The sequence below is a fragment of the Drosophila subobscura genome, chromosome O (genome assembly GCF_008121235.1).
Source record: "Drosophila subobscura isolate 14011-0131.10 chromosome O, UCBerk_Dsub_1.0, whole genome shotgun sequence".
In the NCBI taxonomy this organism is placed as follows: domain Eukaryota; kingdom Metazoa; phylum Arthropoda; class Insecta; order Diptera; family Drosophilidae; genus Drosophila; species Drosophila subobscura.
The window spans coordinates 7119331-7238111 of record NC_048533.1 but is presented as its reverse complement, the minus strand read 5'-3'; the positions used below and the strand labels follow the sequence as shown (position 1 = coordinate 7238111).

Sequence of the window (118781 nt, the reverse complement as noted above, 5' to 3'; positions counted from 1 at the left end):
CTTGTTTGTGGGAACGGGGGAACGGAGTAGTCAATGTCTACGGCTTTTATTATCATAAATTCTTTCGCTAAAACCCCATCCGTGGCACCGTGCGAGGGTATATGGCTGGGAAAGAGCTCCTTTGTTTGACATATTAACAATTTGTCATGCGAAATTAAGCAGAAGCATAAAAATCAATGCATAGTAACTAATTAGTTGGTGGCTAAGGCAACTGCTCCTCGCTCCATATGCAGAAGAGTAATCAGCAGAAGCAGCTGCAGCAGTTCTCCGGGCTCGTGCTCCTTTGTTTGCCCGCATTAACTGAGTGGACAGGACATCCCAGCGAAGAGAGCAGATGTGTGCTCTGGGAGCTGCTAAATATTGCAAGTAGCAACTGATGATGTCCCCTGTTGGCACACACACAAACACACAGGAAAGGAGGCGGGAGACAGGAGCAGCTGCTGTTGCAGCACACTCTTTTTATTCTCTTCCCTTTTTTTTGCGTTGTTCCTGGTCTTTTGAGCCAAACACTCACTTTGATCATTTTTCATTTTGTCCGGACGACACATGGGCTCTCCCCTCAAGGCCCCTCCCACAGAGCCAGCAGCAGAATTGTCTGCAGCTGCTGAGGATTCCTTCCTGGGAGTGTGTAGTGCATGTGTCTCCGTGACATTGTTGGACTTGCGTGATATTTTTATTAAGAAATATATCAAATGCACATAATGCACACACATTCCATTCTGCCTGCCATATATAACCCTGGGGCTCAGACAGACAACGGGAGCTGAGCTGTTCGCTCTGCCGTTGGCCAAATGACACTTTATTATTTTCATTGTTAAGCGCGGGGGTTATATTAAATTAAAGCTTAAACACACGATGATTGAGCAGGACACCATCTATCGTTCACGCAGTTCGCTCTCTCTCGCTCTCTAACAACTCTTCTTTACTGTGAAATTCGAATTTCAAATTGCAAATTTATTCATACGCGTCGCACGGTTCACGTCAACCGTCAACGTTAAGTGACCTTTCGAATGCCTGCTAACCAGGAGGTGGTTAGGAGAGAACCTAACCTGGCCACAGAACTGCCTGTGTTTTCAGTCAGCCGAATCCTGGGAACACACAGAAATTTGCATAATCGCGTGAAGCTTATTTGTAAAATAAAGAAAGCGAAGCGGCACCAGAGAATGCCAGAAATTACATGTAACATTGAGGGGGCGCTGTGGCACTCCGTGGAAGCGTCCTGGGTCAACGCGCACAGGATGTGTGCGCTAAGCCACCGTCTGAGCCAGGTTAAAAGCATTTCTGAATAATTTGCATTTAACATGCGCGACATGAAAGCCAAATAAACAATTGCCCAGGCCCTCCAGAGCCCCTCAACCACACTGACTCTTTCGGTTGAGTGGCAATTTGTCAAGCTGCTAACTGGCCTCTGCAAAATTTTGGCCCATTTCCTTTTTGGTTTATGCTGATTTGTTGCACTCGTTTTTCATGTGACTAAATGCTGCAAATGATGCGATTTGATATCGGGAAATGTGAGTGGGAAAGAGCTGACTTTACAGGCAAGCAGTGGCAGTGGCAGTGGTCAGTGCTCTGACCAGTGTCCAGCAGCCATCTCTATCGAGGGCGTATACTCAATCTGACTGCTATCGTCCAATAGCTTTCACTGGGCTGTTAGCGATGAGTTATATACGCTACGAAATTAACATAATTTAGTTATGAACAGGACACTGTCGCATCTCTTTCCTTTCCGTTTGGCTATCTATCCCCCATGCATCACAAATAAATTGTAAAACTTTTGCCCAAACTAAAAGTATGGAAGAAAATGTATTGTTCGGCCACAGCTGAAAGTCAATAAGCCAAGAGGGGAAAACTTTTGATCATCAATTTCTATATATACAAACCTAACATACATCGCTTCGTTTTTATTTTTGTGCAGAGGAGAATAGAGCATCAATTTGATTAATATTAATGCCGCTTGCTGGCTGTACAAGGACATGCAATATCAATAAACCCAATGGCAGACTCCTTTTTATGATTTATTGTGTTTTGGTCAGCGGACGTGGCCGTGGACCATGGACCACGGACCATGGACCGTGTCGCAATTTCACCTTGGCTGCCATCATTCTCGTGCTCCATTAAATCTTTGGCGACACATCCAATGAGCCCCATAACGTGTGCTCTAATACCTTTTACTTTATATCTTTTTACCCCTACTCCTGTCTCCCACTCACACTCCCTGCTCTGTGTAATATCCTTTGTTTATAAATGTTCTAATGGAGGGCAAATTATTATTTTTTCCTTTTTTCCTCGTTTGCTGTTTGTGCATGTCGACGCTGCTTCCTTGACGTTGTTCGAGTGATAAATTGATTGGACTACATAAGGGATACAGGATACTCTCCCACATACACATATTCAAGAAGGACGGACATTCATATCGGCGGTCAGGCGTAGCACACTCCGCTGTCAACCCCGACTGTGTGTGTGCCTGTGCCTGTGCCTTTGCCTGGCTCTTTGGCCAATTTATGGTTAAGGTTAGTGGTCAAAGGATAATAGTCGCACACTGTTCACAGCTCTACAGCTCTCCGCTAAATAGGTGGCAGGTCACCCCACTCTCTGCTGCTGCTCAGCCCCTGTTGACCCGTCGGAATTGTTTGCTTAAGATCAAATGGCCTGGGCATCGCCAACACACCCTTACCACTCCCAAGAGCAGCAAGAAATACTCAACAGTATTATCTGAAAGGAAGAGAACAACTTGGAGGCGACAAAATACATTCAAATATATTATGAATATATTCTATTCCAGCTATCCTTTCAGGCATGGAGGTACTTCAAGATGGTGGGGTAAGCAGTCAGAGTATTCCATGCTTCGTTGGAGGACTGTGTTTTGTATACGAGTTCTCTGTCCTTGTTTTTGTGCAGGTTCCCCGGGTAAATTATAATAAATGTCATTGTACTTACCCAACGCCACATTGAGATTTAATTTATGGTGTGAAACTTTGCCGGCTGAGAATATACATATTTTTTTTTTGGTACACTAAGGTAGATATAGATATAGCCAGGACATTTGTCCTACATAAATTACTAGGACCCATTCCCCCGCCTGCGCTGGGAGATCTCTCGAAACAAAGGGATATTTTGTGCTCTGCAATTTCATTTCAGTTTCTTTATAAATATTTTAATGGCTCTTGTCAGTGTTTTTAATTTCGCTGTCAAAATCAGCGTTTTCTGTGGTTGTGTTTTGAAATATATGAGTGGCGGAGCCTGGTGGCATGTTGATTATAATATGCCTCATTAAAAATAATAAACTGTCAGCCAAATGAAGGCGAATGCCAAATACGAGAACTTGCAACAGTTACTCACTCCCAATGCCGAAACCTCTCGCTCTCTCTCTCTCTCTCAGGATCTTCTTCTGTTTCAGCCGCTTTTGGCTACATTTTCAAATTTCAACAATAATTGTACAATGAGGATGAGCAACTGCAAAAGTTTTTCAGCTCCTGTCAGTGCTTTGCTGTGCTGTGGGGTGCCCATGGTGGTGGCTTTGCTTTTGTAAATGTATCCTTGAAATGCATATCTGATATTTTCACACACAAAAAGCTTAGAGCCATCCTGCCACAGTCACAGTCACAGTCAGTCCCCGCCTCGCTTTTCGCTTTCCCTATTTTATAAATATTATATGCAAACACATCTCTAAACATTAGAGGTTCTCTGTGGTGTGTGTGTGTGGGGAAACCGAATGCGGTTTTCAGATGTCTCCTCTCTTTTTTGCACTTTACCAAGCCCGGGCATGCCCATAATGGTGGCAGGAGGAGGGTGACTTGGGGAAAGCGGTGCGAAGCATACCCATAATGGCCGGTGGTATGACGAGGTGTTGGTGTTTATGGCACCAGAAAAGGCCATAAAATGAACAAAAAACATATTCCCTCGAAGTGGGTGTGGCAGGCAGTGTGCTCGTGTGAGTGAGTGAGTGGGTCCAGAGGCATGCAACATAAACGGCATTTTGAGACTGCAGCGAAAATGTACAAAAGCCTCAGATTTCATACAGTGCACAAGGACCCAAAGTTCGAACAGAGATGGTAACGTGACACGTGACTGGCATTGGATTATTGGAATCAATTGGAGATTTAATGAGGGAAGCTTAGCGCTCCCTAAAGTATTTCCTAGAAAAGTGAGCGGAACAGAAGAAGTATCTCTGATTTACCTTAACGATTTCTAGATTTAATAATTTCATTTCATTTCCAAATATTTAAATTGGGATTCTTTTTTTTTTTTTTATTTAATTGCTACAGCGAAATTGGTTGGTCGCAGACTATGAGTCCGCATTGACCAGGTACAAATGTTACTACAAATTTTGAACTCAAAACAGAGTTGTTTGCAGAACGAACACTAGAAATAGAATGATTTAGGATTCTTCTGAAACAACACACTTATCACATCTCTGGGTCCAAAAGCAGGCCTTTCTAGACACCTCGTTTCCTTTTGGCTTCACTGGATTTTTACATTGAAATTGAAGCTGCAAATTCACTATCGCATTGTGGAAGCCCACTAGCACTTGTCTTGGCCCTGTCCCAAACAGAGAGAGAGAGAGAGAGGGAGGGAGCAGGAGTGGAGGACGTGGAGACAAAGGCATTTCGACCGTGGTCCACATGTTGGCTTGCAGCTGGGATAGAGGGCTGCCCCGTGCCCGTGCACCCTGCCACGTACCGCATGGCTGTGTGCAAGGTGACGTTTGCTTTGGTCCTGGCAGCTGCGGTTCTTTTGGTGCTACGGCTTCTGGTCCTATGGCGCATTTGTTAGCAGCAGAAATTAAAATGTTTACACAACCGAATGCCAACGACGTTTCTGCATTCATTCTGTTGTGCCGTGTCCTTCAACAGCAAACATTTCTAACGCCAGAGCCCCCAGTCCCTGCTTTTGACAGGGGCAACAGCTGAAGGTGGCGCTGCGCTGTCGTCAGAATGGTCCCATATCTTGGTCCATACAGAGACCGATGAGGATGTTCGTTAGGCATTTGCATTCCGTGAATGGGAATGTCACATGTTAAGGGCTTTCATTTAAATACTTGCTGCAGTATTTTTAGCGCAATTAGTGCCAGGCGGGTAAGTGGCAAATGCCAGGGACATAACTCAAGTCTGACAGATCTGGAGCCCTGTATGCCCTGGAGAGTCCAGGAGTAGGACTAGGCCCCACTACCAGACAGTCGCTGATCCCCTGCGGGCACCGCTTATTTATTCGCTTTGCGTAATCTTAAGCACCTGACTGCCAGAGCCGCTCGCGCCGCAAGTAAAATCTCCGCCAACCGCAACTTAACACCGTTTTAATCTGCCATTTGGCACCACTTGCTTGAATAACACACCCACTCCCCAGCAGCCAGCAGAGTAAAACATCCCAATCCACAGCAGAAGAAGAAGCAGAAGCACTGCCACAACTTCCGCCAGGATACTCCACTCCGGACTCCACTCGAGTGGAGGTGCGGCTGGGAAAATAACATTATTGCAGGCAACTTCTTAGCGGCAGTTTGTTGGCTAAAGTGCAGCTGAATATTTTATGAACTTGGCAAAGTACTTCGTCTTTACTTCAACTGCCTCGCGGCCACGAATGGACCACCTCCACCACTGCCCAGCCTGCTCAAAAAACCTGGCCTACAGTATGCAGCACACCAAAAGGAGCCACAGATTTTGCTTGAAAGGGAGAGAGTTGTCGCAGGGCCACAAAATAAATAACAGATAACTATGATAGATATTAAAGCAAACATCAATTTGGAAATAATCTTTGGCCAATCTCCACAGCGAATCAATCCTACTATTCATTCAACTGCAATAAATACTCCAAAAAGATTTTTTCCACTTAAATTGAAATAATGTGTAACCAAAAGGAGGACAGGACTGAAAACTTACATGGAAAATCCCAAGGAAAAGCAGTCTGAGCCCAGGCTTTGACATTCAAATTGAATGCAGCAAATGCAGCAACAATTCAGAGATTTAGTTGCATGCAAAAAAGGATCCAAAAGGACTCTCGACTCCGCACTCGATTGTGTCTTTCCCTCGTTCACTGTTTTGCATTTAAATAAGTTGCAGCAACAATCGAAATGGGGGAAAAAGGAAAAAAGCTTATGCCAGCTACTTACCTCAGGTTTTCCCTGTTGCAAATAAAATTTGAGAGGAATATTTTACAGAAATGTATTTATTCAAATGAAAAATTGAAGTACTTAAAGGGAAAGGAAAAATCATTTCTATTTAGAAATAAATATGAGTATTTTGTAGGTACATACATAGATGCAATTTCATTGGACTTTTCATCCCATTTACAAACATTTCTATAAATAATTCTGAAAGTTTTTCAAAATCTGGAAACTTTATTGAATCAACCGACACTTTTTTACACATTTCTGAACAATTTCTTGATGCCTTAAATTATTCTTGTTGTTGTGCTGATTTCCCACTTGTAATTTCAATTCTTTTTTGGGGAAGACAATTCAATAAATGATTTCGTTGGCATTCGCGCCAGGTCAAAGTCACTAAACCAGAAAATACACAAAGTGAAATGTACAAGAGCCGAAACAAATGGCCAAACAAGCGAAGAGAAAGCCCTAGCTCCTGGCCAACTTATTCTTGGTCTTCCTCTTCGTGGAGCTCTCATTTTGGGTGATTTATTTGGAATTCACTTTTGGGACGCCGCCATTCGCTTATTTGTCTTTGTTTGCTTCTTGCTGCGATTCCCACCTCTTGGGTTTTGCCTTCTTTGGAGGCACCAGTGTCCTGGCCCTCCTTCCTGGACTTCGACGGCCCAACGACTTCGCTGGCCACCTCAGTCAGGAACCACCTCTGTCTTTGCCATCTTTTCACCCACTTTGTCTTCGTTGCTTTCTGGTTCTGGCCGCCAATTGAATTTGGTTTTATTGCATTTATTGTGGTGGCCCTCTGCTTCTGCTCTTGGCTCCTGGCTGTTTGGTTGCTGGTTACTGGTTATTGTTAGCCGCTCCACTGACCTCAGTACATTATCTCTAAATAATTTATGTTTGTATACATTTTAATTTAATTTATTTGTTCATTTCACTTCTTGCTGTGTTGCTGCGTTGCCGAGCCTGATATTTGACCAGCAAACAGAAGGCATATAATACATAGAGAGCGATGCGACTGTATGCCAAATGTGTATGCCATGCCTGTCTGGGCAGGGAGGAAAAGCCAATATTGATTGAGTAGCCTCAACGTTGACCCGCTTCAGCAAATAACCAAGATATCGTAAAAAGGTCTCTCTCCTCTCCCCTTCTTTGCCTCTGTAATTGCTGATGTAATGTGTTTTTATACTATGTATGTGTATATGGATACTCGAATCCAGAGATACATTTGTATGTACATACATACATACATATGTACATATATCGAAATAGTTTCTTTTTTTTTGCTCCATTCACATAATGGAAATTGCACATTGGAGATTTTCACATTCATTCAATTGGTATACAAAAAGAAATTCGGATAAATAAATTACCCCACGGTGCAATACATTTTCGTGTCTTCTGGTTGTGTTGCTCTTAAAGCTCAACTCTCTTCAAAATCAAGTCAAGAATTAGTTGACAAAACTAAAAGAAAACTGTGCGTTTGCATGTCAAAAAAAAAGTAAAAGAAAACAGAAAAAAACGACTTTCAAAAAAGCTTTGTCAGTGGCCATGTACATTTGGATGTATGAGGATTGGAAGCAGACGCAAATTGAAGAACAACTTCAGCATGTGCACATGCAGAGCTTAATGAGATGAGTTCTGCCAAGTGGCGTGTGTAATGCGGCAGGGGCATGATGGGATGGCAATGGCATCCAGTCAAGTCAACGAGGAGGGATAATGGGATGGGCGACGACGTCGGCGGCTGCTTGACTGGCGTCTGGCCTGAACGGGAGGAACAATAAAGCCCGGGGCCATTATCAACGAGGGCCCAGCAAATGTGACAATGCGAATGACACAAAAGCGCAACTGGATTAGCATCTGCCAGTCGTCGGTGTCTCGATTCCAGTTCCCGCTTAGCCTTCTATTCCTCTTTTCTTTCTTTCTGTATCTTTTTTGTTCTCCTCCGTCTGAACGAGTAAGTGTGGGAGTAGCAGTCACATTGTCATGTGTCGTCGTCGTCCTTGCACGGTGGATGGGCTAATTGGAAAATGGATATATCATTGATGTGGAGGAACTATCGAGAGCCAGTACGCTGGGGAAATACTCCTACACGTATATTTTATATTCATCAACTTAGAAATAAGAAAGCTTTGGTAAACTCTACAAGTGGTTTGGATTAATTGGTTATTAAATTATAACAATTTATATAGAAACTAAGTACCATGCATTTTTATATCATGGTATGTGTGCTTCTGGCCCACTGTGCCTACGATTGGACTGTGGACTGTGCCTCATTTTGCGCTTTACATTGCAAATTTTACAACACTGGCGCGCGCAATTGTCAAATGCAAATGTAGTCCGGGCTTAAAGAAATAAAAAGGAAACTGGAAGAAAATACTCGTACTCGTGCTCGAGTGTAGAGTGTAGTGAAAGAGGGGGAGGAAGAACAAAACATGCATCGAGAACTTCATCTTCATCTCCTTCGTGTCGCACTGGTAATGACAAACTTGTTTTTCGAGCACTCACACTCCACCAGGAAGAGGGATCAAAGGGCGAGGCGGGAGATCCTTGGCATGCACCCGGGATTATGTATATTTTCGTCTGTTACTCACTTTGCATGTCGCAACTTGCCTGGCAAATGGAATTCTGATGTATTGCTGCCTTTGTTTTATTACCCAGCTCAACTATTTATTTGATATGGAATTACTTGGGTAGTGCTTCTCTTATAGTCAACATTTTAAAGTTTATGCGTTGACTGTATGGCCATGTGGCTGTGGGTGGCGTGGGCTGGTGGGGGGATCATATTTTGCACTCTCCGGAAGACATGGTAATTTACATAAACATAAAGTCTGTCGTTAGCCACAGCCACATCCTCATCGTCCTGGACCAGCTGGTAGTTACCGTATGTTTGTTTGCTCTATAGAGCCGCAGCTCCACCCGACTGCAGGCGGATGGGCCCCGAGGCCCATCATCCATGGACTGACCTATCCCAGTGAATCTCATCCTGCTGTGAGCCCTGGTGTGTGGTGTGGTTTGCTCTAGCCCAAGTTTATGACTTTGCAAATTGTCGTAAACTTGGCAGCGAAGTTTGTGTTACATTCGGATTACGGCAGAGCCAGTGACGGAACGGTATGGTTCGGAACGGAACGGAGGTTGCTGCAATGCCACTGCAGATCCTAACCTTAAGTCAGTTTCCATGTCAACAAGCCACAGTGTTAAGTGTTCAGTTTTGGCCGGTGCTTCGAATGCCAAATGGTCGATGTATCCAATGGTCTGTAAACAAGTTGTCTCCTCTGCACTCCTGCTGCTTCCACTGCCATCTCATTGGCAATTAGCAATGACTGGCACTGGCTCCAGTATCTTGCAAGCAAGACCAATTCTCACCCAATTCTGAAAACACAAATCCCCCATTCAGTGGGAACCGTAATTTATATCGTTGCCCGTTTGCTTTACGGTTGCCAATGGTTTTACGCTTGGAAAGTGCACAACATTTCTGGCATTCCAGAATCTTGGCATTTGAAAGTGGCTCCAATCATTTCCATATATGTGTGTATGTATCGGTGCTCTCCACATGGTTAATTCTTCAACGGTTTAGTCGTAGTTCCTTTGGCACTCTGTCAAATGCTAAGCTTGTTTGACAGTTTTGTAAGTTTCATTCAGTCAATTTCACGGCCTTGACAGGGATTGCAATATTGAGACGTCGTAGGTACGCCTGTAGCATCGCTCTGTGTGTTCCCCCACCCATGCACCCATCGGTGCGGCGCGGTGCGGTTCGGCTCGGTTCGGTTCACTCAAACGGAAACTCTTGTGTAGCCGGAAAAAGATGTTGGCTGCCGCTCGCGGAGTCGGCTGCTTGTTAGCGCTGATTTTATGCAGATTTCCACGGTAAATTTATGTAGAGCTCCGCGCTGATACATTGTTGCCAGGACGGGCCGATCCGTGGATAGCCATCCCCATTCCCATGCCACTCCATTTCTAGCTGCAGGAGGTGACGAAGGCGGAGGCGGTTACAAGTAGCGACAAAGTACACGGAGTGTACGTTTCATTTCAAATTGATTTATGCACGACTTTTCCTTCTCTTTTCCATCTTTTTTCCTTTCCTATTTCCCACTTGTAAAGAGCGGAGTTTGGGTGCTTGCTGTATGCTTGATTACTTTCGCAATTGGTTGAGTCCCAGCAGCTGACGGTGACGGCAATCAAGGTTATCGACAGACAGGCACCAGGAAAGGGGGGTTCTGCTCCAAAATGTAGAGCGGAAGAGAGGGATTCACAGTGATACTATTAGTAATAGTAGGATTAAGTTAAGATGTAAAATAATCAATAATATTGCACAGAGAAACTAAATATATTAAATAATATGAGTAGCTATCGATAAGACACTGTTTTATTTACTTGAAAAGCAATTATGTTGATCGATAGTTAGCTAGCTGCGTCTGCTCTGCGGTCTCTAGTTGCCGACCATTCGTAAAAAGTTTTGTTTTGAAAAGTTCAGACGATGGAACAGTATCTTGAGGCGATGTTTTATGCCAAGACATTAAGGGACCAGAATGGACAAGACGAGGCTGAATCCCACGAGTCGGTGGAAACTGCCATACCACCGCAAGCCGCTGGACCAGAGCATAGAGCCAACAAACGCAACCCCAGTACATTCTCTTTGTCGGCTTTGGAAGACCCTGAACTGAAAACTCCGCTTGAGTTGGGTTTGTTTTATGAGGGAGACTACACATTCTGTTTGGTTTTGCCACCCAGAATGCTGGAGACTCATTCACTAACTGTCGAGGAGTGCTACTACTTCGATCCCGTCGAACTGGCACGTATCCTTCTGACCAGAGCCCGCTCTCGGCTGGTGCCGAAAAAGCGAGTCCGCAGGCGAGAGATTGACAGCGTTGCCCTCCAACTGTGCATGGTGATGAAACTAAAATCGTGTGAACCGCAACTGGTTCGTCGTCCGATACACGGCCACCTGTTGGTTGCTTGCGCTACGGATCGGGATACCGGAAAGTTCATCGGATGTTTTGTTGGGCATATGGAGCCCAACATAAAGCTCGAAACATCGGAGTTGGAGTTCCGCCCAAAGGCGTGCGGCATTTGCACCAGCCCCAAGCACTACTACATCGCCTTCAAAACCACTTTACACTTTGTGCGCTTGGTCAACCATATTATCGTAGAATAGTTATTATGAGAGGTGAAACAATCAAAAAAACCAAGGAAGAGCGTAATGCTTCAACAATATAAATTGATTTATTTTTACATTTTTTTTTGTGTATCCAAATAAAAAATATTTTTGAGTGAAATAAATCTGTATAATATAAATACAAATTATTTAAATCTCTATTCTTGAATTAGACATTTTTGTAAGCCCATGTGGAGACCATCGATGGTATTAGTTAGATATTTATTCTCTAATTGTTTAACAAGTATACATTTGATAGAATCATTTATCTTTAAAGCGGCTTTCAAACTGACTGACAGCTCCTGGAAAAATCCTGTTGAAATTTCAATATTTTGAATATAAAACTCAGCATTGTTTGCAACGTGGAGCTTACTAAAGAAGAATATTTTTGAAGAAGATGTTTTGAGGGACAACAAATCCGATTATTTCCTAGATTTTAATTATTGAAAGGCGTGGGTCGTTCTCCTAGGATTTGTCTCTTATTCTTTTAGAAAGACTTTGAGCGTTCAACAGGACAGCTTACGTTTGCTTCTTTCTTAACTATGCTTTAATATACGCAACTCATCTCCGTCCACCGCCTCCAGTTGAGAATTGCACACTGCGTTCGTAGTCATATAAAAATGGAACATTTCTTTCATAAAAACGAGCGGAATTTATTTTTGATTTGGATTTGCCTTTGTTTACGTTCTTCTTCTTCTGCGTGCTCTTGTCGATATATCAGCTATCGATATAATCCAAAAGCTAGTTGGGAACGAGCTTAATGCCTCGTACTTTTTACACGATCCATTTCTCAAAATCCGATCCATGAATTCTTGCATCAAAAGGCTGATCAATGCGATCACCAGGACGATCACAAGAAGTGGATAATGGATCATTGATCCATAAAATAAAAATATACCAATATACTTAAACGATATTTTTTCATATTAAAATTCATGAAATCATATTAAAGCAGTGTAAATTAGTTTCGTTTCAATAAATTTGGAAAATAAAATCGCTAGAGAATGACTTGGGAATATTTTTTTTTGCATATTCATATCATATGAAGATATATGTATGCTCGCCGAGTTATAGAGTTAACCCAACTATCGATGGGTAACGCATGTCACTGTGAATAGGTTATAAGCTCTTATTCTGCGCTCGGCAATATAAAAATTTAATTATATTGCAGCTGTTTAAATTAATAAATAAAACTAATCATCTTCCAGCCAATTTGAATTTTTTTGAGTTTCTCAACACTAGCGTTTCACTTGAAGTTAATTAATTCTTATCGATATACATACACATGTAGTTCGAGTACTAGCTACGCTGCGCTTGTTCCATCTCAAAGAGTATTTGCAACATTCCCGCGATCACCAAATAAGAAAAGTTTCGTTGAGCACCCAAACTTAGCTGGCTTCATTATGGGAAGCTATATTCGCAACACTTGGGATCCATTAGTGTTATCAGATGAAGAGGAACCATCTGATGAGGAATTCATGGCCGGACCTGAAGGGCGGCACGAACCAGATAATAATCTAGGAAATGTGCCGGCAGGGGACACTGATCTGCAATTTGGGCGTGCATATTCCTGCGTGGAAATGATGAATGCGCTGATAGAAGAGGGAGTTTCGTTGGATGTACCCGTTCTCCGGGCAGCCTACCTTAATCAGACATGCATTGGCACGTTTGAAATACCACCGCTATTCAGAACGGAGCTTTACCTATTCGATGGTATTAAAATAGCCCGAAAATTCCTGAAGAGACTTGGAGCCGTAGAAAGTGACACAGTGGTTTGCGAAATGGCGCAAGGCCTGGCCTGTGCCCTTAATGTAAGATCAAGCCTGTCGATGATCTCGATTCACGGCCCCCTGGTGATTGGCTGCGTTGCTGATGGTGCTGCCGGCGTTATTATTGGCTATGGTGTTGGCCAATATCATCCCCATCCCAACGTCGATGAGAATGGTGACTACGTAGGCCAGTCCTGGCACATGGAGGTACGTGGCTTTGCGCTTGACGACGACGAGGATCGCCGCCGTCTCGTCACAGAATATATCAGAGGCGTAATGACTGACCCGGAGATAAATCTTAATTATAATATGTAATCAAATTTTGCCGTCAATGCCCAGTGAGACTAATTGAAAGAAATAAAGGCGATGTTCATTGTAAGATTTTTTAACAACGATGGAAGGCAGAATAAAGTATATGCTCGCGGTTCATCACCATTTTGAGTAATTTGTCGACCCTTTCTTGCATACCCCTTGCAGATAATTAGTTCCCATTTTTGGGATCGATAGTTCCATCCTTAGCTTGTTAGGACATGTTAATTCTCTGTTTTAATAAATAGAGAAGCAAATGCGTCAATGCCCAGCGAAACTACTTACTAATAAGCGAAAGAAATAGAGGCGATGTTCATTGTACGATTTTTTAATAACGATGGAAGGCAGAATAAAGTAAGTATATGCTCACGGTTCAGTGCCATTTTGAGTAATTTGTCAACCCTTTCTGCCATACACCTTGGAGTTGAGTAGTTCCCATTTTTGGGATCGATAGTTCCATTCTTAGCTTGTTAGGACATGTTACATCTCTATTTTAATAATATTTTACATTCACCGTTTTTTTTGTTGTGGCTCCTCAAAAAAAGTTTCCTTGTCGCAATGGGATATTATTTGAGGAACCAATGGACTCCACAAGGACTATCAGATCCAGAGGATGTGACCGAGCCTGTAGTAGAATTGATGATCGGATCTGAGGGTGAAATGGATCCCGAGAATGAAGAGCAACACGGTCTGGAGGTGGCTGGCGAAGGGTCTGTGGAAGAAATTATTTATGAATTCAATTACGAGACAAATTGGAACGAAGTTACTCTGGAAGATATGATAGAGCGGGGGTATTCCATAAATGTACCACTTCTCTGGCCAAACAATCCGGCTGGGTCAAGCGATATCGTTGGCGCCGGTTGTGTGCCCCTTAGACTGACTATAGATCGGTCGCCCGAGGGACGACTCGAAGAGGAGTGCTATGTATTCCATTTCCCGGCAACAGCCCGTCATTTGCTGACTGAAGTCGGAGTCGAGCCAACTGAGGAATCGGTACTCGACGTGTCATACGGCCTTTCCCGTGCCGTCAATGTACGATCACCGACGTCGCTGACCGAATGCCCGAGCCGCGGCCCCCTGGTGGTTGGCGTTGTTGGAGATCGGACTGCTGGGGCCTTAATCGGCTTTGGTGTTGGCCAATTGCATCCCAATCCCATCATCGATGAGAATGGCGACTACACAGGCTTGGAGTGGCACCCAGAGGTGCGCGGCTTCTCCCTTGAGGATGACGATGAAAGCCGCCGCATCGTCACGGAATTCATCGCGGACGCTGTGATTAGGCTCGACGAGCAAAACATTCAATGAAAATGACTAGAAAAGCTGTGTATTTACCAAAAGAATGCAATCGCATAGCGAGAACTTAATGTATTTAATTAAATGTATCAATTAAAATTAAGGAAAGGATGTTTCTCGTGCAAGAGCTATCTGTCCGTGCGAGAATTGTAATCTGAATGCTACCGATTCTGTTTAAGATGTATTAATTGCTAAAAACAATTGAAAGTCTTCGCAATGAGTGAAAAATAAGTGAACTCACACAAGCTTCCCCTTCACCAGCAGCAATATAACATAATGCGCGAGTGGAGCTGTGGCAGCTCAATCAGTTCGTTCCTTTTCAAGTATTAAATTTATTGCTAATTAGCGCCAAAGTTCTCCACACACCCACGTACACCTCCACATGGCAACCTCACACTTGCACCCTGCAAATTTGATACCGAACTCGCAAATTAATTACGGGTTCGTTTCGGGTAGCGTTGTGCCCCCGAAAAGCGACTTTTGCCCGTTGAAGCGATTAGCATATTGGGCGGCTGGGATGCCTGATATATGTACATACATATGTACATGTATGGATGTACAATGTACATATGTACATATATATATGTGTGTATAATGCGCTGATGCCAGCATTCTGAGTGGGTCTGAGTAGGTGTGGGTGGGGTTAAGCATATGGGTTCTGTATCCACCTACTACTCCACTCTCTCTATTAGGCGCCATAATTAATAGCAGCTTAACTTATAATTACGGTCGCCGAGACCACAAACAACCAACCGTTTAAGCCTAATAGTTGAGGTAGCCTTCGCCTAATATGTAAATAACTGGGGGAGAGAGAGCTCTTCTTTGATTTGGGTCTCTGACAAATGGCTAAGCAATATGTGAAGGACGGCCAAGAGAACGTCCTTCCCAAGAGGCATATTCTTTAAGCCAAATGCAAGTAACGTAATTGAATACTTGAGGCAAATTAGTAATTCCAGCTGGAATAAAGCACATACAGCTTAGGCTGTCAAACGTAGGAGAGTGGAGGCAGTATCACTCGTATGAATATTATGACTACAATTATCCCCACTGACAAGACAGTCAAATGGATTTACAGTTATTTTCTTTTTATCCACCAAATAAAAGCTCTCTGTTATCAGGGGAATTTCTCCCCTTCGTATGTACAGTCTGTCATTTTGACAAACAATCGCCCGCCTGACCCACATACTCGTATGTGAGTACATACATATATCGCACAAATCCTCCGACCACAAGTCAACCTACAACGACCACACCAGCTATAACCCAAAGAAATGAACGAAAGAAGGAGAAACAGATGTGGGTAAAGTTTATTATACCCAGTACTGTTTGGGTATATGGTGTATGTGAAAAGAATGAAGCGTTTCTCACTCTGATTTTGTAAATATCGGTAAAGTTGCCCTAGTACAGGGTAGTATGGCAAAAGGCATTCGTATTTGTTGGTCAAAATGCACGCGAGGTTTTTTTCCGGTTGACTTTGACTTGTCATTCCATCCATTTTAGAGTCAAACGCAATGTCGAATGCAATTTACTCAGCTCCAGCTTCCCTTTCAACTCCGAATTCACATCTTTGCAGAATTGTTGTTTCATTGACACGAACTTGTTCGCACAGCATTTGGCTTTTAACATGATTAAGCGGAGAATGTGGATGAGCAATGTGGGGTTTGTGGTGAGCGGGAAGAGCAACGAGGAACGAACAGCGAGCAACTCTCACTCTGATAAATAAAACTTAAATGTTTATTTGTTTTGTGTTAAATGCTTTGCCAATCGAGGAGTTTTATGCTGGCGAATTTATAGTTTTGTTTGTTTTCATTAGGTTTTTGTGCGACTTTTATTGCTCAATGTTTTCCTACTGCCAAATGCTATTATATACATACATAGTTTTTATTGCTTCGTCCTCCTCCTCGTCCTCTACCCGCAAACATTAAACATGTCAATTCGGCATGTACATTAGACAGGAAACTTTTTATGGACCTCCAAAAGCCTTTACAACCATGTTAAACTGCAAATTATTTTTTCTTATTTTATTACATTGAATTTTATTGTATTTATAAAAAACTAAACATTTTTGTAGAATATTTTCGCTGCTGCAATTGAAGTGGATCGACCCTCAAAAAAACACTCGCAAAAATAACAATTCCAAGTGAATGAATTTAAATTAGTTGGCAGTGTGTATGCCAAATATGAAAAAATAAAGAATTGTCAGAACATTTTAGATACAATTATCAATTAGTTTGTAGCCCGAAGTTCTTCATATGAACTGCATATTGAATCCATCTCAAGTTGCGTATGCAATCACCAATCTATTATCCATCAATATATTATCAATTATAATACGAGTATCCAAACCAATAGCAATTGATTCATGCTTTTTTCTCCCTAACTAGACAATGGAAGTTTATCTATGGAATTTGCATATCCATACGTAAACACTCATGCGAATATGTTTGTATATTTATTTTTTTCCAGGTGTCGGGTTTTTGGCTCTACCTTAACTTTGGACATATTTACATACACCCTACTCCATATGGATGTATAGCAATCCGATTTCATCTACGCCGAGGCCTAAGCCAGGGCCTGGCCCATCGTTTAGCTTAAATTGCAAGTCTGCCAATATTTGCCAGCGAATGAGGCACACCAGGAGCAAGAGCAATTTTCGTTGAAAAATAGCCTAACAAATTGAAATTAATTGAAAGCGATTAAAATATTGACACTAATTGAAAATACGGCAAACAGAACTGGTGTTTGTTTGCATCGAATTGAACCCGATAAGGAAATGAATTACGGTGCAAGCAACTTGTGACTTTAAGGACCAGCCCTGCGCAAATTTAAGTTGGACTCGTGTGGATGGATCGATGGGTGGGCAACTGGGGGACAGCTAGTGAGATTTATAAGAAGTGAAATTAATGTGGCAGCGCGTCGCGAAACGCAAAACGGGCAAAAAAAAACAAGACACAGAAAAGTTGGGGCAGGGCCCGGCGAGCGGCAACCCAAAAAAATCTGCAATGCGATGATTGTCAAGGGCGAGAGTCGCGGCACGAGGAGTAGGAAGAGGCCCGTTGGCGGCTTTTCCGCCATCTTCAGCCAAATGCGAATCGAATTTATTTTATTTAGAGCTCCAACATCGTCGTCCTCGTTGGCGTTGTCGTTCTCGTTGTCCGTGCCATATATACATACATATATAAAGTGTGGGAGAAAGGGAACTTTTCGCGCTTAGTTGCCTTCCAAAAGCACAAAAAACACTTTGCCCACTTTCTTAGATTTCTTTATATCGTACGCTTTCCCATGGCTGAAGTTATTTTCAAAGTTTTTCCCTCTCCACGCGTCTTTTGGTTCTTCCTGGTGCTGGTCCTGCCAACTTATCGCATTGTGAGGGCCAAAAATTCCGGAAATTGAAATGAAGCAGCAGCCGCCAAAGGAGCTGTCTCCAGCCGGGCAGGCTAGTGACTCATTGTTGGAGTTCCAGAACAGATTACAATGGCATACCCAATACCAATACCCATATCACACAAATATATCTAATTACATTTGAAACGGTTCCGAGTAGCAGATCTAATAATGTTACAAATAGAAGCTCAGTATATGCTGAAACGAAGCATCATGAGGTCGATCCTATTCGTATTGTTGGCTCTTGTTCTGGTTGTGCTTTCCCAAAAACCTTCGGAGGAGGAAGGTATAATTCCTGAATTTAATTTGTTGTGTTGATTATGTTTTTTTTTTCTGCCAGCTTGCGCCATCAGGTTTCAGAAATTTTGGAATGGTAACTATTAATAAAGGATATACATACATACATACATATATACAAGTGTAAATCGACTCTACAATGACAGTATTTCTTGTTTTTTAGAATGCAAAACGGGCAAGTGCAAGTCAGATGTCATCAAGGAGTTTAAAAGCAAGTAAAACAATTATTCAGAAATATTATTATTACATTTAACGCATTTCAGAATGTGATCCGAACGGAGAGCTAAAGTTTTCTTCTACCAACTATGACTAATACCCAACTAATAACATAACTCTAATCACATGTCTAATGGTTATTAAATATGATTCGAGTATAAGATCAAAGAGTGTTAAATATTAGTATGTATTGAAATGTATCATCATGAGGTTGACTATCATATTCGAGCTGTTGGCTAATGCTCATGCTACAACTACTACTATTACTAATATAACTCAGAAGACTTTCAATAGAAGTATAGTGAACAATTTTTTTGATTAAATAACCCATTTATTTATTTGTTCTCCATTCCCCAAGATTGCCAAACTTACTAAGCGTTTTTTCGCTTAGTAAATATAATTACAAAATTCTGCTTTGACATTGAACATTTTTTATTTTGCTTTTTTAGAATGCAGGACTGCAGAGTGCGGAGAGGTTCCTGTTCGCATTTCAGATTGTAAGCCGGAATGACTTTGCTGGCGACACCTCGTGGACTTAGAATCACTTGTGGAGTCTTGGGCAGTTGAATTAGATACCCTTTAATAACATTTGAAAGGGCTATTACAAATGATCCATGAATGTTACATGGATGATGAGTTGAATCCTTAGTATATATTGAAACATAACGTAATGAGGTTTATCGTATTCCTACTGCTGGCTCTACCTTTGGCGACTTGTATGCAAATTGGAAGAAGTATTAAATCTGAAATTTAATTAAAGTGGTTGTTCTCACATGTTTTGTTTTTCTACCCGGTACTCGAAGAGTAAATAGGGTACATTGTATTTGTGCACAAAGTGAATGTATGTAACGCACAGAAGGAAACGTTTCCGAACCCATAAAGTATATATATTCTTGATCAGCATCAATAGCCGAGTCGATTGAGCCATGTCTGTCTGTCCGTCCGTCCGTCTGTCCGTCTGTCCGTCTTGTTTGTCGGCTAGTTCTCAGAGACTATAAGAGCTAGAGCCACCAAATTTTGGCTCCAGACTGCTGTATGCTCACACTGAAACCAGTGTATTTCAAAAATGAGCCACGCCCCCTTCCGCCTCCGCAAAAGGGCGGAAACCTCCCAAATCGACAATTTTGAAGATAGCAGAAAACCAAAAACGCCATATCTATCAGATCACCAATTGGGATCCGATTGGACCATTATTATAGCCAGAATGATTAATTTGCAGTAGCTAAACCCAGCAGCGCATCTTCTTCATCACCCCCTTTTTACTGACAATTCCAGAGACCGATAATCAAAGTGCTAGACACAATAAATGTACATCCGATTTGCAAGTAGGAGAGCGAGTCATAATCCACCAACACCAAGAATCCAATTGTCTTTCCCATTCACTCATACTTACAAGGAAAGAAGAACGAGAGACCTCAGTCTTGTGTTGTTTTTACAGTTACTTTGCTATCTCACTCTCACACGAAAACCAGAGAAAACCAAAAAGAAGAAACGGCGCATTATGATGGTTTCTGTATAACAAATCTTAAATGTAACTCCCTTTACAATTTCCGAGTCAAAAGTAGGAGAGCGAGCCAACAGCCACCAACACCAAGAATCCAATTGTCTTTCCTATTCACTCATACAAGGCAAGAAGAACGCCAGAGTTCAGTCTCGCATTGTTTCGCCGTTACTATGCTCTCTCGCTCTCACACGAAAACCAGAAACAACCAAAAAGAAGAAACGGCGCATTATGATGGCTTCTGTATAACAAATCTTAAATGTAAATCTATTCAAAATTTCCACATTTTTCTACGCATTTTCCGAACGAGATCACGTGAAAGAAATCTTTTCCGGGACGATTTATTTCATTTTGATTCAAGCCTGCACTCCAGCAACGCATCTTCTTCTTCTCTCCCCTTTTTACTGACAATTAGTCAAAAGCAAAAAAAAGTTTCGGCTTGCACCAAATTCCAGAAACGGAAGGTCAAACTGCTCTATACAATAAATGTGCATTCGATTTGCAAGTAGGAGAGCGAGTCAAAAGCCACCAACAACAAGAATCCAATTGTCTTTCCTATTCACTCACACAAAAAAAGAAGAACGAGAGAGCCCAGTCTTGTGTTGTTTTTACAGTTACTTTGCTATCTCACTCTCACACGAAAACCAGAGAAAACCAAAAAGAAGAAACGGCGCATTATGATGGTTTCTGTATAACAAATCTTAAATGTAACTCTATTCAAAATTTCCACATTTTTCTAAGCATTTTCCGATCGAGATCACGTGAAAGAAATCTTTTCCGGGACGATTTATTTCATTTTGATTCAAGCCTGCACTCCAGCAGCGCATCTTCTTCTTCTCTCCCCTTTTTACTGACAATTAGTCAAAAGCAAAGAGAGTTTCGGGGTGCACCAAATTCCAGAGACGGAAGGTCAAACTGCTCTATATAGTAAATATGCATTCGATTTGCAAAAAGAAGAAACGGCGCATTATGATGGTTTCTGTATAACAAATCTTAAATGTAACTCCCTTTACAATTTCCGAGTCAAAAGTAGGAGAGCGACTCATAATCCACCAACACCAAGAATCCAAGTGTATCTCCTATTCACTCATACAAGGCAAAAAGAACGACAGCTCAGTCTCGCAATCTTTCGCCGTTACTTTGCTCTCTCGCTCTCAATGTTTTCTTATTCTTTCTCCTCTTCACTTCCTCATTAGCTAAATGTAAAGAGAGCGCGTAGATTCACCCTACACTGATCTGGTCTGGTCGGCTAGCTCAAAAACCCAGAGAGCAGTAGGCCCAAGTGCACGTCACAATGTATGTGCATTAGATTTGAGAGTAGGGGAGCGCGGCCCAAGCCACCAACACCTACGCAGTTTACTTTTTTTGCAGCTTCCTCATCCTCACTCAGTACTACTGAGTCAGTAGTTAAAAATTTGTCAGCGCGTTCGGTCCGGTACGGATTCGGTCCGCGAAAAATCGAAAAAATCGGGTAAAATCGGGAAAATAAGGGAAAATTCGGGAAACTAAACGGGAAAAAGTATCGTGCAGTATGTGCAGTGTACAACACAAGTGTGTGTTAGTGAAATCAATAAAAAATCAAGATCATTTGCGGAGGAGCACAGCAGCGAGGCTAGAAGCAGATCGTCGATGGAAATATGCGGCAATATGTGAAAGTGAAGTGTGTGTTAGTGAAGTGAAATAAAATGTGGTGCAATGGTTGAACATTTTGTGGACAAAAAATGCGAGATCATATGCGAAATATACGACAATATGTGAAAGTGAAGTGTGTGTTAGTGAAGTGCAGTGAAATATGGTGAAATGGTTGAACATTTTGTGGACAAAAAATGCGAGATCAATTGTGAAATATATGAAAGTGAAGTGGGTGTTAGTGAAATATGGTGAAATGGTTGAGCATTTAATGGGCAAAAAATGCGAGATCAATTGCGGAGGAGCACAACAAAGCTAAAAGCAGATCGGCGTTGGAAATTCGCGGCAATATGTGAAAGTGCAGTGTTAAATGTGTTTTTTTTTTCGTACAAATGTATGTACATACGTATGTATATAGAGCTAAAATGTTCTAAATTTGCACCAAGGGCTTGCAATGTGTGTGTGTAAAAATGTGCCAAAAAAGGCGCGATGTTGTCCCCTCCCTTTACCGTGCAGTCATATAAAAGCGCAAGAAAAAAGAAGAGGCGCAAAAAGAAAGAGCGAGTGTCAGCGCTCTCATTTCAAGTGTCCCCTAATAGGGTGAGGCAACGCAATTCGTGCCAGTCTGACTCTCTCTCGTTTAGTGTGTGCGTACGAACTTCCGTCCCAATGCCTCACCTTAAATTAATGTGCCCAATATCTGTGCTCTTATTAGAATCTCTCGCTCGATCCCGTTTCATTTATTTCGTTTCGTTCGTTTCGTCGTATCGTCGCGCGGGTTACGTATGCATGTGTGTAAAGAGGACAATAAGTGCTTCACGGCACATGCGAAAAGAAGAAGCGCAATGAGGAAAAGAAGAATGTAAAAGGCAAGTGAAAATTGATGTTTTATGTTTGCTTTACAGTTTATACTTTGTTTTCGCAAATGCTCGTATATTTTTCTCAGTGACGATCATTTTTTTCCTTTACTTATTTTTGTTTTGTTTATTGCCGTACCCTATGGCTTTACGCTCTCGAAATTAACCAAAAACAATTCTCCTTACACTTGCACCTCTCGATAAGTGAGTGTGGGTGCACGCAAAGGCAGTTTTTCTCTCCTTGCATAATTTTTATACCCGGTACTCGAAGAGTGAATAGGGTATTTTGTATTTGTGCACAAAGTGGATATACATACATATGTAACGAAGTACACGTTTTCGATCCCATAAAGTATATATATTCTTGATCAGCATCAATAGCCGCGTCGATTGAACCATGTCTGTCTGTCCGTCCGTCCGTATTGTTGAGCGCCTTGATCTCAGAGACCATAAAAGCTAGAGCATCCAGCCTTCTGTATGCTCACACTGTTATAAGTGTATTTCAAAAATGAGCCCCGCCTCCTTAACAAAAAACGCCATTCCGTAGGGAATGACCATATCTATCAGATCACCAAAATGGGATCCGATTGGATCATTATTATAGCCACAATGGAGAAATTAATTTTCAGTAGCCAAACCCACCCCGTCCCGCAGCATTCACACTCTGCTTCGCGCTGTTTATGGCCTCTGCCCCTGACACATCTCTGCCGCTGCCTCTGCCTCTGCCGCTGCCTCTGCCGCTGCCTCTGCCGCTGCCTCTGCCGCTGCCTCTGCCGCAACTCTGCAGTGTGTGTCTATAGGGGAGGGTGGCGAGCTAAAGGAGCGTGTTGGCGTGAGTAGTGTTGTTGATGTAGATGACAGATGAAGAAAAAATGTAAAATTTGACAAATAACCGCTAAAGTGCAGATGTAGTACTGAGTGCCGGGTATAAAAGTTGTGACGCGTAAGAAGCGTCTCACACGTCCCTTCTCGTTTCATTTGCAAAGACTGCGCTACTTTTTTTGCGACTCGCTGGACAAGTAATTATAATAAACGAGACAAAGTTTCGATTCTGTACTATTTGATTTTCAGAATGCAGCACGGCTGAATGCCAAGAAGAAGCCGTCGATGCCTATAGAAGCGAGTAGTCAAAATAACATGATTTGTTCATAATTATATTTATTTTCCGCTTTTCAGCATGTAATCCAAACGGAGTGTGTTGGCGATTATTAGTACACGATAATGTAGAAATATTAACTTAGATTTAAATATAAAACGGATTATAAATGGAAGTACAACTTAGACAGTGAAAATGATTATAGATTAATTGTCAATTTTAAATATATGGCAGCTTAAACAGAAACATATCGTATCTCTTTCGCATATCGTTGTTTGCTTGCTTCTGCCCTGCGCGCTCGTCACGTCTATCGCCCCTGTTTCACGTTCGTCATTTGGTGGAAGGGAGTTTGAGGAAAGCTTGTCTTTGTCGCATTTCTGTTAATTCTCGCCTTAACTCACCCCATTGGCCCGCACGGTACATAAAAACAGACATGAACACACAAAAACTTGTGTTATTATTTACAGCCATTACGCGATCTAAATCTACGCCATTAAAGCAGGTCAATAGCTCACATAGAGCTAGACTCCAGTTATGTCATATGTATAGCGAATCCCATTTGAAAGAGTTATACAAAATGCTTGGCATGGCAGATCCACAAATCTCACAGATGAAAGTTCAGTTCCTCCTGAAATTTATCATCATGTGGTGCCTTCATATTTTATTCGTATTTTTCGTATTTTTAGTTGTCTTAGTTTCGGAAGCATTCCCTCTGAAATGCGACGTTAAATATGTGGAGTATTGGAAAAGTAAGCATACGAAATAGTCTTAAATGGTCGCCAGATTTTAAATGTAATATACAAAATGATCTATGTACTTTTCAGATTGCCAAACGGCTTCATGCAAAGCGCATGCCGTCAAGAATTTGCAAGGCAAGTGATAAACAGTCATTCAATACATTTTCCATAATTATCCCCACTTTTACAGAATGTACATAATTAATAAGAATTTCCATTTCTTCCGATGCCAGAAAGTTGACAATTAAAACACACCAATTTAATGTAATTTAATGTAAATACTTATTTATACCTTTGTGTCAGCATCTGATTGTTTTCCTGCTCTGTCAGCTACTATACATTTCTCAACATTGCCATAGAGACCTGCCAAGGCTGGTATTAAGAATTATATAATCTATGCATAATTATGATTATTTACGGCATTTAAGCGTGTAATCCAAACACGATAAATTTAAAATTTTAGATTATATTTAAATATAAAACAGAAAATAATACTTGACAACGAATAAGCAACACTAAAAATGATTATAGATTTATTGTAAAAGACTTTTAATAGTCTTTGGCTCCACTTATGCTATTTGTACATATGTATGTATGTATGCACACACATATATATGTATGTATGTTTGTACATATACAATGTATGTATATATTATCTTTCTTTTAAATAGTCTTTAGTTTCTCAATGAAACTTAGTGAAATAAACTAAATTGTCTACTTTTCAGATTGCAGAATGGCTCTATGCAAATCGCAGTACATCAAGAAATTAAAAGGCAAGTGATAATTAGTTATTCAGTAAATTTTCCTTAATTCTAATCATATCTACAGAATGTACATAATTAATAAGGAACAGTACATTTTCTCCGATGCATAAAAGGAACCCATTAAGTCACACAAATTAAATATAAATACTGTTATTTTGCCAACGAATTAAAACATGCATACCTTCGTGTAAGCTTCTGATTGTTTTCCTGCTCAGTAAACTAATGTATGTATGAGTATCTATCAAATTGTTACGTATGAAAATAAGTGTTGTTTGAGATGATAGTCTTGGCGAGCAATGCGAATTTCCCAAATTGGATTCCAGGTGGCAACACCTGGGAGTCAGAGCCAAAGCCAGAGAAGGAGCCATGGCGAAAACTAAACGAATATTTAAACGCAATTTTCATGCATCGAAATGTGGAGAATTTTGGAAGTTTAACATGCAGACGACAGACGGCTCTGGTTCCCCACACTCACATTTTCTACAATATCTCTTATCCTGTCGTTCCTGATTTTGGCCTTTTGTTTGTTTTGTTACCAATGCCATTGGCTTTTGGCAGTAGCCGTAGCCGGGAATGTGTGTGCGACTCTCTGCGTAGTATTTATCCATCACTGACAATGTCAAATATATTACCCATGATGAATGACTCTGCGGATTTGATGAATGTGTTTTGTGGCTGCCGGAGCACGGTCCTGGGTTCCGGGTTTCCCGGTCTGCACTGGGGTCCCCACTCCCCTCACCCTCCCCTGCCAGTGGCAGGCAAAAAAGCCATTGAGACTGGCAATGATTTATAAAAATTCGAACCAAATGGCATTCAATGCAGACACGTCACTTTTGATGTAGGCGTTCAATTGAGGCATTCGCTTTTCCTTTTTGCCAAATCAAACAATGAGGGAAAAATGTTTGTTTCCCATGTGGAAAATATTTGCAGAATTGTAAGTAGTCGTCGCGTTGGCAATGAATCTGTCAAATGTTTTACGATCAAAGCCCATAAATAATCTCCCCAGATTAGAAGTAGTCGCTTGGGTCCTTCGAGAGGCTTCCCACTATAATTGCCTACAATTATGAGACAAGTACGAGTACAATAGTTGTACAACACAATTACCATTTTCATTATCAACTGACAGCAGTTTTCATTTAGCCAGTATAAATATTTTTGTGGCCAAAAGAAAACGGAAACCAGCAACAGAGAATACAAAATGAGGCAATGGGGGCAAAATTAAATGAAATTATTAAGAGCTGGCAAGGAAATGCGATTGCAGTTCATGAAATGGTTAAAATGCTAAATAAATAAAGCTCGGCCAACAACAAAGAGTCACCATTAAAGGAGGTCCATGTCCTCTGGCACACAGCAGCTGGGGATCAAAAGGAGTTGGTTGGCCGTATAAATTATATACCCCGAGCCGCGCTTGGCCGAGGCATCCAGGCACGTTCCTGTAATAATGGTTGCTCAATTTTAATGAGAAATACGTAAGAATGGGAGGGGAGGACTGACTGACATGTGGGGTCGGAACGGGGTGCTGGTGCTGGTGCTGGTCCTGGTGCTTGATAAGTCCATCTTGGCAATTGAACGAGTCCGAGAGTCGTTCACGGAGTGTCTGTCAGTAACGGCTTCGTGTCCTCCTATTCATTTTTGGGCAAGAAGGAGTGTATTCCCACCCCGATATTCAGTGTGTGTGTGTGTGTGTGTGTGAGAGTGGGTAAGAAAAATGTTGCGGTAATTACATTAACTGCACAACACACACGAACACGCAGAACGCAAACGCAGACACCAGGAACTCTCGGAAATGTTGTTTATTGGACACCCGGCCAAAGTGAAACAATTTTCATTAAGATTGAAATATGTTTATTACGCCTAAGGCCATCCCTTCATCTCTCCCTTCCCTGTGAGAAATTACCAACTACGGGAAGTTTTTGCTTAAAATGAAGAAAAAACAATGCAAAGATGAGGAAAGTTATGCCAGAGATCAATGAATCTCCTGTGGAAACTATAAAAATACATCTTTTTACTCATCTTGAAAACCATTAGCCCATCCCTGGCCTGGTCGGACGACCACTTGCCACCAAATGTGGCTAGAATCCCACGTTCCCCCCTATCCTATATTGTACGGATGGTTGCCACAAGTGCGTTTAATGATTCAAAGCTAGTCCAGCTAGGAAGGACCCACCCGATAGGCCATTAACTACAGGCCCCGGCAATGTTTTATGGCCACGGGAACACGTTCAAATTGAATGCTGTCCTGCCCGGCTGTTAGATCTGAAAGTTTTTTCTTGTTGTTTTTTTATATAATTTAAAGGAGCCTAAGGGCGTGATGGGATGATAGTCAAATGAATTTCGTGAAAGTTTGCATGATTTTTGACAGTTAAATCCCATTTTGTTGATGACTGGTCTGCGTTTTCCACTGCACAATTTTAATTCGTATTTTTTTGTTAGAAATTTTATGGCACACCAATTGCTGTGCGTGCTGTGGAGTTCTTGGTGTGTCCTGTTCTGTTCTGTTTTGTCCTTTCATTGGGCAGGGTCCCATCCTTGGCTGGTTTCCAGAAACGGAAGGAAGGAGCTGACGGAAAATGTGATCAGAAAAACATTAATGCGACAATTACGACATTTTTAATTGTTTTCGAGTCGTACTCCTCTATTGCTTCTGCTGAGTGGGGCTGTCATGCCATCGCCAGGACCTTCATTTCCTGCCATTGTCCTTGCCCCGAGAATGGGTAATTAAAAACGTGTTATGAAGCAGCAGAAAGAAGTTGGAAAAAAATTGTATAAGTGCTATGGTTTATATTGCAACGAGAAAATACCCTGGAGGTGCAGAGCTACGGACAATCTAATAATTCGCATTGTGAAATCCACGGTACAGTCCAAAGATTTCTTTTAGAGTTATAAGACATACCTAAAGAACTGTAATTCTAGCTTTAACAAAGCCCAAATCCATTAGCCTTCCTCTCGTTTCCCCAAATACAATACACCCTTGAAATGAACATTTTACTGGATATAAAAAGTTGGTCAGGATGGGTAAACAGAGGAAGCGTTAATTGCCAACTGTTGGCAGAAATTAATGTTCATTTTGGTGGAATTTACTGCATAAGCCGAATGACTGATGAGGTTATAAATTATTACCGGAGGCCTGTAAACACCCAAAATTGAACTATAAACCAAGAAGACCTTTGCAGGCCAGGGCCCCCAGGCACGATTGTCAATAGCACAGGGGCAAATGGCTAATCGATATCCTGGGAAAAACCACGCTTTGTTTGGAAAAACCGTATGCAAAATTCCTGAATTTTTTTTCCGTTAAAGTTGTTGGAAATTGCATTAAATTTTAATTTCTAATTTTCCAAATGGATTAGCGCTAAAAGATGTAGAAATCTTTCATCATAATTAGCACGCGGCGCCTGGACCCCAGTCGAGGAGCACCACAGGAATCGGGGAGGGAGAAGTGGCCTGTGGCATGCCACGTCCAGTGCATAGTTGTCCACTGTATATATGTATATACATACATATCCATTCAAATATACATACATTTATATGTAAGTATGTATGTACATTTGTATATGTATAGCAGCGTGTCCTCTTTTCGCCTCATTTTCATTTTGGTTTTTTCTCTCGATTTTTCTTTCGTTTTCGACCATTTTTTTTTCTGCTTACGCTTTCATTTCTACATGTTCTTTGTGCTCATTCTCCCTGGCCTTGGGCCTGTTTGACTAACTCATTTTCAACAATTTGCGACGCTATCCCATCTCTGTCCAGCCGTCGTGCCTCCTCCCCTTTTGGTCGTTGCCTTTAATTAAGCGCAAAGATAGAAATACTCTTAAATATGCCGGGGAGTCTGTTAAATGGAAAACATAATGAAATCATGCTGGAGAAATGAGGCAATTTTGTCTTTGAAATATTTATTGGTTGAACATCAATTGATTTACAGTTGAATATAGATCAATTCGAGGTTGTGCTTGAGTTTCTTTTTCTTGAAGAAATTGTTTTCAGAAATGTTAATGAAATACTCGTACCGTACATTTCTGGTCTTTCTGCTGAATTTAATATGCGTTTAGTCCTAATCCCCAACTATCCACAGCTAATCTTGTATTCAATTTATTTGAGCACAACATTGAAACAGAGTCTGACCCACACTGCATTCTCTAGTATCAAACAAAACATAAACTGCAGCAGATCTCTGTTCTCCTCGAAGGAAACTCATTTGAGTTTCTAGCAAAATTACAAAATACTGTCACGTATGTTTGGCTTTTTAGAATATTACGCAAAAAGCCAAAGCCAAAGTCGAACCCAAAGTCGAAGCCAGAGTCAGAGGCAGAGCCATAGCCCGGGGCAATGGTAAGGACAAGAAAGTGCATATCAACTTCAAACATAAATTTGGGTCAAAAAGTTTAATTTAAACAAGTGTCGCCGTCGTCTTTGGGTTTCTGCTTCTGTTGCTGCTGTTGATATTTTTCGTCTTTGTTGTTGAGGAAACGAAAGAACACGATGAGAGAGGAGAGCGGTGGTGGAGCATCACGTATACGCAGTGTAACACAAAGTACAAATAAATTAGTTGCACTCAAGCCGGATGGGATTGGGATTGGGGGCGCAAGGAGATTGCTTGGGTGGGCTTTAGGTTTCGGGGTTCGGGTTTGGGTGGCTAAACTTGGCAAACGCATGCCAGAAATGTTGGGGAAAGGAAATTTACTAATTTCAAACTTTTGCACGCATTAACCTCGAAAATCTGTGCACAACTTGAAGTAGAGACAGTTGCAATTGGAAGCGCGACAGACACCCATGCGAGATCTCACTGCACGGGTACGATTTCGAGTGTACTGTGCGTTGTGTTTGTGCAAATAATTTGGGTCACGAGCTGAGCAAGCAACAGGGATAAGGATTAGAACGAATGGAGGAGGGGCCACGGCACGGCACTGCACGGCCAGCAGCTGACAAGTTAACGCTGCGTATACGTAACCCCTGAACAGGGCCAGGACCAGGCCGAGCCCGGTCTAAAAACGGGCTGTCTAAGGACAGCAGAGACGACATGGGTGAGAGGATCTGAGCCGAGTAGAGTTGAACTATTGTCAAGTTGTAACCTCGATATGCAGCGATGTAAGATTAGGCGACGCCTAAACCAGGTCCCTCCCATGGGGCAGCCGCAGCAGCAGTAGCGGCAGCAGCGGTATGTGCAGAGACATGCAGCGCCTTGGGGGCAGAAACAAAAATAAGTAGCAAAATGCCAAGCAGCATCAGCAGCAGCCCGCTGTCATGCCAACGCACGGGAGTCGAGAGCATGGTCATGTGTTCCAGTACCAGTGGCAGAGCCACTGCCAGGATGGGGTCTAATGGGGAGCAGGGACTTTCCTCTTGGACGGGTGCGAGCGGCTCGTGTAATCATGCAACGTCGACGTCGACAACGACCCTTGAGTGCATTACAACAATTGAAATTGCTGGGGCTGCCACTGAGACTGGGCGGGCGGCTGCTAATGTGGGTTTATGTGGGATCAAAATGCTAAAAATATGACACAAAAATGTCGTAGAAATAAAAGCAACTGTGGAGAAATTCGAAGAAAAATCTAAGACCTGGAAAATGCCCTGAAATAGTGCTTTAAGGAAGCGAACTATTCTCAGAGTACTGAACATGAAAACAAATCATAATTACACGTGTGAGAAATGTTTAGAGAGTTTTGGGAGATGGGTTTATAAAGGATATACAATTCATGGATAGATTCCTTGGCAGGTCATAATTTCTGCTTTCAGTTATTTGCCCAATTGCGTCCATTGTGCAGAGGGCAGCAAAACAGGTTGGGGCTGCTACTGCTCTTGCTGCCTCCTGGGGCCATCCTCGACCTGCCCCACTCGCTCGTAAGCCTTTTGTGAGGCATTCAGCATTATTGTGGGCCCGTGCGTGAGTGCAGCCACCGCCCAGGCCACATTCGAGATCCCAGCGCCCGCCCTCGAGATGTGTGTCAGGTCCAAATGGCAGTCGGCGGTTGTCGTTCGTCACACAAGTTCAAAATCAACTCCTCTTGGGTGATTTTTCAGGCCAGGGCAGGCCAGGACCTTGTTTTCCCTGCCAGCCAGGCCATTGCGTAAGTGCACAAGTACTTTCCTCATTTTTCCAGGCAAAAGCTAACTTTAATCAAACTAAATTCGAAAACAAATTTCAGTTAATTTCAGCACAAAGTTTCCCCAGTGAATGCAACAAATAGCATTAAATAAACTAAACCCGTGACCCCATTAAAAAAATCAAAGCAGAACTCGAGTAAATAAACCCAAAACAACTTTGGCTGACCATAGGCAAAGAAGAGGGAAAGAGGAAAAGTTCTGAATAAACTACGAGCGAACAACACTCAACTTGTAATGAAGTTTCAATATAGAAATCAATAAGGACCAAAAGCAGGCTGCAGCCTGCAATGGGCCTGATATGTAAGCAGCAGCAGCAACAACAGCAACAACAGCAACAGCTACAGCAACTGTAGGAGGAGCAAAGCAACAATTTGTGAGAGGCGAGGAACAAGCGGCCGCTGGTGCGGCATGCAACAATCTTTCAGATGCATGAAGGAGGCCTCTGCGCCTGCTGCCCGATGTTTGGTCCAGGACGAAACTTTTTCAGACATTTTATTTTCACACAGGCACGGGAGAGCAAAGCAAATCGAAGGCAAAGGCTCAGGCACAGGCACAGACTCGTGTCCAAGGTTTTACGGTCTATTGCAGCAGGGAAAAAGTTAATGATGTCACTTCCACTTGGCCGTCAGACCGAAGACATCGACCTAACCACTTTCGATTTTAGTTGAGTTGAGGCCAACCAGTGAAGAACGTGTGAAAAATACGAAACTATTAAACTTGGCCGAGAGCCAGGGATGGGCCAGAATCGGACTACAGATGAAACCTTAATTGGATTGATGGCACTGCCTCAGCGTGTTGCTTCTTCATATTTCTATCAATTGTGTCCGAAGACCCTGCCTGATGGGATTACAATCACCATAACAGCTGGAGCTCCCACTCGAAGTTGTTGGCTAATTGTAAGCGGTTCTAATCCAAAAACAATTACATTACTCAAACTCAACTGGGAGCTGCTCCACGCTCAGACCCATAGAAAAAGGATGCGATGGTCAGGGGTGGGGTCTGCGAAAGAAACGGCAATAATCGCACAACGCACTTAACCAAATTTCCAGCAATTAAATCTTTAAATCGCGTTTAAAAGCTGTTTTACCCCAGATCCACTTTCCGACCTCCCAGTTTTTTTTTTTTTTTTTTTTGCCCCATCGCCCTTTCTCTCTCTTACTGTATTTTTCCTTTTTTGCGGGGCAGCGAACTAATTATAAAACGGATGCGCCGCATCCTCTGTGCTATTCCCCCAGTCCCGCTCTTCACTTTGGGGTCGCTTTGTTTGAGGCACCGAGCCCCTCACCAATCCCCCCAACCCTAACCAAAAAAGGGACAGATAAATGCGACGGTCTGCTCCTAAAATAACAGTATTTTGCATAATTGTTGACCCAGAAAGTCTCCGAAAGAAGGCAGCAACAAAACAAGAAAAGATACACATAGTTTATTTACAGAACGAAGATAGACAGGTCGATCGTTTATATGGTGGGAATTAAACTACAAATTATACCAATTTCATGGAATATCTCTGAAAAAAACACTATTTTTATTAGAAAATCCTTCATGGAATCCCCACGTTGCAGATAAATTATAGTACCCTCCCTAAAGATAAAGGGTATACAAATCTGGAATACTGGGGCATAGACGACAGGGAGTATGGGTGGGTGATGCCCTGGTGCAAGGAATGTAATTTCTGTGCAGGGATATTTCTTTTACTTGTTTTCTCCGGCTGCGCACTCTCCCTTTGGTTTCCATGGGAACCGCCAGTGATTTGTAATTAGGAAACGGCCGCCAACTGTCGCCTTGGTTTTGGCCTGGCCCCGGACGATGCCACGCCCCATTTACACCGCAGCGAGGCAGCGGCGGCTGGAGGCATTAGCGAAACGTTAAATACCCAAGTGCCAGATGGGCAGTGCGCTGGGAGGGGGAAATGCAGGATGGGGGGAGCGAAAAGGTGACCGGGTAAAATTAAATGAATGAAAAGTGCTAGAAGAAAAGTGTAAAGCAATGACGGCGACGCCTCGTCCAGCTTCTGGCCCTCCCCAGGCGCCATTTTCGCAGTTTGTGGCTTTGCGGAAAATGGCTTGGAGAGAGAGACAGAGGGGAAAAATTGAACACAGCAGGGGCGTGCCGTGGGGGAAAACTTCCGCGTAGTTGGTTGAAAGTTTATTAAACATTTAAATTCGCTCATTTCTTTTCCGTGGGTGGTTTCTTCGCCCGTTTTTCTGCGTCTTGCTCCAATCTGTGGGGAAATGGCCAAAAATTGGAATTATTTCCTGTCCGGTGTCACCATTTTCGGGGCTTCCGGTTGGGGACTCCTGCTGCGGCACCCTTTTGCGCCCAAAAAGATAAGTCCCTTGTGGCCACTGATGCAGAACTTTTGGAACTTCATTCCAAACGGAAATTTATAATTTTTGGGCCAGCGACCTTGGGTCCTTGTTTACTGATGTCCTGCCTGCTTCCGCTTTAATTTTGGCTCTGTCTTTTCATACAAAAATGAGACAGTTTCCTTTTGCATAATTTTGGAAAATATGTTGCAGCCGCTGGAAAATATTTGAGTGAAAGTTTTCCACAATGATTTATGGTCGGATGGCCCTCATCAAAGCGGTGGCATGCCATTTGAATATTCATATAAATATTCTTTAAATGTTTTCCCATCATCCTTGTGGGATATCTAATTGAATTGAATGCCACCTTGGACCTTAGTCAACATCCTTCACGGGCCAACAAAGAGCCTGCAAAATTAACAGAGAGCCCGAACAAATGGTTGGCCAAATGACCAGCAGAGCTGCTCCCTGAATAGATATCCTTGTCGGTAATAAAATCGCTTTTCAGCATAATCCTTTGCCAGCGCAAATCTCATTCAGACCGCTTGGCTTGGCTTTGATTCCGAAAGCCCCAAAAACTTTTGCACCCACAAATTGAAAGGAGTTTTTGTTGCAGCGGCAGCAGCAGCAGCAGGAGCCACGAGTGTGGCATGAACGGGCTTTGGCATTAGCCCAAGCCCAAGCCCAAGCCCAGGCCCGGGCCCAAGCCACGTCCTCCTCCGGCTCCTTGAGGCACCTTTCAATGGCTTACCTTGTGATAAGAGGACACCCAGAAGCGGCGTCATAGAAGGGCATACACACACAGAGAGAGGCATGCCATTCAGACACACACACACACTGGCTCTTATTAGGGGAAAAGGATCCTTGAGGCGATGACGTTGCACTCGGAAGTGAGGCAGGAATGGTGCGCACTGAAAATTGCAATAATGAAATCAAAATGTGAATGCACTTTGCATTTCCTACTCCGAGTCTGACCCTGTTATGAGTTGACCCTGTTATGACCAATTGCAGTTGGTCATCCTCCCAGGGCACTTCCTTTGCCAGCTTTCCATCTCCCCTCATTAGTTCTCTCTCATTTTGGAAAATTATGCGTCTCTGCTGCTACTTCTCCTGTTGCATAAAATTTGCATTCGAAGGCCCAGCCAGATCTGGAGGCTACTCAGTGCGGGGATTATTGTTGGGCCGGCAGGTCAGTAAGTCAAATTGCATTCCCGTTTCTGATTCCGACCACCTGAAACTGCTCTCAAGAAACAATTAATTTTCCCAAAAGAGAAAAAGAATGAGATTCTCCTAGTTCATACTCTACCTCCATCATAGTTGGCGTCGCAATTTCCATTTAATTAAAGAAGAATTCCCCATTTTTTCCTCTCGATTTCGACGCGTTGACTGTCGCTTGCCTCGCACTTTGATTAAGCGCCAGACACGATGAGTGGGTCAGGAGGGGATGTGGTTGGGTAACAATTGATAGACATCGCTGGTCCTAATGGATATTCGGTAAATTCAATCCCTCAATCCTTTTAGTCACGTTTTAGCCTTGGGATGCGAATAAAAACTTGCCCTTGACCTGATGGTAAATTGTTTTTTTTTTGGGATTTTGTTACTTTGGCTATGCCCTCTATAGGGATCACCATTTCAGCTGTTTGAGGTATCGAGAAGGGATATATTTTCAATATGGATTCAATTGCAGCAGCTTCCATCAAATGCAGCCGCCCGGACTGGTAGCTCGTACCAGCCAATGTCCGATGCCCTGAAACTGGCAGTCAATCACATCCCATCGAAATCGAAGCTGATCCCATGCCCGGTAAAAGGTCAACTGGTGGTTGGCTAGTTGGGGTTGGGTCCCTAATAGATCGGGTTAACGGGGTCTTGGTCGGTTGTGGTGTTGGCCAAAAGCAGCCCGAGCCCTGTTGCCTTCAACAGCACATTAAAAGAGACGTTCGTCTAGAAACTTCTATTAGCTGATGACCCATGGAGAGACCAAGATATTATTTAATTTAATTATTTTATTGTATGTAATGCAATAAATTTGTCAGTTAAAGTTTCACATATTTTTTGGTTTTTTTTAGTTTTGTTTACAATATTTTTAAGTATTTGGTTTTCGCATTAGTTGGTACTTAATGACTAAATCTCTGCTATATCATGAGTACTCCCACCGCGTCTGAGTCGGTCTTTAAAATGTATAACCAGCCCACAATCTTCCCCTTTTTCGGAGGTCGAGTGCAAATGCCAAATGCACATGCAGGAGTATTCATTAATTTATTTACAAATAGATTGGGGATCTGCTGATAATTACATGTATGTATGCTTTGCTTTTTCCATTTATACGTTAATCGAGCTTATGAAAAACACTTGGAGAGCTTAGAAATGTATTTTGATTTCGTTTTTTAAGTACTCGCTATGGTCTCTATACGGTTATAGGCTTACAGCTAGCAAAATGTCATGGCCCTTACTCCTGTGGGGCTGGGGCTCGCTGTTCGTTCGGTTCAGGGGAGGGTAAGGGTGGAAATAAAAGTCTGAGGGATAAGTGTTGGGCGGTTAACCGCAGTGTGGCTGTCGAACCGCAGCCGGTATTTGATGGATACACGGGAAACGTGTTAATTGTCTCGACACCCGTTAAGTGCGACCGCAGATATTTATTTCGATATGGGCATTTTTTTGTTCGCACTTGCTGCACCAGCTGCTTGCGGTTCGGCTTGGATTGCGGGTTCAATTGGGGTTTGGGCTTCAATTGGGCTTCGATTGGGGTTTGATTTCCTAGCTGCCATCATCAGAATGGGGTGACAGTGACAGCCTTGAAGCCACAATTAATTTCACATTGATTGCATTGTGTGAGGGTGAGTAGCAACTAATTGCAATTAAAAGCACCCAAAGACAACATTATTTAATTTCCGAGAATTTTTAAAGGATTTGCTGCCATGGTTGATAGTGCTGTGTGTGTCTCCTCTTGTGTGTGTAGGTATGTATGTAATTAAAAAGGACGTTAAGTGGATAAATAAACACGAGTGAGGCATACTACAGTTTTTCCTGCGGGCACACGATGTTTGCATTTTGTTCGTTTATTTGTTTGATTTTATTTTATTTATTTCTTTGACTACCGTGTGTTTGCCTTTCATGTTTCTCATTTTATTTATTTATCTTTATATTTATATGTATATATGTATATAGTATATGTACGATATACGATATATGTATGTATGTGGTTTAATTTTTTTCGTTTTTCTGTATCGTTTAAATGCAATTCATTAGTATTTGGAATACGTCTCTGGTTTGGTTTGTGTATTCAATTAATTTACATTTCTGTCGAACAATTTTCGCAATAGAGTTATATACAGTGTGAGCGAGTCAGTTCGTTCTCCTCCGTCTCCCCTTCAATCCAACAAATTTACTTTCATTTCGCTATCAATTAAATTGTGTGTTTTATTCCGCTTTATGTCGATTTGGCTGTTCTTTCCTTTCTGTTCTGTTCGATCAATGAATGTATTTGCTATAATTTTATTATACCCGGTACTCGAAGAGTAAATAGTTTTTTGTTTGGTTTTCTGTTTTCTGTCCTTATACAATTTATTTTGATATTTTATGAATGGTTTTGTTTTTTTTTCGCGCATGTTTCGAGCATGTTCGTGAGATAAGAGCACATAAAATAGAGCTTCATAAATTTTCGGCATGTAAATTGTTGCATTTGTCACTAAAATATCAAACGGAATATTTTCTATCTTCTTTTAAGTATACAAATTAAATGAATATTGAAATTTGATCAACACTGGGACGGGGCGACCTGTTCAGGGGCTTAGTTTCCATCTACACATCGAGTTGAGAATTTGTATGAATTTATTGGCAAAGGATGTTGTATTCGATGCCTGAAACGAGGTCAAGTGTCGGAGAAATATTTGCTAGAAAATAATAAATATTCCAAAAAAACTATCAGTATCTAGACAGAAAGAGCAGTATGGGAGCGGGCTATGGCTATGTGAATTTGGATAATTGAAAGGTGCAGCATGTTGCCACATTGCAACTGCAAACTGCAATTCGAGCTGGAATTTTTGCCCCAAAAATAATGACCGAAATTCCTGCACACCGAATGGATTCAGGATGTCGATGCAATTGCACATCGAAATGCATAAATATTTACGGTTATACATTTATGTATATATGCAAAAACCAAACAAAAGTAAACCCAAACCGACAAAACCCCCCAAAAAAGAGGAATAAAATCATACATGAGAGAAATCAGGCCTAAGACTAGTGGGCGATAAAGGGAAGGGAATTGAAGGGCAGGGGCTTACGTACTAGTTGTCGCTTAGAGCTGGTAGAACTTACAATTAGCTGCAATGTCTGGGATGGTAGAGAGATAGATAGGGAGGGACAGAAAGACAGAGAGAAACGGTTTCTGTTCAGGGATTTACGGATTTATCCTTCATTTAGTTACGTTTCTTGAGTTACTAGTTAGCAGATAAAATCAACTAGCTTACAACATGCACTCGATTATTATGTGTATTTATCTGATTTCATTTTATTTCATTTCATGCTGCTTTTAATGCTTATCAAATTGGGGTTGGTTGGTTTTTCCGTTGGCAGAGTTCTGGATTCACTCCTTAGTTTGGTGACCTCTGGCCGGTGACATGTCATGTCCGATGGCCCACTCCGATGAGGATGACACTTAGCAGCAGGGCGAGAATGCTCAGGGCATAGGCCCGTGTGGTGGCTGCCGAGGAGGTGACCGCCGAGGCAGATGATTCACCTGGGAAATATACATCGACAAAAAAGGAATGCACACGCTCCTTTAGGGACTTCTTCAGACACTCAGACACTGCGACTCGACTCACCATTTATTATGTTCAGCGTTACGGTCGCACTGGGGCTATTCGACGGGCTACATGTGTAATTGCCAGTGTCGCGCTTCTTGGCCGACTCGATGATTAATGAGCCAATCTGCAGAGCGTCCAAAAGAAAGTACAAGCAAAAAAACGTTAAAGAAACTACAAACAAAAAGAAGATAAACAGTTTGGGGCACAGGGACGCACGTACTCCAAATATTTGGCAGTCCACAGAGCCGAACAAAGTTTTGGCTGGGGGTCAGAAAGTTATGGGCCAGGCAATTAGAGGGAAATGCGACAAAACAGAAACTTTTATCAAACAATATTAAAATTTTTTGCGCTCTGCTGTGCTGCAGACACAGACTCAATTCGACTCGAATGCGGACGCAGACACGTGGCAGAGGCAGCATCATCAGCAGCCAAGAAGCCATTTGAAATTGAGTGTAATTAAATTAAAATCAACAAGGGAGTCATTCTGCGAGGGAGGACTGACTACTCACCGTGCTCTGTCCCTCGCCTGTGGCCTCCGGCAGATTGGGATCCAATTGCGTGCGATGGCGACGCGAGTCCGCTGCCAGCTGCTCGGCCCCATGGTACCACATGATGAAGGTGGGCGGCTCCAAGGCGCCACGGACAATGCAGCGAAGGACGACGTTGCTGCCAGCCTTCACATAGCGATCTGGCTCGCCCAATATCTCCGTGCGTGGCACTACAAAGAGAGATGAAGTGGGAGAGAGAGATGAAAATGATGATGAGCATAAGCATAACTGTGTGTGGGGAGGAAGTGACAGTGGCAGTGGCACTGTTAGTGGCATAAACTGCTTGCTGCCCCCAACCGCACCCATCCTAAAATTGTGTCATTCGCGCTAATCTATTGAATTAACAGCTGGGGAGTCACGTAGCACACGTAAATCTGGCACCCAAAGAAAATCCACTTTTCAATTTTTCACTTACTGATTCTTGGTCTCTCTCTCGCTCTTTCTATTTTCTCTGCATGTCCCTTGGAGACTCCTCATCCCTGGACGGACTTTTTTTGGCCAACAGACACGCACATGCATAACAAACTAAGAGTTGTGTCAAACAAAATGTAGGAAAAGAGAGTAGCAGAGTAGGAGAGTAGGACTGGGGCAGGCACTGGCTCTGGTTGTGGGTCTGGGTCTGGTTCTGGGTTTGGTTCTGGGTCTGGGGAGCATAAAAAAGCGCACAGAAACGAACTGAAACAACTTGGAAATGCTGGCGCATATATTTTCACACGACCTGAACGCCTCCGAGCGAGGCTGCCGCTCTCGTGGCCTGGGCGGGCGGGAGTGCGGCTCCGTCATTTGCTTGGGCAGCGCGCGGATGGTGAGACGTGAGCTTTGAAATTTGACAAAATCACGTATACGCCGAGTTTTCACTGCTGTTACACAAAAATGTGTGCGAAATGAGTGCGCCGAGAATTTACACAAAATGCCTGACTATGCTCTGGAGTGTACGAGTAGTACGAGTATATGTATATGCTGCCGTAAGTGAGTCTACGAGTGTTTCTATGTATGTATGTGTGTTGATTTCCCTGGTCGTGCGTCTGTGTGCGAGAAGCGTGCTGCAGAAACACGCGCCATGCTCTGGTTTGACACCAAAGTGTGTCAGCTTGTCAAAATCGTCATGTTGTTGCATGTTAGTTTTCCAGCTGCTTGACTGGAGAAGCGCGACACGGGGGAAAAAAGTGATGGCATATTAAGTGCGGGCTCGATAGTCGATTAAAGGATACCCTCGAGTAGGAAAAAGCCATCTGCGGAATGCCATACAATTACCAAGAAAATGTGGTGAAAATATCAAAGATTTCTGCACTCCGATTGTTAGCTTGGTTGTTAAAATATATATTTTAACGAGCGAAAATGCTTCTAACACACATATCCCCTTTGCGCCACGAGCACGTTTACAGAATACTAAAACTAGAAGCGGCAGCAAGTGCAATGTTATTAGCAAACGCTCTACTTTATCACCCACGCAACACCCCAGCCCCAGACCTAGTCCCAGCCACAGCCACAGCCCCAGGGAGGAGCTACCCTGCTGTGAAAAAAACTATAGAAAATTGTGGCGTGCAATGGGAGATAATTATACAGAAGCTGTTGGGAAATTCACTTAATTAACTACACACATCGATGATAGTGTAGGAATTGTCCCCACAACTTTAGATATCATTCAGCCAGAACCGGAGCCCAGAACTTAGAACTCAGAAGCGCCGAGCAAGTGAAAAGAAAAGCAGAGCAGACCGAAGAAAACCTCAAACTTTTGACCACACTTTTAGCTAATTTCCCAAGTACAAAGGGGACACGACACTGAAGTGGAGTGGAAACGGAAGTGGGAATGGCAATGGCTTGGGTTAAGAGTGCCAGGCGAATTGCAGCAACTTAAATTAATTGAGTTTATGGCGAAATGCTTTTAGGGAAATTAGTTGGAGTCCCAGTCAGAGGTCCCACCCAGTCTGTCCTTTCGTCTTTAGGTGCATAAACATCACAGGGAATATTGTCACTTTTGATGGTGAGATAAATTTGCCACCAAAAGAAGCAGAAAAAAAGAGAAGAGCAAGAGAAAGTAAACCCAAAATTGGCTTTGGCTGCTACAAGATTAGCAGCAAATTAAATAAGCAGACCAGAGACCCAGAGGCCAAAAGGGAAAACGAGAGACGGGAGACGAAAACGAGATGAGATGAGCTGAACAGAAAACGAATCTCATAAAACCAAATCTAGTTTGTCGTTCAATGATGCAGAAAAAAGTATATTCATTCGTTCATTCGGGACAGCAGAATGTGGCGGGGGTTACTATGGGTGTGAATTGTACTTTATATTTTGTTGGGGTGTAAAATACAGAAAAAGAAAGGATTTATGTTTCGTTTGCTAAAGTTTAAAAGATAATTCCATAAACTTTTCAGCAAACTAAACTTTGTTTGGTTCTGTTCTTCTTTTTTGGACTATTAACAAGGATTTTGTGCCATTGTCCTGCTGACCCACAAAGACTTAAGTAAATGAACCAAAACCTAAGAAAGTGACATTTTAACCAACAACAAAGCAAACAAGGCGGCACTCTCAATCTCTCTCTCTCTTTTGCACTATGAATATCTGTCTCCTTCTGGCATACAGACACACACACACATACGCATTGGCATAACAAATTGACCGAAAACTACGAGGCTATTACCCCAACTGTTGGCCATGGCTCAGAAATCAAGCAGCAGGCGGTAGAAAGGCCAAAGCCTCAACATAAAAGCCATTGCCAAAGTCTTGGCATCAAAATCATTCAGAAAAAAGGGGGTAACGGGAAAGAGCAGGGAAATGGTGAATGAGGTTGGGGGTTGGGGATTGGGATGGTTTTTGGGTGGCCGAAACGAGGCGAGAATCGAGAACATGCAAAGGGAGTTTTAGCCGTTTGCACAGACAAAACGATGCAATAAATACAAATTACATGGCAAAGGCACAAAATCAGCCAAGCAGCGCGACAAAAAAAATATAGAGAAAGAGTGAGAGGGAGAGTGGGAGAATAGATCCAGGAAAAACTGCACGGAGCGAGGGTAAGTGAGCTGAGAGAGAGAGGGAGGGGTGAATGAGAGGTGCTGGCGATAATGGTTATGGCCAAAAGAATGGAAAGCCGGCAAGGGGCAGGGAAAGAGGCAAACGCATGGGCAAAATTCAACTTCAAACAAACAAAAGGAAAGATTGGAGCAGGACATGGAAATGGTTGAAGGCCAAATGACTGCAAATAATGGCAGAACAGTGAGGCCACAGAGAGGGGGAAAATCTGTGAAAGAAAATCCCAGGGAGACAGCGCGACAGCGAGGTAGATTGAGTGAATAGGAAGTGCGCTAAAACCATTGTGGAAAATCCATGTCAGCGCATGAATAGAAATCCTTTCTGCTTAAATTTGTCGTTAGATTAACGCAAATGTGGTCGCGCATACGAAAATTTCCACAGCAAAAAGAATACTCGTACGAGTATATGTATATGTAGATATTAACCCGGGATACCTGTTGGGTGCCATATACTAATGTATGTATGTACATATGTATGTACATACATACATATGTATGTATGTATGTGTATCCTGCCAAAGATAGTCCTGATTCCTTTGGCATGCGAGTGTTTAGCATACAAATTAGCTCAGCCGGAAATACGAAAATCACTTTTTGGCAACACCATTATCCAGTCTATTGCCCTTGCCCCCTAAAATCCTGGCCACCAAAATCTCATCACGTATTACTTTTTGCTCTTTCAGCCTCGTCTCAGCATGTGGTTGGGTTTCCTTTTACTTTTTCTCTTTTTTGTTGTGCCTTGCCTTGGCTTGTCCACATAAAACCAAAGTGTTAGTTGGATAAAAGAAAATTCAATTTGTCAGCTCCAAATGTAAATTGACTTTCCACACTTTTTCCTTTCTGTTCTGTCAAGGCTGAGGCCTAAATTGGGCCTAAATTGTCGTTGAATTTGAAATAATGGGGTAATTTTCGAGTCAAGGAATATTTGAAAGTAGGAAAGTACGAAAAGTCTTTGCTGTAAAACAAACATAAGCCACAAAGACCCTACATATGGAGATATTAGGCATAGTTAGCTTCAAATGAATGCTGGAAACTCCCAAAAAATATCCACTGATTTTCCATGCGATGAGCATGTCGTAATAGCCTCGAGTCGACTGCGGTTGTTTCCCTTTCCCTATCTGTGTGCTGCAACTTGCAGCATATCGATGCACGCTTCCATATCAATTACAGAATCCATTCGGTGCAAGCAGCGTATGGTCTGGTGCCTCGACACTGACATTTACATTGTTCATTTGGCTTTAGCTACTGTGTGTGTGTGTGTGTGTGCTTCTTCCGGTATGCAAACATGAAATTTAATTAACTTTTTACCCAACACCACCCACAAAAAAATTGAGACGGGTGAGTGTGTGTGTGAGCCTTAACAGAAAACCCAAACCCAAACCCAAGCCCAATGGAAAACCAAACCAAACCAGGGAGCAGACGAAACCCGTAGAAACGCACGTAAAAGTTTTCTCGTTAAAAAACTTGACCAAGCAAAGAAATTTGTTCGTTTTTTCTTTATTTCTGTGTGTGGTTTTTTTTTTGGTGTAGCATTTCAATGGCCAATGGGCAGTGGACAGGCAGCAGGCGCAGGCGGGCAGCAGGCAGCCACAATTTGAATGCAATTTAGTGAGTAATTTGAAATGCAGCAACCGCATGAAACATGCAAAGATCTCCGACCCCCATGTGTGACCTCCTCTATGGATGTCTGTGGCTGCCATAAAGGCTAAAAAGTTTTTGCATTTGCTGGTGCTGCGGCGGCTGCTGCTGCTGCCGCTTGACCTTTGCCACACTGACACCCAAAAAATTACACACTCCAACTCGGTCGGAGTACTTATTCTCACTCATATTCATGTACATATTTCATGCTCATGCACATGTTCATGTTCATGGTCTTGGCCGTGACTTTACTTACCCACTTGCAGCTGGACACGCGCACTGACTTTGGGCTCTGTGGAGACCTGGCACTCGTAGGACCCTGCATCACGGGCCTGCACATATTTTATCTGCAGCGTCCAGTACTTGTCCGGCTGTTTGATGGCCAGAAAACGCTGATCGGCTATAAAGACCGCCCTGGAAAAAAAACAAAAAGGTGATTGAGATGTTAGATTGTTGGGTGTCTGTTTTGAAATGATTACAATTTGTTAATTTGATGCTTAAGTTGATGTGGTTCCTTTTGGAAATCTGTTCACGAATCGCTTATCTCAAATAGAACTCGCTTAAAGGGAGCATTCAACAGAAATGGAATGCAAAAGAACAATGGATCACCAAGAGCAGACCCACTTAGTCCCTTCGCTAAGTCCGCTACTAATGGCCACTCAAAAGACACTCCAAGTTATTTAGTTGCCGCATTTAAACAGCAATAGGAAAGGCAACAAAAAACAACAACAACTGCAGCAGCCTGCAAACAACAGGCAACAAGCAACAGGGAGAAGAGTTGACAACAAAGTTGCGTGTTTTGGTGTTGCTGGGGCAACATGCAAATGCTGAAGGGGTTGTGCAGACTTGGGGGAGACTTGGAAGCAGTACTAAAATAAGTTGCGTTTAATGTCATTGTTGCAATATTTTTGTTCCTGCTTGGGGCCTCTCTCTCTCTCTCTATCTCTCTCTCTGTCTCTCTTTGGGACAATTGCCCTCTGCACTTTGCCTAAAGTGCAAAAATGTTTCCGTCATTTGGCTAAAATGCAATGAGAGTTTACCCCCACGAAAGCCCTGCCCCTGCCACACACACACATGCGTTGACATTGCTTATTATGTGCCCCTAAAACCCACTCTACACAATCTTTTTGGCCAGCACTGCCACTGCCATTGCCCAATGCCCTGCCCCATGCACTAACAAGTTTTGATGCTAAACCCCAGATTAGACCCTTGCGTTTTGCACTCGTAAAACTCGACATTTTATGACTTTTGCCATTTCCTTTGCGCCCCCTAAACTGTGTACATCCTACCCATAGCAACCACCAAAGTGCCCACTCCCCCACACACCCATTCCCTCTGTCACTGTTTATTTCTTATCAAGATTTTGTAGTTACTTTATAATTTTCATTTCATTTTAAAGTTTTCCCACTGGCGCTTGACTTTCTTTGCAGCAAAGACTCCTTCCAACTCCGTTCTCCTTCTTCTCCCATTATTTGCCATATTTTTTGTGCAATTCCTTTTTGGTCGGTCCTTATTCTCCGGCATTGTGTGGTCTTCTCGTCCTCTCTGCTCGTGGCTCAAGTGCTGGAACCCTAGTGACCCCCGGATGCCGCATAAGTTTTCATCTGCAATTTATTGTTGCTGAAAAAGAATACTCTGTGTGTGTGTTGGGTTTTAGAACCCCGATACAAGCCACTTGGATACATGGGCTGCATGCAACCAATACACTGCTTAATAGCTCCTAATCAAAAGATTGGATTCAGGGGAATTGTGGAAGATTTTGTGAAGCGGATATGCATGCATTTATATTTTGGTTTCATTACAGATTTCTTACCAAAGAAAATGGGGAAAACACATTAGGAATTGTTCTCAGACTTTTTCTCCTTACTCTAAGAGCTCCGAGGCACTTAAGAATTGTATTTAAAATATGTTTCCCCTACTTTAATAAGTATCTGGAGCTTTACAGATCTCTAAACTAAACCGTATAAGAGATGCTCTTAAGGGATTTGTGCCCCAAAGCACCACCTCGGTCTTGAGAGCAAACCAAAACCTCATTTCATTTCCTTTGCCTCAGAGTTGTCCCTTCCAACTGCTGTTCCTACTGCTGCTGCCACTCTCCCCGGGAATCCCATTAAAAGGAAGCTCATCTCAACGCATCTCCTGCACACATGCAACAGGGAGAGAGAGAGCTCTGCGTGTGTGTGTGGTGTGGTGTGTGTCTGTGGCACGCATACCCAGAGATAAGAGATAACAAAGTAGTCAAGCAACACCTGGCTGCAAGGTAATTACCTGAACCGCCCGCCATCCACCCAACCCGCAAGGACTCCGCACCGAGGCACTTCTGGCCCGGCCAAGAGCCAAGGCATTCATTGTGTGAGTGGATGGGGCTATAAATTGAGGAAAGCACATGTCCAGCGGGCAAACAAAAGGCGCCATTGCACGTGACATTTATATGATAGTGTAAACACATCATTTGCGCTATTATACAACACATTCGGTCTCTGGGCCACCCACTGTCCCCTCCTCTCTATCTCTCTGGCTAAAAGTTTTTGAAATCTATTCCCATTATGTTTGATATGCCGGGACTGATGCTGCTGCTGTGGCTGCTGCAGAGCCGAAGGACAAACAGTTGGGGGTTTCTTTGAGCGTAGAAAAAGAAAACTTTCTAGATAAATGTGACAGAAGACATTGGAGCAGGAAAGAACCAACACACAGAGACACAGAGACCGGCAGCGGAAGCAGCAAATGCATGAAGATGGACTCTTAGCCTCGTATCGGTGAGGGAAGGGGTGAGAAGAGGAGAGAAGGGGCAGTGGATTGGAGGAGACACTGCCATGACACTGCACCCTGGACCTGGACCTGAACTGGTGTAGTGTGTGTGAACTGGTGCTGGGCCGCGCTGCAGGAAGCAATCAGTAAGGACACTATCTCGGCTAAATTTCAATGCTCCAGTGCCTGTTGGCTGCCCTCTCAGCCAATGTTTGCTTCCTTCAGCCAGTCATTCATTCAAGCCCCAGCTATTCATCCTTACACACACAGAGATACTCAGACACACTTACTCACTGGGGGGACAAACATAGACTCGCACTGCCACACTGCCACTGCCACAGCCACAGCCACTGCCCCGTCTTATCTAATGTGAAAGGTTCATTGGTTTTACGTTTCTATCAAAGTAATAAGCTGGAAATGTTTGCCTTGCCCACCTTATCCAATACGCTCCCAAAAGGCAAACGTGGCTAAAACAGAAGGGAGAAAGCAGTGGGAAAAGCCAGCTCCAGCTCCAGAGTCGGAGACAGCTTGAAGTAAAGTTTTTACTGGATTTCGAGAGGAGCAAAAAAAAGTGCAATGAAATTGCACACTTGCGTTTCCGCTTGGCATGTCATACCAGGAGCACGGCAAAGGACACATCCACATCCACATCCACACATCCAAAGCCAGGAGGCATCATTGATGTGCAGAGCTACTCTGCTCCGTATCCTCCTCTTCCTTATCCTTATCCTTCTCCTCCTGAGCACAGGGCGTATCCTGTGCTGGACACACAGATTGGAATTGAAAGGACGGCGAAGTCTGCTAGGATGTTGCTGCCTGCAGGAGCGAGCACAAAGTTTGTGCTCTTAATTCATTTTGTTGTAAATTGTTTTCGTCTCAATTGAATCTACACAAATAATGCAGGGAACGAAATGCGCACATCCCTGTGTAGGTTGCAAGTATTAAAGGGGTCTACGGATCTAGTTGTTAGTTTTATCTTGCGAATAAATACACAAACAGGTTTTGCTATGAGCTCTATTTAAATTCGATATAATCTGAAGTTTTATTATTGCCAGCCCTGCTAAAATTTTCGGTTCTATCGATATTTGGTTGATTTGGCAGCCCTGCAGTAACACAAATGTCCATCTCTAGGACATGGCGATGACACAACCATAAAAAAAAACCGCACAAAAACAATTATATTGTTCCAATTGTTTCCGATAATAAAAGTACTAATTTCCTTTTGCTTTGTGTTAAATTTAACGCGCTTTTCCGCTTTACTATTTCCTGTCCTTGAGGCCAATTTGCCCTGAAAAATGGAGTGTTCCAGTAACAATGGTAACTTGAATTAGACGTACATAAATGTAATTAATTGACAAGTGCTAATATTTATACTCTTTTCCCAAGCGGAATCTGGTGAAGTTGCCATTGTTAATGCCAATGACATCGACGATCACGTGATCATCGATGATTACAAGATTTGGAAGAAAAATATACCACTTCTGTACGATGAGATTGTGACACACGTGCTAGAGTGGCCATCCTTTACGGTCCAGTGGCTGCCCGGTGCAACCCGGCAGGACGGCGACGAATACTCGATGCATCGCCTCATTTTGGGCACAGACACGGCGAACAAAGTGCCGAATCACTTGATGATTGCCAGCCTGCCGATACCCAGCGAGGACGCGCAGACTGCTAGGTCGCACTACGACAACGAGAAGAGCGAGTTCGGTGGCTTTGGTTCGGCGATCGGCAAATTCGAGGTAGAGGTCATCATCAACCACGAAGGTGAGGTGAACCGTGCACGCTACATGCCACAAAACTCTTGCATTATAGCCACCAAATCGCCAAAGAGCGATGTCCTGGTGTTCGACTACACCAAGCACCCGAGCAAGCCGGACAGCTCCGGCCAATGCGTTCCAGATCTACGCCTTCGCGGCCACACAAAGCAGGGCTTTGGCCTCGCCTGGAATCCCAAAGGGACGGGTAAGCCAACGCAGTTGGGAAACCCCAGTTGGACTGTTAAAATCTCTCAAGCGTTTATCCATTTTTTAGGCAGCTTGTTGTCGGCCTCTGATGATAAAACAATCTGCCTGTGGGACATCAATGCCACGCCCAAGGCACATCGCGTGATCGATGCCAAGAACATTTTCAAGGGACACAGCGCTCCAGTTCAGGATGTCGCCTGGCACTGTCAGCATGACTCGGTCTTCGGTTCCGTGGCCGATGATCGCAAGCTTATGATCTGGGACATACGCAACGGCGAGACCACAGAACCATTGTCTATAGTCGATGCTCACGCGGCCGAAGTCAATTGTCTGTGCTTCAATCCCATGTCACAGTTCACATTGATCACGGGGTCCGCCGACAAGACTATTGCCTTGTGGGATATGCGCAATCTGGGCAAGAAATTGCACTCCTTTGTCGGGCACAGCGGTGAAATCACTCAGATCCAATGGTCGCCCGTAAATGAAACCATCATCGCTTCCGCCTGCAGCGCTCGCCGCTTGAACGTATGGGATTTGTCGAAAATTGCCGACGAACCAAGCCCAGAAGATGACGAAGATGGGCCACCAGAGCTGCTCTTCATCCATGGTGGACACATGTCCAAAATCAACGACTTCTCATGGAGCCCCAGTCTCATTTGCCCCTGGATCATGTGCTCCGTGTCCGACGACAATGTTTTGCAAGTGTGGCAAATGGCCGAAAGTGCGCTCCTGGACGAGGAGGATGCCTTAAATGCATTCTAGCTGCAGAGGTTCTTAGAATATAATTGTCTCTATATACATATACCATACATATTCAAACACATGTAGATTATCTCATTTGCTTGTCATTAAGTTTGGATTTTCGGGGCAAGAGAATATGCTAATCGTTAGATTGCATTCCAGGTTGACGTTTATTTATCACAATTATCCCAAACAGAGGCTGGCAATCATGAGAGCTCTTAAACATTATGCAATATTTGGCATTTGAATAATAATTGCGCAAATATTTGCATTTGTCTTTATAACACTTGCGCCGTCTGTCCATCAGTGCACAACAATAGTACTCTGAGAGTGAGTGCCCCAGGGGCAACCAGGTATTGTGATATCCTATCCCCGTCTGCATGCGACAGATGCAAATTGATTTATAATTTCAAATGGACGGAAATGAATTTTGTTAATTACCTGTCAACGGTCAAGATGTGTCCATCGCGCAGTCGAATCCAGGAAACAGATTTGTTGCCCAGTTGTTTGACCTGTTGAAACGAGACACCGAGAGGACGGGAGAAAAGAAGAGAGTAGGTTAATGGCATGAAAATAGAGGAAATCAAATTTAAATATAAATTGGAATAGGAATTAACAGAGCGAACTAAAACGAGAGAAAATCTATCTATAACTGGAAATAAAGAAAATGGCATTCAATGCATAACGCAAACTTCTGGGTGTTTTCCACTGAAATCTAAATTAACCCAACAAAGTAGTTATAAGAAATTAAATCTTACATCTGAATCTTCATTAAGATTTCACGGAAATACGCCAAAAGTTCAAGTAATCATTTACTCTTGATAACATTTCACACAAATCCAAACTCGAGAAAACTGAACATCCCGCTGCATATGCTTTAGAACTTCTGAAGTAGTTAGTGAATAACTTTACATCTTCAACTAGTTCAATGGATCCGCTGGCAATACATGCTCGCATCTGCATTGAAATGAAGTCAACCCTTTTGGCAAACCATCATCTAATCCCCCACAAAATCAATGGAGTTTCCATACCATATTCGTACTCCGACTCTACGCTCAATTAACAACATTGACAACCCTCAAGTGATTAGCAGGGGAGGCATGGGGTACGGGGCGGTGGTTTGTTGCTCAACAAGTGGAAGAGAAATGTCAAAGTACAGCACTCTGTACAGCAGACGGTCGGAGGGAGGAGGAGCGGTGGCAGCGGCGGTGGCAAGAGAGTAAATTAGTGCAACCAAAATGTAGGCAGAATCCGGGCGGTATACTTAGCTATAGCTGCCTCCCCAATGGCCACAGAAACTACATTGAAATGTAATTAAATACCGAAATGAACATGAGACTTTTGGGCGGGCAGGCAGTCGGGCAGATAGACCGAGAGGCAGACAGACAAACCCTGGAGAGGCCTGAGAGGCCAGGCATCCGCATGTTTCAGATATTATCGAAATGTGTCGTAGTTAGTAAATCTAAAATGCATTTATAGAACACCCCCACACGCAGATGCACAGTTAGTGGAGAGAGGGCTTCTTCTATTTACATTGAAACGATTTTGTCCATTCAACACTTTGCATCAATGTACCATGGGCCTAGTCTATACACGAAGTACGTATGTATATGTAGGGATCCATTAAATGTTTTAGTTGTTGTCGCCGGCCTGTAATTTTGTTGTAATGGTCTCATTAGGCGCCCAATGCATGTGTCGCATTTAATTTGGCATGAGACAGGTCGTGGGGGGGCCGGTGACCGGGCGCATCTGCCAATGCCAGACTACTAATTTAGTTTTGTGGAAAATTCCATTTCATAGATTACTTTTGATTGCATTCGGCAGATGGAAATGGAGACACATATCAATGGGCCCCGATAGGAAGCCTCCTTAGCCATAGATTGTTCTACCTTCGAGTTTGAAATTAAGGCAATTTAGGAAGGAAACAGCCCCCAGCCTCCAGCTCCCAGCTCCAGCTAGACAACCAGCCCAAGCCACATTTCACATTCCATTCTCTGACTGTTTCCTGACTGGAACAAAAGTTCAGCTTCGACAATTACAAATAAGCTGCTGCTTGGAATATTTCAAATAAGCCATTTGCTGCCTGCTGCCCAAAAAGGATGTGCTTCACCTGATGTCATCGAATGCCCAGGACAAGTGCCAGGCCAATTTGAAAAGAAGCGAACCATAGACCAATCTTTGCTCAACTTGTGCGCTGTTCATGTCCCTGTCCATGTCCACGTCCACGTCCACGTCCTGGGCTAAGAGGAGTCACTCAACTGTGCCACTTAATGCAGCATTTGAACAGAGAATGGAATGAAAGGCGAATGGAGAATGGAGAAAGGAAAATGGACAGTACCAGCAGAGAAAGAGAGAGAGAGAGAGCAAACTGGGCGTGTCATCCCGAACGGGGGCATAAAGTGTAAAGCCAACGATGGGTAATTGACGAAAATTGAGATGCGAGCCTTATACTTTTCATTCCTCCAACGGACTGGGTGGGAAGTCCTATACTTTTCATTCCCCTTCCGCACTGTAGCTGTAGAGCGATGGCACGATGGCGTACGGAGAGACAGAGACCATCTGTCTAGCCTGTCGTTTGTTAAATTCTGTGGCAAGCACTTAATTGACCATGACAACAAGAAATTAACATTGCTCGGCTGGAAAATTACAGCCACGGGAAAGCATGCCCCCATTATCGTGCATTAAATATTTCAGGAATCTCGCTTCTTTTTTGTTCTTTGCCTACAGGAATTTCTATTTCATTTCATTGTGCCACGTTTGGGTACTGGAATTGATGTTTTATGCTAAGGAATTTCCGTCGCTTGGGGCGTAATTATTAGCTACACAAAGAGAATGCAGATATACATACAGTCAAATATCTATTGAATGAAAACTCAAAAGTGTGTTTTTGGGTAGCGAACTTAAATTTAAATAGCCATCTCTCTGGGTTACTTACGGAAATTTCCCTGCATTTAAAGATCTTCTGGACTCTGTAGATGTTCCCTTTGAAGAGCCTTCACTGTTCTTTTCCGAAGGGTTTAGTCAACACTTTAATCCTTAGTTCAAAGCTTAAAGCCACTAAATAATTAGTCAAACATTTGCCATTGGCAAAAGAGTCACGTAAAGCCGGATGACCCCGATACCTGACACCCACCCACACGGACACTTCTGTCGGGCCGAGAGGCAGAGCCCTGCAGAGCCGTGCCGAGCCGATGCCATAAAACTAATTTGTTGAAATTTAATTTTCAGTTTTCGTTTATGCTAAATAAAATATTTACAACTTGTAAGCAAACAATTTGCTGGCTGCGTGCCTGGGGTCACCTCTGACCTGAACCTGCTGCCCCCTGCTCCGCCGGCTACAGGTATTGCTGTGGGTCTTTAAACACCTGGCCAAACAATGCGGCGGGGGCGGGTGAGAAATCACCCGAGAGTCTTGGCCACGTTTGTGTTTGGCATTTGTTTTTCAGCCTTGCGTTAAATACACACGCTGCGGTCACACCTCGTCCGGCTGCTGGTCGTGGCTGTGGTCCTGGTCCTCCTTCTGGTCCCGGGGCGCCCACCAACAAATATTTGCGCAATAAAATTTAATGTGTTTTCTATTAGGAAAGAGTCCTGGTCTCCACGCTCTCTAAGCGTTGATGGGGCCGCCCACCATAATAATAATTACAAATAAAAACACGCACGCACACACTCGTACCATATCGAAACCTCAAACCCAAGCCTAAACACAAACCCAAACCGAATCCGAAACACGCAACGCAATATATTCGTAATAAAAGGAAAAATAAAACACAAATTATGAAATTTATTTTTCTGCTAGTTGGATCTAAGCCAAATAGATGTATGTGTGCATAGAGGGTATAGAGGGGACACTCACCCGACAAGGGAGATACGCGTGTGTACCGATCTGAGTGGTCACATTGGAGGTGGCATAGCCGTCCAGATATGGTTCCACCAGCGTGGCTGTCGCCGACAGGGCGGCAGCCTCCGGCAGCAGCGAGGACACTTGAGCAAGGCTGGAGAATGCGGTCGCCGAGTATGAGGATGAGGCTGATGCTGATGATGGGTCGCTGCTTCCATCGAAACTGATGGCGGTAGCTGCTGATGCTGCTCCTGTCTCCTGCGCTCCTGTGGCCTCTGCGGACGTCTGTGTGTTCGAGGCTGAAATTGATTTGGCAAGAGAGAGTGAGAGTGAGATTGAGTTTGAGAGTGAGAGTGGCTATGGTGGAAACGAGTGAGAGAAAAGTGGTTTTCTTGTTAATCGAAATGACAATTTTGGGCTTCGATTTCGCCCGAGCCCATGTCACGTACACATGGATGCTATTGATGCGGGTGCTTAGGTGGGGTTGGCTGTTAGCTGGGCGGTTCGTTGTGACAGTTGATTCTGCATTAAAGTAGCAGAAAACATTTAACTGCAAATTTACATGGCTTAGGGTACGAAAAACCTTTACTTTAATGCTTTTTTATACCCGGTACTCGAAGAGTAAATAGGGTATATTGTATTTGTGCACATAACGGTTGTATGTAACGCACAGAAGGAAACGTCTCCGACCCCATAAAGTATATATATTCTTGATCAGCATCAATAGCCGAGTCGATTGAGCCATGTCTGTCTGTCCGTCTGTCCGTCTGTCCGTCCGTCTTGTTGAGCGCCTGGATCTCAGAGACCATAAAAGCTAGAGCCACCAAATTTTGCATCCAGACTTCTGTATGCTCACACTGTTACAAGTGTATTTCAAAAATGAGCCACGCCCTCTTCCGCCCCCGCAAAAGGGCGAAAACCTCCCAAATCTACAATTTTAAAGATAAAAGAAAACTAAAAACGCCATTCCGTAGGGAATGACCATATCTATTTGATCACCAAATTGGGATCCGATTGGATCATTATTATGGCCACAATGAAGAAATTAAGTTGCAGTGGCTAAACCCACCCTGTCCAGCAGCTTTTGTTGCTTTTACACATTATCTCATTCACACTCTGCTTCGCGCAGTGGCAGAGGCCTCTTCCCCTGACACGTCTCTGACTCATCCTCTGCCACGACTCTGCCGCTGCCTCTGCCCTGACTCTGCAGTGTGTGTCTCTAGGGGAGGGTGGCGAGCTAAAGGAGCGTGTTGGCGTGAGTAGTGTTGTTGATGTAGATGACAGATGAAGAGAAAATGTAAAATTTGACAAATAACCGCTAAGTTGCAGATGTAGTACTGAGTACCGGGTATAAGAGTTGTGACGCGGCTTAAGACGCGTCTCACAACGTTCCTCCTCGTTTTAATTTATTATTTGAATTCTCCTACAAAATGTATTTTGTATTTTACATAACTCTCTCTCTACCTCAGAGACAGTTATAAAGTGCTGATATCTTCAACAAGTGCAAGCAGAAGATTGAAGAGATAGAGCACAAAGCAAATACACAGTCATAGGAGTCGAAGCTAATGTGTGAGTGGGATGCACAGAGACGAGCTGCATTGTGGCTAAGCGCAATTAAAATCGCACTTGTGGGAGAGATCAACAGTTGGAAGCTCTCTTTCCACAAGCTTGGACTTTAAGCAGAGTACAACACTACAATGGTGAGAGAGATTTGCCGTTGGTGGCGATAAGTGGAGTTTTTTGTGCTCTCTGAGAGCATTTCTCTGAGAAAAGCTCCGTTATGCTACTTTTGTAATTGCCTTGCGCTCTCTCTGCTCGATTCAAGCAAGCGTGATTTTCAGCTCAAGTATTTTTTTTTTTTTTTTTTTTCTCTCTGTAACAAATTGTACAGTGGCCTTGAGAAGTCTGTACGCCTTGGATAAATAGTATCAATATAAATTTTCCTTTAAACATCAGTAAGTAAATTGTTCGCTCGCTTCACTTATCGTACTTCGAGTCCTCCTCAAATGCACCCAGCTGAAGCAGTAGCAGCGGGAACACCAACAACAAGTTAACGACATTAAATGACAATGTGGCAAATGAGTGTATAACGTTTCTCGCCGAGCAGAGAGGAAACCCCAGAGCACACAAAACCACCAAGTCAGGCGCAGATGAAGAAGCAGGAGGACAACCACATCGAGTGGGTGACCTCCATGGGTGCTCTACTCGTGCAACTGATGGGCCATCCTGCGGCTTCCTTTTAAACACACACACCAACCACCCACAGACACAGTGCCACTCATAAACACACACACACACACACTCGCCCTCTCACTCCACATACACACACACATTTGTCTGTTTGGCAAATGTCAGTTTTTCGGTTTCAAATTAATCAATGACGTTTAAGTGGCTGCCGAGCGAGACGTTGTCGTCGCCATCATGATTTTCGCACTGCTGCAAAGTTTTTTAATGAATGCCGTTCATTAAAATTGATTGTTGTTTGCGGGGGGTGCCACCACTTCAACACCACCGACCCAAAACCCACCGCGCCGCACCGCGTCGCACCACGCCACACCACACCCTTCGAGGCGACAGAAGCAGATTCGATGATTTGGCAATACGCGGAAGGTCCAGGTCCGCTAAAACGCGTGCTATTTGCTGAATTGCCAATTAACTGGCAATTTCGGCTAAAGCCAACCAAGGCAGACCCCAAGCGCAGGGTCTCCATCCCCTTTCCAGTCATACACCGACAGAAATTCCTGCTTTAGTTTACGACGTACTTTCCGTGTGTCTCTAAAATGTAATTTTTCGTTTCCAATTCGGGCTACAATTTTTGCCGCAGTGTATCCAACCATATCCATTGAAACCAATTGAGTTTTTTCCGTCTGCCTCTCGGTCTGGAGCCTTTATTTCTGCCCGATGACTGCACAACATTTTCGGTATAAAATTAATTTCAGGGGGCAAGAGGAAGACGGGGAAAATGGTTTCAGAAATTTTGACTTTGACATAATTGTGCCTGTCGCTGACAGTTTGATATTCCTCCTCCCTGCCGATTTGGCGTTCTCTGGATTCAGGCCCCCGAAATTTGATGGATAGATATGATAGATGGGTGCAATGCGATTTGCTGCTGCTGCTGCTGCTACTGGTTCTGATGACCCCGAAACGCATTGAATTGGAAATGCAATTTAAATTGAAGAAAAAACCATTCTATGAGCTTGAAAAAAACTGCGAGAAAAAGGGAGCTCTAGTTTTGCAAATGAAGGCCTGGAAAAATGTGAGTTTAAACCGGATACTCCACTCAGGTGAGAGTTGGGAATTTTGTTCGGAAAAATTCGCTGAACACAAAAGCTGGCTAAACTTGGGCCCATGCACAATTGAATGAAGGCCAATACGGCTGCGATACAACATGAATGAGAATAAATGAATGAATGAACGACACAACGACAGGATACAGGATAGACAAAATCCTATCAAAGGTACGACAGCATATCCCCGCCAAAGCCATTGGGGCATGGGCGCATGGACAATCGTTTCGGGGCCGAATTTGTGCTCCAATTAAAACGGCGAATGTAGCGTAAAATGATTTCGAGTTTGACAACTTGTACGTCAATTTAATTGGTGCGAGAGCGAGCTCCCGATGGCTGCCACAGGAACATTCCCCGAGCGGAACGATAGGGAGCGGCGCGGAGTGGCAGGCAGCGGCAGAAAGGTGGCAGTTTCAGGCTTCCGAGTACGCGTATGCATAGCTGAAATCAGCAATCATTTCATGTGTGCCTATTTTTTGCCTTTCAGCCTCGATTCGTTGCTGTCCTCTCTATCGAATCGTCGTCGCTCTGCCGCTGACAAGGCCAGCAGCAAAGGCATGGCAATGTCGACGCCGAAAAAAAAATGGAAAAGCAAGCCGGAAAAGGGGAAATAGAAGCGAGGCGACGGCAGCGTAATTGACAAAAGGTTTCACTGGCATTCAATGCCAGTGCCAGGCTCGTTGTCGTCCTCTGACAAATACGGCACGCTCTCCCTACTGTCTGTGCCACACCCTTCAGCTATGCTTGGGGGCACCGCCCAAAGCCCACCCGCCAATAGCGAGCGGGACACACGCAGCACACACACAAACACACACAATCAACGCAATCGACACGCAAAAATTGTAGAGGAGCGCTGAAAAGATCAAAGCCGTTCAATTGTCAGTGACGACAGCTAGAGAGGACTCCCGGAAGGATGGAGGATGGAGGAGAAAGAGAGAGAGAGGTCCGGAAGAGCGAGGCTCCACCGCCAGTTCGTGATTTGTCAAAGCAGCGATGATGCCCTGAAGGATGCCGCATGCCATTCCTCCTCCACCTCCTCCTCCTCCTTCTCCCACTCCACCACTTGTCAGCCAAATGTTAAGCTCCAACTGTCAACCAAAAATAAAGCAGATGTCGAAAAGTTGCTTAGTTGGCATTTCCACACGAAACTGTTGATTAACATCGAACCAAATCAAATAGAAAAAAAACTCAAGCAAAGAAAAAAAGAAAATCGTAAAACGATTGAAACCGAAGCAACCTTTTTGACAAAGGAGGTTTCTCCTTGAAACTCACAACATGACATAAGCTAGTTCACTGTCAAACATTAACACAAAAACACCTTCCAAATTCAAAGTCTGGAATTAATTTCTCTAACGGGTCAAAGGTGAGTGCTTTAAAATGCATAATCGATGGCAATAATTTCTCCATTATAGACTAACGAATCGAAGATGTGTAGCCCCTGTTGTGGACCTTGCTGTGGACCCTGTTGCAGTCCTTGCTGTGGCCCCTGCGGTCCCTGTGGTCCCTGCGGCCCCTGTGGACCCTGTTGTAATGACTGCTGTGGACCGTGCTGTGGTCCGTCGTGCTGTGGACCCTGTTGTGGACCGTGTTGCAGCCCCTGCTGTGGACCATGTTGTGGACCCTGCTCTAGCCCATGCTGTGGACCCTGCTGCAGCCCTTGTTGCAGCCCCTGCTGTGGTCCATCTTGTGGACCATCTTGTGGTCCATCTTGTGGTCCCTCTTGTGGTCCTTGCTGTGGTCCATGCTGTGGGCCCTGTTGTGGTCCTTGCTGTGGACCCTGCTGTGGACCTAGCTGTGGGCCCTGTGGCAGCTCATGCTATGGCCCCTGCTGCAGCCCATGCTGTGGTCCTTGTTGTGGCCCCTGCTGCGGCCCCAGCTGCGGCCCCTGCTGTGCACCTTGCTGTGGACCCTGCTGTGGTCCATGCGGTTCCTGTCCGCCAAAGTGCAAGTGAGGATCGCCAGCGAACAGGTGGCAAAGACACAAATGACACCATAAGTTCGCCAAAGTCCGTTAGAGAATCATCCTCCAAATTAACTCTCCAGCATAGTCAATGAAAATACATAAAAAGTCAACCAAAAACTTTCAGTTGTTGTCTTAGTGGAACCAGAGCGCCTTCTGGGGGATGCTCTGATCTCCCTGGAGGCCATGTTAATAAAGACACAGATTAGACGACACGAAACAAAAAGAGAGGCCCAGGTAAAAGTTGGTCATTTCAAAGTTATGCGAATTACGGGACAGGGGAAAACTTTTGCTGCGTATACGAAAAATTAATTAAAATATCAATTTCATGCGACATGACAGGCACAGGGACACGCACAGAGAGACAGAGAGCAATACACAAGACAAACATACGAAGAACTTATCTAACAAGATGGCAACGAAAACTCCTTTGCAGATGATTCTTTTTGGGGTCCAAGTCCAACCCGAAAGGCCGAAGGCAACCAACGATCCGGAAGTTATTTACAGACGGCGGCAGCTGACACAACTTTGCATACTTTAATTAAACATTTTACATTTTACGAGTACGAATAAGAGTACGAGGACGAGTCACAAAGTAAATGTGTGTTAAATGTCGCAAACTGTTGCCTGCAACTTTCCACACATGTGGCGGCAGTTTTCCGGCTGCTCCAGTTTTGCCAACAGTTTCCCAGTGGCTTAATCATTTCACTCGAAATATTTAAAGAGCCTGCGGCCATTAGTCGTTCTCTTGTTTCTCTCTTGAACTTTTGCTGGGCAATGTGAACTTAATTAGGGTTAATTAATGCTAGAAAAAACATGCAAACGCCACACATAGACATATTGACTAAGGGCAAATTGGCATACTTCTAGCTCTAGTTCTGTAAGTGGGAGGAAGGCAAACGCACACTGAGAGAAAATCAGTTCATAATGGTAGCATTTACTCCACGATTCTGGGGGAGAAGTCAGAACAGGCGACGATGAAACATTCTACAGATTTTCTAGATCTATTTTACGTTTGCTTAAAATTTCATTAATTAAAAAGGTATTTCAAATAATTTCAGTCATCTCTTTGGCACTTTTGCGCAGTGTATCATCGGCTCAAGCCAAAGTCCTTGCCGTGGATGAGGCTAACAGGAAATGAGTTTTCAAAGGCCGGAAGGCAGCAATTATGCGAGTCGCTTTGTGTGCCATTCTATCTCCCAACTCCCCGACTCACTGACTCTCTGACTCGTGTGTGTGTGATTGTTAATTGGGCTAGGAATCGGCAAGGACAACGAACCAATATCAGCATCAGTAATGGAAGATGATTTTATGATATTTCATGGATTGGAACTTGACGCAATTTAAGGCTCAACCTTGAAAATGAAAGTATCCTAAAGCAGCGCCAGTAGAGGCACGACAAAAAGAAATTTGCATATCTCTCCCTGTCCTGTGCGCCCTGTGACCCTTACCCTTTTTTTTGTTGGCGAGAAGTGGGAAGCTCTCCCCCGATTTTGTGTACATTGTGAATGTTGACGTCATGTAACGTGGCAAATCCAATTTGGCCACGCCCCAGAGCCAAAGGAAGAGCAGCAGCAGCAGCAGGAGGGAGGTGGAGGTGGAGGAGTGGCTGGCCTGTCGCCTGGTCTGTTCACTCAATCTCAATAAGTCAAGGGAAAATTTTATTTCAGTACCGAGAGGCCGGTGAGGATAGGGGGGATGCAGGAGCAAAATGACTTTTGGCAAATTCGTTTTCGTTTTCGGCCAAGTGCAGTGCAGAAAGCTGCATGCAGCACACTTTGAGGCGAAGCCAAAGAAAATTCAATGAAGAATCAAGGAATGGGAAAGGCAAAGGGAAAGGTGTGCGTCATGGTGGGGGCTGTGCAGGAGGGAGATTCATCTCATATGCATGTAAATATTTGCCTATAGATGACTTTGGCAAAGGCACCTTTTGGGTCAACTCCTCTTGTTGTTTGCCTTCAGCTTACTGGTTTTTGAATTTAATACGGCTTAGAACACCCTCAACCGTATGGGATCCAACCCAAAGACTTAATTAAATTCTCTTTATGGGCAACGCAACAAAAATCATGCATCAGTGCCAGTGCGAGTGCCAGTGAATAATTTCTAAACAATTTCTGAATTATAACTCGTTTATTTCGGGGTTTTGGGCTTCCAGCCAGGTTTTTCCACAGTTGTCAGTAAATATTTGATATGAGAGCTTTTCCGCAGCTTGTGCAGCATTTAATTATGCCTCAAATAAACATGGCGACCGATATTTGGTTTCACTATTGCAATAATATTTTGCCCATCGGTCTGGTCTGATGGCTCTGGTCTGATTTTGAATCTCTCTCTCTCGTTCTATCTCTCGTTTTAAATGCATAAATAAATATTTGCCATCAAATGGAAAAAACCGCACAACCAACACACATATTTGTTCATGTGGAAATGAAAGAGAAAAAAAAATCATCGGCTGTGACAGGCATTAGATGTCGCTTAATAAACCCTAATAGTCTGTGGTCGCCTGTCAGCGTGTCTATCAGGAGCAGGACCCACCCACCCGTACCTATCAATTATGGCAGGAATTATGCTTTTATATTAGATATATATTTTCGGCGGAAAACCTAAACTAATACTGTCAGAGATGACCGCAACCGTAAGCGTCGGTGCTAGCCGTTGGCAAATGCTTTTTGTGGTCGTTTCAGTTGCATTTATCGTTTTGACATTTACAGCCCAGCCCTGTGCACCCATCAAAACAGAGGGAACGAATGTTGAACAGAATTGGATAAAAAATGCTTTTGTTTGTTGGACCAATTGAAATTTACAATTATTTCATAGCTAATGTTTCCTCTTGGCAGCTCCAATTTGATTTGTTACGGAAAATTATTCTGACTAATTGATTCGGTTAACGCGTTGTGTAATTACTTTTCACAGAAAGCTTTGACACGGTTATTGATTTTTACAAACCATTTTGAGGTCTAAGAACAAAATCTGGACAGCAGTACAACCAGAAAAAAAAAACTGAAGCTTTGCCTATGACGAACATGTACCTACAGTTTTGCTCGATATATTTTGTGGCATTGATTGTAGGCCTTATCGTAGGCCCAATAGCGATGAGAAAGGGTTCTTCTAATAATTAGAATTAAATACCAAGACTTTAACCTACATAGAACTGAAATCTTGACAGATCTCGGCATGGTGTGTTATTTTTGTGACCGGCAAAGCTTACCTAATTGATTGAAAATTTCTGCAAAAATACCTTTGGCTACACTCAATCTGTTTCTTAATATGTAAGTAGACACAAAAACACTGAAGCATTTTAATTTTTAACACAGTCGTCAACAGATTATCAAAGCTAGTAACATCTGGTGTTCAGAACATGGATCTAAGCTGGATTTATCTTGTGGCATTGATGTTGATAAGCCCCTATATGTCACAGTCCGTATGGAGAGATCAATTGCAAACTTAGTATCTCTAGGCTATATTACTAATGGGTATTTTTAATAAATACAGTGCCAGCTAATCGTTTATGCGTTCATTCCCCCAAAAGAAGCGATTATTAAATATTTTGTAGAAAAGTGCATTAGATGATAAGCCATAATAGCAGAGCCACCAATTCCGTAATTTACAGTATGAATTTCCACTGAATTTCTATCTGAAAGTATCTTTATAAAATTTATGATTATGATTAACACAAATCACAAATGAATTATGAAAAAATGCCAACTAATTTCATAATACAATAATTTCACGAGCTGCATTGCAATTAGTAAAATTAAAAACATGCACTGCGGATATGCATAATACGAATGGAGATTGCCAGTTCGCGCGGAAAGAGAATTTTCACAATTTGTTTAACTCCAAATTCCGCATAAAATATGTGCTAATGTGTGTTTGGCTGTGTGGAAATACCATTGCCGGCTTAGCAACTGTGTGGTGTGTAATTAATGTAATCTGCTCCAACCCGCACCCACCCAATAGAGACATTCATGGAAGATATATGTATTTACATATTCCCCATGTGGAGTTGGGGTTATGTGGTTATGGTAGAGGAAACAGCTTGATATCTTTACGGGCACTTTCCACTACCTGTGGAAGCAACCTACGGTTCATCCATCATTAGTTGGACACAAAAAAGAAAGGATTTTATGATGTGGTAATGGCAAAATACTCGTAAAAAATTCCATGCATCTCTCTGTCCATGAAGTGCGAGGGAAAATGTAAGTGCTGTGAGTGTGTGCTGTGCGTGAGATGTATATGTCTGTGTGGGTGTGTGTTGTGTATTTTTTATGTTTTATGCTTTTTGAGCAAACAAGTTGGCGTATTTTTGAGCTAAGCTCGCAGACATAAACTGTCGGCCACCCATACAAAACTAAGCCACAACTTCCGCAACGTGTCATTCAAGCCACCCACATCATTACGACCTCTCTCCACACACACACACACACACACACACACACACACACACACGCACACAGATAGCCTTACACGTCCACGTACGTGCTAAGTTGTTATGGGCTCCACAGCAATGTACTACGTACGTACGTAACTCTCTGCTCTGTCGCATAACTTAGTTTTTTTTATCCCCCTCCTCTTTCGCTTAATACAGTTTTACGGACACTGAACATAGGAACGGGAACGGATCTGCACTCCGCTGGCAAATACTTTAAAACGCATAAAAATTCCAACACGTCGTAACCTCAGTGCTTTTAACAGCTTCTCTTTGGCTCTAGTCCGTGGGCTTAACTTATCCTCCAACCAGAGAACACGACCTCCTGCCCCACCAGGAGTCGGCAATCAACTGCACTTCCCATGCCACACCACAGAGTGAGAAAGAGAGAGAGGCGACTCCTCTCGCTTTGTTGCAAGTCATGCACATCAAGTGGAGTTGCAACAACAACAACAACTTGCTTCAGTTGGTGGTGCTGCTGCTGCTGCGGGTGCTGTCTGACGTTGGCGGTTCGCCCCACGTCTGTTCCGCTGCAGTTAACCTGCAAAGTAGCGCAATTTGTTGATAGCAGGTAAAATTTCATTTGCGCCCTCACTTCTTATTTTTCTATTCGAGTATATGTGAGTGCGGTGTGTACTGGCTTTACCCATCTGTACTGCCTTTTTTTCTTCTATAATGCCATCTAATGATGTTGCCACCGACGATGGCGGATGAGGTGGCATAAGGTGCATGTGCAAAATGTGGCGCATCCTAAACACGTTTTGCATGAATAATAAACGTAATTGTGTCGCCGTTGCGAAATGAAGTTGAATTAAATTTTAAATTGAATTGCTCCAAGGGGAGGCATGAATTTCCAATGACAAACCTTGAATATAAATTTCATTATAGTTATTGTATCTTTTCGGGGATAAATACCACTTTGTCGCAATCTGTGCAATTTACCAATAAAAACCTCTTGGATCTCGGCCTGGTTCAAAGTGCTTTAAGCTGTAGGTAAAAGCGTCAACGCCTCTTCCTTCGTCCTGGCAGTACATATCTCTGTGTTTGTTTGTGTGGCTGCTGCTGCTGGCTGGTGCCTTTTAACTTTTGCATAAAAACAACGCTGCCAGCAGCCAGAAGCAGCAGTTAGTGCCAGAGAATGGATGCAGAACCAGGACGAAGCCATGAACAGGACCAGAACCCGCGCCAACATCTCCTCTGTAGAGTCTGACCGAGTAAAGGATGCAACTTTCAGCTGCTAAACGAAAATATAAAACACTTAACTCGAAGGCAGGCGGCGGCGACACTCGCTCCCTATACGAAACGAGCCAGATCCTGCTGCACCTTGCTGTGTGCCAGTGTGGCACTGGCAACAATTTGATGGCACTCTCTCTCTCCCCTCTCTGCCTGGAGCCGTGGGCAAACAAACAAGTGTAACCGGCAGAGAGCCAACGGCAGAGCCAGAGCCAGAGCCCGAGCCCGAGCCCCCTGCAGAATTGGGTCACTTTTGGCAGCCAAAAACAGTGAAACAGGAAGTGCGGAAAATTTGCCCTAAAAATAACATTTATGTGCGACTTCCTCACTTGATTACGATTATGGGTATTACGATATGAAAGAAGGTTGGGGTAAATATTTGATTATGTGCTAAAGAGAGAAAAAAAGAGCACACTGTGCCCCACTGTGCCGCACTTACTAGAATTTCGCCATTGAAAACGTGGCTTACAATGACCATGGAGGCAGGAGACTGGCTGACTGGCAGGCAGGACTTTAATAAATAACAGCTGAAGTTTAAATTGCCGTTAGCATAAATTATGAGCAGTTAGAGATGTTGCAGGCAACGCGCCGCCATTTTGGCTGCACAGCTTCTTCTTTTGCCTTTGCCATTCATTTCCCTTTCCTTTTACTTTGCTTTTTTTTGGCAAGCATCTTTTTGAATAGCCTAAAGAACTAGTTCCACCGCATAGCATAAACATACACATATACAAATATACGTATGATTTTTAGTTTATTTTTTTCTGTTGGCCAGCCACAACAGAAATGTGAAGAACTTTCGGAGCGCGCGAGGCAAAGTGAGATTTCAATTTGGCCTGGCGTTCGCCCGCTTTTTATGGCCGACGGAGGAAACATTGCCCCAAACTCATAAAGCATTTCCGGCACTCATGAATCGGTTTCGGTGCGGCTCTTGGGGCTTTTAAACCCCCAACAGCCCTAACCAAAAATATTGTGATGTTTGGAGCTAAAGTTGTTTGCTTTTCTTCTCGCTCCTTCCACCCCACACCCGAGAAAGAGTCGAAAGAAAAGCCTTAGAAAATGGAACGCCGTCTGGCGGCTTCCGGCTTCCTGCATCTTCACGGCTTGCCATTATGGAGCCACCTTCATTCCCTCGTTCTCGCGGCTAGAAGAGAGCTAGCTCTATGCTCCCATGCTCCCCTACTTACTAGCGTTTTTGTCTCACTTTTCTCCACAGCACAGCCGCAAGTACATATTTCCCCCAGCAATTGTTTGCCACGAATAAAAGAAAAGCCTCGGCTCTACTATACTTTACCCTTAACCAGACATAAAGCGGGTTTCAGAATGCGGAAAGGGAGCTCCAGTGGTGGAGTGGGGTTCCAGTAGCATTGCCAGTGCCAGTGCCAGTGCCATGCCAGAGATTCCATGGAATGCACCGGCCATGACAGGCCACAGGGCGCACATTCTAGTCAAGGGGATTTTTGGCATATTTCTGTTGGTGTGCGGGTCTGTGTGTGAGTGTGTGCCTGCTCGAAAAAAAGAAAACATTTGAATGCCAAGTATTCATAGCAGCGACAGTGAAAGGATATGAATATCAACGCTGGTTAGCGTGGGCCTTCCTTCGGCCATCCATCATTCAACGTTTTAAGCCCAGGCACAATTGAATCAATGGCAAACACTTAATTTAATGAATATTGAAACCAGTTATACTCTCAACGAGATTTACTTGAATGACAAATGCAGGCAACTGCAAAACCCGTCCTATACAGCAGATAGGTGGAGGCCAGGCACTCGTTCACAATGTCAAATGGTTGACAGGACACAAAATGAAACCAAAACAGGAAGATAAGATTAGCATTGATTGAGGATTGGATACTCTTTCTGTAAAAAGTGGAGGGATGCATAGATTAGGGGTTATTAGGGGATAAACATTTTTTTAAAAAAAAAAAAAGAACTGCCAAAGCATCAGCCTTGCCCATCCGATCTTATTGGTATTATATTCTTAATCTCCAATCAGTATTCCAAAATATTGTAATACCTCTTTTTTCGTATAGAGTATTCAAAGTGAAAAAAATGCAAATCTGTGGATGGTATTCGTTTTTGTTTTCGATTGCAATCATCGACAGCGAACAGTGGCACAATAAATATAACAATTGAAATGGCAAATACTTCGAATAGGAATGGAATTCTCGCCCATACATACTCGTGGTATACATATGTACGTGGTATATGCACCAAATGAAAATCTCTAATAAAAAAAGACATTTCCATTACTGCGATTAAATCGTCAGGACAAAGGCCACCACACAAACACACAGAATGACAGAGAAAGATATGAAGAGAGAGGGAGAGAGATAGAGATTCACAGATAGAAAAAGAGACTGAAGCAATTCCGGGACTGTGGTCTTGCGCTGTCTAGTGGCAAAGGATGAGAGTCGTTGTCCTGTGATAGGATTCCGAGCTGCCTGCCATTATTTCAATTGTTGTTGTATATATTCAATGGATGCCACTCCCTCTTTCTCCCTTCCCTCCATTCGATATTATGAACGTTTTATGTACATTGCCGAGAGGAGAGGAAACTGTGGGGCTGGACCATAAAATATTTTCCCGCCGCCGCATTTCATATCAATTTTTACGGCTGACAATATTAGCCCGACATAATTATCAATCTTTATGGCCCCAAGAACCGAAATGGTCAACAATAAAATGCCAACGTAGATCTGCGATAACGAATGCGCCCTAGCCAAGGGGTTGGATAGGATAGAATGGATATCCTATAGAAGGATGCACCCACAAAAAAGAATGTCCTGGAACACATGCGTGTGTGTGTCGGTGCACACAGGCTGATAAAATTAGCAATTCGAAACCATTTGGCTACAGCAGAGCGCTGATAGAGAGAGAGAGTGAGCGAAAGTGGGAGAGAGGAAGGAAGGAAACCTGATATTAGCAGCAGATATATTCATGTGGCCTGCTGTCAGGCGGAAAGTCAGTGGCGGCAACATGGCAACGTGGCGTATTTGTGCTGCCCCAGCTCTTTTGTGGTCTGTATGCCAGCGCTTGGTTTTTGGGGGCGAAGCGTGTCGAAGCATCTCAGTTGGAAAATGGGTGACAATTCATGACAGAGCATGAGCATTTGCGCGTAATTTGCATATACCCAACCGACCCAACCGTACGAGTATTCCTACGTTTCGATGGTCCAATGGTTGCATGGTTACTGGTGCCCCGTGTCCCGTGCCCCGTGTCCCCCGCTTCCTGCATAATGCCACAAAATTCTCTGGCGAATTTTGGCCGCCAGTTTTCGGCTTTGACTTGACTGCACTTAGCCCTCATGGTACACACTCATTCTCTTGCCTGGCACAATGTGCTTAAAATTCCGTTTTCTATGCATTTTCCACACAGCAAACGACAACAACAGCAGCAAAAATAAGCAGGAAAACTGGGTGAAAAATATAACACCAACAACTGGAAAGGCAACTTCTCTCGCTCACACACATTTTAAATGCAAATGACACCCAATGGAGAGATAGGAACAGAACAGACCACGATAGGAGCGGGAAATGGAAGTGGCTTTGGAGTCTGCAGATTAAAAGTGAAATTAGTTTTTTCCCTCTAATAAGCCAATCCCTAGGAGCCCGGGCCCGCGCCGGCTGCCCCGAAATCAGTTAGTGGCTGAATGAATTTCAATTAGGGCAAAATGGAAGCCAAAACTATTCCATTTCCAAAGTGTTTCAGATAATGTGCCTGGAGGGTTGCCAAATGAAAAATAATTAAATTTTAGCAATCCCAAAAATTGACAGCAATTATTTCAAGGATTGCCAAATATGTATGTCCTGTACTTCAGTTCTTAACTTTTCCAAATTTTAAATTACAAATTATTATTTACAACTTCAGAAACGAATAATTTTGCGACCTATTTTTTCTTGGCATGCTTGAGGCGTTTTTCCTTCTTCTGCTGGGCCTTCTTCCACTTCTTCCAGTAGACTTGTATCTTAGAGGCTGCCCGATTCATCGTAAAGTTCAAGATACGGTTCTGTCGAGCACGTCGCTCCTGATCCTCGTGCTTCACCACCACTTCCTTGTAGACGCGCTCGATCTGCCGGTGCCCGACCATGAAGGCATCCAGCTCCTTTTTGGCTTTGGTGTATTGATCGGTGAGTTCCAAGTTCTCAACCATTTTGTCGCGTATACTGTGATCGTACTTCTTGATGAGGCCTTGCAGCTGCAGGAGAAGTTTGTTTCTGGCCGAGGGGGATTATTTTGTTATTGGTAGCAGGATCTATGCGTGCGACACTCACTTTTCCTCGCGTTCCTCCATCTCCTCATGGAGATTCTGTTTTGTTGTCTGCTCATAGATGTGGCGATCCTTCTCCAGCTCTGCCTCGAGCACCGCCTGCTTTTCCAGACTTTCCTTTTGATTCTTCTTCACGATCCGAGTGCACTTGTCACTGAGGTGTTGAGAAATCTGTGAGTAAGTTATTGATCTCATGTTAGGAGTTGCCCTTACATCTCATTCTGTATCCGTTCATTTTTCTCGCGCTTTTTCTTGGCCAACATATCCTCATACTTCTTGAGATACGCCTCCTTGGCGGCCATCTTCCACTTGAGAGTCATCTTCTGCGAGTGGATTTTCTTCTTCAGGAGATCAACATTCGCCTTAATGCCCTCGTTCTCCAGGTACATGGCATGCAGCTTCCGCTCCTGGGCAATGACATCCGCCGAAGTGCGATACAAACGCTCTTTGGCCAGATCGAAGAGCATCTCGAAGGCCACCAGCAGCTTCTTCTCTTCCTCCCGCATATTGTTGTAGTACGTGGGGAACATCTTGTACATCTGATTGTTCCGCTGGAAGTAGTCGATGATCTTGATTATACCATGATCCATGAGGGGAGGACGCTTCTCCTTCAGTATGAATTCGCGACGCCGCACAAAGGACTCCACGAGATCGACGGCCTTCTCGTATTGGGTGCCCCTCAGGACCTTGGCCATAAAAGTGGGATTATCCAAGAGTTTCGGCAATATCATTGAGATCTTAACGCGTTCTATCGACTCGGCCACCACATCTATTACACATCCAATTTGTATGAGCCGCACACTAGAGAAATCTGTGGATATTCATGGATATCCTGTCTGTCTGTAGAGGATTCTGGTGTTCTGTTTACCCACCATGAAGTGCCATCTTTATGGCATTCACCTTCTCCTCCGGCTTCTTCTTGCCACGCAACATCTCCGTCATACTCATCTTGGCCTCTGATGTTTTTTGTTTTTGTTGCTTGTATTATTTTTTGCTCATCTAAAATATGTATTCAGATTCCCAAAAGTGTGTGTGCTGCTCCCCTGGCAGTGTGATTCAATTCTGAATTGAAATGCACAGAGACTCTGTGCCGTTTGACTCTGATCTCCCTGAACGATGATGCCAATTTATGGACATGAGTTCTCGTATTTACACAGAAAACAAAAAAGGGACAGACAGAACCTTCTTTACCCACATCCATCTCTGGCCAAAGTTCGTTTGTTGAGCTCAAAACTTAGTCAAGTGGCAGAGCTCCACGGATGACATTGCATCGCGGGACGGGTCTGATGCTGCTGCTGCTGGGGGCAAAGTTTCTAAACAAATGCTTGGGAATTTGTGACTGCAAATGCACCGCTTTCCGCTTGAGTTCTCTCTTTGCACTTCCCGGTCCAGCTTCAGGTTTTGTTTTTTTTTCTTCGTCACTTTTGTGTTGTGTTTCATGTTGCCAGAAAAATTTATGGCCACCAATATTTTTGGCCATGCAAAAGACGCGCAGAGCAGTGCCGTATAGCAAATGGCAAACAACTTGCACCAGACCGTCACAGACGATGCACCTAAATAAACAAATGCACGAGGGTGGGGAGGGGATGGTGCTGCAGTTGTGTCGTGGTGGTGTTTGTGGTGCATTTTTGAGGAACAATAGTGTAGCTGTGCCGTAATTTGTATGCACAACGCGGAAAGCCTCAGTCGACTCCGCCTCCGCCTGCAGATTCACATCCTCACTCCCAACCAACTGCTGGATCCGAATTGAGCAACATGCGCCAGTGAACTCTTTCGGATTTATCTTTATTCGCCATGTTCTTTGTGTTTTAATACTCTAACTGATGGGGAGGGTATGACAGAATGGGTAAGGAGTTGAAGGAAATCTAATGATTGGAGTTCTAAGTAGATTTTTCTGTTAATAGAATATGTTTGGATTTGATATTTAAGACCCAGGTTAGCTCCTAGAAAGGTTGGAGAAGGTATAGTCATCCCAGTTGCAGGATTTCCATAATTTTCTAAACAATGATTGCTGTTGTTTTTTGCACTCTCTTCTAAAGAGTACAACACAATTCGTTACGTTGTTGTACTGTTCCAATCCATTTTTCTGTCACATTCTGCTCTTCTTGTTGCTGTTGCTCTGCGCTTATTGCATTTGGCTCGATTCGTTTGGTTCGCACAAAAACAAATTGCCGGAAGTATGCAAATGTATGATGCAGCTTATCAGATATTGTTTGAGAGCCTCTGCTCTGCACTGCTCTGTTCTCTCTCGCTCTATCTTTATCCTGTGTGGCCATCTGAATGGGTGGGCGGGGTGTCTGTGTTTCAGATACTGCCATACTGGGCGTGGCACTTGGCACGACTCTCATTTGCCTTGCAAAAAGACGCGCTAGAGACACTCGCCCCAAAAAAAAAGTCGGCGTGGGGGAAAATTGGAATTGAACTGTCAGCTGCAGTCTGGGCCGCAGGAATGGAAATTGATATTGAATTATACGTTCACGTTATGCTAAAGATCCATCAGATGACACCAGCAGTGAGACACCAAGAGACGAAATTTAATTAAAATATTTATTTGGCCAAACAAGAGATCAGAGAGAAGTTCTGGAGGAGAGATTCCCGGAATTTCTTGAGTGCCATAGATGGGAGCAAAAGTCTTTGCTTTTAATGTAATTGCTATATTCTAATAAAAGATCACTGAAGTGCCCTGGAACCCCACCCCTTATATTCTATTTATAGATTTTCTTTTGATTGATTTTTGGCTTCTATTCATTCTCATCGCTTTGTTCTCTCTTCCTTCGGATAGTCTACGGTTCCCATCGACTCTTATTTCATGAGCGAATTAATCCATTGGCGACTGCCGTTTGATGTCATTTATCATCTCTCTAACTTTTTGACATTTATGCACTGTGACAAGCAGCAGGTCCCAGCAGTGACACACTCGCCAGGACTCGACTCTCTCTCTCTCTCTCTCTCTTGGCTTCGTCTAGGACCTGTGTCCGAGTTGCTGCTGCTGCTGTCGCTGCTGTTGATGGTGTTTATGGGCCCTCACAAAAGTTTCCTTTTCGGACAGATGACATATTTTCTTTTAACTCTGCTACATGACTATTTGATATTTCCATATTTCTTTAGACTCACTTTCCGCACATCGAAAAAACTGAGAAGAGAGCAACGCCCACAATACCTTCCCCCCTATTGATAAATGATTGTGATGGATTTTTATTGCTCAGGGCTGCCGTTCCTTTTCTTTGGCGTGTGCTGTCCTGCACGACCTGGTCCATGGCTCTGCCTGGGGCGGGGTTTGGGTCTGGGCCACATGTATGACACGCTGTTGGCCGCCTGCTTATCAACAGTTTAGCGGCTTGTGTGCCTGACAGGTGAATAAAAGCAGCTGTCAACACTTTTTTATCCCTGTCTGTGTAGGTAGTCCCGTAGCTGCAGCCCTCTCTCTGTGTGTGGGCAACTGTAAGTCCATTAATATTGATATAGAATATATTGATTTTACTTTTTTTTTTCCCTTCTTTTTTTTGCAGGCAACAGCAACAAGAGCAGCAGCCGCAGCTGCTGAGTAGGGAAATGATTGAGGTAGGACATCATGGCTCATGTGTGTGTGGATGTCTGTCTGTGGATTAGAAGATTAATGTTTCTGCTTGTCTGTTCTGCGGGCAGGGTGGTTGATTTCCATCCCAATTCCTAAATAAGTTGTCTGAAAATCTCTCTTGAATCGAGTCGTCGTACCACAAATGCTGACAATTAGCTTCTGGCAATTGTCTGGCTAGAGAGAGGAAAAGCACTTGGGTATTGATTTGCCTTTTTGGTAAGCTTATTAAAAACAAATTGCTCGGCCATCCATCAAATGTACAGTGACACAGAGGGAAAGACAGAAAGAGAGAGAGAAAACCTGAAAGAAGTGAATGGAAAGACAAACACAGACACAGAGTGGAGAAATTGGCTAAATCCGAATGCATTTTACGGTCACAAAATCAATTCAATGGCTCCATTTAAGTCATTTGGGGCGTGGCAACTGCACTTTACAGTGCCTCCCACCCGTGACTCCTGCTTGGCCATGCTTTACAAAATTTTATGTATAATTTATTGATACACTCAGCTGGCAATAAAAATTGATGGCGGAAACACATTTACACACGCAACGACAGAAGGCAAAGACCAGAGGGCAGAGGCAGGGCTTGGCCATAATTTTTCATTTCATTGTTTTGTGGGGAGTCGTGGGAAAATACGCGGCGTCGGATAAACAAAAACACAAACAGCAGCCCAAAAGTGGCAAAAGGCAACAACCAGCCAGAAATAAAGAAGAAAAGCGAAGAAAAATTCCGGAAAATCCCCGACGGAAAGGGAAGCGAATTTTTGTGATATTTATTTGCAGAGAGGAATTCAAAAGGAAGAGCACTACGAACGGTGGAGCGCAAAAAGAAGAGCAGCTTGGTGTGGAGAAAAAAGAAGAGCAGTTCAGGGGAAAAAAACCCAAAAAAAAACGAGAAGGGACGTGTGAGACGCTTCTTACGCGTCACAACTTTTATACCCGGCACTCAGTACTACATCTGCAACTTAGCGGTTATTTGTCAAATTTTACATTTTTTCTTCATCTGTCATCTACATCAACAACACTACTCACGCCAACACGCTCCTTTAGCTCGCCACCCTCCCCTATAGACACACACTGCAGAGTCGCGGCAGAGTCAGCGGCAGAGTCAGCGGCAGAGGCAGCGGCAGAGGCAGCGGCAGAGGCAGCGGCAGAGGCAGCGGCAGAGGCAGTGACGTGTCAGGGGCCAGGCCATAAACAGCGCGAAGCAGAGTGTGAATGCTGCGGGACGGGGTGGGTTTGGCTACTGCAAATTAATTTCTTCATTGTGGCTATAATAATGATCCAATCGTATCCCAATTTGGTGATCTGATAGATATGGTCATTCCCTACGGAATGGCGTTTTTAGTTTTCTGCTATCTTCAAAATTGTAGATTTGGGAGGTTTTCGCCCTTTTGCGGAGGCGGAAGGGGGCGTGGCTCATTTTTGAAATACACTTGTAACAGTGTGAGCATACAGAAGTCTGGATGCAAAATTTGGTGGCTCTAGCTCTTATAGTCTCTGAGTACTAGGCGCTCATCAGGACGGACAGACGGACAGACGGACAGACAGACAGACAGACAGAGACTCGGCTATTGATGCTGATCAAGAATATATATACTTTATGGGGTCGGAAACGTTTCCTTCTGTGCGTTACATACAACCGTTATGTGCACAAATACAATATACCCTATTTACTCTTCGAGTACCGGGTATAAAGACGGGACAGAATCACTTCGGAGGAGCAGAAAAAAGAAGAAAGTGGCACAACTGAGAAGCGAACTGCAATAAAATCAAGCAGACAAAACAGACGGAAATGAAAGCACAAAAATAATGTCCCCGGCAGGAAAATGGGCGAAAAAAATAGAAAGTGAAAAGTTTTCGCCCGAAGGGAAACTAAATCCAGAAACCAAAGGCACAGCGCAACGCTGTTGATTTTATTTTTATTGCCATAATTTATATATATGCACAGATCCGTTCTGTTAAGAAGAGCAGAGCGTGGAAAATGGAAAAAGTGGGGCATATACACATGAAAATGTATACATATGAATGTACATTTGGATGTATGTATGTATGTATGTACGTAGGGCAGTGCACATTAAACCACAAGCTAGGGATAGTACTGAAGTGCCGGGGCAATGGATTTATACCGCACTTTAAGGCAAATGAACAGCAGATTTCTATTCTTTTTCCTTCACTCTTTTTTTTTGTACAGCTGCAAATCATTTTTAAATGCTAACAAATTTCCAGCAAAAGTTATGAAAAGTGTGGAGAAAAGCAAAGAAAATGAGAAATAAATCAATCTTACACTCAGAAGTCGGTCGCAGAGAGGAAGACCGAAGAGTGAAGCGACGGGAAGAAGGGAAATTCAATAAAGTTTAAGAATGTTGAAAATATTATAGCATACCTATGGGCGCCAACTGCAGCTGCAGCTGCGGCTTTGTGTGTGTGTGTGGCAAAGTTTTTCTATACCATACAAATAGCCAAGTTGTACTGCGAATTTTACAGAATTTTTAATGGCTTCCCCTAGCATACTTTACACCCTTCCCTGCCCGCCCCATCCCTTCAGCCTTCTCTATTTCCTCCCTAAAGATTTCGCTGTTCTTACTAGAGTTTTGCAATGCCCTTGCCTTGGCTTCCACTCGCACTGTGCCGTGCCGTGTCGTGGCTGTGGCATTGCCTGATCATTTACAATTCCACATTTTGCAGCACTCTGTGAATTATGCTTTTCATGTTTGGCTTTTTCCCAGTTTCTGCTTCGTTTTCTTCTTTTTTTTCTTGCTGGTTTCTACTTGGGTTTCCGCTCTGCTAGCTCGGCGGTGCCCCATTTGTGTGTCTGCGGCCTTTGGGGCGACAGCCGTAAGTACGCTAATAGCTTCTTATGACAGCAATGAGGGAAAATCATGCGAAAATTCAATTTTATGTCTTACTTCCAACGAAATGAATGAGCAGATGAATGTGCACATCCGACAAGAAATGTCATCGGCTAAAAGGATGGCCTAAGACAAAATCTATGGGCTTTAATTAATTGATTCTGCATCGAGAAGGAGCTTCTGCATTTAATTAAATCCCAATAATGGATGAAATTCTGCCTTAAGTTCTGACTCTATGTGCCAGAGCATGCCTGCCCGACACAAAGGATTCAATTTGTATGAAAATACCAGCATAAATCGTATATATTTTTTGCCCTCGATTGTTTCTTCACTTCAGTGTGTGCGAGAATGTCAGTCAGAGATACATATGTGGATGTCAGACACACGAGTGTGTGCTTGCCGATCGACGTCACCCACAGGGCCACAGACACAGACACAGACATGGACAGGGACAGGGACAGAGGCTGCAAAAAATTTGAATTTCAGGCTTTTGGGGTGAGGCAGACCAATGTCCATGCATTTAATAAGAGTCTTTCAGGTGGGCACCATCCATCCACTCCCAACGGCTAAGTGAGTGGAATTGTTTTGACATCAAGTGCCGCAGAATTCCCAACAATTGAAACAAATTAAGGCAGAGGGGAAATGGAATCCGAACCGTTATACCGCTGTCCGCGCGTGTTAACAAAACCACTTTATGCAGTTCATTGAAATCATTTTCCTCACCCTTTATTTGCACAGTTTTTTCGGAATATTTTTCTGCTGCTGCTGCTCCTTCAGAGCAATTACCAGAACGTGGACACATGCAGAGACACACAGATCATAATTGTTGTCGTTGGCAGTTGTAAATTTGTAAATGGCTTCACAGGAGATGGAGGAGGAGGAGGTTGCCTCTGAGGTAGGTATATCCTGGGGCATGGGGCAACATCTGTTCCAGCCAGGCAGTCATTCATTTTTAATGTATGCAACTGCAATGGAGCCACCCCCTCCCTCTCCAGCCCTCAGCTGAAGAGCAAATGTCGTGCAACTTTTCCATGCCTCAGAGCATGCCACCACCCATCGCCCATCACCCACTTATCGTGGCGGCATTGGCGGCTGCTGCTGTTCAGCCTTTGACATTGCTTGCACAAGCGGATATTGAGATATTGAGCCATTGAGTCGCTAATTGGCGATAGCTTCCCTGGGGCATGAGTGTGCTGCATACATATTTGGTTCTTGTATTTTTGGTCTTAAATTTAAAGGAAAAACTCACCAATTGTCATGCAGAGAATGCCGCCAAGGAGCAGCTGCGTCAGCTGTGGCCCATGGACGGACCAGGGGCCCGTTTCGAGGGTATGCATTTTGCTGCGACTTCGATTCCTCCACAGGCGCATGCCGTTCAGCGGCAGAGTCAACACACTCGGATCGGATGGGGAGCTCGAGCTCTCTTACTCTCGGGCCAAAAATGTTCACTTACGCGGAAATAATGCACAGCTCGGCACTTTCACTGGCGGATGATGGCGGATGTGGTTGTTGCCAGCAATGATGGAGGGCAGAAGGCGGCCCGAGCCGCACCACAGATATGTGAAAGCATTTAACACCACCGCCTGCGAGTTGCGGACTGCTGTATACTGCTGAAACTGCGGAACACGCAACGCGGCGTATACGCAACGGGCATAAACAGCACAGCCGAGCAGAGCGGAGATTTCACTCGAGAATATCGCAAACGTTCACAAATTTCACCTTCGACAGAGCTCCACGCCGACTGACAGTGTGTCAAATAATAGTTTTCGCTCTCGTTCACTTTTTGTTTCGCTTTATTCTTTATTTATTTTTTGCGATATTTGCGGACGGTTTGTTTCGGATTCTCCCTTTTGTTTTATGGGCAATTTTATGTCGAGTGGTTCATAAATTGTTTTTATTTAATATTTATTTTTGGTGTTCAATGCTTCATTCATTTCGACAGGCAGTTTGCATCTAATGTGATTTCTCCTCTTTGGGCCATAAATAAACGCTGGCTCTCGGCCATGTTTTTGGGCTGCCCCGCCGCGAGAAGCAACATCTGTCCCTTCTTTCGAATCAAATCGAATGAAATCCAGAGAGCGTTGGAGGTTTATCTGGAATGAAACAAAAGGCAATCGAGGGTTTTTAATGTGTCTGTTAATAGAGAATCGATTTATTTTCGTCGATTGCTTAATGCCAAGTGATTTACTATGCCCCTAGCTATCTCTCCACTCTCCACTCTCGCCTTTCCCTTTGTCCGGGTGTGTGTGTGAGTGTGGAGAGTGCCCTCTAGCACACATGTGTGTTGCTATTGTAGATAATTGCTTTTGGCCGGGTTCGAAATTCGTGTTTAGTTTTGCGCTTAATTAATTATCTCAAGTTTCGCCATTTGTCGGCTTAGTTGGCCGGCCCGGGAATCGGCATTGGCCCCCGGGCTGAATGTTCCTGCAATTTGTATTCAATGCGGCAAATTACTCCTTCCACCAACCCCTTGAAACATCTCCAATACTTGTCAATTAATTAGGAACACCAGCCCCACCGCCAACACTCCCACCTACCCCAGTGTCACGACACAGATTTCAATGGGTTATCTCTTGAGTCTCACAACAAGCACTCAAAAGGGGTCGGTCTCCTCCTGAAGTTTCTGTGAAATGTCTCTTTAGCATTCGAAGCCATTTCAATATCAGACTTAATTTTAAATTGTTGGCAATCTTTTCCTGAAGAACTTTCACCCCTCGATGCATATTTCACTTCTGATTTACTTGGGTAATTTTTCATACAATTTTTGCCCGTGTCGGCAGCAGCTGGCGGCGCCGTCAAAGTGGCACACGACTGACGCTCTCTCTCTCTCTCTTTTTTTCTTACGCCAAAACGAGGTAGCACAAAAAAGACAAACACAAATTTATCTTCATAATTTTCCACACGTTACTGGCAACTCATCTGCATAAGCACGCACATGTGTGTGTGTGTGTGTGTGTGTGTTTGGATGTGTGTGAGGGACCATGCAACGCTGCAAAACTGTCACCGAAAGTGAAAGGCGGAGGCAGTAATGCTGAAAGCACACTCCGGGCCCCCTACCGAATGTAGGCCACTGGCAGCACAGAATGTTGACTTTAACGTGGCCCTCGCTTTTTGAAATTTATGCAGCTGACGGGCTACTCACGAAGAGAAAGGGAGAGGGAGATAGAGAGAGAGAAAGAGAAAGAGAGAGCGAGAGGCAGCATCAAAACTGGCAGCCGTTTTAAAGGCTTAGAGCAGCAGCAGCCTGCATCCTGAAGAAGAGTCCGTCCGACTGGTGTGCTTTCATAATATTTTTTTGGTTTGCTGTAAGCCTCGGGAGTTGAAAGATTTATGCGGGTGGAACCTAGCCCGAAAATATAGAGAGGGAACTCAGAAGAGTGGAGGAGTGGGGCCTTCGGGGCCTTGTAATTAAAAAGTTTGTCTAAACAATTCTCTAATTAAATATTATTCGTCTGGAATTGCTGTTGCGAACAAACAGCTTTCGGTTCGGTTTGGTTTGGTTCTGCCTTCATGTGAATATTAATGACTTGACATTTTAGAGGAGGTGAAACTTTCACTAGGGGTGGGCAGTCACTTGCCCACAAATGTTGCTCAATTTTCGGTTGGAGCTGCCATTAAAACAGGAAACAGCAGCAGCAGCGGCAACGGCAGCATCTCTCGTCAACCCTTTAATGGCTTAATGACGAAACCACCAAGTACATAGTTGAGCGACCAAATTGAGCAGCACTCACTTATTCCAGGCGACTGGAGCTGGAGTCGAACACTTCACAATGAAAGAGTGAGAGTGATGGTGAGAGAGGGACACAGGGGACACAGTGGAGAGGTGTTGTAGCATCCCTTAGTAATGTAAATTAAATGGCATTTGAAAGTTTATTTGGCACCAGTCGCCAGCAGTTTATTTGTCATCTCATTACCCATTGATCTGCTGCATAGATGAGGGAGTGTGGGGGGCGCTTCACAGCATTCAATTATTGTAATTGCCCAGAGGGTGATTTCATTTAATTTGTAAAAGCAAAAGCCCTGTTCTATGCGCCTCAATTCAATTTCGAGACTAGACTGATACTTATTCAAAGTAGTTTACACCATTTACTAGGGGACTAACTATGTATGAAAACTAAATTTGCTACAGCTTGTGGCACTACATCATTCTTTCCGCTATTCCCATCCAGTCAGCCAGCCGTAGCCAGCCATGGCCAGCCAAAGCCATCCATCCATCTGTCCTGGGGGTCTGCGGGACTGCGGGTCTCGGGGGAAATTTATCTAAATGTTGTTTCAAAACTTCAACTTATGCGCCTCCTTGCATGGCTCTGGCTCTCCACTGTTACTGCTACAGCTACAGCTACGGCTCATGGCTCTGTTTCTCTCTGGCTTTGGATTTTTTTTTTTCGCACTCTCTCTGAATCAGTTTTTGGTCCGGAGTGCTGGGATTGGCCTCTCCTCGAAGTTGACACAACTAAAGACATTACACAACAGATTACGTATACGCCATACGAGAGGGGGGTCGGCTCAAGGCAGAGGCAGCGTCAGCGTCAGGGCGGAGAATTTTCACATTAAAGTGTGCTGCTGCTGTTGCTGATGCTGTACAACAAATTTTTATGGCATTGCCTAGCGCCTGTGTGTGAGTGTGCGTGTGGGTGTGGGGCGTTCCCCTTCCCCACCATTCTCGAGCTACTCTTTTCGAGCTCTGAATTAATGTCTGTTGCCCCCAGCAGGCGGCGGCAGGCCCCTTTCATTTGCTGTAGTCCTGGCCCCCGAGATGTTTATCTTAACATCTATAAAAACATCTACTACATCTGGATGTTAGTGTGTGTGTGTGTGTGGAGCATGTTCATGCGATGTCCATGCCCCTGGCACGTGCAGCTCTCATCATGATGTAGTCTAGTCAAAATAGTTTTCTCTGCCTCCGTCCCTGCGTCACTCCGCCACTGCGCCACTCCGATTTCTGGCAGTTTCTCAGTCTGTCAGCGGCTCCGTGTGGAGTGGCGTTGAGTGGAGGCTTCACTGTTGCTTTTAAAAGCTTAAGCTGGAGCACACAAAAACACTTTCCCCACATTCCTAATGAATGCTTCTGCCGCTGCTGCTGCTTCTTATTTTCCACAACACACACAAACATGGCGCTGGGGGCCCCAATATAAACTCTACAGTTTGTGTTTAAGCTGTGGAAATGTATTTCTATAGTTGGGAAATTGATTACCGGGCATAACTATTGCTCAACTAAGTTATATATTTGCTATTGCAAAGATATAAGCAAGCTTAAACAACAAAATTCTGCCACGAGAGGCAAAGCAAAGCTCTTCATTTCTTCAGTTTATGGCTTTTTTACACACACATGGAACACACTCCTTCTGCGGGCATTGCAAGTAATTTTTTTGCTTTGTTTTGAAGACGAAAATAATATCTGAAGGGTCGGTCAGTCTGAAGTAGTCGAGGGATGGCTTTGGGTAGGGAGAGACCCAAGTGGAAACGGAAACTATTACACCGGGCAGCGAAAAAGTCTATAAAAGCAAATGTTGCCTCCCATCCAACGCCTTGGTGGCCACGGGGCCCCAGCACGGCTGGCAAAAGCCGAGCGGCAACAACAAATAGCGGAAAATAAAGTCGGCTATAAAAATCACAGGTTTATATTCCATTTTCAGTAGCACGAAAGGCCAGTTGCAGCAGCGGCACAAGACTCAGCGACAGCGACAGCGGCATCAGCAGTGTTTGTTCCACATCACTGTTCAAAATTGTTGTTGCTGAGAAGCACTTTAAACAGCGATTGAGTGGCGGCCCCATACCCGAAAAGGAAACCAAGAAAAACTTGCCAAAAATGTGCGAAAGAGAGAGAGAGAGAGCGCGCACACGATTACGTCAGCATCGGAGTCTGGCAGTGTGTCACTTGCCAACCGCCTTCGTCGTCGTCGTCATTGCGCGCGTACTATGGAAAGTTAATCGGGAAAAGTGGAAAAGACAGTTGAAAGTTTAATCTTCAATTGAAACTTTCGACATTGCTGCCCGACGAATTTAAGTAAGCTCCCAAAACGATAAACTGGAACCAAAACAAAATTATAAATAAACCCAAATTAGATGTGTAGGAATTTGGAGAATATTTCCTGGAAATTGTTGCCTTTCCTTGTGGGGGCCTTTTGCACCACCCACAGTGGCTGGCGCGTGGCTCCTTTGATGGCACATCATAAATCAGAAGACACTCGCCCCATGCCCACACACGGGACTACCATAAACTTTGATCTGTTAATAAATTGCGTACACTTAATCATCTCTCAGGTAGCTACCAGCCAAAGTTTTGCCCAACCAATTTATACACAGGGCATAAGTTAGAGTATGTATATATAAGTTTGCAGAAATATTCACAGTCATTTATTCATATGCCAATCTGTGCAAAACTTAAGCAAACAGAGTTCGGAGCTAAGAATTATTACTGGGACTGCTGACTAAAAATTTAATTTATGGCTCAGGCTGACAGATTACTCATACGCATCGTTGGCACGGAGGTCCACTCCACTTTGAATGCATTATGGCAAGTGAATCCACACTTGTTTCTGCCATCCAGCCCGCCGAAGGCCCCAATGCAATTAACACACACACCCAAGCCACTTAGCGATAGGCTCTCATCTCCCATGAGAGTGTGAGAGAGGTAATCGCTGCAGCGCACTGTGTGTAAAATGTTGGCCCAAATTGGGATCCACTTAAATGCAACATCAAGCCGACCATCGCATCGCCATCGTATGGGTGGGTGGATGGGTCGGGGTCAGAGTAAACCCACCAGCAAATTAGGTAAACTAATCAATGCAAGTGCATTTGTTCTGTCTGCTTGCGTGTGTGTCGGATGTCGGGGAGGATTTTCCAGGTGGTTCGATGTCAATTTTTGCTTCCCTCTGCACATTACTTTGCTCATTTCTCTCTTGCTCTCTGTCTGTTTACGTGTGCGTTCCATGCAGCTTAAGCTTTATTTGTCTGTGTGTGGCACCGCATGAAACAAAGGCAAATATAGATCAAGAATGCCTCGAACACACTGTGTGCTGATGCTGCAAATTTTCGCATTAATAAATCTTTTGTTTGGCTAATAAATTTCAAAACAGCAAACGTTCAACCAGTTTCTTCCTGCTTCTCCCTTTTCTCAGTTGTTTAATTTATGTGTTTGCCTGGCATTCGACCATGGCAGTAGATTCCTTCGTTCATTTTAAGCTGCCAGTCTTGTGTTGCTTTTGTACTTCTCCAATTTAAGTTCAAGGTTTCACCATAGACATTGGGAAGGTGTAATCTAATCAGGCAATTCTATGGGGATATTCCCCTCGGTTTTCCTCTAATTGAGTAAGAAAAGCAACAGGAAATTTGCATAAAAATCTATGGGAAAGCACAAGGCACAGGGCTCTGGTATCGATGTGGCGGCAGACAGAAGTTCAATCATGTAAATGAGTATGTCAAACAGGTTGTATCCCATAGCAGGGGATACGCCAAGGAGTACTTGCTTGTCAGACTTGGTATTTGTCCTTGACCTCACAAGGAGGACATGTGTCAGCCAGACCACCACTCAAAAAGTACTCTACTCTGCCTGCCTCAATGTGGAAGCCATTTACTGAGGGGTGTGGGTCGCATATGCCATATAAAATATTTAATAAGCTTTGACCTTTCCTAATGACACACTAATACATACATACGCTGGTTTGTGTGTGTGTGTGTGTGTGCGACCTGTCGATGCCAATGTACATACATATGTGCGCTAGTGCCCAAAAAGCAAATCAATTGGCTGGCCAGCAGCCAAGGGCACAGACCAAATCCCAATCGAAATTCATGTCAAATTTTGGGGCTGAGATGTGGGGGCCCAACTGCTTGCGTGTGTGTGTGGGTGAGTATCTATGTGCGTCATATATATTTTTGAATATTTTATGACCAAACCAAACTCGTTGTCAATGCTGTTTAGCCTTTTGTCAGCAACCCTCGATGCACCCTCCTCTGCAGAACCTTTTCTCTTTCTTTTTTTTTTTTGTAGAAAATAAAAGTTTAGCTTTTCACACGTGCCACAACACAGCACACTCTAGACCACAGCACACCCTTTGCCTTTTCGTGCCACACAAGCTGTCAACTCTTTACACAAATTATTAAAACATTTTCCCACGAGTGTCAACACTTTCGCCGCTTCGTCAGCTGGTCCGCCAGGGACTCTGCCCCGCCGCATAGATCTGGCAGAGGAGGGGGAGCATTGGCACAAACCGCAATGAGAGCTCTTTAATATTTAAGGAAACTTGAAAAATGCAAAAGACAAAGGGATAAGCAGCAACAGGAAAGAGCTGCACCAGTGCCAGGGTCTTCCACAAAAGTTCAACCGTTTCGCGGTTAAGTGTGACAATATTTTTTGTTCCCCAAGTGTCAAAGGGGCGACAAGGGGCTTCCCAGGGTGGTTAAATCTTTTCCGTCGACAGTGTAATGGAGCCAGGGCGGAGGATTAAGGATGGGGTGAGGTGGGATGGCCCCATAATAAAAGTTAAAGACTGCCAAAAGCAGGCCGGAAGGTCGCTCAACTGTGTGTGGCCATGTGTGTGTGTGTGTGTGTGTGTGGGAGTGGCACTCTCTTTCGCTTTTCGTTCTGTGTAAGTGTGTCTGTGTATTTAGGTCGCTCCTGGGGGGCAGACGGCTTCATTAAGATAAACCAATAGCTGCTAAATTGTTAACATTAGGCATACATAATGAATTACACAGCCAGCGAACAGCAGGGCCTCTCTCTGTTTCGGCCTGCAAAATTTAAGTTGCTTACAGCCCGAAGATTCAGTATTTCAGCCAGGGTCCCAGACCCAGTCCCGGAGCCGAGCCCCAACCCTTGGAGCTGGTTATCTATGTGCTTCGGGGGCTGCTGGCGCTCCTCTGTTTAGTCATTCGTTTCGCTTGTTAACAGGAGACACAGCAGACAGGCGAGGCATTTCCCACACTTGCCTCACCGCACACACTTTTTGGTGGCAGCAGAGGTAGAAAGAAAGATTGTGGGTCTCATGACTGGCATATCCTCTGGGCAGGTTTCTCCGCTTGCTCCTTTTGCTTCAGGTATTCATAATTTAATACCATCTTGGCGTCATTTCGCATCGTTTAGCTCAATTTTCAAAGCTCTTGCACAAACAGCCGCTTAATGAATTTGACTCGATTTGTGAAAATATTTAAAGCAAATTCCGAGCCGTGGAAACTCTAGACCTGTCTTGCGATACTCTCTCTCTGTGTGTTTTCTTACATATCTCTGGTGCCATCGGCAGCGGAGGGGGCTGGGTAATCGTTTCCTGTTGTGTCTTGTCGCATGTTCATTTGCAGTTTTCGGCTGGGGCTGCCTTCAACTTTTGCCACCGAGTGGCCTCCAGAGGTCACACTCTCCCACTCTCTGTCTTCTCGCTTTCACTTTGTTCATCGCTTAGACAATTTCTGTGTTCTGGCCTTCGCCACTCTGGCCTCCTCTCTGCTGCTTCCGTTTCTGGCTCTAGCTCTCTGGTTCTCTGGTTCTCTGGCTTTGTGTGCTGTTTTGTTGCTCGACTTTTTACATAATTTTGTCGCTTGGCTGGCTTTGTCCTGCGTCTCGGCTTTGGCCCCTCCAGGCAACAGCTACAGCTACAGCTACTGCTGTCATCCTGTTTGTGTTATCCTGTATGTGTTATTGGCATTGTTGTTGGCGGCATTCTGTGACATTCGTTGTGGCCATTTTAGCTTGTAATTCACTTAAAACCGCACACAATGACAAAATGTAGAAGCAGAAGCTTCCTCTAGTTCCTACAAAAACAGAAGCTTTAAATTATGTTATTAAATTTGTTTGCCAAGGAATTTGTTGACCCTCGACAGCGACAGCTCCAGCTCCCCCTACTCCTCCTCATCCTCTAAACTTTGATAAAGTTTCGGCTTTGGCTTCTCTGTCAGGCACTTGACACAAATCTAAGGCATGTCCCTGTCCCCTGTTCCCTGTCCTTGTCTCTGGCATAGTTGTGTCCCATTTTAATTAAAGGCAGAACCTCCCCATTCCGTGTAGCTTAAGGAAGCTTCTGCCTAATCGAATTGCCATGGAAGGCAGAGAGAGTGGCCACTACACACGCGCTTCATCGGTTTGGAGGCGATGATTTCGCTTGATTGCTTCGATTGTTTGCCATTTAGTAGCGCTCTGCTAAGTGCTTTCTTGACTTCTTGGGCAGAAGGAATTGAAAAATAACACGCAAATTTCAGCTTTGAGCTCAGTTCAACTTTAATTGAAGGAGCGGCAGGCTCTGCCCTGCCCTGCCCTGTCCTGTCCTGCCAAGACATGAAAGCTTCACATTATTTAATAAAAAACTTGCTCCTCTCTTGTGCACGACGGCGGCGAACAATGTAAAGAATGGTGGAGAAACGAGGCTCAGGGCGCTATTAAATATTGACGCGCCCGCACAAAGGCGGCTAAATGCCACAAAAGAACTCATAATGGCGACTTTGTTGCCACTCTAATGCCATTTTATGTGCTTTATTAAGGCCAAGAAGCGTCGGCCCCGGCCTCGCCCGCAGCCTCGAGGCGGACAAGACAGCTGTATGACGGCCCTAGAGGCATTCACTCGAGATGTACATAGACATGTACATATATGTATGTATATGTATATGTAACATCAAACGGAAATTTGTGTCAGGTGAAGCATTAAAATTACCAATTACCTTACAATGCAAACTCGTTATGGCACAAAGAAGGCATTAACTAGAGGACACAGCGTCGGGATGGGCTGGGGCAGACAGGACACTGCAGAAATCTCAATTAGGATTTGGCAAAGTAGTTATTCCAATTATGTGGGACAATTGAGGGATTTCGGCTTAATCAAAGTTAAGTAAAATGATGGAAGTAAGTCGTGCGGCTGACACCTGAATAATCGCAAACGATGAGGGAACATTTTCATGATTTATTGCACAAAAAGAAGCACTAAAAGCTCGGGTTAGAAAAGGCGAAATATATCAAATATGCTTTTATATTTTTCGTAGATTTAGCCAACGAAAGTGCGAGCATAAAACCAAAAGCAACCCACCGAGAGAAAACCCCACTTTATGACTCACTTTTGCTGGATTTTTCCACTGCGAAAAACTTTATCTGAAACCCCACCAACAACAGCAAATAGCAGCAGCAGCAGCAGCATCCTCCTCCGCTAGAGATATAGATGCGAATATATGAACATTATGGTGCGTACGGTCAATTTATTACGTTCGCGCCTTGGATGCCCCATGCATGGCTGCACATTAAAAAGCAGATTTAATTAACTTTGGCCAAACTTTTATTAATATCGAACGGCCCCAGCTTTTTCCCCCGTTTTTCTCACAGCTCAGACTGTCAGAAAAAAGGGCGTTAAATGCGCTAAGCAAGTTTAAGCCGTAATAATAAAAAGTAGCGCAAAAGAGGAGAAAATAAATAAATAAAAGACATACCATCAGCGGGCACATTACGTACACAATTTACTTTAATGCATAAACTGATTATAGTTTTAATGCCGCCCAGAACGAGAGCCAGAGCCAGAGCCAAAGACCGAGACCGAGACTCAGACAAGTGATGGAAGCCAAGTCCCGTCGGACATTCCCAGTGAGACGTTCGACAGTCGGGAAAACTTTAATATCCTGACGTTATTATCATTATTAAACTGTGAATGGCATAATAAACGTGCAGAGTAACCGCAGACGCAGCGAGGACTTCGAAGTCGACGGAAACAGTGGGTCGAAATAGTGGAAAAAAGGACAACAGTCACTAAGAATCTATTTAAATTATGAATTAAATCATAGAAAAATAATTTATGATTCTTACTGATTGATCGATTATATATAGGCAAAGAAAATGGGTTTTATTTTTCATGCCTTGCTTAATAGATTTCCGACCACTGTACACACAGTGCCCGCAAATGTTGTGTTTACCGCCAACTTCCGGCTTGAGTGCAACGCTCAGAAGGCATAAGACAATACGTCCGCCTGTAATCGATGTGCGTCGGGGAGTTATGAGCGCGTAATAATCTATTGAAATGCGTTTTATTGCGCATACGCCGCATGGCCTCCAAGCTCTAAGGAGTCCTCCAGCAGGGCTGCACTTAATAGCAGGAACGAGTCACTCCCACACACACAGACACACACACACACACATATACTAGCAGTCAGGCAGGCAGCCCACTAAATGGTGAAAAGATTTCAAGTTGTCTGGCAGCGGGAGAGCGTGCGTACAAGTGGAGTTGGAGAAAGTTGAGTGGCACAGGGACAGAGGGGGATAGAGAGAGAGGGATTGTAGGAGAAAGTCAAGCACTGTTGCACGCTAATTTCCCATGGCTTGAGGGCTCTGCCAGGATTATACGCGTCTGAGCCTCTGGTCCGAGCGTCGGAATGGAAACTTTTCGGCCACAATTCCTTTGGCATTGATTTCATTGAGGTCTGCAGCTCATTTCTCGCCGAGTCAACATGTTCGCCTGGTCACTAATTAGTCGTTAATGATGCATTTCCCTTCCCCGCCCCAGATTGCATGTCTCGATTATTTCGTTTCATTTCATTTTCATTTCGTTTCGCACACACGCAAGCACCCACTTTTCCCCTAGGGTTTAATCTTGTATCTGACAATCCATCGAGACACGCAATATTGAAGCCCTGCAAAAAGTCAGCGCGGAAAATCTCCTCACTCGCACACGCCATGAGTTGTGGAATTTTCCACTTCCGTGATTCGGTTATCCTTATTTACCTGTAAAGAGATAAAACGAAAGCACAGGTTGAGAGAGAGACAGAGAGGAGGCAGTGGCAAAGGCAGCTGCAGAAGCAGAAGCAGAGGCAGAGGCAGTGGCAGAGCTGATTAAAATATTTGTGTATGTGGCATTTCAATTTGCTTTGCATATAATTATTATTGTATTATGCGTACGCGCCATGGGCCCGCATGTGATACAACTTTCGGAAGCATCTCCCACTGACATACAAAATTAACATAAATCCAACGAAAATATTTGCATTGCCTCGCAGCCTCATGGCGGCATTCCGTATTTAAATCATATTTTTGGCAGCAGTAGCAGCAGGATGCCTTTGCTCTGCCACTTACGGCCAATAATTTGCATTCACAAAATACGAGTATGGCGCCTTCTTTGTGGTGTTTTAATTTTGCACAAAAACCCCAGGACGGATGATTTTCTTGGAATTTGCAGCTGTTCTGTGTGGTCTAAGCTGATTAAAGAAGCTGCTCTGATTGATTTCATTATGCTTTAAATATGAATTTAAGTCATAAATAAACAGCCAAACAGAGAGACATAAAGAAGCAGTGAGCAATGAATTGTGAAATATGAAAATGTGCATCGTAAATTGGTAGAATATTGTATTTTGCACATTATTTATGATTGCATTTCCAATTCCCCGATTGGACAGCAAAACCAGACGAGGAAAATTGACATCTGGACTTTGGGGGCTGTCATTAATTTGCTTCGTTAATGTGGAAGGCAAACAAAGTGGAAATTGCGTTCGCTCATTATTTTACATTGTAATTAAATTTATCTCATGACACCCCACAAATATCTCCCACCGCCTATCAGCCCACCCTCCATCAATCCACCTAACCGACAGCAATTTGTTGTTACATAATTACAAGAAATAACACCGCAGGACATCATCGGTACAAGAACACAAACAAAGCATTAAACTGGCGAACATAAATCAACTATAACATAAAATACAAAAAAATACAGAGGAAAGCGCACAAAGTCAATGGGATTTCAACTACAATCAAGATGTCGTGTTGTCGAGGGGGTTTCGCTTTCACTAATTAATGCACAGAGTCCATTGCTAATTCATGCATTATCCCCCCCTCAACTACCTGCCGCCACGCAGGCCCCATCAATGACACAAAAAAGATTGTATCTGTCTGTCATTCAGCTGGAAACTTCATTCATTTAGAAGTTACAAAAGTACGGTGTGTATCTTTGTGTATCTCTATATGTGTGTGTACCTGTCTGTGCACACACACCGTGCACCGTGTGTGCTCTGTTCAGTGAACACCAAGCTAATTGATTACAACAAATTTCAATTCGTGTTTAATTAAATTAAAATTTTGATTTTATCACAACGATGCCCCCGCCGGCAGCATATGGCGGACACTGTCAGTGCCAGTCCTCTCATGTGTAGCGCTGAGTTCTTTAAAGCTTTAATTGTATCCCATTCATGGACAGAAAAGGAGAAGGGAACGCATGAGAAAAGCTAGGAAAAATAAAGAGTGTAATTACCGCCCACACCTAATTAATGATAATCTTTTGTCTCCGGCCTGATTAGCATTTTTGTGTGTGTGAGTAGTGTAGCTAACACATTAATTAATGTTTCATGGAAGGCAAACCAAACAGAAAAAAAGGCAGAGGGGAAGTTTGATTATGAAGATCGAAGCTACGAATACTCTAGGGGATACTAATATTACCTTCAAGAAAGCAAACATGTAATTTATATACCAGAGCTACCAGTGTCCTACAGTAACAGAAGGGTCTCCTGAAAGCTTTACAAACAAACACTACCAAATGTGTACCCTTAGGCCAAATACCCCCTAAAGTAGGGCATACAATGAGCAAAAGAAACAAAACAGGGCCACTATTTAAATATTTATTTCACTCATTTGTTTTGTAGTCACACACATCCCATTCTCCATTCTCTCCATTCGAGAGTGCGTGTGCGTGGAGACAGAAATTACCTTTTGCACACAAATTGCATTTGCGTGTCGACCGCAGTGCGTCAAAAGGGGGGGGGACACCCAGCCTTTCTTCAGAGTGGGTGTTGGGGGCTTATAGGCGTGGCACTCGTGTGTCGACGCTTCGAAGCGTGCGTAAGTCGGCAACATGTAAACGCGTATTAATTAAGGCAAAACAAAGCGCCGCCGCTCAAGACGCAGACGTTGCAGACGAACACGAAGAAGAAGACCTCGAAGACGATGACATGCAAAGGGAGTGGCAGAATAAATACTACAGTCCAAGGGAGGGGATGTCAAGAGCCTGTTACTCCCAGCGGCGTCAAGGCTGCTTGCCACTTGAATGTAGGAAACTGCGGGCGATGGCTGGCGTATCCTTATAATGTGCCAGACGTGATACCTTTAATTTCGTTCCTTTTATTTCCGTGCGGTTCCCGTTGACTGACTCTTTTGAACACTGAACATTTATACATTTTAATTACATCTCGCCCTTCACTTTATTTAAATACAACATTTATTTGTGGGACAGGATCTTTAACAGCAGCAGCAATGCGCTCGATGCTGTCAGGGCTGGGCTGCCGGGGACATCACTTCTGCGGCACTGTCAGGCCACCTGTCAACAGAGTCCAGAAATGTCAATCTCTTGTTTGCAACAGAACTCTGTCTGGCAAACGAAGGGAGTATGGATTTGCATGTGAGACGAGTGGGAGTTCCATTCTAGGAACCAATTATGTGAGAGAAAGCCCTTAAGGCAGACGAGCGTGCGAGCGAACAGCAATTTCAATTTTCGTGCCATTTCCACTTCCATTTTAATTGCAATTCGTGTTGTAATTTCGGTGGCAGGGCTGAGACTTGACGCTGCTTGCCACTTCATTGGTCATTATGGTCAGGCGGCCGTTAACAAATCCGTAAACAAACTGGACTGCCACCTGCCGCCTGTCGACACCTTGCACACCCATTTCTGTTTCTCTTTTTGGTTTTTTTTTGTTCGCAGAAATTACAGGTTTTTAGGGCGAACCGCAGAACAGCAGGCGGCTGTGGTTGTTACACGAAAAGTTACAAGTCCCAGGAAAGCCTCACGACAACAAGAACAACAACAACCCCACACAGCCACAAGCGAAAGGAAACAAAAGGAAAACCAGAGAAAAAACTGAGAGAAAATCATTCATTATCATGTCACGTCAATCGAAAAACAATCTAATGACTGCACATGATTTCTATCTCAAATAGGTTTGAGCAGAAGGGACCGTAAGCAGGGGAAATTGCCTCCCCTACACACAGACACCGATACACATAGATACACACGGACACACTCAAATGAGCACTCGGAAAAGTGGCTGAAAAGTTTGTGGGGAAAATGTTTATTATGCATTAGCCATGCTTAAACGGTTAAATCAACTGTAAATCACCCACCGCCGTCCGCAAAGTAAGGTCAATGAGAGAGGTCCTTCGGTCAACTGGCAGCCAAATCAAGTGTGAACCCAGTGAGAGATTTGATAAATCGCAGAGCGATACGAGTATGTGTGTGTTTATCAGGGAAGTTGGGCAACATTTTGTGGGCAGAATATCCCCAAATGGGATTTGTATTTAGACAAACAAAAAGTTCCCATTGCTTACACTTTCAAATCAGGGAATCAGTTTTAAATTTCAGCAAAATGAAAAGTCATATTTTGGAGGAGGAGTTTGTCATACCAAAATTTCCCCTGCTGCCCGTGCCACTCATCAAGTATGAAACAATACACAATTTGGACTGCAACAGGGATCTGAGAGTGAGTTTGCCACAAGCCATGGTAAAAGTGAAGAATGCTGCAGGAGGCGATGGTCCAAAGGCACCAACTGCTGGCACTCGGCTGTTTCAAAGCATTGGAGCGGAAGAGGCATCGTCGGAGCCAGAGGAAATCAAATACAAATGGAGCTCGCCGCGTCTGATGATCCTTTGCGAGGATGGGGACATTAATTGTGCGTTGCACTATCTGATGGAGTCCATTCACGATCCGTTTGCGCCCAATGCGGTGGCCACGCTGCTGCTGCAGGAGTCCATGCTGGAGGAGTTTGTGGAACGACTGCAGGATCGCTTGCAGGAGCTGCGCCCCGAGATAGCCAATCATCCTGTGTACCTGACAACTCTGTCCAGAGTCGAACAACTAAAGGCCAACACGATTGTGTCCTCCGCGGAGACGGTTCCCCGGAATGCCTCGCCCATGATGGTCTTTGATTTCAGTCACAATTACCTTGGGGATGGACCCACAGGGGTCATCACCCTGCACACCTTTCGCACCATCAAGGACGCCCTTCAGCTGCAGGCGCGGGAGCCGCTGTCCTTCACTTCGGTGAGCATTTGGAATGAGAAGCTGGGAGCCGCCTACGAGCTGGTGGCACGCCTCAATTTCGAGATCTTTCTGCTCAACTGCTTCTACGTGAATCTGGATCCCATCGGGCCGGCATTTGTGAGCAACATGAACTCTGCGAAGGTCTCCCAGGACTACCACTACGAATCGCTGACATTCAACAAGAAGCGCAAGGTGGTTGTCCATCCAGTGGCCACCACCTGGGGCCAGAAGGCCAAGGAGTTGCAGCCGCCACAGCCGCGATCTTTCAATGTGGTCTTACTGTAGAGAGCACCGAATCCTCCCCCATCCCTACTCTGGGGGTCACTCAACTCTGAAAAGTTTCTCTAGCAAAGTTTCCCCACACCCCCCCCAAAAAAAAGCAGCAGACTAATTGAGTTTCCGGCTGCTTGGGCAGCAGCTCCATTAGCAATTTGATTGCCCAAATAAGTTTCTAGGGAAATTCAACAGGCGGCTGGCTCGCTCTTTTGGAAGAATAATCAATAGAAAATTCTCCCTCGCTGTGGTGTGTGTGTGTGTGTCTGTGTTTGTGTGTGTATCTCTTTTTGGGTGTTGGATGTCCCTCTTTGGTGTTGTTAAAATTAAAAATTCCTTTTGCGAAGTAATTTACGTAACGTGCCAATAATCTCAAAAATGTATTTTCCATCCCCACTGCTCCTGTATCTCTGTGCCTCCCAGGACAACAAAGCCAACCACAAAGAAAAGTACATGTTGGCAACATAATAATGTGGTGGGGCAAACAGGTGAGGGTGTAGCCCCAGGAGCTGTTTTGCAGGAGCCTCAGGCAGAGACAGAGCGCGGGAGAGCAGCCCTCAGGCGGCGGCACAGCAGGAGGAGCACGAGGAATTTCGAAAATGCCATAATTACTCCACTTGCCACTTGCCACCGCCACCGCCTCAGCCCACATATTGGAGATGGACGTCGACCTGCTGGCAGTGGTGCTGTGAGGGCCATGGGTCGGTCATATTAGTGGCACATATTCGGCTTGTTGGTTGGCCAAATAATACCACTCTGAATGGGAAGAACAGGAAGAGGAAGGACAGCAGGCGGTAGTGGGCTGCCCCACCCAACTTTATAATGTACTTCCGTTTGCTTTCATTCACATGGCAGCGGCATATCAAAATATTTGACATTTGCATAAATAACGCGCGCGCTCGATCCGGGCCTCCGAGTTGAAAGGCAAATAAGGCCCGGCCAGCCCCCATATATGCACATATGTATATAGTATCGCGATTCGCGACTCTTGCCCCTGCCATGTCCTGTCCTGGCACACAAATATCATGCCTGGAATTGGGCAAATTTAAAAAAGCGAAATGGTAGGGGCTGCAGGAGCTGAAGCACCAGAAATATGCAACGCAGGCAGCCAGAACAAAACCGTGGAATGTCCGCTGAAACGAACCACTAGGATGGTTGGGTGGCTGGTTGTTTCAGTGGGTGGTGTGGTGTGGCTATGGGTAAATAAGATTTGCGGGGCGGTGGTGGTGGTGGGGCAAAAGAGGAGCTGGATGTGGTGTAGCATGCCACTAAAGCAAAGCCAACTCACTAAATAAACAAAATCATAAACCAACAAGCGAGAGAAATATGGGCAGCTTTGTTTAGGGCTCCAAATGTGTTGATACTCTCCTCCAGATGGAAAGAGATTGGCAAGCAAATGGTTCAATATGCAGCAGGATAATATAATGTCATAACAAGAGACAAAGATAAATATATGTATGAATATGAAAAGAGCTAACAATTGTGCAAATTATCCCACGAACAAACCAGAAACTCTGAAAGCAAGTTCCTAAAATATACTGAGAGCTCCTGTTTATATTATATTTACAATAATAAATAATGAATGATATTTCCCATGTACAACTAACTTCTTTCCATCTTCAATGGATCCCACATTATCTTGACAGGAACCAACCATAACAAACTCCCTTTCCATATGGATCATACCCTCTCGTAAGGGCATAACACACACAACACACACATCCCCCGCCCAACAAGAAAAAAGAGGAGGAAAACCCCAGCGCGAAATGAAGTTTATTTATCCAGCGAATGGGCAAAAATTAGAGGCGGCTGCATGCAAATTGGCAATTAGGAAATCCTTTATTTTATTTTATGAATTTTTTTCTGCCGTAGTGAGTGCCGATTTCATTTTCTTGGTTTTCATGTTGGTTTCATGGCTGGCTCGTCGACTGGTTGGGTTTTCAAAATGCAAATAAATGAGAGTCCCCTACCCCTGACGCCCTTCTTGCCTCGTGGCTTCCTGCCCCCTCTGAAACTTCTGCGGCGGTGTTGAAGCCCCATTTAGGGCTTTTATTTGGTGTGTTGTGGTGGTGTGTGTGTGTGTGTGTGTTCAGGGGGTGGGAGGCTCAATTTTTCACGCTTTTATTTGCCATTTTATTTTGGTAACGTATTTAATTTCATTGCAGGTCGGTGCTTGACTTGGTTTATATTTATTTCAACCATATGAATGGAAATGAATTTGGTTAAGTGGAAGGTTAACTCTCCGCACGACCAAACGCACAGACAAGTTAAAAATATTATTACTGCAGAAGCTTCCAGGAAAATGGCATTATTTTAGTTATTAGTTGATCAAAACAAAGCAATCCTGGAACTAATGAGCCCTTGAGATGTGGCATAGAACACTCTCAAATATCGAAATACACACGAATACTCCAACAAATGGATAGTGTAAAAGAAATACTAAGCGGTCAGGATATCTCTTGAAAAATAAATCCACAAGCGATAAATTTCAGACGGGCAGCAGCACGCCCAGGTCCAGGGTAAAACTCTTGAGACGCGTTGGCTGGGAAACATTTCATTTCGTTTCGCTTCGATTTTGTTTCGTAATTGCAAAGGTGAGGGCGGAAAAACGAAAAAAAATAATGAAAGAAAACCAAACAAAGCAAAGCAGACAGCGAGGGAAAGCGAAGCCCAAAGTGAAGTGGAAATCTCAGTTAAGTTGAAAGATTACATCCTGTTTGGGAATGGGAATCGGGGCATCGGGGAATGGGATCCTGGCAACCTTAACTAAAAGTCAATTCCCAAATCAACAGTGGAAGATGACTGCAGGAAAAGTAGCTTACTTCAATCGGCAATGTTTAAATTGTGCAAATCCTTTTATTTTAACGACTCTCAAATGCTCGTTCTTCCTGTTTTGCTCTCTCTTTTTGTGTTGGGCCATTGTTTCATGCAAGTTTGATTTTCGAATCAACAGCAGGTCAGCCTTTAATCCGGCTGAGGGTCTCACCCAGTCCGTCCGTCCTCTATTCAGTTGTCAAAATAAAAGACCTGGCAACCTGTTGCCACAGAGGATTACTCGTGCGTTGAATGCCATTACCCATAAGGCTTCCCTTTCCCCCACACTAAATACACAGAAAAAGAGAGAAAGTTTTCACTTTGATATTTGATTTGCCAGGGCCCAGGAGAAGTCACTCGAATGGAAAAAGGTTCAAATTACCGCGAGTTTTTAGCTGTTTTTCTTCAGTTTTGCTTTCTCCATTTACACAGTTTTGTTGGCTGCACTTTACCTTTCGGCTTTTTGAGCTCTATGCCAAATGCTGGTCCACAAAAAGTCCCTGACCCACTCCGATGTGCCTTCTGGCTGTGCAGTGCAGGACTTTAAGCCACTCAGCGGTGCTTTTCTTTTTTGACAAAATTCGAGTATGTCTGCAAATTGAGGTAGTGGAATCACTTGATCCGTAAAGGGATTTTCAAATCCATTTCAGTGCCGTGTGCTACTTCCATTTTTGCCCCTTTTAAAGCAGACGTTTTTCCTTTGAATATCGATTTAATTAATTTGAAAAACGTTTCAGTCTCGATTAAATATTAACCAGGCTGACATATTTATGAATGTTGTATGTGGCATATGGAATATGGAATATGGCATGTGAGTGCTTCCGCCTTTGTGCCACTGCCACTGCCACTGGCACTGCAGTAGGTTTTTTCTTCTGTTTGTGGCTAAGCGAGAAGGGGAGCAGCTCATATCGCATGACAGCCATTAGGAATATTGATTTCCATATCGCAACATTAACCAAAGTCAGAAGGCAGCAGCAGCAGCAAGAAAAAAGTGCTCATTCTCAAGCTGGCAAAAAACGGCGAGGGGGAGAGAGTGAGAGGGTGAGAGTACACAGATACTGTGGCACACACACATCGAAATGCGCTGACGTAATGTGAAAATTATGCGTTGTAATTTACGCCAGCCAGAAGGAAAAGCGGAAGACGACGCACTCAAACAGTTCAAGCAGCAACAAAATGGGAGGGAAAACCCAAGGAGCATGGGGGAAAAGCAGAAGACTCAGAAAACCCAAGGAGCATGGGAAAAGCAGCAAACGAAAGACAACGAAACAAACGAAGAAAAAACATGCAAGATATTTAAAAGAAGAATACATAGACAGACATTGACACACAGCTATACACATGTTTAGATGTGCGTGTATGCTGGAGTGTGTGTCTGTGTTTTTTATGCAGATGTGGACATGAAAAATTGGAACACTTTAACAGTCAAAGCAGAGAGACACACAGGCTCCCCATTTACCCCTCGCTCTCTATCAATGTTGTTGTTTTTTGGCACTTTTTCACCATCTTCTGTTTCATCTTACAGTTTTTTGTTGCTTCTGGGTGGATCCCCGAAAGGAAGTTGTAAAAATAAAACATAGCACGTTTGCAAGTAACAAAAAAAACGTAGAAAGAAAATGTAAGCCATGGAAGAATGCCAACAAGAAAACACCCGATTGGTAGATGGAAAGTGGGAAAACGACAAAAATAAATACTTCCATGGGAGAAATATCTTGGGACTTTTCACTGTTAGGAAATCGTATTAACCATTTTATCAAATGAAAGCTCTACACAAGTCTGGAATATTATAAAAGTATTTCATGCGTTTTTCAACAAGAAGTAATCCATTTTAACTGTTTTGGAAACCCTAGAATTTGCTTGATCCATTCTTGATTCTTCCCACTTTTGACACGAACTCAATACACCCTCTCTTCCCACTCAAAACTAAAGGGTATTGCTACACAAAAACAATGGAGGGAACGAGAGTGAAGGCAAAGAAAAATAACTACATGAATATTTGTGGTCGCTGAGGAATTCGACTGGGAAACGGAGACGACACGACACTCCTCCTTCGTGGGAGATGCTGAAAATTTGCGGGCACTAAACGTGGCATGTAGCATTGGCATCGGCATCGGCAGCAGCAGCACAACCTGCGTGTGTAAATGCTTCGAAATAAATTTGTGTCGCCTGCAACGTTGGCAGAAAAATGAAAATGAAAATAAAAATGTGTGTAACAACAGCAAGAACAAGCTGCGGGAGAGAAGAGGCAGAGCCTCATAAATGTTTACACCTTGTCTGGGTAGACTTTTAGGCTCAAATGGTGGATGGTCTGGGAATGGAGATGGAGACGGTGATGGGGATGGGGATGGGGCACACAAACGTGTCAATGATGAGACTGCTGCTGTAGGGGGATGGGAGGACGAGGACACTGCTGATAAACGTCGTTGTAATAATGATAATGGCTGACGTTGCATCCTGTTGCACAGTGGAACGGAAATGTGACAGCCCATAGAAGCTAATGAACTCATCGAGGTGTGAGATATAACTTAGAGAGGTGTGTACTCCACTTCCTGTTAAACCCTGCGAGTGGGACGACTCCTCTCGAGTTACAGTCTGCCATTCATCAACTGTTCGAGTTGGTCTTTCCACTGTTCTGCTATACACGCATTTACGCCCCTATATTTGAATCATTGCTTTTTTTCCACAACACATCTTATTTTCTTCTTCTATGTGGCTGTATCGTACAGCTACAATGGACAGCCAGAGAGACATTTAAAATTTTCGACGAGTTGAGTACATAATTTGCTTAATGGTGATTTATTGTCTGCCTGCTGGGCTACTCGGCGGCGCCTAATAAATGGTATTCCTTTTTTGGGGCAGGATACATGGGCATTATTCTTTGTGCTCCACATATCGCTCTCCGCCCATCTGCCCCTCCATGTGTGCCGGTTATTTGTTGTTGCCATACTTAGTTTTTTGCCTTTTTGCGGTAGCGGTGGCTTTTCAATCGGTTCGGTTTTCTCCCCCTAACTTTGTCTCATTTTTTTCGGTGGGAATTTGTATATTGTTTCACTTTTTTATGACATAGTTTTAATTCTGCACATTTTTTAGAGTGTTTTTTCTGTTTGAAGGTCTATATATTTAATTAAAATTCCCATTTAATGAGCTTAACTAATTTGCAGGTTTGCTAGACAGTTGAATATGTTGCAACTTTTTTGCATGAAAAATAATTTAATGAGTTTTGCTCCATTGAGGTGAAAAATCACTGTTTCCTGTACAACATTGTGAATAGAGTTTATGGCTAATCTAATAATAAACATTGTTTTTGAATTTTCATTATGTCACTGGAAAAAATCGAATTTGAATCAAAGATTAACAAATTCCATTATTATCCTAACAGTTTTATTGCACATTTGGTGGTCTATTAGCGTGAAAAATCTACACGGAAAACATCACAAAAATTAAATTAAGTTTGTGGAATCTGTCAACAATTAAAGCAAAGGAAACACAGCTCACAAAATGTATATTCGGCGGAACGGCGCTGAAAATGAAATTAATATTAAACAATGCGTGACATTTTTTGGGTGCAAAAAGAGCACAAAGCGAACGGAGGTGGCAGAGAAGGAGTGCTCCTCCAACCGCAACTCGTTAAAATTGTATGCCACAAATGGCTGCATGTGTGTGTGGCAAGAACAAACAAGCAACAAGAAGCCGAAAACCATGCAGCCATTCCCGAAAAAGTTAAACAAGCGACGACTACAAACAGAACAAAAACGAAATAAAAATAGTACAAAACAGAGGTGAAAAAACCCGAAAAGAATTAAAAATTCAATTCAGCAAAAGCCTGAAGATAAAGTTTTTGCCTTAGAATGGGGTTTATGGTAGAACAAATATTAGCAAAATATCACGTACACACGGGGAAAAACAATCACCAGTGTCATTTAAAAGAAACCCTTAAGAATATATCACGTGTAAGCATACATTTAAAAATCATCTTATCAAAATATTCTGATTACTATATTGTCGTGTTGCATCAAGATTATTATATTAACAATGCCAATGAGTCGGTTTCCTGAAAAAATACACAAGTCAGAGCAAAATTCCGTCCATATTCATCCACTCTCTGAAACACTTTCGAAATGCGTGACAAATAAAATATTTAAATAAATTTTCAGTGCCACAAACATTTTGACATGTTTCGCACTGACAAAGTGCCACAAAAAGTTGCAAATTGTGGTCATTGTGTGGTGTGGGAGGGGAAGGGAACAACACAAAAAAGTATAAATTTATAAAATAATTTCCACATAAAACGACTGGCCAGAGTCCGACCCCACGATGACTTTGCAGACGGGAGAGAATGCGTTAAGGTTTAAAGTTCAGAAAAAAGTTTAAAAAACCTCCCACATGAATGCGCATAAAAAACTAAACCATCACATCAAATGGTTATGATGACGATCATCATCGTGTGGACATCAGAGTTTTTTCAGCATTTGAAAATGGAAGTGATTTCATCAAATATTCATATTAACTAATTGGATTTGATGCCACTTCGCATATGCCCCGTGTGTCTGAATGTCCTTCAGAGCGGATATTGCCTCTCGATTCGCATCGGACTGCACCTTCCGCTACGGCCAGGGCGCAGTAATTTAATACACAATGTTTATTTTAAATTAAAAATTTATTTACACACATGTCACCTGTCTGTGCTGAAGGACAAACCATCCCAACGCTGCAGCAATGGAGTATTCTGTTTCAAGTGTTTTTCCATGACACGACGGTCTTTTCCTTTTGCTTACCTAAAAAGATAGAATAGATACTTTGAAATGTCTTTTATATCGTCACAAAGATAAGAAAACATAAAACTAACAAAGTTGTTAACAAAACTTGTTGGAAAATTTCCATAATTCTGGAAAATTCTCCTCCGCCAGTGCCTGTCTGTTATTGCCTTTGAATTGGTTAAGTTTCGCTCTTTCTAAGTGAACAAAACCTCTCGCTTTGAGTAAGTTTTTACTTGGGGAGAGACCATGGGTAGAACTTTAATTTCTCAGCCTTTTCATTAGCATTCAAGGCGTGGTGCACAGTAGAGAAAAGATGAATAAAATAACAGCCAAAGAAAAACAAAAACCAAAAGAGGCAGCGCAGCGGCTGAAGAAAAACAACGCGAAAATGTGTCAGTTAAAGTGAAGTATACACAACATGTGGGTGAAACGCGATGAACTCCATGGGAAAAACTTGACTGCCGCCAACGATTCAACTCTTTTGGGCCTCCTCCCCTCACTCTCGACTCTCCTCTCCTCTCGAAAGCCCCTTCTGCATTGCCATTACTTGCACGCGCCAAAAAAGTGAAAGAAAACGTGGCGAATATTGCGAAATATTACAAAAAAAAATTGTATATATGTATATATATTATATACGAAAATTGTGTGCTGTGCGCCAGTAACAGGAAACACAGAAGAAGATGAAGCAGCCAAAAGAGGGTTTTAAGGGTATGAAAAGGCGGGAGGGGAGGGAAGGGCAAGGAGATGTCGGAGGCGGCACATAAAAAAAGCTACAAAATAGCATAGAAAATTAATAATCGCGCAATTTTTGCGCCAGTAAACAATGAGAAAGTCTTGGCTCGTTAGTTTCCTCATTATTCTGAATTTTCCAACTTGCTCTTCCCCCCTCCCTTTTGCTATTACTGTAGACTTTTCTTTGTGCCTGCACCGTTTTTCCAGCTGCAGTCTAAATCGCAGAAAAGGACAAAACGCAACAGCAGAGGATGGAGATGGTAAATGGAACAACGGCGGCAAACGAGCCTTGAGGTACTCATAGTTGTTGTTGGATTTTTTTGTGAAATTGGGTTGAGTTCTCGGAGGCCGGAGACAACTGTCTGACAAGATGAAGAACAACGCGATTTCCACGGACAAAATAATAATGAAAAATGCGATTTAATATCATTTTTCATAACAACACAAATTTTGCACAGACTTTGTGCCATTTTTCTGTCTCTTCTCTCTGTCTCGCTCTCTCTCTCTTCGTTTGCCATCTGAAGTGGAGTGGAAATGAAGTGTTGGTTGTGTCTGGTAGAACCTCGGTTAGTTAATGGATTTCAGTTTTGTCATTGTTCTTCTAGACGGATCTCCACTAAGCTTCAGGATGAAAACTGTGGAAATTTCTGTTTGTTTTAGGAACAGAAAATTGTGGGAAGAGTAAAGCTTAGTTGGGCTCTTTTGTGGCAACTAAAAAGCGTTGAATGTCATAATCTTATGACCAGACAATGCCGTAAAAAGCGCTTATCTACGGGGAAAGCTTAACTACTTTCGATTAAAAAGTAAGTACTACCTCAATGTACACCAAATTATTTAAATGATACTGTACTCAAAGATAGCCACAAGTTGTCCCCATTCCAGCAGCTGCTGGCCAAAAGCCGAGCAAAACAAAATCAAATCAAAGGCCAGGAAAAGGGCCAAACAGCCAACAAGTTTTTCCAGCGAGTGTCAAGACTCGATGCTGCAAAAGCGACAACTAAATTATTAATGCACAATGAACTTGAAGCGCGAACTGGTCCGGACAGGAAGGGACAGGCGGCAAACCATAAAATATGGCCAACACACAACAAAAAAAGTTGGTAAAAAGTCTGCGTATATATGCGAATGATGCAAATGACATTAACTGGGAGAGAGTGGGAGAGGAAGGAAGAGTGTGTGTGTGTGTGTGTGTGTGTGTGTGTGTGTGTGTGTGTGTGTGTGTGTGTGTGTGTGTGTGTAGGAGTAGGGCACAAGGACAAGGGCAAACCAACGGTGTACAAAAAATTATAATACGTGAACAAATTGCTCATGGAATGTCAGACCTGCGTCCTGCGTCTGTCTCTCTCTTTCTGCCTTCAATGGCATTCCCCCATTTGTTTGTCATTTCATTTTGCATTTTAAATCAACATTTTGTTAGTCGAATTCCATGCTTTGTGTTTCTTTTTTTGGTTTTGTGATTCGCGGGCATAATTTTGATATGCATTAAAAACTTTTCAACTTATTTATACAATTTTTCATGAGAATTTCACCTTTTGAAGTACGAAGTACGAAAGCCAAACGAAATGCGTAATGATTTTTTCATTGCTGTTAAATAAACAATTAGGTTGGGCAGGGGGTGAAAGTTCTGCCAGCCAAGGGACAAAGATACGAGTACTTGAGCACAACCTCTCTCGTTCATTATACCAAAGGAGCAGGAGCAGCTCTGGGGCACCCCCAAAACTTTCGTCTCGTTGCGTGTGTGGGTCTAATCAAATTCTGTCATTTAATTTGGGCAACTTTCCAGAACATAAAGGTTAAATGTTGGTTAAAGCGACGGCAGGAAAGCCCTTTGGGGTGACCATTAGGTCGGGATTTAAATGGGGGAGAAAAGGTTTAATTTCACCTTTTGTGAACTTTGGGGATTGGCAGAAATTAGTTAAGTTTGGAATAAAAATGCTGTAAATTTAATGCAAATTCCCAAACACCAACAAGATATGCCCAACCCATTCAGATCTCAATTTCATTCCAATATTATTCGAATTCCCGCCGGCCAATAAATCATAAGAGTAGCACAATTATAAGCCCCATTTGATCCCCGTGCCCCCTCTGGGAAAATAACCAATTTATATTCAATTATCAATAACCATATATGAAGAGGTGGTGGTGGCCTTTTTTATTCAACCATGCCTTCTCCATAAGCTGCTTAACTATTTTAACTTTCCACGTGATTGTGGGGGCAATACTGGTTCATGGTTTCACAATCTGCCATATGCGTGCGGGGATTGGCCTCACCTTTTTTTTTCAATAAATTCCTTTGGCTCCGGCTCCAGGCTTCCCAAAAAGATATCCGAAACACGTGACAGATTTGCTTGGATTACATACGCATTATACACACAGATACACACACGGATACGCACAGGACACACAGAGAGCCACACAAATATGCACACGAGTATATGGATATGGGTGGAAATATCTGTGGATTTACTCGAACTTGTGGCTTTCTTTCTTGTTTCTTGTTGTTGTTATTTGCTGTGTTGGGCTGTTGGGCTTGCTGGCGCGGCAAAAGCGATATGTACCGAACTTTTATTCAGATGACACTTGCTCGAATGCCTCATCCGATTAGCGGTCTGGGCAACATCTTAATCACTGATTAAGTTGAGCGTAAGCCACGAGGCAACTCACAACCGACACACGATAGTCCTTAGTCGCAGCTCGCAGTCCGTAGCAGGATGTAGTACGTAGCTCGTGGCAGAATGCACTAGTACGTAGAGTAGCCGCAACAAAATGATTCCGCACTTGGCCCTTGGACACAACTGAAGCCCACGACAACGGCATTCAAAGTGGCTATGGATGGATGGCAGCAGCCACGATGCATGCCCCCGCCAGGAACCCGAGCTCGTGTTCCCCAAGAAGAAAAGCCGAGCACCCCACAAGCCGAACAGCACGTCAATTGGCAGTAGCCCAAGCAAAGAGAGCCAGCTAAGAGAGTCTCCGGCGCTTTGGGTGGGACGCTTGACGGACATGCGCTGTGACCCGTACACCAATGCCACCAACAGAGAGCCACGCGACTCTTCCAATGCCCCAAAACTCTGTCCCAAAGTTGTCCCAAGCGCCCAAAACAGCAACAGCTGTTCCCCCAAAAATGAAGCCAATGAAGCCCCTCCAAAAAGGAAAACAAAAAAAAAAGGAAAAGCATAAAAAGAAATGCGCTGTCGTTGTCCTCGTTGTCGGCTTTTGCTGTGACGCACTCTCGTTCTCTCTGAGAGAGAGAGAGAGTCCTGCGGCGTGTGTCTTAGGTCAGAAACTGTGGCATCTGAGTGTCTCTGTGTGTGCGCGCGAGAGGAGTGTCTGTTTGCGGGGAACGAATCCTTCGTCCCGGTGCTGGCAGAATTTTTAATTATGATAAATGCCCATTCATAAAAATGAATGGCATACATTTGCGTTGGGCTGCGTTGCGTGTTTATTTTTATACGATATCCCCTGCATAATTATTATTGCTATTATTATATATATCTTCCTCTCGTATGTATTTCCGCTCTCTTCTGTCACCCACCCCTTTGGCAACACTTACCGCCACGTCTTTCTTCCTTCTTTTGGCAATTTGTTAGCCCCATCTTTGTGTGGCCTTCGCCTCTCCATCCTCTGTGTGCACTTGACAGGCCAAGATTTATGCGACTGCAGTTGGTTGGCGATTGTTAAGGGCGGGCGGGCGGTCGGTGGGGCGGTAGGAGAAGGAAGAGGTGTGATTTGAGGGTGGATTGGGTGGCTGAGTGGCGCTTCAGTTCGGTGGTTGATGATCGACTGCCGGCTGCAGGTGTTGATGGCCCCAGATGTGCCTCAATCACCATCAGCGTCAGTTAATAAAATCAGAGCACGACATTTGATGAATTGTTGCTGATTTTTGCACAGCCTTTTAAGGGCCAAATCGTTTAGCCCGGCAATTAAACAGCAAGGCACGAGGCAACGATGAACATGAGTAAACGCCGAGAGTTATGCCATTATCCACCACCCCCACCCACTCACTATTGTGTGGTGGCAAAATCAAACGAAGTTCGATGGGAGAGGCGGGAGTCCAGCCGGGTGTCCGACCACTCGACAAAAACCAAATTGACCAAAGTTAATTTAACCACTGTAAACAAGACGAGAGTTGAGAGCCTGTGAGCCAGAGCACCACCCAAGCACTTCAAATGCTTCGCTGGCCACGAGAACATTCATGGCACAACATGGAGAAAAAAGAATGAGGGAAGGACGGGGGAACATATACGATAGGGACTGTAGTGAAAATCAATTGAAGCGCCAACAAACGCTTCAATCAATTTTACTTTGGCAAACATTGAGTGCAAAATAAATCACAGCCTCGACTCCGAGAGACTCGAGACGATGGAAGATGGTCTGGACTGGCGGGAGAGGGATTGCGGATTGGGGATTGGGGCTTCAGCTGCAGTCCGTGGGATTGCAGCCATGCTGCCTCCATGCCAGCCATGCAACTGTGGCACATCCTTGTGTTTATCTTATTTATGCAAAGCTGTGGCAAACACCAACAATAACCAGGGAAAACAGGGAAAGGCAGAAGGGAAAGGGATGTCAGACGCGAGGCAGCAGCTAAAAAATGAATGAATTCAATGAAATGCGGCTAAAAGCAAACCAGAGGATGCACAGGCAACAAACCGATTGGCAATGTCTGTGTGGTGTACGAGGAGGACATCATGCTACTTGGAGGCACATCAAACATCTCAAACGAAATGAATAATTTATAGACGCATTTCCACGAGCATCAGCGGCAGAGAAGGGAAAAGGCAGGGAAGTAAAGGGAAGGGAAGGAAAAAAGAGAGCACTTGTCGCGTAAGCCAACTGCAGTATGTTACTTACAGATACACGCACCATTCGCCACATTGCGCCGGAAGTAAGCCCAGCAGCAGTAGCAGGACACACACATGCCATCATTCAGGGCAAAAAAAAAAAAATGCCAATGCCAATGCAAATGTAAATGGCAACCTGAAGTGCTTCGGATTCTTTTGCATTTATTCTCATTGCCACATCACATGTGTGTACGTCGGACGCATCGTGCTGCCACAAATAAATTCATTTCACTTTGCAAACGAATATCGCATTTTGTAACCAAAATATCATGTGCATTTAGTATTTATTCAAACGAAAAGTGCATCACTTTGTTGGAGAACATTTTTCATGAAAATTTGTGGGACTAAAATCTGTAGGTACATGGTATATTCCTTCTTTATGTTTTTATCATTGTAAAGATCTTAAACATAAGTGACAATATCCCTCGCCCATCGCTGCAAAATATTTTGAAGAGGAAAAATGTATTTTTATTTTGCGATTATCCTTCAGGCAGCGTTCCAAATGCGATTATCAGGATATCAAAATCCGTTTTACACAATTTATATACGAGATATCTGCCATCTCTTTTGCTGTCGCTGTCTCTCACTCTCTCTCAGTCTCCCACTTTTCCACTTCCCCACTGCCGAGCAAAAAGTTTAAATAAATGACTGCACAAAACTTTGCTAATCTCCCTGAAAATATATAAAAGTAAGAGGAAATATGCCAAACATGAAAACGAAAATTCTCTGTTGGCTAGAAAAACCGACAACAGTTGACTTTGACTGCTGGTTAAACCGCAGAAAATATTCGTCAATTTTTGAATTGCGAGATCCTAAGAGGAATCAGCGCCAAAATAAGTTTCTTGTTCGTATTGCGTTGCGTTGTGTTGCGTTGCGGCAATGGCGAAAATATTAATTTAACTTTTAGCATTAGACGGGCAAAGACACTTGAATGGAGAACCTGTGCGACATCCCGCACGCCCTGAACCACAGCTCTCGTTAGATCCCGGCCACAACAGGCGTCGACTGCTGGTATTTGCCCCTCTTTGTATATCGCTTTGGTGTGTGGCTGGGGATGTCTGTCGTCTATTTGCCTATGCGAAATTTGATGCGATGTCTGCCTCCGCTGATGGTCGTGGTGCGGTGCTCGTGTCGCTGCCGTTGTTCTGTGCGGTCATTATCGTAAATTTTTATGCTAAATACATTTTGTTGTGGGGACCCCGAAAAACAGAGCGAAACACCAAAAGAAATCCGCAATTATCTGTAGCACAACGAATTCGGAATGCTCTGGATAACAATACGTTGATATAAATAATAACTAAGAAATATAACCAAACGTGCAAAATCGCATACGTATCGATTTTAAGCTTAGTTATTGATTATTTGTGACTTGTCGTTGATTTAGTTAGTGGTTTTCTAAGCTTTCATACAATTTTCCGCCAACCTTTCTTAGGCGAGTGTCTATACCGTTTCCATCAGAAGCATAGCTGGAATGCAAACATTTGTGGCAGCTGTCGCCATGGCTACAGCAGACAGTACAACATAATCATCTCCGTGCCATGTTTAAGGGAGGGACTGGACCCAAACTGGACTAGATTCAGACTGGACCCCCAACCCCCAACTCGGCCAAGACAAATTGAACCATTTGAAGACAGATTTGTGCGTTTAATAGGTACAGGGGCCGAACAACTTCTCGTTGCGGTAGAGGAAGGTCAACAACTCCGGCGGATGCATGAGCCCGTCGGTGCCCATGAAGGCGTTCAGCTTGCCAATCGCGTAGAACATGTGGTCGTGGAACCTTTTGGCTTTCAGTTTCATGTAGTCGATATCCTTGAGGGCCCGCCGCTTCTGCTGCTGGTAGTCCAGCTTGGTGACCAACTTGTCCAGGTAACACTCCATCAGCTTGCGCTCAGTGTCGAAGTATGTGTTGCACTCGCCGCCGTCGACCTTCTCCTGCTCAACGAAGCGGAAGCGCTGCCGGCAGAGAGCCTGCTCCCGCTCCAGGGTACGCTTGAAGGAGTCCAGCTCGTTGAGGCTCTTCTGCAGACGATCGGCATGCTCCATCTCCTGGCAGATGCTCTGCCGAATGTCCTTTATGTTTCTGTCAGCGGCCACGCGGCACATCTGTAGCTCCACCAACTGCTGCCGCAGCTTGTGGTTGTTGCGCTGCAGCTCCAAGATGTCGGGATTTGTGTTGAATGCCAGCAGCTCTACGTCCATGTTCACGCACGGATCGATGTCGGGGCACTCGGGTACGCGGGTCCCCAGCTGGCGATTGACCTCACCCACACGGCCTTTTATGCGATTCACCTCGGCCAGGATGTCCTCCAACTGCATTTCCTCATCCAGTGTGGATGGTGACGACTGTTCGCTTGTCTGCTCCTCCTCTTCCTCCTCGTGAATAATCTCTGAACCCTTTCGTTTCGGATGACTTGGCGCTGGTGGCGGCACGCAGTGGAAGATCTTTGTCTTCTTAACCAATGGGAGATCAATGAACTTCCATAGGGTTTCGGCAGGCGGTACATGAGCCTCTGGCACACATCGAACTAGTCCAGGAGCGCGGCAGGGCAAAAGTGGATGAATGCCTTGCTTCTGGGCCAAAGGCTTGGCCACAGTTGGCGCTTTAGCAGGCAGAGCAATTTTACTGAAATTTGGGCTCGATATGGACGGGGTCTCCATGGTAAGAGAATTATTAATAAATAAGCTAAGCGGCAATACGTTTGTTAGATATGATTGAATGAAGTTAGAGCCAGGGTATTTTTTGACAACTATTTCTATGTGACACTTGATTCGTTGTGCTGGAAGGGAGAGTGGCAAACGAGAGGAGGGAAGTGCATTGCACCTCTTATGGATTATTATCCGCGTGTGGCGTGCACCCACTGCGGTTTCCTAACGCTGACATTTGCAAAAGAGCTTAGGCAGCAGCAGGCACTTAACCCTCAGCTAACACAAACATTCACATTGTGAAAACACACATGGGACCTCGACCTCATGTAGGTGGGGCCACAGATGCACAGACGGAACCCGCCACAATTCATCTTCATAATAAAACTTAATGCCAGCGACAAACAAACTTAATGCGAATTTTAAATTACTTAAATGAACGAAGAACAACAGCAAAAGCGGAGAAGCATAGAAAGGCGAGCTGAGGAGAGAGCTTAAAGTCAATGAGTGCAAATTCACTCATGATGTGGTAGAATTGTGTGTGTGTGCGAAAGTGCAGGAAGCCATAGTGGGGGAGATACCCTGAATATTGTGAAGGGGGGTCTAAATGCTTTAACTCCTTATTCCCTCCCCCTTTTTGCACGCGCATGCTGCGCCCATGCTTCTGCTGCTGATACATGTTTCTCTCTTGCACTCTCGTTCTCTTCTTTACCTGCGCCAGCCGCGCTCCCACTGCCTCTTCAAGCTTCAGTCTGGCATTCTTATCGCAAAATCTCTCTGCGGCGTCGGAATCGTCTCTCCCTCTACTAAACTCCCTCCAGCACTTTTGCAACGCAAATGATTTGCTGCCCAATTTGTGGTTTATTTTAATCTGCCAATGTTTTGTTGTTGTTTTGAGTTCGATCGTGTCGGTTCATGTTTTGTTGCGTTTACTCTGGTTTCTTTTGGACTTCCTTCTTCTTGATGCTGCTCGACAAGCGATCCAATTCTGCGCCCAACTTCTCGGTGTCGTTGCGGCCAGACTCCGACTCCGGACCATCACCAGTGCTGCTGCTAATTGGCGGCTTCTTCTGCATAAGTTCAGCGAAGAACTTGGCCAAAGGACCATCGGGATCAGGATTCGTGGGTGAGCACTGTCCAGTGCTGGTTGGGTGTGTGCGGCTTATGGAGTCGCCGCCTCCCTCTACATCGGCTAGATCGAGCTTCCTGAGTATCTCCAATTGGCGGGCCAGAAAGGCCTGCTCATCCACGGTTTCCACAAATTCCAAATCTCGACTGAAAATCGAACTCCCAGTGAATGGTGCCTTGATGACGTACGTGTAGTCACAATCGGGGTCGATTCCAGGGATGTTTTCAGTCAAAATATCAATTTTCTTCAGGGTATCCCAGCCAGCCGGAACGAGTACTGCATCCTGTTCAGCGACCATCGGGGGAGTTTGGAACGGCAGACCATAAAGACGATGAAAGAGATACTTCTGCAGGTTCTCACAGGTTGTGGCTTTTCTGATGCTCGTGTAGAAGAGTGCAGCGCCGTGACGGAGACAAAATTTGCGGATCCATTGCTGCATAAAATCGAAATGCTGATCACCATACTCGTGCTCCATCTGAAAGGCGGCCCCCATGCAGTCCGTCTTTGTGACCACAACTGCAAGGTCGACACCAATATTTGTGGTAAGTGCATCCTTAGTCAGTGGCAACAGTTCATCCACATCGATTTCCTTGTTTTGACACCCGTTTGTTGGCTGCAAAGACGATCCTGTGTAGCAGTAACTCTGCCACTTTGTTACAAGGCGCTTGCGTGCCGCTTTCTTCTGCTCGGCAGCCAGCGGCAGGCTTTCGATGTGGCGTTCCAGTACGTTTATCCAATAATTGAGCTGCTCAGGCCAGGCCCAGGGTTCCATCATCGAAACTGTAAGCATGACGAGTACTTCTCCCAAATTATTTTCATTAAGTGCAATGGGCAACAGATTTGTTTGCCCCGCGTCACCATCCAATATCCAAACTACCAACTGCGTCTTGTCACCATTGCTCTCGTCCTCAACATCAATGTAGCCAAACTCCAAGCCGGCACCATATTTTGGGGGCTTCTTTCCCTGCAGCTGGGCAATGAGGGAAGTCTTGCCGGTGCCATTTTCACCAACAACGAGTACTGATTTGTTCGACACCAATTTTCGGAAGCCACGTTTTTGCTCAAACAATGTGGCAAGCCATAGATTCTTCTCTACCTTTGTTGTTCCCACTTTTACTGCCTTTTCTTGTTCCATTTTTTTCAGCTTTATGATAGTTTTTATCCCCTTCTCAATTCTGATTACTGAATTTTTGACTTTTCAACCTGAAAACAATTGACGACAAAGTCCTAGGGTTTCGAAAAAATTTTAAATATCGATGCATAACACTTTTTTCTTTGTTTTAATGTATTGAATACATTTGCTCCAATAAATAATATATGTACAAATATGTTATTTTATTTAACCCAAAGAGCTGATTTGGTAATGCTTTTTTAATGTTTAATACCCCAAATTTATCAGAAAAAGGCGGTCCATTGAATACCTGAAACCGGGGGCAACGGAAAAGAGTACCAAAGAAATCAACCGGGATATTGAATGATTGAACGGAACAACTCGCTTAGTTGAATAGAAAGGCAAAGGGAAAGGCAAAAGCAGCGAGTAGAAGCAGACAACGCGCATTGCCATTGAATGACAGCGGAAAATGAAGTAAAATCTAATTAAAAACCTTTTGCCCGATGCTGAACCAAGCGAAAATCACAATTGTCAGCGGGAAATTCACGCACACCTGCACACCTACCACCAGGGAGGAGAGAGATGGTGGAGGTGGAGGGCAAACAAACCCGATTTGCCAGCGACAGTGAGGGGCAATAATACGCAAACAAATACGAACACGAACCTCAACCTGAACACTGTGCGGAGCGGAGCGAGTGGAAGCATTGGGCAGGTGAAAAACATACGTCGCCTGTCCGTCCTTCCGTCCGGATGAACGAATACGGGAATCTGGCAAAAACAGAGCGAAACTTTTTGGACAAATAGAGGAAAAAAAAACAGGTGAACTGCCAGGGGAAAAAGTTTCCCCATCTTCTTCTGTTTTCGCCCTCTGGTTAGGATGGTTGATGGTATGGCATGGGGAATTTGGCAAAGGATGGGGGCAGGGCACAGATAACCTCCAGCAGCAAATGAAACGCGCTGTTGCACACGAAAAATAACAAGCTGCGTTGGTCAATCCATCGAATGTCGGTCAGGGCTGCCATCAGGGAGCAACGATTGGATCTGGATAGCAGGCAGACGGATTGGGGATCGGCACAGCTGCACAGCAGCCATCGTCCTGAGACAGTGTTGGCTCTGCTTAAATCAGAAGAAATTAGGTCTGTCACATCAGGAGACTGTATTCGGTGTTATAAACTACATTTAGTATACCCATTTGAATGCATTTTATATTCTTCATCCCCTTGACGTCTTTTAGTGTTCATTTTTGTCAAAAATGTTGAATTTTTTGTGCGCTTTGTTGGTGTTCACCATTGTGTGGCTGGAGATATGCCATTGCCATTTGAATGCCACACTCCCTGACACCCAGCGTTGACACTTTTTGGTGACTCTGTTGCTTTCATTCCGCGCACAGTTGAGCTTGCCTTTGTAGTACCTAAATTGGATTGTGGACCGACCAAAAACTAAATAAAACACACAAAATTAAAAAATGAATTGCCCTGGCAGTGACAGAGGCAGGCCTCTGTGTTGCTGCTGCTGATGATGGTGCTGGTTTCCCCTGGAACTGATAGTGGGAATATGTTCATACATGGAATGAGGAGGGGGGAGGAGGGAGATATTTAAGCGCGCGCCTATCAAACACTGACGCCTCCGCCACACAATAAATCTTTGTCAAGGGCCCAAATTGACATTTTACAACCAAAAAAGCCAAAGCCAAAGCCGAAGCGGAGCACAAAGTACTTACTTTGCAGTTGTTGTTCGTGTCGCCGCTGCCACGCTGATATTGTTGTCAGCAATGATGGCCCAAAGCATCAGCCACATGCGTTGCGGCGACTGGGCCACACACGGGGAGTATCCGGGAAACAAGTGGGCCGATATCTAGCCCGATGTTACCCCCAACATTCAAACAATTTAATATCTCATGTGGGATGGCGGAGGCGTGCCCGCTGTCGCTGACGATCCCCACTCATCACATTATCCTTTGTCCTGGTCGCGGCTGCCCATGGCCCTATATTGAAGTCATCTGTATGGCCCGTGTCCTTAATGCTAGAATGCATTAAGCCTTCATAAAGCTGTTAACAACAAGGGGAAACTGCTGGAAATAAAGAGTCTATTCCTGATGCAAAACAGAGAGAAAAACAGAGAGACTAATGTACACATCTGCCTAATTAATATAGCCCTGAGAATTCTGTCTGTCCTACCATAAATCTTTAGTTCAATTTTTCCCAATTTAAATTTTCAATTCCCCAAAAAAACGTGTAATAATGCAGGTCCATTCTATATCTATTCTGATGGTCTTAGCATTTTCTGGGGTAAGTGCAATACAATAAACAATACAAGTTACAAACTCAATTGATGATCGATCAACTTTAGTTGCAGTTTGTCCAGGTTCATGCTGGTTTTGCTGAGGATTCACTCAAAATGCATAACGAGTATAGGGCAAAGCACGGTTGCCCAGCGCTTACATTGGACCAGGAACTAAGCGCCGGTTGCGAGTCCTATGCCAAGGTATGGATGCAACAGGAAAATAAATAAGACACGGACTATCTAACTGGTTGTCATACACAGATATTGGCCGAAAAGGGTTCATTGGAGCACTCGAAAGAAAAGGGGTTTGGTGAGAACTTATGCTACACCAGCGATGACGCGACTAGCTGTGTAAAGATGTGGTACGATGAAATATCCCTATACGATTACAATAAGCCAGGTTTCTCCATGGAAACCGGGCACTTCACGGCCCTTGTTTGGAAGGCCTCCACCAAACTGGGCATTGGTAAGGAAACCAAATCTGGTGTCAATTACGTTGTGGCACGCTACCAGCCCTCTCCCAATGTACTGGGAGAATTCGAACAAAATGTTCCCAGAAGCAAGTACGTCTTAAAGCGCTCTTTTACTTCAAAAATTAATATTAATTTCGTCTTTTCCTATTAGCAATGGTGTTTTCCATTCAGTGTCATTTGGCTTTGTGGTTGTTGCTGCAGTTTGGCATCTCATTGAATTGATTGCTTGAAGCAAAGCTGCGATTGTGATTGGTGGTGCATTTTTATTTTCCAAATTCATGTACAAAATTCCTGTAGCATAAACGATGAAGTGACTTTTCATGGGAAGCAAATCGAAGTAGTTGCTTTTATTCTTAGCTATAATCGTCGTCCTGCATACAGTAAGTACTGGATAAAGACCTTTGCCAGAAGGATAAGTTTGCGGCTGGTGCTGTCTGCCTAAATGTGCTGCTAATGATGATAGTTTCGCAAAAAGGGTACCAACACGAAATTGTATTTGGAATTCAAATAAGCTTGACACCCAATCCCCGTGGGGCCAGGACCAGGACCAGGAACCCAGGGAACCCACATATGCATACTGGGGTATGGGCTGTGCTGTTGGGTTAATTTGAAAACGTGCGATAAGGAAATTCAATTTTTTGCCCCTGCTAACCAGGATCTGGCCTGCTTTTGCTGTATGCTTTCTGTTCTCTTCCTTTTTCTTGTTGTATTATTTTTATTCGTTCTTTTTTTGGCAATCAGCATCGAGGCAAACAAAATTCCCCACTGGCCGTGTGTCTGTCGCTGCTGCTGTTGCTGCTGCCGCCTTTCTCTCCCGTTCATGGTATTGTAATTTAACATTTTGTTGTCGTCGTTGTTTTTTTCCCCATTGGGAGCTTCCCAGAGAGTCGTGGGGCCTCGAGCAGCTGCCGGCAGCGCATTAAATCCTTAAGCACACATTATTATTCAATCAGATATGAAGTTTTATTTATACCTTTCTTTATTTTTTCTGCCTCTTGCGTTGGTTTTTTTCGGTGTTGTCATCGGTTTCGGATTCGGCATTTGGCATTCGGCATCCGGTTTCCTGCTTCCTGGTCTCCATGCGTGGATTTTTGGATTGTCTTGGGGTGCTGCTCCGCCTAATGACATTCAAATTGCTTCCATCTCTGGCGCCCATTTCAACCTTTCATTTCAAACACTTTCCACACACAGGAAAAATTAATGGAATTGCAGACCTCTCGCCACCGCAGGGAATACTCGCTCCTTTTTGTGATTTTATATTTTAGATTTAGTTAGAAAAGATATTCTCACTTGATGCACTCAAAACTTCAGAGCGTCAACGGATAATTTGACTGTGTTTGCCAACTCCATCGTCACTTCATTGGGGTTTGATTTCCCCTCGTCAACTATTTATAACTTGAAATTGGTCGTAAAATTTATGTGCATCATAAATGCGGCACTGACAAAATGTCATGAAATCAAATTTACACACAAAACCATCCCTAATGACAGCGCCGAACAAACTTCCACGCGAAACGAAAACGCGCTGGACCCGGAAAATTCACCTCCCGGACGCCACGTGGGTGGAAAACTTGGTGAAAGGGCTGGCTGCCATTGGCCTGAAAATTGTTTAATTACGCCTCGCGTACTTAAATTGTAATGGCGCTGACCTAATTGAGAAATAATTAAAATTAAGTGCATGCTAAATTGTTATTAATTATTCAAGTGTTCACAAAGATTCAGCCAGGCACCCGGCACGAAACCAGGACACCAGAACCAGTAACTTCATCGATTGCGTTTTTCTTCCCCCAAAAATAAGGGAGAAGCGAAGGATACTTTGTTGCAAGTGTCGCCAATTGGCAAACTGCGGCACTGAAAGTTATGGCTCCACGCAGACAAATTAGAATTGCATTTTCACTGGGGAGGAAGTGCTCGGTCATAATTGTTTGCCAGAACGCGAAATAAATGGGCAGAACTCCCCACAAACGAGCGTTTTTTTGGCTGGAGTACTGTACTCCTGGATGTTGGATTTCTCTGAGAAAAAGGTAATTTACTTCATCGAATGAATGATGGCCGTGCAGAACATGTTAAATGCGCCAACCACTCGAAACTAATGCACCCACGCATGGAGCCAGACATTCACTAGGGTGCTCGAGTCCTGTTGCGACACATTTCAATATAAATTATTGTCAATGGGAGTGCATAAAATGCCGGCATGAAGCTGCAACATAAAAGGGAAAAATAACCAACAAACAGACGTTATTCATTGTTAAAGCCAATGCAGACCCATAGCCGAGAGCCCAGAGCCAAGAGCCAGCGCGACGACGTGACTGCAAGGAGATGGATGCACGGGGCGTATGCGCAATGCGATATGCAACAAATTGCTAAACAAATCAAATTTATTGCCAGAGTTGCGTCGAGTACGAGGAGTACGCATGTAAAGCGTCACGGAGATAGCAGAAATTAATATGACTCGCCATTTGTTTTGCTGCTGCTGCCGTTGCTGTTGCTGTTGGTTGTTGCTGTTGCTGTTGCTGGGGCTGTTGCTCGCGGCTGCCTCTCGTTTTGGCTATCAGCGTTTGTATAACTTCATTTGGGCCTGGCTACTGTCTGCTGCCTGCTGCCTGCTCTGTTCTGTTTGCTTTCTCTCTTGTTTTTCTTTTTGCTGCACTTCTTTCTGTTAAACTGTATTTTTGCACAGAGAGAGACACTCACAGGCACAGTGCGCAGGCTGCATGCATAAAAACATGGCGGTTGGTCCGACCGGAAGTCCGTCTTGTGCTGCGTTAAATTTATGCCAGACTGCGGCTGCTGTTGCTGCTCTCCTCTTCTCAGTACAATGGGTGAAATGAGCTGAGAAAAAGGTAGGTTCTGCTTGAGGTAAATATCCTCAAGGAATTCTTCTTTAAATTTCCATCAGGTTTTCTTCAGTTATTCACTTGCCTTTAAATTGATCCAATTTCGAAACGATTTAGGACTCGACTCCACTTGTGCTGCCCATTGTGCCCCAATCGAGGCAGTTATTATTGTTGTTGATTTTTATTTTCTCAATTAGGAAGTTGTTTTTATTATTGTTGTTTGTTGCACACATTTAACCAAGCTAAACACCCATACAGACACACACACACACATAGAGGAGAAAGGCAAAAAGAGGTGGGGAAAGGAACAAACATGGCGAGGCAGACACTTATTCATCAGGCAGGAAGTTTGCTGGCTGCCATCATTGTTGCTGTGGCTGTTGGCTGCGGCTGCTACTGCTACTGCTGTCGGGCAGACTTGTTAGTTGTTCCGTGGGTGTTTGCCGCTCATGCAAATTGCATAAGTAACAAAAACGTGGCAACAAAAAATAGAAAACAAAACGCAGAGGAAAAAGGAGGAAAAATGGGAAAAAGAAAGCAAACACCAACAAGGAAACATGGTGGCAAGGAAAGTTGCTCTCTCGCACTCGTACTCGTATATTTTTTGAATTTATATTTAACTGTATTACAAGGCAACAACTTCAGCGGCACCCCCCAAGCCTCCACCCGGAATCGGAAGTTATAGTTATGCCGCTTGCGCGAACGCATTCCGCACAAATACGAGTACGACTATATATGTATGTGTGTATGTATATGTAGGAAAAAAGCAACAAAAGTTTATTTAAAACTTTTGCGGCTAAGCTTGTTACTTGCCAGCTACTTTCGGAGCCCTACAGGCCCCACCCCAATCGACCCCAACCGACCCTCTGCTAACTCGTTTAGTTCAAGAGTTCTGCTCTACAAAATATTTAAGCTGCAGTTTTTCTTTTTACTCCTTCCTGTTGCAGATGAATAGAGGCCGAGCAGCATGCCATAAACATCACGGAGCGAGCACGTGTAGCCCATTGGTAGTCAAGTCATAAAAATTACACAGACTTTGGCTTTGACTATGCCATTAACCTTTGCCCAAGGCTTCACCTCTGGCTGTGGCACTGCCACTGACTCCTCCCAATCTCATCTTAATCAGCTGCTGGATTAACCAACTTTATATAGCTGCTTAAATTTTCAACATTCTAGAAACTTGAGCAAGTTCCGGGGCGCTGCGGGATGGGCATCATAAAAATTTTCAATTTCATTTGCCTGGCACAAAGGAACCCCAAACCGAGGCGCAGCCTGCAGGCAGGAGGCGCCTAGGGCACGATAGAAGGTAGCAGAAGGAGCAGATGTTGGAGCAATAGAATGCTGCAGGAGTGATGCAGGAGCCGCTGCAGGAGTTGGGTCAGGAGATGCAGCAGTAGTTTGAAGCACAGCCAGGCAGATGGAACTGCAGGATGCTGCTGGCATATCGATGACGGCCAGAAGGATGCAGAAGGTCGAGAGGAGGTACGGCAGGCACCCAGCAGAGTGTGGGAGCCAATAAAAGTGTCGAACGTTGCCTGACAAAGCGCTGTCCTGCTTTGTATTTATGATGAGCCGTTCCGTGCCAAAGTCCCTCCTGCGGGTCAAACTCCTGCCATCCCTGCCAGGGACCACGCTAGTTCTGGCTCTGGCTCTGGCTTCTGTCTCCTGTCTCCTGCCTCTGCCTCCTGTCTCCGTGTCCACTCAAAGCAATGCCTGGCAGTTGGAGTTGAGTTTTTGTGCGGGTCACAGTGGGATGCCTAACCACTCGAAATGGGAGCACAGAGAGCGGCACCACAATTGATGGAATTCCAATAAATTCTCTCAACTTTTCTGCATTTCTTTCCTCTTTGCCAACTGGAGAGTGTGTGTGTGCATGTGTGTGTGGCTGTGCAGCAGATTTTAGAGCCATATTTTTGTTGGGCATTTGAATTTTGAGCTTTTCTTTCCTCCATTCCTGCTCTTTTTCTGAGAAATAAATTATGGCTTAATTTAATTTGAGGTGCCTGCCGCCTGGCAATGTGGCAAAATGTGTGTCTGCGGTTGCTGGATTTATATGCACGACCCCCATGAGGATGAGATTAGTTGCCAATTCGCTTCGAGTCTTCGAATGATTCATAGCTAGAAAATTTCAGTTTTCTCCACTCTCACTCGCTCACCCCCCTTTTTGAGGTCATAATTAATCTTCTACATTTATAAAAAAATAAAGAAAACTCGGCACCAAAATGAAGATGTGAAAAGCCAGAGGCCGGCAGTGCACAGTCGAAGGGGAAAGCGAAAGTTGAAAAGGCAAAAAAAAAGAAAACCACCAACAAATAAGCAAACAACTGGAAATAAACTTTTTTTTTGGCTGTGAAATTTTCTCATTAAGCGCAATGCAGTTTGCCACTTCAGCGCGCCTCAGCGTACCCCCAGTATCCCGCTTCCGGCTCCTGGCTAACCGGAAATGCATCAGTGTCAGAGTTTCGTTCGTTGGTTGCGCAATTTCGTTAAGAAGTGCGCAAAGTTGTTAAATTTTACGATTTAATTGCGAAACTATTAAAAATTACGTCGCCTCTGTCGCTGCCACTGGTGTGGCTGCCACAAGCATCACCACCAGCAGCAGCAGCAGCAGCAGAAGGAACAGCCTGTGGCAGGAGGAGCATTGCAAAGTTTTAAGTATCAAAATGGAGCGCTTAATGATGCCCCCTACACACATACATACAGAGAGAGAGAGAGAGGGAAAGACAGCTATCAGTGACTTTGCCGCGGCGTATCTGTGTTGCACATTCACAAAATATGCTGCCTACCCCCACACCATTCTGCGAAATCACTGTGCCCCATTCTGTTCCTGTCTTTTTTTTTGACGTTTCGTGGCGCCCCTCGTAAATATAATTTAAGGAAAAGAGTTTATTAAACTTACAATTGATGAGGAGGGATGGGAGAAGGAGGAGGAGTAGGAGGAGGCTCTTCCTTCCATAAGTAATAAAATGACAAAATGAAATGGTTAAATTAATGTGCAGCGTAATCAGCGTTCCGACTGCCGCCGCCACCGCGACAGAGAACCGAGAATATGTGGCAAAAGTTGGAATCTCTGGCCCCGGCACTCAAGACAAATTAACTTAATTACTCCAAACTGACTGCAAGAGAGGCTGGCAAATGTGGCACTGACTCCCCACGTTGGATCCAGCATCCACCATCTCCCAGTCACGGGCCAAAGGTGAAAGTTTCACATGGCATTCGGTGCAAGTGCAAAGTGGAGCATGTCCGCAGGGAAAATGCAGTGAAATTGCAGCAAATGATTTAAGATGAATTCCGAATATATGTACATACACTTTTATAAAATTCTTTGAACTTTCTACTAATTTCATTACATGTGCATTTGCGTGTGAAAGTTTTCTAAAAGATAGAAATAGGATATCCCCCAGGACACCTTTAGGTTAAAGAGTTATTTCTGGTTGTGGTTTGACACAGTTTTTGTGAAAGTTTCCTAATGCTACTTGGAATTGG

At 43.9% G+C, this 118781-nt stretch overlaps 8 protein-coding genes and 2 long non-coding RNA genes across 15 annotated transcripts; 6 read left to right on the top strand and 4 right to left on the bottom strand.

Moving 5' to 3' along the window:
* Positions 1-19180: 19180 nt before the first annotated feature.
* LOC117898261 lies at positions 19181-23828 on the top strand. The gene is made up of 3 exons (XR_004649127.1): positions 19181-19251; positions 23491-23523; positions 23576-23828. It is a non-coding gene; the product is annotated as an uncharacterized LOC117898261 (long non-coding RNA).
* An 11829-nt stretch (positions 23829-35657) lies between these two features.
* LOC117896971 (hemicentin-2) lies at positions 35658-76510 on the bottom strand. Its single transcript, XM_034805520.1, has 7 exons — positions 75675-76510; positions 52839-53122; positions 49424-49494; positions 43786-43940; positions 38821-39035; positions 38330-38435; positions 35658-38244 (listed from the first exon to the last, which is right to left on the bottom strand). Exons 1-7 carry the CDS (start codon positions 75793-75795, stop codon positions 38129-38131), a joined length of 1068 nt encoding a protein of 355 aa, XP_034661411.1. The 5' UTR covers positions 75796-76510; the 3' UTR covers positions 35658-38128.
* Positions 47350-49003, top strand: LOC117898498 (probable histone-binding protein Caf1). Its single transcript, XM_034807940.1, has 3 exons — positions 47350-47591; positions 47661-48239; positions 48309-49003. Exons 1-3 carry the CDS (start codon positions 47570-47572, stop codon positions 49001-49003), a joined length of 1296 nt encoding a protein of 431 aa, XP_034663831.1. The 5' UTR covers positions 47350-47569.
* On the top strand, positions 57327-58190 carry LOC117896972 (cuticle protein 16.5-like). 6 transcript variants are annotated; one of them, XM_034805525.1, is made up of 3 exons: positions 57327-57473; positions 57523-57720; positions 57877-58190. In XM_034805525.1, the coding sequence occupies exons 2-3, from the start codon at positions 57641-57643 to the stop codon at positions 58163-58165; spliced, it is 369 nt and encodes a 122-aa protein (XP_034661416.1). In that variant the 5' UTR covers positions 57327-57473; positions 57523-57640; the 3' UTR covers positions 58166-58190. The 6 variants fall into 6 exon arrangements, with proteins under 6 accessions (XP_034661416.1, XP_034661418.1, XP_034661414.1 ...); XM_034805527.1 differs by having other exon boundaries at positions 57328-57473; positions 57523-57785; positions 57930-58190; XM_034805523.1 differs by having other exon boundaries at positions 57328-57473; positions 57523-57795; positions 57844-58190.
* On the top strand, positions 61076-61806 carry LOC117896973. The gene is made up of 2 exons (XR_004649058.1): positions 61076-61336; positions 61392-61806. It is a non-coding gene; the product is annotated as an uncharacterized LOC117896973 (long non-coding RNA).
* On the bottom strand, positions 67535-69062 carry LOC117896970 (dynein regulatory complex protein 9). Its single transcript, XM_034805519.1, has 4 exons — positions 68869-69062; positions 68210-68807; positions 68001-68150; positions 67535-67943 (listed from the first exon to the last, which is right to left on the bottom strand). Exons 1-4 carry the CDS (start codon positions 68942-68944, stop codon positions 67616-67618), a joined length of 1152 nt encoding a protein of 383 aa, XP_034661410.1. The 5' UTR covers positions 68945-69062; the 3' UTR covers positions 67535-67615.
* Positions 76511-90691: 14181 nt separating the features above from the next.
* LOC117896596 lies at positions 90692-91906 on the top strand. The gene has a single exon (XM_034805022.1). It carries the CDS (start codon positions 90728-90730, stop codon positions 91685-91687), a length of 960 nt encoding a protein of 319 aa, XP_034660913.1. The 5' UTR covers positions 90692-90727; the 3' UTR covers positions 91688-91906.
* Positions 91907-106442: 14536 nt separating this feature from the next.
* LOC117896606 lies at positions 106443-107507 on the bottom strand. Its single transcript, XM_034805039.1, has one exon. The coding sequence runs from the start codon at positions 107475-107477 to the stop codon at positions 106464-106466; it is 1014 nt and encodes a 337-aa protein (XP_034660930.1). The 5' UTR covers positions 107478-107507; the 3' UTR covers positions 106443-106463.
* A 793-nt stretch (positions 107508-108300) lies between these two features.
* On the bottom strand, positions 108301-109886 carry LOC117896657 (cytoplasmic dynein 1 light intermediate chain 2-like). Its single transcript, XM_034805104.1, has one exon. The coding sequence runs from the start codon at positions 109724-109726 to the stop codon at positions 108392-108394; it is 1335 nt and encodes a 444-aa protein (XP_034660995.1). The 5' UTR covers positions 109727-109886; the 3' UTR covers positions 108301-108391.
* Positions 109887-110983: 1097 nt separating this feature from the next.
* On the top strand, positions 110984-112790 carry LOC117898419 (Golgi-associated plant pathogenesis-related protein 1-like). The gene is made up of 4 exons (XM_034807797.1): positions 110984-111990; positions 112052-112186; positions 112247-112548; positions 112610-112790. The coding sequence occupies exons 1-4, from the start codon at positions 111943-111945 to the stop codon at positions 112686-112688; spliced, it is 564 nt and encodes a 187-aa protein (XP_034663688.1). The 5' UTR covers positions 110984-111942; the 3' UTR covers positions 112689-112790.
* Positions 112791-118781: the final 5991 nt, after the last annotated feature.

Excerpts from the sequence above, each read along its gene's own strand:
- LOC117898498 (XM_034807940.1), top strand. The coding sequence starts at position 47,570 with ATGGAGTGTTCCAGTAACAATG. Across the intron at positions 47,592-47,660 it reads GGAGTGTTCCAGTAACAATG|CGGAATCTGGTGAAGTTGCC; the intron begins GTAACTTGAATT and ends TCTTTTCCCAAG. Across the intron at positions 48,240-48,308 it reads CTGGAATCCCAAAGGGACGG|GCAGCTTGTTGTCGGCCTCT; the intron begins GTAAGCCAACGC and ends TCCATTTTTTAG.
- LOC117896972 (XM_034805522.1), top strand. The coding sequence starts at position 57,641 with ATGACTGCTGTGGACCGTGCTGTGGTCCGTCGTGCTGTGGACCCTGTT.
- LOC117896970 (XM_034805519.1), bottom strand. The coding sequence starts at position 68,944 with ATGAGTATGACGGAGATGTTGCGTGGCAAGAAGAAGCCGGAGGAGAAG. Across the intron at positions 68,808-68,868 it reads CATAAAGATGGCACTTCATG|ATTTCTCTAGTGTGCGGCTC; the intron begins GTGGGTAAACAG and ends GAATATCCACAG. Across the intron at positions 67,944-68,000 it reads ATGGAGGAACGCGAGGAAAA|AAACAAACTTCTCCTGCAGC; the intron begins GTGAGTGTCGCA and ends CCCCTCGGCCAG.
- LOC117896971 (XM_034805520.1), bottom strand. The coding sequence starts at position 75,795 with ATGCGCCTGTGGAGGAATCGAAGTCGCAGCAAAATGCATACCCTCGAA. Across the intron at positions 53,123-75,674 it reads CATTCTCTGCATGACAATTG|CCTCGAACACACAGACGTCC; the intron begins GTGAGTTTTTCC and ends AATCAATTTCAG. Across the intron at positions 38,245-38,329 it reads AACGCTGAACATAATAAATG|GTGAATCATCTGCCTCGGCG; the intron begins GTGAGTCGAGTC and ends TATATTTCCCAG.
- LOC117896596 (XM_034805022.1), top strand. The coding sequence starts at position 90,728 with ATGAAAAGTCATATTTTGGAGGAGGAGTTTGTCATACCAAAATTTCCC.
- LOC117896606 (XM_034805039.1), bottom strand. The coding sequence starts at position 107,477 with ATGGAGACCCCGTCCATATCGAGCCCAAATTTCAGTAAAATTGCTCTG.
- LOC117896657 (XM_034805104.1), bottom strand. The coding sequence starts at position 109,726 with ATGGAACAAGAAAAGGCAGTAAAAGTGGGAACAACAAAGGTAGAGAAG.
- LOC117898419 (XM_034807797.1), top strand. The coding sequence starts at position 111,943 with ATGCAGGTCCATTCTATATCTATTCTGATGGTCTTAGCATTTTCTGGG. Across the intron at positions 111,991-112,051 it reads TGGTCTTAGCATTTTCTGGG|TTGCAGTTTGTCCAGGTTCA; the intron begins GTAAGTGCAATA and ends GATCAACTTTAG. Across the intron at positions 112,549-112,609 it reads CAAAATGTTCCCAGAAGCAA|CAATGGTGTTTTCCATTCAG; the intron begins GTACGTCTTAAA and ends TTTTCCTATTAG.